Consider the following 142,344-nt stretch of genomic DNA (forward strand, 5'->3'; position numbering starts at 1 on the left):
GACTTTCAGCCCTTTACCCTCTTGGACTGCAAAGCAGTCTCTTCGAGCCTGGTGTTTGCTGACAGATAGGAGCGACGCCTCCTTGGGTCCCTTGTAGGCTGAGAGATTGCCCACAAATTTAGGCCGAGGAGGTTGAGTTGATCCCTACTGCTCCTAACCAGATTTCTGGTCCTGGATCCACCAGACATTTCCAGGAGGTAGCCCTGCGAGAATAGGAGAGATCCTAGCTCCTCAGACGTGGTGCAGGACAACGGAGTCCTGGAACACTTGAAGAAGGCTGTAGATTTTCTCTTGCCCAGATCACTCCATGAAAGGCAACACCCCCTAGAGCACCCTACGAACACCACCCACTCTGGCCTTGCAGTCCTGTGGCAGGGTGCCACTGCTGGTCCATTCCCACCCTGCTCCCACCACGTGGCTCAGCAGTGTCGTCTCCCAGTGGAGGTAGAAAGACAGGGCTAAACGGGAGGGTGGGGCAGGCCAAAGTCCCACCAGGTCAGGAGCGCAGGTCTGCTGCCTGGTGCACGTGCCTGCCAGGTGCTGCAGCTGCTTTCCACCCTCACCAGCCAGGCTCTGTTTTCCTCCTTCCCTCCCTCCCACCTTTCCCTGCCCCCGCTTCCTCTCTCTCTTGCTTTTTAAAGTATTTATTTGAAAGGCAAGTGACAGAAAGAGAGAGGGAGAGACAGAAAGAGAAAGATCTTCCATCTGCTGGTTTACTCCCCAAATGTACACAACAGCTATGGCTAGGGCCAGACTGAGATATATGTGCACACACACACACACAGGCACGCACCCATATCCATAAAAATCCATATATGTGTGTGTGTGTTCTATTATACTGTAGTGTAATCTCTCTCTCACTGTCCACTATCATATTGTAGTGTATTGTTCCTAGGGCCATGAGATCAAATCAAACATAGGAGACAGTGTTGTAATCAAGATAGTTGGTAAACTGTCTTGAGACGCATGGGGCTATTGCCAGTGAAATGAAGCATACTCTTTTATAGTCAACATGTTTTCTAATAAATAGGAGTATACTCTCAATTAGTGATAAAAGAGAAGTACAGTAAATACATAAACCAGTAACATAGTCATTTGTTGTTGACATAGTCATTTGTTGTTGCTATCAAACACCTTGTATTATACATATTTTATGTGCTATACTTTTATACGACTGGTGGTGCAATAGGTGTGTTCACACCAGCCTGCACACAAACACAAGAATAACCCTACTGTGATGTCCTGTGATGTTATGACAGCTATGCTGTCCCTGGGTAACAGGAAGTTTTCATCTCCATTATAATCTCATGGAACCATTGCCATGCAGGTGGCCTATCATTGGCTAAAATACCATCAGGCAGTGCATGACTATAATTAAAATGATGACAAATGCTATGAGGGCAAATATAGGAAGCAGTGAAAGAAAACACAGGGAATCTATGTGGACTGGGCAGTCAGGACAGGCCTCTGTAGAGACTGAGAAGTGGGCACACCGGGGAGAACACTGCAAGCAGAGGGAATGGCACATGCAAAAGGCTGGAAGTGGGCCAGTGTGTGATGCAGCCAAACTCAAGGGAACCAGTGGGTCTGGGGCAGGGCTTCTTCGGGAGGAAAGTGGGGTGAAGGGAGCTTGGAGAGAGAGGCATGGGTCAGATCAGGCAAAGCCTGGGGAGCAACTCTATTGTTTGCCACCAAAATCTTTGGTACTTACTGTTTCAAAGGGCGAATCCTACTTTCCCATCCGCTAAGTGCGGCCTGTACTTCATCACGAGAATACGGTACGAGGGATGGCATGTGCTGCTTGAAGTTGGGACGGAAAACACTGCAGCAGCATCTTGTCCTGCAGCACCGGCAACAGAGGCCAGCTGCCATGCTGTGAGACACTCAAGGAGTCCCAGGACAAGGGCCACATGGCTGAGACATGCCGCCCGACAGCTATGGGAGGGTGCCATGCGGGAAGCAGATCAGACAATGCCCTGACTGCCACCTTGTGAGAGACCCAAAGCCAAAACCAGCCTGCTGAGCCCCTCCTGAACTCTTGAGCCACAAGGACTAGAAGAAAGCAAGTAATTGCTGGAAGCTGTGAAGTTTTGGGGGTAACCGGTTATGCAGCAAGAGATAACTGATGCAGCTTGGTAGGCTGCGGTAAGGAACTTCAAGGTATGTGAGTGCAAGGGGAGTTCCTGAAGAGTTTTGAGCAAGGCACGTACATACTCAGGTTTATTCTCTGGAAGGGTCACCCTGGCTGCTGCACGGAGGAGGGTCTGGAGATAACAAAGGTCAGAAATGAGCACTTCTGAGGCTGAGTCGGTCAGAATGCAACTGGCTCTAAGAGCCTGGAAGTCTCAACCCAAACGGGTTTCCACACTGAGGACATTTATTATCTCGTCTTTTTAGAAGCCTGCTTGTAGGGCGACACTCGAGGTAGATAATTCAGTGGTTCACCCACGTCATTAGGATCCTAATATTTTTTTGTCTTCACCCTGTCTGTCTTGGGTTGCTGGCTTTGTCTCAGGCTAACTTTTCTCATGGGGGCAACATGTCTGTCATGGTTCCAGCTGTCACATCAGAAATGACCCAGTCCAGCTGAAACAAAGGCTATGTCTCCCTAAATATCTCCTTAGCAGTGTGGGAGGCTTTCCCAGAAACTCTCGGCGTGTTCCCACCCACGCATCATGATTGGAATGGCATCATACACTCGTGGCTAACAGATCCTTGGAAAGGACGGGCTCAGGCTACATAGGCTACATGGAGTAGGATCGTGGCAGCAGATGGAAAGAAGAAGGTGGGTTTGAGATGTATTTTGTAGAGAAACAAGGGGAGGTAAGGGAATCTTGCACAGCATTTAGGGTCTGGGCTTGAGCAAATTGGGACATGGAAGTACTTTTCTAGAACAAGAAGCTGAAGGTGGCAGCTTTGTGTGATGGGAGAGGTAAAGACTTGGCTGTTTCTATGGGCAGGGCTCATCTGGCTGAAGTTGTTAATTCCTATCATATCCTTGAAGGAGACACTCCTTGGTTTCAGAGATGCATTCACTAGTGATAAACGTCTATGTCACAGCAAACTCACCAGGGAGGACAGTTACAGGGAGGCCTTTCTAACTCAACCATAAAGGCCCCAGTGACTTTCCAGCAAGGCTTACTTTAATGATCCCTGTTAAAGACGTTAATTGATAATGTAAAATTGTAGCATGGGTTTCAATCAGTGTCCTTGGGTGACTTCTCGGTGGCGAATACTTTTGTTAACTCTCCCAGCAGCCAGACGCATTGTCTTACAACTTCCATGAATAATAATGATACCAGCACTCACCTTCAGGTTATATTTTCTATTTTTAAAGCTCTTTGCCACATTAATGGATGGATCCATAAATATATAAAAGCCTGATCACATTATCATATACTTACATTCTTTTAAATACAGTTAGGAACAAAACCCCACGTGATAACTTATCTGACAAGTTTCCTGAATACCCACTGTGGGAAGGCTCTGAGACTTTAGTTATGACGGATGATCAATAAACATTGTTGACCATTAAATGAATAGACTTGGACTTATTTAGCTAAGGAAGTGATAATGGAAGTCGAAACTCCATGAAAAATGGCATTTTCCCTTTTTGCCATAATTTCCATCTCTAGAAAGAGGGACTATCACACTGGTCCTTGAGTCCTAAGATTTTCTAGGAAAACAGAAAGAGCCTGGAGCTGATTGGGTCTCATTGGGCGAAAGGTCCTTTTCTATGTAGGGGTAAAATGTGGTTTTCACCCAGGGTAGAACCTTTAGATCAGCGTGAGACTTGGAGGTCCTCAGAAGGAGTCCCAGAGCCAGAACAGAACTGAAGGGAAGGGTGTGCTCGGCTGGTAGTTCCATGCTGAGGTCTGCAGAGCAGCGGGATCCCCTCTGCCATGCTGAAATTGTTTTAAATGTAATTAAATTTTCTTGAATTCATTCCTTACAGTGAGAAATAATGCGGTAACTTATTTGTTTTTGTTTTCACTGTCTATTTCCTACTGAGACATTGAAACTGGTCCAGAGAATGAACTTAGGGCATGTTGGTTGTCTCAGTGGATGAAAGCCACCGCACCATTCCCCATCCTCATCCACTTGAAGTTTTTCTGTCTTCAGCTTTCCTTTTCCTGGATCCAAGTTTCCTGGATATTACATAGTAAAATCTTGGTTGGGACATAATCTTTTAAAGTTGACAATTAAGATCCATTCTGGACTGCAAGATCCAGGGACTGAATGTTGTTCGAGGGGCTTGTGAAAAAGCTTATGGGAAAAGTGGAATTAAAAGATAAGTCTATTTTGGTGCAAAACTACTACTTTTATACCCACGCATAGTTTTCCCATTACATGTGTCTTTCATGGACTATTTGAAGGCTGCTTAAAACCAGTCTCCCAAGCTTGGATAAAAGGAGTTCTTTAGAAACTGGTTGATCAAGATATCAGGCATGCAGACACTCAGGGAGAGCCCTTCCTCCACCCGCATCTCCAATAACAGTAGAGCTCCAAGGCCTAGGAGGAGAAGTGTGTACCTCTTTACTGAAATAAAACTCACCAGCCACAGGAGGCTGACTCACATCTAGGCAGAGGTATTCAGCTCCAGAGTGATGTGGCTTTGTGTGTGACTGAATAGTGTCATAAAATTGTCAGTTGTGCATGTGGCTTGGAACTGAAGTTTGCTGCCAGTTCACACCCTTGGGACATGCCCAATGGAGTTGGCTTTGTGTATTTTTAAGAAAAACCAACAACCAAAAAAAGATGCAGAAAATGTTAAGTAATACCATGTGCTCTCCACCCATTAAGGATGAGAACAGGCGCTAATGGCAAGGAGGTGGCTGGGTGGACACAGTTGGAGGCAAGAGCTAAGGATGGTTTATTGCTGCAAGATTCTGGTTGCTTTGCTCTTGAAGCTGTGTGAAATGAATCAGGATAAATGTGATCAAAATGAAGAAGATGCTTTTGTTATCAAGCATCTTTGGGATGGTTTGGCTCACTTTTCTGCATTCAGTGGAAGACAGCGTTTGCACTGTTTCCGAGGGTGCATTAAGCTCATACAGTATGTGTACTTGATGGCTTGTCTGGAACTCAGCACAGTCTCCAATACCAAAATTGTCAGCAAACTGGCAAGGTCAAAACGCCATGTTGAGATCCCAGGGATCTCACTCTGTAGAGACATCTACTGGAGCAAGAGCCAGGGTGGAGCATTGTAGTTATCCAGGCTAATAACTAAGCCAAGTTATCTTATGTTGGGGAGCACTCAGAAAACTGACAAAAAGACTTCAGAGATATCTTAAATTTTTTTTGCAACTTATTTTAGACTTTAAGGAAAGTTGCAAAAATAATGGTTTCAATATATCCCTCAACTAGCTTTTCCTTAAGTTAGCATATTATATAACTATAGTATAGTTATCAGAATAAGATTCTGTTCTATGAAGGTACTTAAAATATTCATGGAAATATGAAATTCAAATGTAGGAGTTGGGGGTAGTTGTTTCCATGAAGCAGGTTAAGCTGCTCCTCAGGATGCCCTTGTCCCTATTAAAGTGCTTGAGATGTAGTCCCACCTCCACTTCCAGTTGAGCTTCCTCCTCATGTGCACCCTGGGGGGCAGCATGTGATGGCTCAAGTACTTGAGTCCCTGTCACCCACGTGGAGACCAGATAGAGTTCCTGGTTCCTGGCTTCAGCCTGGCTCAGCCCTAGCTGTTGGCATTTGGGGAAGTGAACCAGTCTCTCTCTCTCTCTCTCTCTCTCTCTCTCTCTCTCTCTCTCTCTCCTTTCAAAGACATTTTCTTTATTTTATTTATTTGAAAGGCAGAGTTAGAGAGAGAGAAGGGGAGACAAGAGACAGAAGGAGAAATCTTCCACCCGCTGGTTCACTCCCCAAATGGTCACAATGGCTGGAGCTGAGCTGATCCAAAGCCAGGAGCCAGGAGCATTTTCCTGGTCTCCCACTTGGGTGGGGCCATCTTCTGCTGCTTTCCCAGGCACATTAGCAAGGAGCTGGATTGAAAGTAGAGCAGCCAGGTCACGAACTGGTGCCTATATGGGATGCCAGCATCACTGGTGGCGGCTTAGCCTGCTATGTCATAATGCTGGCCCTGTAAAGCACCCTCATTTTAACAAAGCTAAAAGATATTTTTTTAATTTCACCAGTTTTCCCACTGGTGTCCAGATCCATGTTACATTTCATTGTTATTTTTCCTCAGTCTCTTCTATTTTGTGACAGGACCTTAGTCTTCTCTTCATTCCCTTGACACTTCTGAAGTTTACTGATCAGTTATTTTGTCAGCTATTTTCTCCTGATTGCAACGAGGCTATGCACATTCGACAAGAACATTATGGAACGGATGCCATGTTCTTAGTGCATCATATCAGAGTTCCTGATGTCAATGTGTTTGGTTACTGGTGATGTTGACCTTGACCTTGGGGTTAAGGTGGCTCCTGTCAGTTTTCTTCCCTGTAAAGACAATATCATTTCCTTAGCAGGTAATAAATGTCTTGAGGGAGTCTTCGCTACTAAGCAAGTTCTGTTTTACTTCTAGTTTTACCTGCCAATTTTTGTCTGCAGAAATTTTTACTGTGGGTTGTGATCACCTGTTAATACCATGCAGTTTCCTATTCCCCTTTTCCTGCTACACTTGTTATCTGGAATTCTAGTGTAAGGAACAACCATCTTTCTCCTCCATTATGAGATTTAGTAATATAAGTAAGCAATATTGACTCAAGACTCTTTGTTTTATTTTAATGCTATCATGATTTGTGGCTCAAATCATCCCAGTTTTGGCCATCAGGGGTTCTTCACCCTGGATGTATGCTCCTTCAGCATTTTTCAAGAACTCCCTGATTTCCCAGCACCACAGTTGTTCTCTGTTCAACTTGTATTCTACTGGCTCCAGCCCTGGAATCACTGGGTGATTCAAAAGGGAATAACTGTGGGGCACCAGGCTATCATTTTCATATTGAATTTCAGGTCCAGTTCATTTGGAAATCAATGAACCTGAAGGAGACTAGAGGGCTTATCACTTGGTACCCGAAGTCTATCATGGCAAGTCAACAGATTATATGAATGGTTTACGTGAAAGCTTGGACCAAGTTGTGAAGATTGAAGATATATTTTACAACCCAGGTGAAAGAGAGGGCCCGGGGCATGGAGAAACAGCAGCTGACTGTCTGGAAACCTGGCCTTTCTACCCACTATGGTCTGTGTGTCCTCAATCAAGTCACACGGCAACGCTCTGCTGAATATGTGACTCACAGACTGACTGTGGAATCATACGAGCCTCACATGAAAACGCTTTATAAACTGCACAATGTTATAAAAATGTGAGGTGTTAGTGTTACGGCTTCTATAAACACTTATTCATCATGATCACGATGGAGTTAGAACGGACCTAAAAGCTCATCCTATTTAACACCTGTGTTTTACAGGAGGTGAAGGGGAGCCCCAGACATGTGAAGTAATTTGCCCAAGGCTCTGGGTGGCAGAACTGATGAGAACCACGGTCTTCTAGCCCTCACCAGGTGTTCCCTTCATTACAACCTCACCAATTCAGCAATTTTTTTTCATCACCAGACCCTGGAGGAGCTATTATGTTTTTTTTTTTTTTTTTTTAAAGAAAATACCTAATTCTAAAATAGAACTCAGGTAGACTAGAAAAATAGAAAGTTTTACCTTCAGAAATGTTTCTTTTTTTCCCTGTGCTCATTTCCACTGTTATACTTGGCTCTTTAATTAGGACAGGGCTAATGCATTTCTGCACCAACCAGCACGCGATAAGGTATCTGTGTTCTCAGAAAATTGCTATCTGAACCTGGCCCTGGGAAGTGAGTCTAGTTGTGCTGCTGTTGGGGACTCCTACACACTGTGGCCATGATGAAGTGAGGCCAGACAGCTGCATGTTTGGAAATATTTAGATAATTGCCTGCCTACATGGTTCCTCTGTTTTGATCCCAGATGTTTGAAATCACAGAGATGGGTCACCCTGTCTAGAGTACAGAAAAAGAGGGTTTTATTTTTACATCCTTTATTCTCACAGTATCTCAGAGCAGAGCTAAGGAAATACTGGTTGAGAAGGGATGAGCATTCAGCGACCTGAGTTTCATGGTGTCCTGATTCTCAGGTTTGCCCTGAGAAGGGGTGGAGAGCACTTTATTGAGACTGGGTGCTCAGTACCCTTCTTCCCGCTGGGCAGTAGCATTCTCATCCACTGGAGATTTGGACAGATGTTTCATGATGTCAACCAGATGTGGCATTTGCCATGGTTTGAACGTCCCCCCGTGACTCAGGTTGAAATTTAATCTTCATTGTAGAGTATTAAGGGGTGGGATCTTGTGACTGGGTCACGAGGGCAGGACCTTCGTGAGTGGATTGATCTGCTCATGGGTTAGCAGGTGAACGGCTTATCTCATGAGTAGGCCCTATTACAAAAGCCAATGCAGCTTGGTCTCTTGCCATGTGATGTCCTGGCTCATCCTGAGACTCTGCAGAGCCCTTCCAGGAGGAAGGCCCTTCCAGGAGGAAGGCCCTCCCCGGATGCAGCCTCTCTGTCTTGGAAGTCTCATCCTCTAAACCCATGACCTGAATAACCTTTATCTTTCTGAGTTACCCAGGCTTGGGTGTTTTGTTACAGCAACACAAAATGGACAAAAATAACATCCTATCTCTGTGGATGGTAATTGTGCAGGACAAATCATGATCTGATCTGGATCCCAGGACTTTATGATCAGTGAACCAGTAAGTTTCTCCTTTGAATATATCAATTCAGGTCCTTGTCTCGGGGACTGTCTGTCCTACCTGACTATGATGCAGGCCTGGGCATCACCCTTCAAGGTGATCAGGTAATGCGTAATGAGTAAGTTAGTCCATGGATAAATATAGAATGGGTCTGAGTCTAGTTTCAGCCTTTTCTTTCAGTGGTCATTTATCAGGATACGAGAGAAAAATGGAGGACAGAATGGTTTATTTCTGAATTATCAGTGAGCAGACACATAACTCAAAAGAATAAAAGGAAGACAGGCGAAGTGTCTGAATAATTCACCAACTGTATAATTAGCTTGAATGGTGCATTACCAGAAATTCCACTGCTCAGGATCCCTTTGTTCATCCAATAGCTACAATCTGTCTCATTCCATTACATCAACTTTGTAATGAGAAGGGAAGGAAGAAAAAAATCAGTCCTCATTTGGGAACGCTCTGCTGCACCCTGGACACGAGGTTGTGTGGCAAGGCCAGCAGGGGCACAACCTCTGAGGTCCCCCTGGGGCTACTGCTTACAAGATCCTGCACTTGGGTTAATGCCTTACTGTCACCGACTTGAAGTTCTTAGTAATTTTCATTGTTTAAAAAAATTTATTTTCATTTTATTTGAAAGGCAGGCAGAGAGAGAGCTTCCACCTGCTGGTTCACTCCCCAAATACCTACAACAGCCTGGGCTGGGCCGGGCCAAAGCCAGGAGCCCAGAACTCCATGCAGGTCTCCCACATGGGTGGCAGGAACCCGAGGACTTGAGCCATCATCTGCTGCCTCCCAGAATGCCCATCAGATGGAAGCTAGGGAGCCAGGACTGGAATCAGATTTTCCAACATGGGACACGCATATCCCTAGTGGTGTCTTAACTGCTGCGCTGAATGCCTACTCCAGTAATTTTTGAGCAGTGATTCCACCATTCACTTGGAAGGTCTGCATGTTTTCTCTCTGTTGACCCTCACATCTGCCCAAGGACCTTGTGGCATTCCCCTTCTCTCCAGAAAGAGGACACGGATGTGACACTGGCCCAAGGTGACACAGCCAAGCTAGGATTCGGGCTCAGCTGTGATGGGCTCAAGAGCCTCTGAGCTTGCCCCTGCCTCCTGCGCTCACACACAGGTAACAAGGAGAAGAACTGCACTCAGGAGGCCACATCCGGTGCTGGGGAGATAAGCAAAGAGAGCGTGAGACTGGGTGAATCTGAGGATTCTCAAGCACTGGATGCATTTTCCTTGGGCTGGAAACTGCTCAAGGTCTTCCCATCCATTCGTCTGGATGTTGTGTTGAGGGCCTGCTATTGAACAAGCACTCACATGCATCAACTCCTCCAACAGGTACTCATGGCACCTCGGCTCTGTCCCAAGCCCTGCTCGAGGCCGTGAGAAGGGGGCAATGAATAAGATAGGCAAGATGTCAGCTTTCCTAGAAATCAGGGTCCTGTGTGTGTGTCAGGGTTGGTGGAGAACAGAGTGAGTTGGCCACAAACGGGACAGTTTAGGGTGTGATCAGTAAAATGAACGTAATACACGGGGTGTTTAACCAAGACAAAGTGAGTAGGGACCCCCTAACAAGGAGAGGATGTCGAAGCTGAGATCTGAAGAATTCAGCCATGCGGGAAACCGGATTTTACACATCTTTCTGGGAGAGGCAGGGGCTGGTCTCTGGGACTTTGGGGCTGTGAGGAATTCAGCGTGCTGTGTTCGTCCATGCCTGGCTCTCAGAGGCAGCCGCTGTTACCCTCATTTGCAGATGAGGAAACGGACACATGGAGAGGTCAAGGAATTTGCCAGCATCGCAGCAGGAGACTGAGAATTAAATTCTGCTGCAGAGCACCACGGTGTCGTCGGTCCTTCCACTCCAGCCTCCCTGGGGCAACAGTCCCATGAAGGAATCTGTTTTAGATGGCGACAGCTCTGGACGGGACACAGGAATCTGAGTAGAGACATCTCTGGCCACACAAACATTTATTACAAATTTGCAACACATTTTCCAGTCTTCTTTTTCTACTTTTTTTTTCTGCAGTGAAATTTGTATTTTAGGGGACCTGGAGATCCTAGTAGAAGTTGTAGTTTGAATTGGGCTGGAATGGGTGTGAGCTAAAGCGTATGTCCAGTGGACAAACATCCCACGTCCCCTGAGTTCAGCTGCTCCTTATTTTGAAGCTGGGAGTTGGAGTGTCCTGGGAGATGAGGATCTCAGCCCCCAAAGGTTGGCCAAGGTCCGTCTGGAAGCAGATGCAGCCAGCAGCACTGATGAGGGGGGTGGGCGCACGGCCACCACGGCTTTGCGCCAGATCCTCAGTGAGCCCTGCCCAGGAAGCTGGAGGAGGCTGCTGGCAGGTGTGACCCTGCCCATGTTTAAGCGAGAGGAAAAGCCACTGCCACAACTCCATCCTGCTCTGCGCCTTGGAGAAGAAATCTTCGCATTCACTGCTTGGCCTGAAAAGACCAGCTGGGTTTTTAAATGGGTAAAACAATAATTATGGGTATTTACGTCTAAGACGCATTCCCTAAGGTGGCAAATATTAGCAGTCACCACAGAAGATAAGGAGATGATCTAGAACTCCATTGTGACCCTGGGATGTAGCTAAGTGCATGAAAATTTGCATTTCTGCTTGTTTCAAACCACAAATTTCATTGCATTATAGGTGTTACGTTTAATTATTGGGTCAGACCACTGCTTTATTGCTTTTGGTTGTAAGATTTATTAAATAAAGCATGATTAAGATGTGATTTTTAAAGTTAGCTATAAAGACTCATATGTCATAAAGTTAGAATGGATTTCAGTATCTAAAAATAGCCATTTTAGATAGTTTCAGCAAAGTCATCATATTTGGTATTTTAAATTGCAATGCTGGGCTAATGACCATATCCCAAAGCTGCCACTCACCACTTTTGGTGTAGCCAAAGTACAGGAAGGAGCTCTAGAAGTGGGTAAGAGGATGTCTGGCAGGAAGCAGTCCATCTGTCCGTAGATGAGCATTAATTAAAAATAGCAAACATACCTGCAAATACGTGGTCCAGTTTACATTTCCTGCAGACTCGGAGGGCTTTGTGTCCACCCAGATTTCCAGTTGGATGATCTGTTATGAACCCATGGCCTCTTTTTAGGACAGTGCATTGCTTGAGGGTGTATTTAGACTTTCTCGATGTTTCCTACCCTTCTGGAGGAGGGGGCGTGACGTCAAGAACGTACTTTACTGACGTGTTTGATCATCTCCCACCTGCCAACTCCACTGCTGTCTTCATCATTGTTACTGTCAGGTTTGCCTTGCATGGCAGGGGCTCGTCATGGTGGCAGGGAGAGTTGGCAGAACTCCCACCTCAGTTCTCTGTGCCCAGCTGGGGTCTGACTCTGGCCAGGTTAGAAGTGATGCCTCCAGGGGCAGCCGGCGGGTTCCTTTCCCTCTCTCCTTCCTCTTGTAGCCTGAACACTTTATTTGCTGTGTCCCAAGTCCCAAGATGCGAGCCAGTTCTGCGGATGGTGTCACGGTGATGTCCTGGCAAACCAGCACTACCTCCTGAACCGAGTTTGCAGTAATTGCACTTGGTTAGAATTACACACCAGACTTAGCACGTGGGCAAGAGACCTGTGTCGGTTCAGGCTTGTGCAGCATCTAGTTGCTAATTTTCACACACGAGATGAGGCTCACTCCCTCCCAATACCCACGCACGTGCAATACCGTATCCCACATCAAGGGGCAGCTGACAGCACCAGGGCATCCTTGGGCACACAGGGTCACAGTAGAGCTCCCAAACCGGGCCCCTGGCAGAAACAGCAAAGTTCTGCTGAGCTTTCAGGAAGCAAATTGGCAACAATAACAAATTGGGTCAAAAATAAATTTTCCTGCACGTCTCTGCAAGTTGCTTTCTTTCCTTTCGTGGGGAAACGGGAGAATTTGCAATAAAAAATGAGGGCTCTTCGTTTCAGCAGCGTTTAAACACACACCTGCTCTGTAATTGTTCAGGCCGTGAAAACACCATGCTCAGCAACCCCAGTCCCAACTCTGAAATTCCCACGGGCTTTGTGCCTTTGTGGAGTGGCCCAGTTCCTTCCCTTTGGAGGATCACAGCGGGAGCCTGAATGACGCCCAAGGTGATTCTTTCCCACGAGCTCTGCTGTGGTTGCAAGAGCCCGGATTTAGCCGCGTGGCACGGGATAAAGGCCATTTGTCGGCACCCACATGTTGATAGCACCCACCGCTTTCTGCTCCGGAGACATCCGTTTTCATGAATTTAATCGTGCCCTTCTGCTTTGCAAGCTAAAGCCCAGGCGGGGACATGATGGGAGGAGAGGGCAGAGGGTGGTTTCCTTGTTTCTGGGTCAGTGGACGATGCCTTCCCTTTGCCATGCCTGGCAGGCAGCTTTGGTGGAGGCTGGGTGAGCGCTGACGTATCTGGTAACTTGAGGAAGAGATGGCGCAATCAGCTATCTGCCCCACTACTGCCCAGCGAGCTGTGTGCCCAGAGTGGCCATCTTGAATTGATTGCTCCCAGCGCCGCAGTCGGCAGCAAGCTCCGTGCCAGTCCAGCGTGCCAGCAGATGGCTCCAAATGAGGTCATTGTTTTGACAGTTTCACAAAAGAACCCCAAACAGCCTGGACAAAGCCTCACACGTGTTGGATGGCCCCAAACAGTCGTGCGATGAGAAATGAGCTTGGAACCAAAGCTTTGGGAAATGTGAAACCCCGGGGAGGGTGTCTCTGTCTCAGCCCCCCCGTGGAAGCCCCGAGCAAGGCTGCAGAAGGTCAGCCCCGTGTGGCCCCAGTCCCAGCGTGTCCTCCGGCCTGGGTGTCGGGCCTGCCTGGGTGGCACAGATGATCTGATTAGGGGAAGACAATGATTTCCAGGCTCGGGGATTGCACGCCTCTTGGCGGTCTGGATGCTGATGCTGGAGACACACAGCTGGACTGCCCGCTGGGACCCCTTATCACCACGTGGGGACATCCGCCAGGCACCGCTCTCCCTCTGAGCTCTCTGGGAGGATGAGTGCTGCGTTTTCACTTCCAGAGCGCGTGCCCCCACGGAAGAGGCCCTTGATGGTTATACTTAAGCCGTCAGTGCTGGCCAGCCTCCCTGATGAGCCCCTCGGGGTCATGCCTGAACCAGGGATGTTTCTCAGATCCGTGAGCCTACTGGACTTGGGGCCAGATGTGGTCACCTCGTCTTCCTCCAGCTTAATGTGGTAGAAAGACATGGTGCCAGGGGCCAGTGATACGGGGCAGCAGTTAAGCTGCCGCTTGTGAGGCTGCCATCCCCTATCACAGCAGCGGTTCGAGTCCCAGGCACTCCACCTCCGATCCAGCCCTTGCACCTGAGACTGTAGTGGAAGACCCAGATGGAGTTCCAGACTCCTGGCTTTTGCTGGCCCAGCCCCAGCCGTTGCAGCAATTTGGAGAGTGAATGAATAGATGGAAGAGAACTCTCTTTCTCTCTTTTGCCCACCGTCTCTATAACTCTGCCTTTCACATCAATCAATCAATCAATCTTAAAAATGAGAAGAAGAGGCATGGGGTTGAAGCACGTTTCCTGCCCTCACGTTCTAATTCCAGAAACTCGTGGAGGCAGAAAACCAGACCGAGTCCCAGGTTTCCTAGGGTTGCAGTGACAAATCCTCGCAAAGGGAACAGCTGAACACCACGGAAAGTGAGTCTCTGAGACCAAGGTGTAGGCAGAACCGGTTCGGGCCTGCGGCCTCCGGGGACAGTGGCTTTACCCTGGTCGCTGCCGGCTCCCTCCTGGCTGTGGCCGGCTGCTCACGGGCCTTGGCTTCCCGCGCTTACCGTAGCCTCGTTCCGACCTCTGCGTCCCCCTGCCCACGGCGTCTCCCCTGTGTCTCTGTGTCCCACGTCATGTGGTCTCGGAAGAACACAAGGAAGGAATGGAGCCCACCCCGCCCTGCGGACATCTTAGCTGACGATATCTGCAGCCTCCCCTGGTTCCAAAGAAGGTCGCGGGCACAGCTGCCAGGGGTAAGCACAGCAGGGACTTTAACCTCTTCTGGGGAGCTCGGCACGAACCACTCCGGCCGGCCATCGCCCGCCATCCGGGTACTTCGGGCAGAGCCGGAAGTCTGCGGGCCGGCCATCGCCCGCCATCCGGGTACCTCGGGCAGAGCCGGAAGTCCGCGGGCCGGCCATCGCCCGCCATCCGGGTACCTCGGGCAGAGCCGGAAGTCCGCGGGCCGGCCATCGCCCGCCATCCGGGTACCTCGGGCAGAGCCGGAAGTCCGCGGGCCGAGCTTCCTCTTCCGGGGAGGACACTGACCACCAGGGTCCGGTCGCGCTCTCTGGTCGGAGGACCCCGTTCCTCGGGGCAGTCGTAGCTGAGATAACAGCCAGAGGTGGGGCTCGGTTTTGAGGTCAGATTTCCCGTGCTTTCCAGATGGGGCCGGGTTGCGGAAGTGAGCCTGCAACTGAACATCGCTAAGACACAGGGACGGTTTACTTGTAAGCCGGCGCACGACTGTTTTTCGTCGGCCTGCGGGGAACCGCGGTCTCAGAGAAGGGCTCCGAGGCTGTGCAGAGAGGCGAGCGGGAACCACGCAGGCGCCGGGCCCGCGACCTGGCCTGGGAGGCAGCTAGGGGCTGAGGGCCGTGGGCGGGCCCTGCCTGAGGCCCCGGGTGCTCTCAGTCCTTGTTTGCCTCTCTGCTCGGTGCAGGGGTGTCCACCGCCTCGTTTTTCTTACTCCTTTTCACAGCCTCGCGATGCTGGAGCCCCACCGGAAATCTCGCCCGGGGATGGCTTGTCACGCAGTCGGCGTTCGGCCACGCCCCTGCCTTTATTCTGGGAACTTCTACCGACGGTGCAGTGAGCCAGGCCCGTGTGTGTCAGGTGCCACCGACATGAAAACGAGGATGACACCGGCCCCTCCCTCCGTTCAAGGAACCCGTGTCCAAAGGAGTGCAGCCTGCGGAGGGCAGGGATGGGGGCCTGCCCAGCCCGGGGGCCCCAGGAGGACTTCCCGGCGGAGATGACGATGGCGTGAAGGGAAGAAGGAGCAGCTGTCAACTGATTGGACGGGTGAGGTGTCCCCTGCGGAGGGGAGAGTGAGCAGGAGCAGACAGGAAGCGCGCTGTGGGGTGTGCGGCTGGGTGGGGTCGGGGTGACTCCTGCGCTAGTGATGGCGGTTGGTGGAGGCAGGGATGGAGTTGCAAACACGCCTTCTCCCACCGCGTGTGCCCCCTAGATGTTAAACTCGGTGGTCTGGAGAGCGGAGCTACACCCAGCTGGGTGATTTTTCTCACTCTCCCTGTAGCTTGTGTACAGCAGGAAAGGTTCAGATCCTTGTTCGCAGGCTTTCGTGGTGTGCAGATGCTGGAGGAATGGCGCTGGTTTGTCATCTGACATCACTGCGAGAGAGATCAGGACAGTGGCAGGTGTGACGCCTTTACAGGTGGGGGGAGGGGCTTTGTGCCACCGGCCAGGCCGGCAGACCACACGTGGCTTCCCCTGTGTGTGGCTGTGGTGTGGGGAGGTTCCGGCACAGGGACTCTGCTAGGTAGGCTAAGCCTTGCTCATCCCGTTACCTGGGTTTTGACCATCACGTTGGCCTGGGGAGACGTGGAAGCTTCTATCCCTCCCCAAGTTGCACTGCGGAGGTTTGATCTGGTCTTGCCCTGTCCGGCCAGGCATCCCCTCCCTTGCAGAAACCTTGGCTACGCCCCCAGGCCCTGTGGGACCCCACACACACTTCCTCCAGGATTCCCTCCAGAATCCTCGGAGCACAAAGGAACGGGCATGCCCCGTGTTTGGAATTCGCTGTGGTTTGTTTGCAGTAATAATCACAACCCTTGGCCATGGCAGGGCTGCTGAGAGCTCTGGCCCAGAGGTGACTGCAGTGAGTGTGTGCACCCCCCCCACCACCAGTGTCCACCTGTGATGGACGTGAACGTGAACCCTGAGCTCTCCCAGGCAGTGAGTGTAACTGTTGATGACTGTGGCAGCTTGCTCTGAACCTAGCGCCGTGTGCAGGCGGCTGCTTCCAGCCCGTGACTGAGTTTGGTGGGGATACTGAGACTGAGGAATGTAGGACCCCAGGGTGGGACCCCACGGTGGCCCTGACTTCCTGATACCTGGAACTGTGCAGCAGGTTAAGGCCCCTGGACCCCGTCCGCCTTCCTGCCCTGACTCCTCCACCGACAGACCCGGGCGTGATAATTTCACTGGCTTGCCCAGCCTCCGCTTCTTTCCCCTGCCCCAGGAACTTTCTAGAACAGCTACTCCTCTCTCTGTGTCCACTTCTCAAGTACCCAAACAGACAACTCCCCACCTAACAAACCGGCAAGGAGGGATTGTTCTGCCTGTTTCCTGGGGCTCGTGCCTCGTGGAGAGCGGTCCCCCTGCTCGGCTGTTCTTCCTCCAGACTCGGGGTCTCACAGCGTCTTTGTCGCCTTTGCCTGTCCAGTTTCTGGAGCAGTGGGTGCTGAATAATTACTCCCCACAAAGGGAGCATCCGCATGCACATCACTGGGGTCGTTGGGACCCCAGTGCCCCAGGAAGCCTGCTTTGTCCTTCCTGCCCCCAGCGACCTGCCCACCTCTGGCCTCCTGTCACTGCGGTCCATGTGATGGTAGAGCCGGGCGGGCAGCGGCGTTCCCTGCTGCATGCAGCCTGTGTGTTGTCGTCCTAGGATGAGCGAAATCTGTCCAGATCTGACTGGCAGGGCTGGTGGTCGTGCTCTCCCCACACACCCTGCACAGCTGGAGACCCCCAGCTGCCATGTGACAAGGACTCTGTGCTCGGTTTCCCAGCACTGCTGTCTGCCCCCAGATCTGTACTCAGACACCAGATGAACACTGTATCTTGTGAAATTTTCTGGGGGCTGGCTAAAGGAAAAGGCCTTCGAAGGGCCTCTGTGGGGTCCAGTGATGAGCAGAGAGGTGGAGACACCTGCGCCCAGAATCAGGCTGCCGTGGGGCAGGGGCCAGCTCTGCCTTGCTCACAGGCGTGTCCCTGGGTGACCAGCATAGCGCCCAGCCAAGAGTCAACAATCATTATGAATCCATCTTCATATGCTAAGTAAGTTGTTCATTAATCTTTATCTGTGGAGGATGTGAGTGATTGCCAGAGCTCAGGAGGTCTTGAAGAACCTGCACTATGTGGGTAGGCACCCCCCTTGGCCTCCAGGACTGAGCCGAACGCCCCTGCACCATGGCGCCACTCTTGGTGACTTTGGTCACTTTTTCCCAGGCCACTCACCTGTGTCTCCATGAATGGTTCAGACGGGAGCACTGACCCACGTAGTTAAAAATCATTAACCTCATGATCTTATTTAGAGGAAGCATTGGAGTAGAGTTTTGCTAAAAACTCATCAGGAAGACAAATTTTTTAAAATTATCATCTATTTAACTAAAAGGCAGAGTTCCAGAGAGAGAGAGATCTCCCATCTGTTGGTTCACTCTCCAACTGGCTGCAGTGGCCAGGGCTGAACCAGGCTGGAGCCAGGAGCTTCTTCCAGGTCTCTCACATGGGTACAAGGACTTGGGCCATCTTCTGCCGCTTTTCCAGGCACATCTGCAGGGAGCTGGAACAGAAATGGAGCAGCCAATAAATGAACCACATGGAATGCCAGCATTGTAGGCAGCGGCTTTACGTGCTACATCAGATTCCCAGACCCCAAGATATGTTTTATTTTATTTATTTATTTTTTTTTTTGACAGGCAGAGTGGACAGTGAAAGAGAGAGACAGAGAGGAAGGTCTTCTTTTCCATTGGTTCACCCCTCCAATGGCCGGCGCGGCTGGCGCACTACGGCCGGCACACTGCGCTGATCCGAAGCCAGGAGCCAGGTGCTTCTCCTGGTCTCGCATGCGGGTACAGGGCCCAAGCACTTGGGCCATCCTTCACTGCACTCCTGGGCCACAGCAGAGAGCTGGCCTGGAAGAGGGGCAACTGGGACAGGATCCGGCGCCTCAACCGGGACTAGAACCCAGTGTGCCGGTGCCGCCTATTGAGCCGCGGCGCCGGCCCCCAAGATATGTTTTAGAGAGAGGAGTGCCCTCGTATGAAATGGCACTGGTGGAAGTCATGGAAGAGTGTGAAGTGCCTCCCATGGCAGCCACGTGGTGCCACTCCTGCTGCTGGGTAAGAACGGTTGCAGCTGCTTCATCAGTCATACGACCATCATCCCTGCTTCACAGATAGAGAAAACTGAGGGCAGAAACCCCTAGAAAGGGTCAATACAAGCATATTAGCCCATCCCTTTCCGGCTGCAAAGTTCAAACAACTGTCAACATACTCTACAGAAGCTATGAGTCTTTATGGAATTCAAGGATGGTGGGGCTGCCACCTAGCTGATTTCTTTAGGATTTTCTGCTGCTACATGAAGTCCTTCCCAGGCTGCAGCATTGAATATAGAGGCTGGGAACATCGTGGTCCATGCTTTTGTTGACAGAAGAGCCCTGCTTCATGTTTTTTCTTTTATTCAAGTTCCCTGGCCACTCAAGCCTGGGCTGTAGTTTTACAGTGACAGTCAACATAGACATTTAGTATGCCCTTGGTCACTGAGTATTTCCGCTCACACTCGGAGTCCTATAGGCTCTCTTTGCTCCTGGAAGGGATGGTTTTAGTTAAATACATTCTGCTCAAGAGACCAGCACACAGTAGGAGGTGTTGCTTTCTCCCATCTGTGAGTGCAGGTGGGGAATCCCACCACTGCAGGTGCTTGGGGAGGACCCCACCCTTCCTGACCACAAGTGCACCGAGGTCATCTGCAGCTTAAAGAGCCAGCTTTTTTTTTTTTTTTTTTTTTTTTGACAGGCAGAGTGGACAGTGAGAGAGAGAGACAGAGAGAAAGGTCTTCCTTTGCCGTTGGTTCACCCTCCAATGGCCGCCGCGGCCGGTGCACCGCGCTGATCCGATGGCAGGAGCCAGGAGCCAGGTGCTTTTCCTGGTCTCCCATGGGGTGCAGGGCCCAAGCACCTGGGCCATCCAAAGAGCCAGCTTTCTAAGTGAAGTCATCCACTGACACGCCTCCCAGCTCAGTGGTATAGGCTGGAAAGTTGAGACAGACGTGAAGCTCTTCCACAGAGCTTTGGGTGTAGCGGGGGCAGCCACACCCACTCGCCGGGTCTCTGTCAGTTTAGGCTGGTCAAGGAAACGCAACCAGTCTAGGTGTGTGGGGGGTGGAGGCCTTCAGTCTGAGGGCAGGGCTTGTTGAGTGTTCTAAGAGCTGGGGTTGCCCTTCAGAAATGAGGGGAGCTATAGCCAGAAGACTGGGGAGGCAGATGCTGAGGACCCCACGTTTCTCTAAAGCTGTCGTCCTCAAAAATTCCTGAAGAAGCTGCCTCCCGTGGGCTCAGTCTGCAGTGGCGGAATGGGTGCTCCCCAAGCTCCGGCTGAGGAGCCAGCGTGGAGTCAGCGAGTGCTCACGTGTCCACTGAAGTCACCTCCAGAGGAGGCCTCCACTGCTAGTCCACACTGCAGGTCTCATCGGCAAGGGCAAGGGATTCTGGGAAGTGTAGCTTCCCAAGCCTTAGATGGGTAGAGGCTGCTGCCACGGTGACAAGAGGCCATTCAGCAGGAGGCCTTCAAGTTGGCCTCTTACTCCTTCACTGGCAAACCTGACTCCCAGACAGCAGGTCTGAGAGCACCTTCCTGCTCCTGCCTTTCCACCTCCGGCCCGTGGTCTCCTGGGAGCCCTCGTTGCCTTCCTTTCTTCCTGATCCTGCCCCTAGCGGGGGAGCTGTGCTGCCCTTGGTCTTGGCTGAGCTCTCAGCTGTGGGCTGATTTGCTCGGGGCTGCCATCAGGTTGCAGTTCGAGGGACCATGCGTGTCTTCGGGGTGGGTGAGTGGTGCGTCACAGCACGCCGAGTGTTCCTCAGGAAGGCCAGTTCCCTTCTTGCCTGTGGTAGGTACTTGGTGTTTCCATCCATCCTGGATCCACTCGCCCCTCTCCAGGGTGTGGCAGCTCCATTCTCCTTGGATACCTTGCCGCTCCTATTTCATATCCGTGTGTCGTGAGCTTGGCTGGGTTGACCACTAATTTGTTCCTGTCCTGCCCACCCTTCCCTCTGCTTCAGGGGTGGTCACGTGACCTGGGCTTGTTTCCAGGCTCTCTGGTCACCGTGAAGAGCAGAGGCTCAGATGGGTCCACATGGAGACTGTGGGCGCTGTGGGAAAGAGGAGCTCTTGCTTGCTGGGGTGACCAAGGTGGGGGACGTAGGCCTGGAGACAGCAGAGGCCTCTTCGTCTCTAAGAGCAGAGAACTTGGCCAAAATGAAGTTGGGGCTGGAAGGAAAGTTCTGATAATATCTGATAACGTGTGGGGCCACAGTAGAGTCTGTGGGATCTAAGGCTTCCAGACATCCGTGTCCCGGGTGCAGCCCTCATTCTCGGCGCTCAGTCCCGTAGATTCTGGAACCAAGAGAATGATGTTCTGAGAAAGTCAAAGAGGGGACTTCAGATTCAGAGCAATGTCGCTGAAGGCTGTGTCAGGACAAGGGCAGGAGCAGGTCTAGAAGCTGATCAGGACCCCAAGTCCGAGCGCCACGGATCTCCCATGCCCTTGAACCTTTCAGTATCTTCCTTGTTTGTGGCTTACAATCTTTATAAACACCTACTTTAATAAAACTAGGCTTACCTCAAACCTTAGAATTTAAGATATGCAAAATATGTTCAATATTCTTTGCTTTAATAATTAACGGTATAAGAACATTCCAAGAAGTGACCCCACATGTAGTAAGATAGTGTTGGATATCCTCTATGATTAAATGGCCTTTATGTGCTTAAAACACAAGGTCTGGGCCGGCGCCGTGGCTCACTTGGTTAATCCTCCGCCTACGGCGCCGGCGTCCCTAATGGATGCCAGGTTCTAGTCCCAGTTGCTCCTCTTCCAAGCCAGCTCTCTGCTGTGGCCTGGGAGGGCAGTGGAGGATGGCCTGAGTGCTTGGACCCCTGTACCCGCATGGGAGACCAGGAAGAAGCACCTGGCTCCTGACTTTGGATCGGCGCAGCGCCCGGCTGTAGAAGCCATTTGGGGAGTGAACCAACGGAAGGAAGACCTCTCTCTCTGTCTCTTTCTCACTGTCTGTAACTCTACCTGTCAAATAAGAAAATAAAAAAAAAAAAACACAAGGTCTTACTAATGTTTAAAGTAGTCAAGAAAGATTTATTTCAGTTATGGGGCTATGGTAGGCTTGGTGATTTGTCCTGTGAATATCGTCACCATTTATTACTGTGTTTCTATTAAAATTGTATTTCTAGTAACAAGTGAATTTTTAGAATACATAAACTTTTAAATGTTCAATATCAAGAAACTGTTCTCCCTTCCTAAGAACTGTCTAATGTGTAAAATACATTTGAATGGAACTTTCTGGAAGAATTTTACATGTTCTTTTGGTTATTAAAATAAGGAATTTTTTAGTTTAGCATAAAAGACTTAATCTATGTGTGCTAAGTGTTCAAAGTTCAAGTTCAATGTTAAAAATGAGCCAACTGTGCAGGAAAGCCTACATGAGCATGTTTTTGACATATGGTAATGTCCAGTGTGTGGTCCGAGGTGAGGCTTGTGTGCTGGACAGACCCCACAGAGCAGTGATGGGTGTGGTCAACTACACGGTCCAATCACAGCAAGGGGCTTTGCTGTTGAGCCAAATGCTGAGGACATGGACATGTTGGAGCAGTCTGGAGGAGAGCAGGGGGCTGCTGGGTCATGGGAATCCATGAAAGATAGCTGAAGGGCCCAGGAATGTTTAGTCTGGGACGTGGAGGGCTGGAAGGAGACACAGTGTCATCCAGCGGGGCAGGAGTCCCCTTGCTCCGAGTGCTTCTCAGGGCAGAACAAAGCCCGGAGTGGCCTGGGGAGCAAGGCAGAGTGGAAGTTGGGGGAGATCACGTTGCAGGAGTTGGCCTGATCTCACGTCCGAGACACTCAGTGGCACGGGCAGGAGACCTCCAGCTCCGGGGGGCCATGCTTAGGTTAGGATCCTGCTTGAGAGATGCGACACCCTGGGTAGAGTCCTCATTTGTAGATTAGGACAGTGACGGCATCTGTCATGTAGGGATCACTGCAGGGTTGGTGGAATGGAGATGGAGTTGAAGAGTATGACATGGTGAGCACAGGGATGGTATACCACACAGTGCCATGCACAGGAGGCAAAAGTGTGCAATTAGTTGTTTGTTGACTGACTAATGGACTGAATGGATGGATGGATGAAAGAAATGAATGGATCATGCCTAAGATCTTATCTCTCTTTGAGTTTGGTGTCTTGTCAAACACAGAAGCAGTTGTTTTCTCTTTGGTGTACATCAGCTTTGTTTCAAGGGCTTTAAGATATAAGTGCATGTGTGTGCATATGTATGCATGTACATATATATGTACATATATATGGGGGTATTTGTGTAGTTTTTCCTGTATATGGAAAGTACAGGAAAAAATAAACACACACGTGTTTATCTTAAAACCCACAAAAATATGTATAAAGTATATATACATATGTAAGTATATATGTACATATACAAGTATATGCCTATATGTGTATATATTTTATATATAAATGTGTATATACATACATACATATGGAAAGTATAGGAAATTCTTTGAAAAATCGTGGTCTCACCCTTGAGAAATAACCACTGGTAACGTGTCCTTCCAGGTCTGTTTTCATACATCCCTCTGCGTAGTTGGATCACACTAGGTACAGACTTTGTGTCTCAGGTGAGTTTGGTTTGTGTCTTTGGCTCAGCACCACATGATAATGTGATTACTGTTTGAGGTGGTTTTTAGTGTTTGCTTGTTCGTTGGCCACTTCAGCCCTGGCCGCTCCTAGAGCCCCTGCACTGTGGTGAGATCTAGAAATAGAGGCGAGTTGAGAGGCCCTTGGGCTCCACTTGGCACCACAGGTGGCGTAGGCGTTGGGAGCAGAACTGGATGCTGAACAACTAAAAACCCCGGTGCTTTCCGACTCCAGGGAAGTGCTTGCCCCAAATGTGCCTTACCCAGAGTTACCCCGTGCTGCCTCCTACCCTGGCACTAGCAAAGTGTCCCCAGATAACCAGTTCCTCTGCCTCCAACACGGCTTGGCCCTCTCCCGTACCCGCCCGCCTTGCTGGGAGCCGCCGCTGCACACACTGAGCTACCAGACGCATTCCCAGACGCTGCTTAATTACATCCTTTAATCATTAGCCGCTGCATTTGCATCGCTCTCTAATGCTCTGTGCCACAGTCACTCGGGGGAGATGCCAGCTGCCTGTCTACCCAAATTACCGCCTCAATTAGCGTTCTATCAGATTTAGGAAAGGTGGAATTCTGATTTTTTTTTTTAACACACTAGCATTTAGCTTTGTTACGAGGCAAGTCTTTGAGCCTGGAAAATATCTTTTGTCTAAATTGTTGTTAAACCTAGATTTGAGATGGAGCTCAAATACAGACTTGGCTTAATCAAACTCACTGACAAGAGTGGCATCGTCCAAGGGTGCTGGAAAGTGGTACCTTTCTAGCTCTGTTTTCAGTCGCAAACCCTGTGCTTCCTTCAGGCCCCATGTGTGCTGTGTGTGTGGCTCCTGGGGCAAAGAAGCATTGAAGACACAGAAGTGCATTTGCACGGGGTCACAAGTGGCTGAGGACCTCCTCATTCCCCTTGCCTAGCTCTCGGTTTCCTCATCTCTAACGTCGGCCTGCTGCTCTAAGGGGGTGTGAGGATCAGACGAGGCGGTCAGAGGTCCGTGCTGCATAAGGAGCCCTGGGCGTGAGAGGGGCAACTGGCAAGAAGTGTGGAGGCCAGGCAGGGACCAGAACCCCGCCTCCCTCGCCCGCCTGTGGCTCGGCAGGCAGGGGCATGGGAGAGGCGGGGCTGGTGTCAGAATCTGTATCTTGCCAATGAGGAGACATCCTTGGACCCCCACCAGGCCTCCCCAGCACCCTCAGCTCCACGCCCACCATCGTGTGCCCAGTAAAGAGTTTCAAAGCAAAACACAAAGTGAGGCCTGTGCGTGCCAGGTCTGCCAGCCTGGTTCTGTCCTCTCTGCCCCTGCGAAGCCAGGAGGCTGAGACCTGGGGCTCCCTGGGTGCTCCCAGCAGTGTCTCTGTCCTGCTCTCTGCCTCCTGGGCCTCTTCAGAGCCCCCTGCAGTCATAGCCAGGGCTGCCTGCCCGGTGCCCAGGATGTGGTGGTGGCAGGTGAACAGGGCCCTTGCACCGGGGAGCAGAGGAGACACTGGGCAGCACCCAGCACAGGTGCAGTCCTCAGCAATACAGAAGGATTGTGAGCTTCACTTGCCTTTACTTCCTTGCCGTTCTGCCCTCTGAAGCCGGGCCTGGCTGTCCTGTCTACACGGCAGGCTCCCAGCCCCGGCTGCCTTTGTGGCTCCGCCCATTGGATGTCCTGTCTCGCACTCAGGTTGCATCTCCTTGTTCATTCTCTGGCGCTTTCCCTCCTGCCTTCCCCAGAACGCGGGCTCCACGAGGCTGTGTCCTCTGCTGGGTACTCAGCCCTGGGCTTGGAGGGGCTCAGTAAATATTTGTTGTACATAGATGAATATGAGCAACTTCTAGAATCTTCCAAAATCGGTAAGTGATAGAGTCTGCCTTAAAGGCCTTTTATTTACACAAAACCACTTAATTGGGGGGTGACTGGCCTCCAGGTAAGACGACGAGGGAGCAGTCGCTCAGGCTTGTTCTGCACCCGTCGTAGGAGACGGGGCCTGTTTGTTCTGCAGACATCTCGGGAGTGCTGTCTGTGTGTCAGGTACTGTGTTGGGCCCCTGAGATTTGATGGAAATGAATTGGTCATGTCTCCACTGCCCGACTGCTGGGTGGGACAGACAGGTCAGCAGACGTTAGAGCAGAGTGTGCAGTGACTGAGGGGGTTCCAGCTGCGAAGGACGTCTAGGAAAGGAATCAAATAACTGACCCTGGAAGGGTCGGGGAAGGGTTTTCCAGAGGGGACAAAGAGGACTCCAGACATCTGGGTAAACGGAGGAAGGCACAAAGACCTGATGTCATCAAAGGGCCGGACTGCTATGTGTGGCGGTGCAGGCTGTGCACTGCACTACTCTAGGGGTGTATGTGTGGGGGGCATTCACAATGCAGTCCTGAGAGAGGACAAGGCAGGTTCAGAGAATGGAGAGAAATGCAGAGGAGCCTGAAGGAGGGGCGGATGCTACAGGAGGGAACTGGCCCACGCAGGGGCCACGCACGTGAGCGCAGCAGGAGGTGAGGGGCCTGGTACCGCTGAGGAGCCGGAAGTGGACACTCTGTAGCAGAGGGCTGATGCGGCAGCAACCAGAGAGGAGAGGGCTCAGCGTTGATGGAGGAGGGGGAGTGGGCTGGGGACTGGGGCTGGGAGAGAATCGGCACATTTCCCCGAGCTGGAGGAGCACCTGCAGAGAGCAGGCGAGCGCACCTGTGGGCAGGTGGGGGCATTACGTGGAGAAGGCCGAGGTCAGGGCTGTGGGCTTCCAGGCTGGAGTCGGTACAAGGATGACAGAGCAGTACCCACAGAGGAGAGCGGAGCAAGTTTCAGAAGGCGCCTCTGTGGTCCCCAGTCCGGTGCTGCAGCAAATGACCTGGAATGGGGACTGAGAACAGACCTTGGCACTGTCCGTATGGGGCCCTTTGGGGGAGGGTTGGGGGGAGTGGGGGTCAGACTGGGAGGAGCTGAGAATCCCTGCTTCTGGCCCAGCTGGCAAGACCTCCTCACTGGCTAGAGGCGGAGGTCCCCACGCTTTGCCTGTCTTCCCTCCCTGTGCCCTGGCATCCCCGGGGGTGGGAATGCATCAGCCACGATTCTATCACTCAGCCATTCATCCCTCACAGAATGCATCGGTCCCAGTGTGCCCGGCTGTCGCGGGACGCCACCAAACAAGACTCAGGAGAGTCACCGTGGCTCTGCAGACAGGTCCCACCCTCAGTCCACCTGGCACCATCGTAAGCTGCTGTCCCAGCCGTGCTTCTGGCCATCCTTCACCAAACAGCTGCCTCCTCCCATCACAGAAGCCTCCAAGAATAGGAGCAGTGTCCCCAGCACTGGCCTGGCAGCAGGTGACTCCTACACGAGTTTTCCAGCGTCAGTGATGTAGAGATGGCCAGGTTCATTCTGTCACAGCATGCATTTGCCAGTCCATTCCATGAAAACAGAATGAATAGATGTGTCATTTTCTTGTCTGAAAGCCAGACTGGAGATGAACTTGGGCATCAGACTCCTTACGGCAGTCGGCCGAGTCAGTCATCTCTCTTCTCCCCCAGGACGCTGGCAGCGAGGAAACCAGTTCAGTAGGGTTCTGTGTCTGCGATGAAGGCGTGTTTGACTTGCAAGCTTCTTTGTTTCTTTCCAGGGTTCATGTATCTTCAGCGTGGGCTCAGATTTGTCCTCCTTAAGCACCAGGGCAGCTGGGAGAGAAAGGCAAACCCCTGACAAGACAGTGACCTGGTTTTAATGAAAGCATTTCACAGGACTTCATTCTCTCCAGTCCTTTACCTTAATTCGGCACTTTGACAGTGGACACACACCAGGAAGCAAAGTGGGGCGGGTGTGTGTGTGCGCGCGCGCAGATGAAACCAAAGGACTGTTTCAAAGCAGGTGTCCGGCCACCTTCGATTGCTGCTGCCTCCCTGGCCACAGCCGCCACGAGGTGGCAAAGCCAGGGACAAGCCAGGTCAACACAGAACCTTGAAAGGGGAACACGCGTGGAGCGGAATTCCTCCTGCAGCCCACGATGGCGTGGATCTGGCGAAGCCATTTCCCACGGTTTCCCAGGTAGGGAAGACAGACAAGGATCCCGGCTGCCGCTGAGGAAGATGGAGGGGCCGCCGTGGGGCGTCGGAGCTCGAGGCGGCAGTTCTGTGAACACGTCCTGGTCTGTCACACACACTCCACGTGCGGTGCCTCCCCGTGATGAACTGGAGGGGTGGTCTGGGGCCATCTGCAACCTCCTGGTGCTGAAATCCCCATCGTTCTCCTGGCGGCTCACCTCCCAGGCGCACGCACACGTGCCGGCCCGGCCTCACCGGCCGCCGCACCTGCCTGGTGGGATTTGTCTTCCCCCGCCTCATGTGTTATCGGTTCTGTGCGTTGCTGGGCGCCGCTGATGTGAGCTTCTCATCGCCCAGTAGATCCTGAAGGCCTCGGCTGGGCTGCAGACGCCGAGCCGCTCAATCACACTGTCGTGGGCCAAGACTTCAAAGGGACACTTTCCAGGGACAGCCCCCACGTTCATAAAGGGCGCGCTCCCCAGAGAGCCCCAGCCTGATACTGCTGGTGACCAGAATTCTGGCCTCAGTGAAGTAATTTATTTCCTCTTCACAACAAGTAAACAACCCGAAAAAATGCCGGCTTCTTACTGTACATAGTAACGTTGTGTTTTTTAGGATTGATGGAAAGTGATCATTTGTTGGGTACTTGTTGGTCCAACCACCAGGTTTCTGTAATTCAGTCACAGTGGATTGGCCTTGGGAACAGCTGGGTCCTGTCTTGATGGGTGTACCTGCAACTAAGGACTGGAATGGCGGATACAGGTCCTCATTGCCTGACGGTACTTGATTCTTGGAAGAGAAATACCACAGTGGAACAAATGAAAAACTATGAAAGTAGCTCTTTTATTTTGCAGTAAGCAACATGTGGGTTACAGTTCAATCAAGTGCAGATTTCTTAATCTGAACTAAGAATCTATCAACTGTGGAGACATTTAAAACATGATTTTTTTTCTGACAAAATTGTGATACAGAAACAATATCTTGGGGCCGGTGTTGTGGCATAGCAAGTAAAGCCGCTGGCTACAATGCCGTCATCCCATATGGACGCTGGTTTGAGTCCCAGCCTCTCCACTTCTAATCCAGCTCTCTGCTGTGGCCTGGGAAAGCAGTAGAAGATGGCCCAAGTGCTTGGTCCTGCACTCAGATGGGAGACCCAGATGAAACTCCTGGCTTTGGATTGGCACAGCTCCTGCCATTGCGACCATCTGGGGAGTGAACCAGCAGATGGAAGACCTCTCTCTCTCTCTCTCTGTCTGCCTCTCCTTCTCTCTCTGTGTAACTCTGACTTTCAAATAAATAAATAAATCTTTAGAAAAAAAAACAGTATTTTTCACATATGACTTTCAAAGCATTAGACACCAAGAAGATTATTTTTTAAAAGTCTGTTTATCTGAAAAACAGAGATAGAGAGAAAGTCTTCCATCTGCTGGTTCGCCCCCGAATGCCTGCAATAATTGGAGCTGGCCAGGCTGAAGTCAGGAGCCCACAGCTCCAACCAGGTCTCCCACGTGAGCGACAGGGACCCAACTACTTGAGCTGTCACCTGCTGCCTCCCAGGATGTGCATTTGCAGGAAGCTGGATTGGAAGCGGAGCCAGGACTCCATCCATGCTCTGATACGGGATGCAAGCCCCCCTAGGCGGCACCTTTAAGATTTATTTATTTATTTGAAAGAGTTACACAGAGAGAAGGAGAGGTGGAGAGAGAAAGAAAGAGAGAGAGGTCTTGTGTCCACTGGTTCACTCCCCAATTGGCCGCAATGGCTCAAGCCATGCTGATTTGAAGACAGGAGCTGGGAGCTTCCTCCGGGTCTCCCACATGGGTGCAGGGGCCCAAGGCCTTGGGCCATCTTTCACCACTTTCCCAGACCACAGCAGAGAGCTGGATCGGAAGTGATGCAGCCGGGACTCAAACTGGCACCCATATGGGATGCCAGCACTGCAGGTGGCAGCTTTACCACTGTGCCACCACGTCAGCCCCCCAGGTAGCATCTTTTTTTTTTTTTTTTTTTTTTTGACAGGCAGAGTGGACAGTAAGAGAGAGAGACAGAGAGAAAGGTCTTCCTTTGCTGTTGGTTCACCCTCCAATGGCCACCCCGGCCGGCGCGCTGCGGCCGGCGCACTGCGCTGATCCAATGGCAGGAGCCAGGTACTTATCCTAGTCTCCCATGGGGTGCAGGGCCCAAGTACTTGGGCCATACTCCACTGTACTCCCTGGCCACAGCAGAGAGCTGGCCTGGAAGAGGGGCAACTGGGACAGAATCCAGCAGCCCGACCGGGACTAGAACCCGGTATGCCAGCGCCGCAAGGCAGAGGATTAGCCTAGTGAGCCGTGGCACCGGCCCCAGGTAGCATCTTAACTGCTGCATCAGACACCCAACCCAAGAAGGTCATTCTGGCCCAGACCTCGGCGGTCAGTTCCGTTTCTTCCTGCATCACCTTCACCGTCTGTGTCTCCTGCTTCCAGCATTGCCCACGGTGCTGTCCTTTGGAGGGTGTTGTTTCTTCCTTGTGAATGGGTTCTTTCCTACTATTTCCTTAGGAAGGTCTGTGGCTCTGATCTGGGCTGTTCTGATTTACTAACGATGTTGTCATTACGTACAAGTGATGATGTGAAGGTAGATGTCTTCTAATTCTGTCAACAGTCCATTTTGTCAGCTCATTTGTGAATAATTTTATATCCTGGTAGCCCTTCCTGACCTATGACATGTCATAGCAGAGAGATTTAAGGGCCAGTGTCTTCCCCCTGATGGAATGTAAGCCCCAGGAGGGGCTGTGCTCCCTGCTGAGTGACGCAGAGGCACGTGTTTGGCTTTGGAGGAAAAGATGTGACTGCTTGCGTTTGTGTCACTCTAGATCTTCTGAGTCCCGTGACATCCCTTGTCCACACTGGCTTCCACCTTCCCTGCAAGGCCAGGGTTGATGGGCCCATTTTCCAGATGAGCTGCAGAAGGTAGAAGGGCCTCACCCAAAGATGCATGCTGGCCTGGGATTCCACTGTGGTCTCAGCTGAGGAGTATCGAGGAAGCTCGGGTGAACAGTGGGGTTCTAGGTGAAGGAAATTAGCTGGGGCTGCATCGAGGGATGGCAAATGCAAACAGAGCCACAGACACAGAGTTCCAGAATGGGGAACAAGAACGCTGAGCTTGCTATGCGATTTTCGTATTTCACAGAAAAATTGACGCGCGGCTGGGACCCCGGGCCCTTATCTTGACTCTCCCCACTGCATTCATCCCGTTGTGCCTGGCCTTTATCTCCGGCAACACAGCCCGACAAACCCTTACAGTGAGATGGAAAACAGTCTTTTCATCCTGCCGTCCCTGCTCTGCCAGATAAGCATCCAGATAGGGCTCACAGCACCTTGCGCAGTGCTGCACGCACGGCAAGTGGTTTTTGGCAGTAAAAACCTCCAATGTGGAAAGAACTTAGAAAAAATATATATCTTTTGAATTGTTATTTTTCCCGAGGTCTTAAAGGAAGAAAGGAAGTTTACTTAGAGGCGAGTGCTTTTCCATAGGCCCGCGTCGCTGGCGATCGGGCCTGGAGAGCTGTCTTCCAATGACGACTGGCCCCAGACGTCTTGAAAATCGCTTTTGACCTGGGAAGCTGGCTCCAGGAAGCCACTGTTGATCTATTTAAATGGATCCAGCTGGGTGGCTCTGATGTATTGATCCAGAGGATGTGGTAGGGAGTCCCGGGGACGCAATACTTGAAGTCGATCCAATGCATTTTGAATGAAAGTTTATTTGATTGCTGCTTCTGTGACAGGGCCCAGGACTGAGCTGCTGCTGTGGGCCCAGCGACTGCGGGGGCAGGCTTCTCCTGGAAGGCGCCCTTGTCAAGCGTGGCTGCCTGTCATACCTCAGGCTGGAAGCCGTTCCCTTGAGCGTCCCTGGGTGCTGGATACCCCAACGAAAGCCCACAGCCCCTCCTTGCCAGCCCCGGTCAGAAGGCTGCCGCAGACCGGGTCTCCTCCCCTGGCTGCAGACAGCTGTCATTCCCCTCGCCCGCCCCAGCTGCTGGGGCTCAGGCCTGTGCCGATGCCGCGGAGGCTGCTACAGGAGGCCCATCAGAGGCCCAGGCCAAGCAGCCGTGCCGAGAGCGAGCCCTGGGCTGAGCAGCTGGGGCGGGACTGTGCGAGCCAGCTCTGTCCGCTCAGGCCAGGCGACCTGGCTCTGAGCAGCGTCAGCAGCCTCCCCTCGCTCTGCGCCATGGGGAACTTCAGGGAACGCAGAGGGCCAAACCTTCTCTTTCATTTCTGCCAAAAAACTCAGCCCCCTTTGGAAAGTCCACTGAGATGTGATCAGTATGAGGGGCTCTGGTGCTCATGAGCCAAGAACAAGTTGAGGGAAAGCAGAGCCGCGAGGGAGGCAAATAATTGACAAAGACACAAATGGTCTTTGTGCAGCTCCGAGGAAGTCAAGCCAGGAAGCCGCTCCCCAGGAGCTGCGCGGAGCCGGAGCACCGCCCAGACCCCTGTGTCCAACCTTCCATGCTAGAATAACCCTTAGCAAGGGAGCGAGGCCCTCATGCATGGCAGTCTGCGAGGAGTTTAGGGGCATGGACCTTCAGAGGTGTGATCAAGCCCGTGATCTCGTGTCTTCCGAGTGCTGGGCTCTGGTTCGAAGGGCCCTGTTACAAAGAACCACCATCATCCATCGAAGGGAAATTGATGAAGCTCCCTTGGCAAAATGCCCGCGTTGGTCCTAAGCCACCATCGAAACACAGTGGAGCATGAAGTATGGCACTCAAGCCTAGATCTGGCCAGGCAGGAGAATTCAGCCGAGATCCAAGTCCTGCTCCGGTGACCCCATTGTGTGATTGGCTTTAGTTAGACCTGTTTCTCTTGGCGTACCTTGGTTTCTCAGCCTTCCACTGTTGCATCCATTGAAAAGGAATTTTGGGAGGTTATGTTGCTCATGATCCTTTCATCTAGGCTGGAACAGTTACTTTTGGGTGACATTTATTGAATTTTGAACCCGTGCTGTGCCAGATGCTGGAGTCATTGCTATTTTCTTAGGACCGTGGAGGCCATTTGAGAGGGTAGGGGTGGACATGTAGGCACACAGTTGGAAGGTCGAGCAGTAAATGCTATCGTAGATCTATGGCCAGTCCTGGAAGATCCCCGTCTCCCTTCTTTTCTCAAATTCTCTAGCCGAGGAGATGGTTACTCTCTTCCAAGGGGATGCGTGCAAGCCTAAGAGCAGGTTCCCTGGGCCTCGTAGGTACAGGACTCACTCCCACAGCTCCAGCAGATGGGTTCATGGCAAGAAGCAGTTTATCACGAGGCCAATGCACTTTCTGCTCTGCTCTCTTCCCATTGTCTTTGCCACAGGGGACCAGGTGAGAAGATACGGGTGAATGCCTGGAACCCACCCCGCCCATAGTTCACCTGGTTGTCCACTGCTTGTCCCGCGGAGTTCTGCCTCCACCAGGTCCAGTGCCCGTAAGTGCTCGTGTTAGTTTTATCTTTTCTCGCCATACCCTGAAGGAAGTGCTTGAGTTGCTGAAAGGAAAAACAGATTTCCTGGTTGCACTGATCTGCATGGAATTTCATGGTCAGACTTGTGGCAGTTTGTTTTCCTTCTCTTCCTGCCATGTTGCCTGCAGCCCAGCGCGAAACCCTGCTGAGATACCACCAGCATTCCTACCCTTGGCTGCGATAGGAAAGAAGTTCTCCAGGCACGTCCCCCCAGGAGATGGATCGTAGGCAGAACCAGGAACTGCGTGGCCGCAGAGCAGAGCCCGTTCTGACTCCTGGCTGCCTCTGCATGGGCATTTGTTGACATTTCCAGAGTTGTGCTGGGCTGGACCTGGAGTGATTCAGCGCTCTTTTTCCTTCCAGATTACTGGCGGTATCGATGGTATTGCAGGACGAGGGGGGGAAAACACATCCAGCGTGACACTGGAAGCCTACCCGAGCACGGGTTCCCCCTCTGAGCTCCCGGAGGTTGCATCTGCAGGCCTCTCAGCGAGCTGTACGGGGTTCTGAGTAGCTGGATCGTTGGCAGGGCCTGGCAGATCCGTGATTTCCTCATACCTCTGCGTCCTCACAAGCCAGTCTTCCTCGAGCAGGTTTTGTGGGGCTTTATTTGGTTGTTTCCTCAACAAAAATCCTAAATGTTATTTCTGAAGAGAGTATAAGATTGTTGCAACTTCCCCATGGAAATCGGAGAAGCCTGGCTTAATTGACACCAGCAAAACACTTGGCACCGGGGTTGCAGCTTCAGCGAGGAGTGAAGGAAAAGCTAGTTTCCACTGTAAAAATTTCATTTTTGGTGAATGGTCCAATTCATACAAAGAGTCAGAAGCTAGGATTCCAGGGGGCTGACTCCATCTTGGGTTTTAATTGATTGAGATCTAATCAATTAAATAATTTAATTTAATTTTTCTCCTGCTTAGAGATGTTTGATTGTAAAACTTTTTATGTAAGAAAAATGTCACAAATCTTTCTAGTGCTGCTTCTCTAAAGAGGCAGTTGAAAGTGCCATGCAAGCATTTGAATGCTCACCGTTTTACGAGGTGGAATAGTTTAGAACATTAGTTATTACCAAGGCTAATTAGCTATCATTGGGTCAACTATAAAGCAAGTTCAGAGGCTACCCTACTTACTGGGGAAACAAATCTTTGGCAAAATAAAGTGTTCTGGACGGTGATTTGAAGGCTGAAAACTGCTCTGGCCCTGCTCAGGTTCAGCTGGAGAACTCACAGTTCTGTGTGTGTGAGATGCTGGGTCTCCACAGAAGACTTCACTTCAGTAAGGGATTCGCTTAAAAATAGAAAATAGAGAGTGTGCTCTCACGTCTCCCTCCTTCTGCAGTTTTTGTCATCTGATTTCTTTCCCCAGTCACGTATACCATTTTTTAAAAGCTTGAGGAGCCTTCAAAAACTTAATGGAAAATGTACTTTATGAAAAAACTATGCATGGGTTTCAAAAGATTTGTACACTAAAGTAACTTTATCTTTTAATTCCATTTTTGAAGTATCTTCATATGCCTCCTCTCCCCCCACACCGCCACTCTCTATAATACCCAGCCCTTTGAGCCTGGTTGCATGGCTTGGGCAACATGGCCTGGCTCACACGGCGTGGGAGGATGCAGCATGCAAGCCTTGTCGTGCAGGCAGGAAGGCGGGCTGGGCTTGCTCTGTGTGTGTAGAGGGTACCTTGCTTACGGGAGTGCTAGTGTTCAAGAGAAGGAGGAGCAAGAATTTCCCCTCACAGAGAGATCACCATTACCTGACACACACATTCACTGGAAAATTATGATTCCTTTTTTTTTTTCAGTTAACTTTGATTTTTAATTGTATGTATCTCATAAATACAACATTAGAAACATGGTAATTCTGCTCACCCACTCTCCCACCTCTCTTTCTACTCCCTCTCCTGTTTAGTCTGGAAAAGAAAAAGAAAAAAAAGACAAAAGAAAAGAAGAAAACTGTTCCTCAGTAGTGTAGACACTGGCTGCTCAACGTGGCTGCTTCTTGAAGATGGTTTTGCGTTTTCACTCTTCCTCCTTTCCTTTCTTTCCTCCCCTTCTTTCCTTTTAGAAACTGAATTATCTTCAAAGAACCCAAGGATGATACATCTTTTGTGAGCTTTTAGACATAACTATAACTTATGAGACATCATAATATCCTCCATTTAATACTCTAAAAGGAAGTGATTCTTGAGAACAAGTTTTACTATTAAGTCTCACGATACAACTATTTGAGGACAGAGGTCCTGCATAGGAAGTTAGTGCACAGTGACTCTTGTTTATTTAACAAACAACACTCAGGTATGACATCAGTGATCACCCAAGGCTCTTGACATGAGCTGCCTTGGCTTTGGAAGCCTTTTGGATCCACTAGCTCCACAAGGTCATAAGCCAAGTGGAAGTTCTCTCCTCCCTTCAGAGAAAAGTCCATCCTTCTTTGATGGCCACTTTTTTCCACTGGGGTCTCACCCACAGAGGTCCTTTATGTAGAATATTTTTTGCCAGAGTGTCTTGGCTGTCCATGCCTGAAATGCTCCCCTGGGCTTTTCAGCCAGACCAGAATGCCTTAAGGGTTGATCTGAGGTTGGAATGTTACTTAAAGGGGTTGTCCTTCTATGAGTCTGCCATATGGACTGCTTCCCATTGAACTATGACTCTTAAGAACCATGCACCATATAGCAAAGACTTCTGACCTCCTATAGCTGTATCCTTTGGCAAAGTCCTACTTATCCCCCAAACACAGTCTTTTCTTTTTGAGAATTGTCCTCAAAATTGATGGCCTTGAAATCAACCTTATTGGCTAGTACAGTGGAGTTTGCATGTTCCCCACACAAGGAGATAAATGTCAAAGATGATGGATAAACCTGATCTGATTCTTATACATTGTATACAGTGCACCCCATAAATACATGTAATTACTATGTTAATTAAAAATTAAATCATCTTTATTGGGGACAGAGCCCTGTGTTGAGCACTGGGTTTTTGTATATCCAGCACAAATCAGGAGAAACAGTAGTGCTGGACTAATGTGGGTATTAGCTGAGGTAATGAAATTTTAAGCAAAAATACAGATGCTGATTTCCTCTGGGCCTCATTAACTGATTCTAACAAACTTACATTGAAAAAAAAAAAAGAGTTCATTCATTCAATCCTTGCTTGTTGAACCTGTTCCCTGGGTGGGCAGATACCTCTCATCTTCTCTCTCTTACTGTTCTTTAATTAAAAATGTTTGACTCTTAGCCAGTATTACCCATTGCTTTAGGATAGTTGTCTCATGTCATTCACTCAAATGAAAATGCAGCTATTGGGTCTTTAAAGGGGCTGTATCTAAAATCCGGCTCCTGGGATTTGCTTGGATTCTGTCACATTTGGGAGGTTGATCAAAGCCTGCAGTAATCTGGGGCGATTTTGAGAATGCAAGTTATGCGGCACATTATTGACACTGGTCAAATTAGCCGACTCCTTGCCAGGTGGCCCCTAACTTTCTGAAACACTGACACCAGCTTCCTTTTGTTGTTTTTAAAGAGGTCGGAACTTCACGGGGCACACGTGCTGCATAACTGCCCTGAACAACAGCTACCTCTCAAGCACAGCTTATGTCATCCCTTTTTCTCAGAAACAGCCACACATACAAGCTAATTTTTTTTCTTTTTCTGTGATAGTAACCACGCTGCCAGACTCCAGGGGCGCCAAATAGATTGAGCTAACCAAAACACAGGACACACTCTAGGAGCCCACAAGAGTGTCAAAGACAACACCATTCTCTTTGTTTCCCACCACTGTGTTCTTATTGATGGCTTGCTTTAATTTTCTTGCTTGTAAAATAGCACTGGCAAGACAAGCGCCTATTGGAAATGTGGGGAGGGAGGCAAGGTTTCCAAGGGAGATGGGAGATTGTGAAAGCACAACGCACAGAGTGGCCGGGCGGCTCTGCAGTGCGCAGCCGTGCACCAAGTGTTTTCAATATCAACCCGACGTTTCAACACATTTCAGTGTATTCTACACTACATGCCATTATTAGTCATTTCAGAACAGCTTGAAAAATTGCACAAAGTTCAGGGGATGACCCAGTCACTTTAGACTAATGATCTAGCTGGAGAAACTCCTCCCCACCTCTCTCTCTCATGTGAGAACCTGACTGTGCTTTATAAATTTGACTGTTAATCCTCACGGATTCATTGCCTGGCTGACATGTTTTCCAGTGTTTCAGATCTCCCCTCCCTTCCTCCCTCCCTCTCTTTCCCTTTGAAATCAGTGTGCAGTACGAAGGCCCACGTTTCGGAGAATGAACACAGTCCATTCTAATACGATCACTAAGGCACTCTGCAGAAGAGTGCACCACTTTGAACAGGCGATGTGAAGCAGATGTGGCTTCACAGCAACATTTGAAAACGTGCATTGGATGTGACATCTTTTCACATTTCAGGAATCGCCAGCACAGTGGATTGTTTAAAGTATATGAAGTGAGATTTAGCAGCTGGGGAGCACTTGTTTATCTACTCCATAATGTTAAATCCCAATAAATGTTTTGAACAACGAACTGGTATGTAACACCACCAGAGAACTCTATTAAATGAAACTCGCTAGACCTCATGGCACAGCTGAGTTTTGTCATATCAAAGGATTATGGGCCACATGTTAATCCAGGATAACGTTTAATCACATAATTGTTACAGCCGTATTTCAGAAGTTGTCAACTTTAGTATGCAGCTTTATTGTTTGCATCATAGTGAGATAGGCCATGTAGCCTGGAAGCAGGGCCAGTCCAAGAGCCTTGGGTTATGGGTTAGAACTACTTGGTTTGTCCAAATGCATCTGTTGAGGGGAAGAATCAGAAGCCTCCTTGGTGTTTTCTGATGAGAGTGGTCTGCTTGGTTGACCAGATGCCCGTTCTTCATCTTGTGGGCTTGCTCTGTTATGAGTCAGGCTTTCTGTGGTGTCATGAGTCCTTTGTTGGGTTTCCATCCTGCTGGTGGACTTACCTCAGTTGGTTCCTGAGGGCTCCTGTGGCAGTGGCCATTCATCTTGTCTATCTTACTTTCCCTGAATCTGTGTGCAAATCTCCCCCCCCACACACACACCCCCGGTGCCCACTGAAGGGGTCTTCTAAAAGTTCATGGGAAATGCACATTATGGGAAAACTATGCATGGATCTCAAATATTTTTTTTTTGCACCAAAATAAGCTTTTTTTTTTTTAAAGATTTGTTTATTTGAAAGATAGAATTACAGAGAGAGAGAAAAGGAGAGACAGAGAGAGATCTTCCATCTGCTGGTTCATTCCCCAAATGGCTGCAGTGGCTGGGGTTGGGCCAGACAGGAGCCAGGAGCTTCATCTGGGTCTCCTGCATGGGTACAGGGGACCAGAGACTTGGACCATCTTCTGTTGCTTTCCCAGGTACTTTAACAGGGAGCTGGATCAGAAGTGGAGCTGCTGGGACTCGAACTGGCTCCCATATGGGATGCCAGTGTTGCAGGCCATGGCTTAACCCGCTGTACCATAGCACTGGCCCCAATAAGCTTCTTTTGATTTCACTTCTCCATGAACTCTTTGAAATAACGTTGTGTAGGATGTAGGCATGATACTTCAAAACTTGGTTGAGAGAAACAAAACAATAACCAGTGTCCATGGCAGGTATGACGCTGTGGTCACAAAAGCTGAGATGTGGCTTCTTTGCTTTTCTGCCTTCAGGTTTATCTCGCTTACCCCGGGTTTTGCCCAAGGAGGTGGGGGAGCTGGTATGGAGTAGGCTGGTGGGCATGTCAGGCCCGTGAGGCCGTCTCTCCACCTTGGTATGTGCGTGTGCCTTCCTTGCTTGGGCTGTCTCTCAGCTGAGCTGCAGCCCTTGTTCCCTGAGCCATGTTCCCCCTGGCAAGGCTGCCTCGAGCCTCTGTTGCTTTCATCTTTACACTGGCAGGAATCATTTTACAATGTGTGGGGGTGGGGGTGGGGGTGGATACAAAGTTTGTAAGGCTGAGTACCATCTACCTAGAAACGCCATGCCTCCATTTCTTTCCTTCTGGGCCATTCCCAAGAAGTGGGTCACAGGTGTCCCCTGCTCTCGGATGCCTCCAGTTTCACTGGGAATTGAGTCCTTCCTGGGATGTGACGGGGAGACTGGGAGTTGGGGGGTCAGGTCTTTATCCTGAGTCCTGATTTGTACCCTTTTGCCCAACTCCACTCACTTCCAGGGAGCCCTTTGCCTTCCTGAGGGGATTGTCCTGAGGCTGCTTCACATCCCTACTGCTGCCCCCTGCTCTGATGATCTAAGCGTCTGAGCGGAAAGCAGAGTCTGAGGGAGGGGAAGGAATTCTGGGGCAGAGCATTGGACAATATTTCAGAACATGAAATGATCATGTGGATTGTTTCGGAGCCAGGCCTCTGTTGACAAATACCATGTTATCTCGGTTTCACAACTTCTAAAGTGACCATCTTTGGCCCTTTCACCCTTACTAACCAGAGAGAATGTAAGTGCAGAGAGGTGAAATAGCTTGTCCAACAGCCAAGAGTCGGAGCATGCCCAGAGTCAGATGTGATCCAGGTGATTTTAACTTCCCCAGGTGATTCTACGTTCAGCCAGGGTGCAAAACCATAGCCCAAAGTTGAGCTCCACAAATACACAGGGTCTTCAAAACTGCATATTCATAGAAAATGCATATTTTCAAACAACCATGCTTGGGTTTCAGTAATGTTTTGCACCAAAATAAGCTTTTATTTGAGTTCTGGTTTTTGATGAACTTTTTGTGATTTGCAGATGGAGGTGGGATTTGATCCTGGGCACTCTGGTGTGGGATGCTGTGCCCTAAGCGGCCACTTCTTCTTCAGCATCACAACACCTATTGGATTTATTCATTTTTTAAAGAAATTTACTTGAAAGACTGATAGACAGGGTTGGTGGGGGGTGGGCATTGTGGTGCAGTGAACTAAGCCACCTTTTATGACGATGGCGTCCCATGTCAAGTCTTGGCCGCTCTGCTTCCAATCCAGCTTCTTGCTAATGCACCTGGGAAAGCAGAGGAAGATGGTTCAAGCACTTGGGCTGCTGCTACCCATGTGGGACAGTCAGACGGAGTTACTGCCATCATGGCTTCAGCCTGGCCCAGTCCCAGCAATCACTGCCTTTTGGGGAGTGAACAAGTGAATGGAAGACATCTCTGTCCCTCTCTCAATGTCACTTCGTCTTTCTTTCTTTCTTTCTTTCTTTCTTTCTTTCTTTCTTTCTTTCTTTCTTTCTTTCTTTTTTTTTGACAGGCAGAGTGGACAGTGAGAGAGAGAGACAGAGAGAAAGGTCTTCCTTTTGCCGTTGGTTCACCCTCCAATGGCCGCCGCGGCCGGCGCGCTGTGGCCGGCGCACCGCGCTGATCCGATGGCAGGAGCCAGGAGCCAGGTACTTCTCCTGGTCTCCCAGGGGGTGCAGGGCCCAAGCACCTGGGCCATCCTCCACTGCACTTCCTGGCCACAGCAGAGAGCTGGCCTGGAAGAGGGGCAACCGGGACAGAATCCGGAGCCCCGACCGGGACTAGAACCTGGTGTGCTGGTGCCGCTAGGCGGAGGATTAGCCTAGTGAGCTGCGGCGCCGGCCTCGTCTTTCATATAAATAAATAAATAATAAGTTTTGGGGGAGAGAGAGATGTCTGCAATCCAGGGCTGGGTCAGGTTGAAGCCAGGAGCCCAGGACTCCATCTGGGTCTCCCACATGGGTGGCAGAGACGTAAGCACGTGAGCCATCATCATCTGCCTCCCTGGATACACAGTGCAGAAGCGGCATCAGAAGTGGAGGTGGGACTTCGTGACAGGCCCTCCGATGTGGGATGCGGGCGTCTAGAGAGGTGACTTAGCCCGCTGCACCCCCGACAGTGGCCTCTGGATGTCAGATGTCTTTGCGTGACTCCCAGATGTTCAGAGGTCATCTTAGCATCCAATGGGAAAGAAGCTTCCCACGTAAACATTTAGCTTTTGATGTGAGCTCCCCAGGGAGGGCGCTGAGGCACAGCTCTCCGTGTTGTTGAATACAAACGTTCTTTAGGACATCTTCCGGGGGAGCGGGGGAAGTGAAAGGGCTGTTTCTACCACTGCCAAGGAAACTCATAACTGCTCTTCCAGCAGGACTAATTTCATAGCAGGCCGGAGAAGCCAGTAAAGGCCTTAAAGGGCTGAACCTCTTTCATTTTCACTCGAAGGCCTCCCTCAATTGTAGCCCTTGCTAAAAGTTAAGCCGGGAAGTGTCCCGGAGGAGAAGTTCCGGCTTCCCTTCCAGCCTGGGCTGGTCATGAATGGCGATTATCTGACCATAATGTGAATCATATGTGCGGCCCTTGTTCTGTGCCCTACTCAAGATTATTTTTCCCCTTTTAAATCGAGCAAAAGAGTCATTGGCTTCAAGACAGAGCCTGCTCATGGAAAGACCCAGTGCTGGAAACGCTGGGGTGTTGCATGCCCTCCGACTGCACTCCAGGCCCACAAATCCCAGCACAGAGAGCGAGGGGCTCCAGGGGAACACCCTGATGGGCGGGGTCATCCGCCACCAGCCTCCCGGGACTCAGGAATGAATGCGTTTCCAAACCCTGAGCTGAACTGGTCAGAAATCGCAAATGCAGGTGAAAGAAGGTTGAGCACCTTGCTTGTGTCCTCGTGTCCAGGATTCACTTCATCACACATACATGTTCTTGGTGATGCCTTTTTCTCTGAACTGCTGAACCGACAACCAACAACCCAAGTGTCTCTAGGAATATGTCTCCGCCTCTTGGCACCCATGCTGTGTGGGCAATGTGTGCAGGTGTTTGGTTGATGTGTGTGAGGGTTTTCTCTGTGTTTGGCATCTTTATTTATTTATTTATTTATTTTTGTTCAAAAGGCAGAGCAACATCTGCTGGTTCACTCCCCAAATGCTTGCAATGGTCGAGAGCCAGGAACGCCTTCTGCGTCTCCCACAGGAATGGCAGGGGCCCAAGCATGGGGCCATCTCTTGCTGCTTCCCAGGTGCACTTGCAGGAAGCTGGATCAGAAGCAGAGCAGCCAGGACTTGAACCGGGATGCCAGTGTCACAAGCAATGGCATAACCCATCATGTCACAGTGCCGGCCCCAGGCAGTGATCTTAGGAAACCTCCAGACCCCTTGAGTCTCCCTCTCCCTCTATGTAAAATGGGAGACAGTCCCTACTCCACAGGGCTATTGCGAGGTTCCCGGGTGTGTGTGAGTGTGAGTGTGAGTGTGTAATTTGTGGAGCACCGTAGAGATGCTCGTGATTGCTGTTATCAGAGGTGATGGGGGGGCAGGGCTGAGAACCACCGAGGAAACCTAAATGTGCCTGGAAGAGGGCTGTGTGAGGGAAAAAGCCCCAGTCCCTCCCTGCTCCGCCTGGGCCTGCGGCCGCTAGGGGACCGGTGGTTACTCACCTCCCACGCTTCCCTGTTTGTCGACCTTTGAGATTTCCCTGTGATTCTCACCCACATGCACCCGATTTCTCGAAAGAGTCTGCAGTGCTCTAGCATTTTAAAGACCCTGTCCTCAAAGTATAATTTTTATCCTGCGTTGCCAGAGGCGATTGTTCCTTCCCACGGGGTTGCCAGTGTAGTCCAGATGGGACTTTCTAGAACTTGCTTCCAGTGGTGTTTTGTGTTTCCCAACAGCTTAGTCAGCCCAGGGCCCTCCCAGCTGCCCGCGTCCTGTCTCTGCGTTGTGTGTTCGTGTGAGATGTGTTTATTTGGATGTGCCTCTGCTCATTGTCCTCATGTGTTTATATCATTGAATCAACAGAGCAGGAGTTAGGGAATGGCTTTTGGACGGGATCTTAGACTGCTGCATTGTGTAATCAGATATTGTTGTCAAGTCCAAGGTTACATTTTGGATTCACCTAAGTGGCAAAGTATTTCCCTGACAGCCTGCTCCAGTGAGCACGCGCAGCTGTCACCGGCAATGACAATGTCTCTGGTCATCCTTTCCCGTACTAGGGACATGCCCTCCTGTGCTGTGGGAGGGGAGGAGGGACAAACAGAGGGGCAACCACAGAGCAACAGCGAAAGCCTGGCAGGCACCGTTCAGGAATGCAGGGCTGCCTGACTTGGAGTTTCTCGGTTTCTCGGCTGGCGAGTCAGGCCAAATTAGGTTATGGCTGTGGTTTCTGGAAACAGGAGCTGAGGGAATGGATGGAGGAGGTCCGTGGAGGCAGAGCAGCAGGAGTTACAGGGCAGCTTCCGAAGGCACCAAGGGACCCGCCTGGGGCACCCCTGCGAGGGCAGGGCTCTCTGCCTTCCCCCTCAGAGGGGACTCCTAGGATCTGGAACCGCTGAGAGCTGTCCAGGGGCAGGGTGGGTACCAGAAGGGCCCTGGCTGGTCCTGGGCATGCCTTTGCCTCATCTAAATGGGGTCGGCGAGGGTTGGCTGCTCAGAGACTCGCCCGCGTTGAGCACCCAGCTCCTCCTTTCGGGGCTCCTGATGACACCTGGAAGCAGGAGGCAGCCATGATGAGGCAGGGCCCTTGGGTGCTCTCCCTCAGTGTTCTGACAGCATCAGCTTGGCCTCAGATGGCACTGCTGCTGGGTCCGTTTGAAGAAGGGGAGAGGCGCCAGGGTGAGAGTACCAGGTCTACCTGGGGTGGCCTCGGGGGGTGTGGCCGCATCTCCGATCACCAGGGCACCTCGGGAGACGTCAGATTTCCTTTCCTCGTGTGTTACGGCACACGCCGGCTGTCTCCAGGCTCTCTAACATCCCTGGCGGAAAGCCCGTGTGTAATCTCCAGGATTTTCCACCATGAATTCCAGTGCCCTTTGGATAAGCAGAGGCCCGGGGACTCAGCAGAACCAGTTCAGCCCTTAATTCCTCCACTGTGGAGTCAGCAGTAACCACCACAACCTTGGGCCGTTGGTGAGGGCTTTTGGGGGAAAAAAATCTGCTGTAGCACAACGGATACATTCCAAAGAAAGAGCGAACACGCCTGGGTCGTGTTTGTTTTTACAAAGAGAGCTCTGATTCTGTTAAAGAATGACAGCCCAGGCATCTGTAACCTACAAGGAACATTTCTGTGCCTTGTTCCAACCAAACTTCTCCAGCAGAATTTCATGTCATTTGCCCTCCCTCCCCCGCCCCGGCCACAAACAAAAAAAAAGAGAGAGAGAAAACCTCGCTTCCAGGATAAGAAGCCGAGTTTCAGCAAAGAATAATAATCTCTCGGCAACTGAATTATGAGTAATGGAGAAGTGGTTTGTGCTCTCGGATTCCGCAGTGCACCGCAGCCTGGGGGACGCCAGGCCTGGGAGGCTGAGTGTGGGCTTGAGGCTGCACCCTGTTCTCTAGGTGGCTCCCCCGGCGTGCGAGTGTCAGCAGGCATTTGGGTGTGGATCCTGGTGGCTGCGCCAGGGCCCCAAGCACCTGCAAGGAAGACAAAGCTTCCAGTCCTTGGGATGGGTGTGTGGAAGAGTGTGATGTGTGACTGCCCCTGTCCAGCTGGGCCTTTTGCACACACACTTAGCTAAAGGCACTTCTTCTCGATCAAAGAAACGCTCGGCTGTGACTGCGGACGGGGCTCAGGAGGAGACCACGTGATGCTGAAATGGGGAGGGAGGAGGCAGGCACCCCATTTGTTCTTGTGTTTCAGAGTGGTTTTGATGGAGTCTGCAGGTGAGCCTACCAGCTACCCCCATGCAGGGCACTGTTGTAAGTGCTGATGGCCCCCAGGTCTTTATGCTGTTGATGGCTAAGGTCCACGTGCATGCAGTGAGCTGGTGGAGGCAGAATTTGAATCCAGGCCTCCACTAATCATGTTCTGGAGACCCTGATGTTGGTGACAAGAAAACTAAGTGTCCTAGAGCCCAGTGGAATTGCCTCCTGTCTGCCTTGAGAGCCCTCCACTGAGGGGAAAGGAGTCTCCCTCTTGGTAGGGCACACATCTGGGCAGAGTGCGTTTCTGAGCCTTTTCATTTCCATTTGGCCTCTTTTGTTAGCCTTGATTTTCTTGGCCTCCTTGGAGGCCCGCTAGCTCAGCCTGGCGGAACCTGGCCAGGTTGGAGTTAGCCAGGGCTGGGCCCCTAGCATGGCCCCTCCAGCAGAAAAGGAGCAGCCTGGAAAATGTGCTCTGGGCGCCATGTTGTCTTCTCCCCACTTCCAACTTTTGAACCAGTTATTAAGGGAAGTGTTTTTCCCCTTGCTTTCCTGGGACGGTATGGTCTTAAAAACTACAAACAGTGCAGAAGCCAGGAGGCCGAGGGCCAAACATCATCCCCCACAGGACACCCCGGATGAAGCCCAAGGGCCTCTCTTTTCCAAATGATGTCAAATGCTCCATTGTCATTCACGTGGACTCCGTGACAAGGAAACCCCTGCTTGAATGACCTGAAGTGGTAGCTTTGGGGAATGAATGATAGGGAATGAATGATGCTGTTAGTGCACACAGGTGATACAAATTCTGGACATTTACAAGGGCAGGGGCCAGAAGGATTCCCTCCCACACTGGAACACGCTTGTGTCAGTTTCCCTCACTGGAAGCACACCCATGCAAAGACTGTTTTTTCCTTTTGTAAAAGTTCTTACATTTCATCACATATTACTAACTTTTGTGATACTGAAGTCCTCATAGAGCCAGGTCTCCCATTTAGGAGTAGCATGCTATGGGGCAATGAGCTTGTGTGACAGCCCCCGGCACATCCTCAAAACCCTGCACCAGGCTAATGTTTGTTGAGCACCTGCTGGGTTTCAGGCCCTGTGACAAAGCAGCCGACTCATGTTGTCAATCCAGGCCATCAGCTGTCAGTCAGTTTTTGGAATATTGGTGCATAAGCAAAAATTCGAGCTGGAAGCTAGCCAAGTTCCTTTGAAAGAACAGATGAACGAGGAGCCAAGGAAATCACGGAAAAGGAGTAATGAGGGGGAGAAGCCCCACCAGGCGTGGAAACATACTAGAAAACCACTGTTACCCAAACAGGCTGGTGTTGGCACAGGGTATGAAGAGCCCGACTGACGGGCCTGGGGAGAAATCCAGAGACACGTCCCTTCCGCACACAGGAGCTCGCGTGGGAGAAGGCGACACCTCAGATCTGCGGAGGAGCGAGCGGACTTCTTGGCAAGTGGCACTGCGGTGAGGAGACAGCTACCAGGATAAACAAAGGGGATCTTGGGTTAAGTCTCGAGAAAATAAGAGATTTGAATATGAAAACCAAAATGGTAAAAATATTAAGACCAGTTGTTCCCTAACCTTGAAGAGAGTGAAATTTTCCAAACTGTGACTCAAATCCATTCACAGTAAATGAAAAGATTGATAAATTTGCTTGTATTAAGATAAAACACCTTTGTATGGAAAAAAATCACCAAATAAAAAGAACAACAAAAAAACCCACCATGAGTAAGAGAAGACAGACGACCAAGGAGGAAATATATGTGCAACCGTGTTGGAGATGAGGGTTACCAGTCTTAATGTATAGAAACACTCCTAAAAGCAGAAGAGAAAAATTCCAACAATTCTGTAGACAGACAGATTAGAAATATAAACAGACAGTTGACAGAAATCCAAATCTCTCTTAACAGGATGAAAAGATGCTGGATTTCATTCATAATAAGATAGATGTAAAATAAAAACTAAGGCAAAGTGACATTTCTCATCTATTGGATGCCGGAATCCAAAAGTTAGACAGCATACTCTATTGGCAAAACTGGGGAACAGGCACACTGGTTTGCTGCTGGTAGCAGTGTGAACCGGTGCCACCCCTGGGCTAGGCGTGGGCCCTTCTAGCAAAAGTCCACGTGCCTTGTGTAACCCAGCAATTCCAAGTCCAGGACTCTACAAGACAGCCTGGCAAAAATATTTTTTTTTTTTTTTTTTGACAGGCAGAGTGGACAGTGAGAGAGAGAGACAGAGAGAGAAAGGTCTTCCTTTGCCGTTGGTTCACCCTCCAATGGCCGCCGCTGCAGCCGGCGCACCGCGCTGATCCTGGCAGGAGCCAGGAGCCAGGTGCTTTTCCTGGTCTCCCATGGGGTGCAGGGCCCAAGCACCTGGGCCATCCTCCACTGCACTCCCTGGCCATAGCAGAGAGCTGGCCTGGAAGAGGGGCAACCGGGACAGAATCCGGCGCCCCAACCGGGACTAGAACCCGGTGTGCCGGCGCCGCAAGGTGGAGGATTAGCCTATTGAGCCACGGCGCCGGCTAAAAATATTTGAAAAAACCGATGCACAAGGCTCGTGTTAACAAGAGCAAATGGCAGGAAAGAACCTCGGTGTCCATGAAGAGAGAACTGACTGAACAGAGCACAGGACATCCACGCAGCAGAACGTGGAAGGGAGTGGGCGTGACCCTGGCCTTGCTGCAGAGCGACCACCAGGGTACGTGAGTGAGCAAAGACGGTGAACTATCTTCTGTGATTTATCAAAGGGGCTGTATGTCTGTAATTTGCTTGTATTAAGGGAACACTGGAAAAATATACCGTATATTTAAAAGATGACCCCTCTAGGGGAGGAAAGGACTAGGAAGGGACAGATCTGGAAGTTAGACCTATCAAATATGTTTTGTTTTGTGGATTTGACTCTGGATTCATGCAAATGTTTTACATAAATATAGAACCAAAATTAAAAAGAAATCTTTAAAACTTGGAATGAATTGAAACAAGTACACCTAACTGTGGATTGAAATGGTGGCATAAGAACAAAGGGAGGAACGCCTTCAGATGACTTTTAAATGTGATCTGGACTGTGTGTCCCTGGTGAGGATACACCATGAAGACAGTGAGAGCTGTGAAAAACCTTACCCTATGTTCCTCAGTCTGTCATTGGGAAAGAGCATTTTTTAGCATGAATATTGGGACAGATGTAAGATAACTTAAATCAAAGTGGTCTTGATTGTGAATTAGGAGTAGCAGAAAGGGAGTTGTTGTTGTTGTTGTTGTTGTTGTTTCGATCTCTGACCACTCAAAAGCCTCAGAAACGAATGACCAAATCGGTGGTAGCAAGGAGAAAACAACTCACACCCAGACTGTGGTTTTGCTAAATGGAATCCAATCTCTTGGCAAGATGGCTGATCCCATGTCTGGAAGGGAGTCAGCCAGCTTAGCCTGGGGCAGCTTGCGTGCCTGAAAGCCAGGAAGCTATCAAGACGAGAAGGGACATGTCCAGGAGGCTCAGGAGCCAGCTTGCAAAAGCTCCCACAGGGCAAATATTTTAACATCAATAAAGATAATAACTCCAGAATGGATTGAAACCGTCAACTGTGTGTGAATCCGTGAGTTGCAAATGGTGCTAGAAAAATCACTGGGCAGTTTTGGAGAATGCGAGGGAGCCACTGAGTTTCCAAATTGGTAAATAAAGGAGAGAAAAATGCATTCAAAGAAACAAAAACGTTAACTGAGAGGAACCTTCTTGTTTGGCAGCAGGACGGCTAATGAGGAGGGCTGATGGGAGGGCGGAAGCCAGCGAGAACGCGGCCCGGGCTGCCGAAGCCCTGGCGGGACCGGAACCCGCAGAGAGCGCCATTCTGCAAATCCTGATGAATGAACAGATCCGGCAATGAGCATCCATCCATGGCTGCAAACACAGCAAGAAAAGAAACAGCCCACCTGGTAGGAGAACACAGTTCTACCCATGATGCCGTCCTCCCCGCCCAGCCCCGCCCCAGCCCCCAACCTCCAATCCAGCTTGGATTTGATGGGGGCTCCAGACCCAACTGTCACTTACGGGCTGGATAGGGGCCGGAGAAACAGGTTAATTCCTTCGGGATGCAATCAGCACAGTGCAGGCTGTGTGAAATGCCACGGGACAAATGACCCAGTTTCCTCAACCAGAAACTTCAAGGATAGCAAAAAAAGACATGAGGAAGAACTCGTAGATTCAAAAAGACTTGGGAGATTCACCCGGGCCCATGGCGTGGGCCTCATTTGAATCCTTGTTGGAACAAGCTTGCGAAATGTGTCAGAGGATCAAGGGAATGTAAGCACTAGATGGGGACTGGGTCCCGCAGTTCTGAGGGTTTCCTAGCGCTCCTCTTTTTTTACAGGTGATAATGTTCTTGAAGAATTTTTAATCATCCTTATCTTGCAGCTGTGCCTGTCAGGGTGTGTATAAATGAATTGATGTGATAGCTGAGATCGACTTCAGGATAAGATGGGGTTTGGGGAGAGAACTATATGGATCTAGATAAAACAGGATTGGCCATAAGCTGGCAATTTTTGAAGCTGGTGAAGGTACCTAAGTTCCATGAAATCACTTGTTCTACTTTTCTAGACATTAAAATTTTCCATAAAAAAAGTTAAAAGTGGAGGGGAGGCTTTATAATTCATAGTCCGCACCGAAAATAACTGTGAACTTTCAAATTCCCTAGAGAGCTGATGGGACTCTGGCCTTTTTTTTTTTTTTTTTTTTTGATATTCAAGAATCTATTCCCATTCACCTTATTTGTTATCACAATGATTAAAAAAGAAAATAGCAAGCAAATAACCCACAGCTTGTCTGGGTGCTGATTCTGAAAAGGTGATTTCAGCACATTTAAAAAGTTTCCTTCTCATTTAAAACTTGGAATTGTCAGTGCTAAAAATGGGCAGCAAACTAACCGCCATAGAAGACCGATGGCAATCCCTGGCCCCCTCCCCCGCGCCCATCTGCTTGGTTCACTGTGCCAGGGAGTATTATCCTTTTAATTCTCCAACTGCCATCGATAAGATTAATAATTGTCAGTATTTCAGCTGTGAAATGCATGTTAGCTATTCTTTGGGTTGAGCTCGTTTTGAAGTTGAGGATTACACAAAGATTCCGTCGCCCTGTAAATACAAACGTATTATTTGTGGGAAATGGCCTGAAACTCAGTCGTTTTCAGGCTGATTATTGTGAAGTTCAAAGCCAGGAGGAACATCTCCAGATTGCACTAGGTTCCCGAGGAGCCGTGGGAGGCAGGCGCTGGGGGCTTCCAGCTTCCCGGTGATGTGCACCCTGGGAGGCAGCAGGGGATGGCTCAAGTGGCTGGGTCCCTGCCACCCACATTCAGGGCTGCCAGCTTCCACCTGGCTCAGCTCAGGCTCTTGTGGGCCTTCGGGGAATGAACCAGCGGAGGGAAGCTCTCTCTGTCTCTCAAATGAAAACAAGCAAACAAACAAAGATCATAGTTTCAGAGACAGCATAAACTCCCTGGCTGAGTCCAGCAAGAGAGGCTGTTTGATGCGAAATTCTCCCTCAGCTCACTCGCCAAACCAAGATTTGTGTGGCATTAACAACCCATGAAGCCATGCACCCAACACTGTGGGAAACCATTTAGGAAAAGGCCGGGACCGCGTTGTGGTCAGCGCTTAGTGGAAGGAATACGACAGCCCAGCACTTTACGGTTGGTTAGGACTTCGTGTGGTTCTGAGGAAGGGACCTGAGGTTGCCCGTGGGCCGCTGGCCTCCATGCGGGCAGCTGCAGGGAGGGCTCCCAGGACAGGCTGCGTCTGAGGTGGCTTGCCGGGTTGGTGGGATTCCGGTGGTCGGAGCTGGTTGTACGTCTGTGCACGTGCGCACGCTCATGCATGGGCATGTACTTAGCCAACTGTCTGGGAGACAGGATGAGCCTGGTGGTGAGAGAAGCAGCATAAACAAAAGGCTAGCAGCAGGAATGGGGGCCGGTGTCTGGAGAGCAGGGGAAAGTTTGTTTATACCTGGCTGCATCCATCCCTGGGATTTTTAGAGGCAAGTCCTTGTCCAGCAGGCTCCCCTGGGTCTGCTACGGTTTCTCAGAAGAGCCCACCCGTTATTCTCCATTGTAATGGAAAAGTTCTTCCAAAGAGTTTGTAAGGATAATTTCTATACCGTGATATAGTGAAATAATTAGATTGAGCATGATCAAGGAATATAATTTGTTTTTCTGGGTCTCTTAGTTGTTGGCTTCTTGAATCGTTGATTATTTTAAGAGAATTCATTGTCAGAGCTTGGAGAACAGATGAATTTGTATTGGACTAATTTAATTACAAGATCTTTATTTACTTTACAGAGGAGATGCCTTCTGGGGATTCCTATAAATAGCCAGTTTCCCTCATTGTGTTTACAATGTAGTTTCTTTTGCTAAAGCTTGGTTTACACTAAATGTTCAGGTCTAAATGTGTGGCGTGAGGCACACTGGAGCAGCAGCCCGAAAGTGAACAATGCGCTTTTGTCTGTGTTCACACATTCACAAGAGGTCGTTGTTCAGCGCCTGCACCAGTGGTCTCCAGGTTTGCTGTTTGGGGTACACATGCCAATCCCTTGGGGAAGGAAATAGTAGAACTTATATTTGCAGTTATTTTTAGGAGAAAGAAAGTAATGTTACTGATATTTAATATATGGATTTTTGACGGTAGTACATGTGGATAATTTTAAAGTAAATATACATATATCAGGGTTGTGTGTTCCCAAAGGTTGTTTTTGGCTGGCTTGCATTCTGGCTGGCAAGGACCCGGGGCATTTTATATCTGCAATCAGCCTTGAGTGTGGGCTAGCTTACTCTCCCAGTCTTTAGACGAAGCCACGGGAGCCATGGAAGGATTTTGAGCAGGGGAGTGGCTCGATGAGAAGTGACCTTTTAACAGATCTCTTGGGCTACTGTGTGCAGAATGGATTGTAGCGGGGAAGAGTGGAAGTGGGAGATGGGTGGAGACCTGTCCAGAGCTGGCTCGCCCCCTCGCCCCTTCCTCTGCCCTTGTTCTTCCTTTTGTCTTTCCCTCCCTCCCTCCCCCTTCCCTACTATCTTTCTTTCCTTTCTTCCTTCTTTCAACAGAACATTTCACTAATTTGGGAGGAGTAAAGGAACTAACTCAACAGTTAGCGTAACAGCTAAGATTTATTGAGCTCTTCCTAGGAGCCGAGACCTGATTTAATACTTGAAAGAGGTTGGGTGGATGGCAAGCTAACAGTAACCCAGTGTGTCGCACTATAAATAGTCCCATTTTACAGATGAGAAAACTGAGATTTTGAGAAAGGCTGAAGAGAATATTCTCAAATTCATGGAGCTTGCAAACTGTGAGCCTGGAAACTAAGCCCCACTGGGTGACTCCAGAGCCCACAGAATAAAAAAAAAAAGCCCAAAAGCAAACCCTTCTAAGTGCACCTGTGCTGCCCTTTAGTACTTGCTCACCTGAAGACATTTCACGGCAGCAGGCTAAGGAGGAACTCCTGGCACAGTCGTCCCCTCAGGACACAGGCCTGGGTTCTGGCGAGAAGAGACTGAGCTGTGTTCCTCTTCGTACCCTCAGTGACTCCCATACGGTTGGTGCTCCGTGAGCATCCGCGCACAGCAAGTCCGAGCGCCTCGCCTCTTTCCTTCCACTCCACAGACCCTAGAGAGCAGTGGCAAAAAGGGCTTGGAATTTATTTCGACCGCGGAAACGCTAAAGCTGAGGCATGTGGCAGTGTGCCCGCACCGTCTTCAGTCACTGCCCAGGACCCGGCCGTCTCCCTGGGTGCATCTCGATGAAACCTTATCAGGAAGCCGTTCAAAACGCACTTGTCAGCAAGATCAAATTCCCCCCTGTGCTTAGGAGCATGAAAACCAAGTCCCAGCGGGACACAAGGATCTCACTTGTTCCCGCGGCAGGTGGAATTTCCTGGCTTTTCCTGCCTGTTCTCTGTCACCGTCGTTGGGGCACAGAGGCCGGTGCACAGGAGTGCAGGTATGTAGCTGAGGCTTAGCTCAGTGGATGAGTTCCAGTCAGCCATGCTGGAGGAAGGGAAGGTGGGTAGGGGCTTCTGTAGCCCCCCGTCTCGGGATTTGTGGCCCTACCTGCTCTCTAGTCTCGAGGGCGTGTCAACCAGGATCCCCCAGAACAGTCACTGGGGTGATGTGTCTGTTCATTGACTCTTTAATTTCTTAAGCCACTCAATAGCTATTTAAATTTTTGAAAAATATATTTCTCTTATTGATTTCAGAGGCAGAGAGAGAGAGAGTGAGAGAGCGAACACGCACAGCTGATTTTCCACCTGCTGTTTCACTCCCCTGGATACCCACAAAGGCCCCTATTTGTGCCAGGGCTGGGAGTTAGGAGCTCAATGCAGGTCCCCCACGTGGGTGACGGGGACCCAACTGCTTGAGCCATCACCGGCTGCCTCCCAGGGTCCATGTTAGCAGGGAGCTGGAGTCAGGAGTGGAGCTGGGACTTGAATCCACTTAATCTGCTGTGACATGTGGATGTCTTAACTGGGGTCCTAACCACAAGACCAAATGGCCACCCTTCAACGGCTGTTTTTATGGAGAGGTTGCATGGGTTAAGAAATATATTAAGGAATTAGCTGAGACATCGGGCTCCTCATAGGCCTCACTGCAACATGGTGTCAGTGTGGTTCGCCAGGATCTGACCTTTGTGCCAGTGTTGTGGCAGTGTATTAGGCAAGAGGGATCCAGTTACAGCTCAAGATTTCTCAAGGGATAGAGACTCTAACTTGATGACAAGGGGTGACAAGCCATTGGGCCCAAGGCACAGTTTACAGTACATTATCAGGGGGAAAGGTTATATCTTGGTAGAAAAAAATTCGCATTTTTTGGAACTGCTGCAGCCAGGAGTGCAGAGCATTTGCTGGTGTGCAAATCTGAGTGCTGGTCTTGACTCTGCCAATGACATCTTTTATGCCTCGAGCCCAGTGGGCACCCATGTCGAGAGCCACACTAAGCAAAACTTTGGGCAAGGTGATAACTTCCCTGGGTCTCATTTTCTGGGTCCATAAAGGTGTAAATGCGGATCACATGATTTGAGGTTCCGTTTCAGCTTTAGTGATTTATGACTGTTTCTCTTTGTAGGAAAACACGTGGAGGACAGAGTTAGATTAAGCAGAATTTGATTGAGTCAGCATATCATAGATCCAATGACTAACGCCTTCCTTTCATCAGTGACTTTATAAATGGTTGAGGAATCTCAAGAACACCAAAGTTCCCAACAAGGATGCCCAGGTTGCTGTGGCTGAGATTGGCTGTGTCCACACGAGCTGAGGGTGAGGATCAGACTCCCTGAGTTTGAGTCCTGGCTCGGACACTGAATCCCATGTCCTCAGGCCAGTGTCTCCAGTTTACGGGAGGCGGTGATAACAATACACGTTTCCTCGTATCCTCACTGGAGGGGTTGAATGCAAGTCCTGTTGAGGCCCTTGGCCCAAGGCCTAGCCCGGGGCAGAGGCCAAGCGCATGTTTGGGGGAACAGATAAAGGACATGTTCACTGTTTACTCAACATTTTCCTGAAGACTTTGCCAAACAGTTCAGATGATAGCGTTCTGCAGCCGTTCAAGGACAGAGAGGAGCACCTCAGGTTATCTTTCGTGGGTGCTGTGCACTCAAGCCACCTGTATTCCTTTGCTCTCAGACCGAAGTCACCAGATTTGGATGTGGCTTTCCTGACTGCAGGGAGGGACTGCACTGATGTGCTGCTGGGATCATTCCAGGCTGCCAGCCATTTGCTCTTTCTCATTACCGACCCACACGCTGGCATCTGGTTAGGTGCCTGTCTTCTGTGAGTTTCCCAGTGTTCGCCCACTGCAGGAACTAATCAAACCTGCTGAGATGGAGTTTCTGGAGCAGCACCTGGGGTGACACCTTGTGGCCAGAAGTCTAGTGAGATGTCCTTGACCCCACGGGAAGACAGTGAGACCGTGTGCCCTCTGACCCTCTCTCTGCCCTCCTGAAGGGAAAGCCTCCCCCTGGGACTGCAGCGTTGGGAGGGCTCCGGGCGATCTCAGCCCACACTGGCCCTGGGTAGGCAGATGTCGGACTTAGCAGTGTACAGTAAGTGCAGCAGGATCTCTGCTTCGTGCACGGTTGTAATCTCCGTGAGCTGGTTGGTGCTAAGCCAAGGGAATTGCATTCTATGGTAATTATGCAATGAATACAGAGAATGCGAGATATTAAACAAGACAGCACACAGAAAGAAAGGGTTCAAATGGTGTAGCAGTGGTTTGGAATCCATGACTTGAAGCTCTTACATCCTGCATCCCATTTAATCCTCACAAGTCCTGCCATGGGGATTTAAGATGAAAATATCCTTGTTTAAGAATGAGGGGTCTGAAGCCCAGGGGCTTGGAAACACCCCTAAACTCTCCTGGTTAATGAAGGGCCGAACAGGAGCCCAGCCCCAAGTCTTCAATGTGGTGCTGAGGTCTCTCTGTCTTTGCACTACAGTGCTAGGGTTTTCATGAGTGCAGATGTGTCTTAAAGTACGCTGGGAATGGGGGTGGTGTTTGTGAATTCTACAAAAACATCAGAGGGGGGGTCGGTGGTGTTAATACACCAGTGCCTGCAACCCCGGCATCCCCATATTGGAACAGCCAGAGCTGATCCAGGAGCTTCTTCCAGGTCTCCCACGTGGGTGCAGGGCTCAAGCACTTGGGCCATCCTCCACTGCTTTTCCAGGCACATAGTAGGGAGCTGGGTCAGAAGTGGAGCAGCCGGGACTCAAACTGACACCCATGTGGGATGCCGGTGCTATAGGCCAGGGCTTTAACTTGCTATGCCACCGTGCTGACCCCTCTGCCTACTCTTTGTAGATTGATCTCAACGCAGCATGGGTCTCTGCCGAATTTCTCCTTCTGAGGGATGTCTGGCCTTTAAAACTAATCTGTGCATGAAAATTTCCTGAGAAATTTTGAAAAAAAAAAAAAATCACGCCAGGCCTTCAGAATCTCTGACAGTAGGGCTCAGAAGTCTGTCTTCCAAAATCTCCCCAGGTGGTCATGGTGACTGCGGGGTTCGCGCTCACCGGTACTGAGCAGTGGGGTTTGCTCTGCTGGGCTTGGAGCACAATGCCTAGTCAGGCAATGTTTTCATCTGCCTCCATCTGAGGTTTACAAACTGTTAAAAACTTGGTGCGTAGTGTGAGATGTATTTTACACACTGACCCAGTACATAATATGTGTATGTGTAAATGGAAATAAACACTTTATGCAGTAATACCTACCTATAAAGAAAATGCACTCATATATTTTTCCTTTTTGTTCTCTCATTTGTTCATTAAAAAGAAATTGACCAAACCCACTAATTAGCTTCGTAGCCCACTCGTGGGTGTTGACCCACAGTTTGAAAAGTGGTTTCCTAGACTGCACCTCTGCTGTCCTGGCATTTCCTGTACTCACCCTGGTTTCAGGCCTCAGTTTCCTTTTCTGGAAAAGGAGGTCAGTGTGTCAGGTGACCTCCAAACCCTGGGGTTGGGTCCACTTGTTGACGGATCAGTGTCTCCTCCACTGGTCTCTGCTGCTTCCCTGGAGTAACGTGTTTCACTTTCCAGTTCTTCATTGGGTTCTTCTCTGTGCCTCTCCAAGTATCCTATGCCCCTCTTAAACTAGGAGGCCAGAGTTGGCTCCAACAAATGTAGATTATACCAGTTATAATTCAGTAAAATCCATCATCACTTTTGTTGGCTGTTGGCTCTGTTTGAAGCATTAATAAAAAAAGGTTAAAGAAACACCAGTGTGTATAAGCAATGTTCTCCTCATCATTCAATCATTCAACAAGTATTTATTGAGTGCTTGCTAAGCGTGCATTGGTCTGTGTATGTTGGTAAATAGAAAACTCTTGAAGAACCACCTCCCACCCCCAGTTTTTTGTTATTGGCAACTGTTACTGTCTTTATCACAAGTGGAGAGGAGAGAACAAATGAGGGCAGATGGAGGTCACCACATCGTGATCTACTGGTGTAAGAGTCGTCTCTGGAGGGGTAAGCTTGCATTTGTATTAAGTCAGTTGGGAGAGACAGTCTCCAGTTTGTCTATCAGTAAAGATGACCTCACAAACATTCCCCAGTTCCAATGCCAGGATCCTTTTAACTACAAGTGACAGAAATCCAAGTCACACTGGCTTACAGGAACCTGGAGATTTTTAGCTTACACCACTGAAGAGCTCAGGGTGCAGTGCCCGGGGCAAGAACGTGGTTTCCTCCCCTGCCGTGGTTTGTTTCTCCCTGGAGTTGGCTGCACTGTCTTGTCCTCAGAAGCTCCACACTCTGTCCTCAAGGGGATGACCCTAGATCTCACGTCCTCTGGACCACAGTCCAGTGCGCCGGGGAGAATCGTGGACCGTCAGGGCGGGCAGACAGAGCAGGTCTGGGTCATCGTGTTTTGGAACAGGAAGAGGCCTAGTCCAGGGTCCTCAGTTTACAAGGTGGACAATGGAACTCTGAACTGAGACGTGGCTTCTACAAGGCCCTCCCACCAATCTTACCAGTGTGACTTTGATTTTGGCTTTGGGATACCTCTTAAATCTGTCAGCCATTCATTCATTTAACAAATATGTAATAAGAACCTATGAAGTACCAGCTATTTTCCTAGGTACTTGGGATACATCCATGATCAACACCAAGATCCCTGCCCCTGCTGTGTTCTCATTCTAGCTGAGTTAATTAAATTGGGAAGGGCTTAAGAAAGATGCAAAGTTATGTAATGTGGTCTGGACAGGCCTTATTGTGGAAATGATAGTTGAGCAAGCACTTGAATGTGGTTGTGGGGTTGGCCAACTAGGTGCCTTGTGGGAGAGCATGGCAGGGAGAGAAAAGAGCCATTCAGAGGCCCTGTGGTGGGTGTGTGCCTGGCTTATTTGAAGAAAAGCAATAAGGTCGGTGTGAATGGAGTGGAGTGAGAAAGAGGGAAGAGAGGACACGGAGGGCAGGGAGGTAAGAGAAGGGAAATCATAGAGGACTTTAGTTTTTACTCTTTTGTAAACAGGGACCCTCTGGAGGATTTGAGTGGGCGAGTGCCATCATCTGACATTTATGAGCGACAATGCTGGCTGTTTTCATGGAACTTGTAGGTAAAAATAGGAGAGAGGTGGGGACTAGCACTCGGCATTTCACGTAACAGGATACTTGCATCCCACACTCGAGTTCCTGGGTCCCATTATTCACCCCGACTCCTGACTCCAGCTTCCTGCTGATGCAGATCCTAGGAGGCAGCAGGTGATGGCCAAAGTACTTGGGTCACTGCCACCAATGGAAGACAGAAATTACATTACTCGCTCCTGGTTCCTGGCTGTAGCCCCAGCACAGCCCTGGCCATTGCGGACGTTTGAGGGTAAGAATCAGCAGATGGGGACTCTGTCTATATCTCTCTTCCAATTAAATAAATAAAAAAGAAACAGAGGGATGACCTAGGGGCTATGATGATAATTAAGGCCAAAGTCAAAGTTGATTCAAACCAGCAGTGGTGCAATAGTAAGAAGTGGTCAGGTTCTGGGTATGTTTTTGAAGGCTAAGCTGACAAGGTCTTATGGCAGATTGGACACAGAAATGTGAGAGAAAGGGGAGCATCAAGGATGATGTCGAAGGTTTTGTCTGGCTCAAATAAAGACACAGTTGCCGTCCCCTGAAGTGGGGAGGACTGAGTGTGGAAGTGACTTGGTAGAGAGATGAAGGGACAGGGGTTCAGTTCGGGGCATGCTACATTTGTGATGTCTGTCAGACCTCCAAGTGGAAGAATTGAGGAGGCAGTTGGAAGATAAGATCTGGAGTGCCGAAGATGAGTCTTCAGGCGTACTATGGGAACAGTCCTAACATACGGTGTTTAAAACCAGAGGCTCGATGAGAGCCCTGATAAAGTAGCCACGGAGACAGCCGAGAAGCAGGCCGAGGACTGAGTCCAGGGGAACTCTGACCTGAGGGCAGGAGAAAAGGAAGAACCGTGAAAGGAGACTGAGGTGGGGGAGATACCAAGGGGCTGTGGTAACGGGATGCGAGAGAAAAGGTGTGCCGTGGAAGAGTGACGGACTGGCTCAGAGGGTGTGTGTGGACCAGGTAAGAATGGAGAACTGAGAAGAGAGCCATCAGTCGGATTAGCCGATGCCGGGAGGACTTTAACCAGAGCAGCGTGGGTGGAAGATGGAGCAGAGTAATCGGAATGGATTTAAGGAAGCACGGAAAAGACGATTTGGAGATGACAGGTTGACGAAAACAATAATCATGTACTTGCTCTTGGGCTTGCAAATTGGTAGCGCTCCCCCAGGGACTGCGGCCCTCTGTTTCACGTGGTAGAAGTGCCCTAGCGATGGTCTGGGACTAGAGGAGCACCTTCCAAGATGGCTCACTCACAGTCCTGGCGAGTTGGTGCAGGCGGTCACCTGGGAGGCCAGCTGGGGCCGTTCGGCAGGATTCTTCCTCCTTCAGGGTAGCTTCTACACAAGGCTGGTGGGGCTTCCTCCTAGCACGGAGGCTGGGTTCCAACAGGGAAACAGCTTTTAGTGCCTGGGTGTTTAAACCCAAGAATGTCACTCCTGTTGGTCTTGGTCAGAGCGGTCAGTGAAGTGGCCCTGCTCTAAGAGGGACTCATGCCCTACCTCCTGGAGGAAGGAGCGTCAAGTGCATATGGGGTGAGCGTGGGTGTATAGGCGTCCGGAGCCATCTGTACAGATTAACCGCACATGTAGACACAGAACTGAGAGCAATAAGACGTCTGGGCAGGAAAACCCACCAGGGGGACAGGTCATCGGAAGTGTGGGAGGACCGCAGAGATGTGGAAGGGCGTTTGCCTCTAGGCCCGTCAGAGAATGACCACCCGGTCCATCAGGCCCACCGTAGGCTGTATTTACTTGTGCGTTTTCTCATTTCTGTTCCCAGCATCTTACCCTGGTCCCTCTTTTTCCTCCGTCAGGTTCAGAAAATACGTAAGTGGTCTCTCCTTTTGTTCCAACACACTGCTTCCCAGGTGGACTGCCCACGCTTGGCCTTGGAAGCCATAGCGCTATCCTTTGGACTTGATCAAAGAACCAGGGGGCACGAAGAACACTGTTTCCTGCAGGGGTAAACACTTAAAGTCGGCTTAATGCTTTCCAAGCCCACGCCATCGTCCAAGAAACTGGACAGAGGGCTACTTGCGATGAAGGTGGAATCTTCCAGGGCGGGAGTTGGCCAACAACAGCCCAAAGGCCAAATCCAGCCTACTGCCTGTTTTTGAACAGTCCACCAGCAAATGTTTGGGGCAAAAATAATATTTTGTGAAGTGAAATTTCAGTAAACGTCCATGTCAGTGCCGATGACTGAAGTTTTATTTATGTCTTGTGTGTGGCTGCTTTCATGGTACGAAGTCTTGAAACAGACTGCATGACTGCCCCGTCCAACAGAAACAGCCAGCCACCTCCTGCTCTTAGGCATTTGTCAGCATGGCTTTGACTCAGTAACATCACTCACAACCCTGATTCATTACCAGCGTTCTAGAAGAACACGGCACGACTCCAGCTAACACATGGTCGGTTGGTGCCATCGGGCACTGCCAGGATTTCTGCATCTCCCTGCCGGGTGAGAACCCTGCCCCTTGGGATGCTGAAGACCACCGAGCCGGACCGAGCGTGCAGTCACCAAGATGTGCAAATGGCCACCTTCCTCCCAAAATGCAGTTTTTTTTTTTTTTTTTTTTTAGTCTTTCTCCCCCAAATTTCTAAGCTGTGGACACTTGGAACCTGTTCTTGGCTGGAGACTGTTCAGAGGAATGAGCAGCAGCACGTCTCGGGCTGTTTTGTGGATCTGCTGCTCGTGGCGGTGGTTCTCAGCCACACAGTCGTGTCACGCTTCCTGCCCTGAAGTTTGCCCCTGCTCGTGAGTCGACAGATGCTCTGAGCAGTGTTTGTGAAACCCTGCCTGCCGCGTGAAAGGCAGCAAGGAACGGCGAAAGGAATACAAGTGGGAGGGCCAGAGAGATGTGGGTTCCACCTCCTGCTCGCTCACTTCCTAGCTGAATGCTGGGTGATCGTACTGTCTTCATAAACTATCGAGCACCCGTCTGTGTGAACTGCTACTGTAAGGTCCACATAGGTGTGTGTGTCCTGTTTCTGTGGGCTGTTTCAGTATCTGTGCAAGCACACACACACACACACCTACTGCCAATGCTGGGAATTGAACCAAAGGAATTTTAACTTTGAACTATTTCCTTCTTGGTTGAATGAATCACTGCCCATTACCTTGATGATACAATAACATAAAAATGCCAATGAAAGGTTTCAATGGATCATTAACTCTTTGGCTATGATTTTCCTGTCTTGCTACTGGGCTTTTCATTAATTTTTAAATTAGGGAAATATTTAGAAGGCAATAACCAAGAGAACAAAACTGCTCTGTTGGTCCCATGGCAGTCCTGGGGGTGGGGGTGGGGGGCGGGAGACCTGACAGGGAAGGTGGAGTTGCTTCTGCAGGTGCCTACACAGGGCTGCGCTGGAGGCCTGGCCCTCCCCAGAGGGCCCTGGCTGCAGCAGGAGCTCGCACAGACACAGCCGCAGAGCCGACCCCAGGGGCAGGGTTCTAAGCGCCGGTTTTCAGCATCCGTCTCCGTGTAGGCTCTGCTCTTCTGCTCGCCCCATTTGGGCCTCAGTGGAGGCCGCTCTTTGTCCAAAGCTGAGCTCTCCGCCCAGGCACATCACTACCGAGTGAGCTGAGCTTCAGCCCTCACCTCTGACTCTGGAGAGAACTTTGTAGAAGGCAAATCTGAGCCTGTCTCTTTGTCGTCTGAAATTCTTGCCTGGCTGCGGCATTTTCTTTGGTAATTCCATTGTTATTTTAAAGTTACACATTAACGTTGGTTTTTTAAGAAGGCAAATAGTAGTAGCAGTTTATAAGGAAAAGCAGCAGCGGCCCTGTCCTTACCCCCACCCCTCTCCCCGGGAGGCCTTCTCTGCTCTCTCACGGTCTCTTTGCACATTTTCCGATGCACACTGGTACTCCGTGGACGGCAAAATGATTACCTCGGAGATGGCTGTGCCTGATCCCCGGGGCCCGGGACGCCATGGAGAAGCGGGAGGTGCCCCAGGGATTCTGGGGCAGTGCAGTCCCAGGGGACTTGGGAGTGGGAGCTCCGAGGAGGCGGAGATGAGGAGAGAGGCCTGATCCTGCGCTGCCACCTCTGGGAAGGGAGAGCAGAGGCCATGAGGCAGAGGATGCGCGTCGCCCAGGAGCTCAGAGCAGGGCAACGGCCTCTCCTGCCCGCATCCCCCAGGAGGACACCCGGCGGGACAGGCCTCACCGCTCACCCACGGAGCACTCCAGCCAGCCTGTGTGGTGCCCAGCTGCTAAGCTTTTGGTAATTCGGTGTAGCAATGATAGAAAAAGAAGGCACACGTCCAGCCCTTGTTGCTTTTCTTCTTAGTGGTAGGGATTATCTGTTGGCCAGCTGTTCTTCCAAGGGGAGATTTAGCCCACACGTGTCCCCTCCCCACAGTTTGTCCACTTCTCACACCTTCCCCGATGGTTGCATCATCATTGTTCCGTTAGGGTCTCCAATCTGCGATGTGTTCACGGTCCTAACACGGATGCTGAGCTGAGTCGTGGCGGGGTACACTGATCATCTCTTTGCTTGTCCAGCCTTTTCATTTCCTGGCGCTAACGATTATCTTATCTGCCGGCTTGGCTCTCTGGAGGTCAGCGCTAATACATCCTCTGGGGTTCCACCCGACGTGGACAGATCTGTCCATGTGCCAGAGCTCTGCGGTCGGCCTCTTGTCCCTCGCTGCTTCTGTCACCCTCTACTCCTGTCCCCAGCCTGGGCTGCCTGCTGTCCAGGCCTGCAACATGGTGCTCCTGCATGTCTTTCATCAACCATGCCGGGGACGCGTCTCCCACGGTGGGGCCTCTGCTTTGTGGACCCCATTTCTTCTCCCTGGTTTGTACTCTCCTGTTGTCGTTATTGTTGTAGTTACTGTGGAGCCCTTGCTTACAGCTTCCTGGGAAAGGGATGCGTGAGAGGAGCGTTTGTGAGAATTTGTGCATCTAAAGCTGTCTACCCTCAAAGTTGATCAAAAGGTTATAAATGAAATATCAGGTTGAAAATCATCTTTCCTCAGATTTTTTCTTTCTTTTTTTTTAAAAAAAGATTTTATTTATTTATTTGAGAGGTGGAGTTACAGACAGTGAGAGAGAGAAACAGAGAGAAAGGTCCTCCATCCGCTGGTTCACTCCCCAAATGGCCGCAATGGCCGGAGCTGCGCCAATCCGAAGCCAGGAACCAGGTGCTTCCTCCCAGTCTCCCCCATGGGTGCAGGGGCCCAAGCGCTTGGGCCATCTTCCACTGCCTTCCCAGGCCACAGCAGAGAGCTGGGCTGGAAGAAGAGCAGCCGGGACTAGAACCTGGTGCCCATATGGGACGCCAGCACTGCAGGTGGAGGATTAACCAAGTGAGCCATGGCGCCAGGACCCCAGATTTTTTTTTTTTTTCAATCAGAGAAGCACACACACAGAGACACAGAGAAAGAGTGAGCGAGCGAGCGATGCTGCGGCTGGGCTGGGCCAGGCGAAAGCCTGGAGCTGGGGATTCGGTGCAGGCCCCTACAGGAGTGGTGAGGGCTCAGTGACTTCACCCGCCTCCCACGGCCGCGTTAGCGAGAGCCAGAGCTCAGTCCACTGCAAGCTCTCCAGAGGGCTGGGACGAGGGCGTCTAGCCTGCCATCTTAACCCCCAGGCCGGTGCCTGCCACCTTAACCGCGAGGCCGAACGCCTGCCCTTCGGCTCAGCATTCCGAAGGCCTTGCTCTGCTGTCGCATAGCTGGCGAGTCTGCTGCCTGAGGTCTGAACAGCTTCTTGCTTGCATTCCCGTCTTCCCGTTCTCCAGGACTTGGGACTTCCTGGAATTGCGCTCGCATGTGCTTTTCTCCGTCTCCCACCTCTCTCAGTCGTCCTCCTTTTCCCTCAACTCTACCTTCTGAAATTTTTATTGAATTGCTCGCCTCTGTCCTCTGAGTTTTAACAAGGCTTTTTCATTGTTCTTGTTTTACGACGACTCCTCTTTTATAACCTGGGATTCTTACTTCGTGGGTAGAATAACTTGTCTCAACTTCCTGCGGCTGGTAATTACGGTGCCCTTTTTGGTAAACAGTGCTTTGAGTTCCCACATGTTGAGTTTTTAGTGTTGTTTGCTCACAGGTTTCCCTGAAGTTTATGGAATCCCCGAGTGTGTACATTTAAGAGTGGGGCGTGTGTGACTGTGAGTGTGTTGTCTATTTGTGCGCTCACCGCGGGCTGATCCAGCTCCTGCACTTGGGGGCCCTAGCCCTCAGCCCTTCTGGATTGTTCCGCCGCTCTGGCCTGCCTTCCGGAGAGCTGCCTTTCTGTCTTCTACGGAGGCAAGAGCATCGCCATCGGATGTCCTCAGTGCTGAGTGATGGGATGCCGCCCACTGTGTGACTTCCAGTTGGGTTTTTTATAGCCAGGATGTGACAGCTCCACACACACGTCTTCCCCCAATCGTGTTACCATGCATGTGCCTCAGACGCCTCTGCCTGCAACCCTGGGCGCCTGGGGAATGTCCCACGGCTCACTGGAGTGCTCTGTGCTGTGGGCCGAGTTGCCACGTCTCCCTGCAGCCCAGGAGAGCCCTTGGCCAGAGGCTCTCAGGGTGGGAGTTTGGGACCCACATTCTTGACTTGGGATGGGCAGCACTGAAGCTTCGCTTCGCTTTAGAGGGCTGTGGGCTTTGCCGACATTCCCCGGTGTCTGGCTTCCTCCCTTGGTCCTGGTCCTGATTCCCAAGCTTCCTGACTTGCCTGCCCGGAAGCTTTGCGGTAGTTCTTGCCTTCATCTCAGAGACTTTTCCAGGAGCTAATCGAGGCCATCCCATTTTCTCCCTGGGACTCCCGCCTGAAACCGCTCTGCAAGACTCCGGGTCCCAGTGCATGACAGCCTAAAAGAGAAGGAAAGTTAGACTCAGACTGGAGCTCACTGGAAGGCAGAGTTCAGGTCACCAGAGACCTCCTCCGTGAGCAGTGAGCTCACATCCCTGCAGGTGTACAAGCAGCGACCAAATACCCACATGTGAGGTGTTGGGGGACACGGATTCAAACCATTCATGGGGATGCTGACCCCAGGTTTTGTGGCATCAGTGTTTTATTTTATTTACTTTGTAAATTCTTTTTTAAAGATTCATTTTATTTGAAAGAGTTACAGAGGGAGCAGGACACACACACACACACACACACACACCCCACACACATCTTCCATCCCTTGATTCATTCCTCAAATGGCTGCAACAGGCTGAGCCAGGCCAAAGCCAGGAGGCTGAAGCTCCATCCAGGTCTCCTGCTTGGGTGGCAGGGGCCCCAGGACTTGGGCCACCTGCTGCTACCTCTTCAGGGGCATTAGCAGGAAGTGGAGCACCTGCGACTTGAACATGTGCTTTTAGGGGATGCTGGTGTTACAGGCGGCGTAGCTTAACTTGATGTGCCACAATGCCAGCCACCAGGTCAGCATTTTAACACAGGGCCGCCTTGATACAGTCGTATTCGTCAAGTAGTAGAACACCGAACTGGGAAAAAACCATGTTTGGCTCTGCTGTGTTTCGTTCCCGCGTGGTGCTGTCTTGGCTTTGTGAACTGAATGGGGGCCCGCAGGGTTTTCTGAGAGGCGCTCACGCGCGCCTTTCCCACCAGCAATTAGGGCTTGATTAAAAGAGTCCCCAAACAACCGCAGCGCAAAGGCACTGCCCGTCTCTGCTTTGTGTGTGATGTGTTCTTGGCATTTCTCTGCCTTACTTTGGCGACTGAGAGTGCAAGTCAGAATGAAGCCTTCACACGCTTCCAGGGTCACGTGCCTGGAGCTCATTGTTCCTGCGATCTGTCTGCCGTGTCAGGGCAGCGTGCACACACAGAACCGAGTCTGCTGATTCAACCCCCTGTGCCATCTGCGGCTTCATAACCCAGACGGGGCACTGTTTTCAGCCATGAAGACAGAGCCCTGGTGATTTTATTTCATATTTTACAAAAACTACAGCCCTGCCCCTGTCCCTGAAGACTGAGACTTGAGACTCAAGGTCAGGGCAGGCATCCTGTAGTCTCAGTGACGCCAGCTCCCAGTGTTCTGCTTTTGAGACGGTTCAGCAGGAGCAGTACCTGTGCCAGCAGCGGAAGGTATTGGGTGCTTGGTACTTAGGTCCTTGAGCTAAAAAACCCACAAATAATCTAAATAATACTTTGAACCTTTTAAGGGACAAGAGGTTTGTATTTCAGAAAATAATTTTTTTTTTTTTTTGCAAACAAGCAAGCAAGCAGTGAGCAAAGAAGCGAAGGGCCCATCAGTCTGGGAGCCTCGGCAGGCGTCGAGGCCGGGAGCCTGGCCTGGTCTCCACGCGAGGCTCTGACTCTGGAGCTCCACGCAGCACAGGTGTCCGAGGTGTGCAGACCCCACCGTGGGTCTGCCCGATCCTCCCTCCTGCCATCCGCTCCCCTGCAGCATAGGCAGGAGCTGTGCTTGGCGTCTAACCTGTCGGATAGGGAAGGGTGCCCGGGGCGCTCCTGTGAGTGCTGCGGCTCGCTGCTGTGAGTCATGGTACCCTGAACTGCGCAGACCGGAGCTAGCTGCTCTCCTTGTGGCCTTGACGAAGTCAGTGGAGGCACTGCAGGCAGCCTCTACGGGGCACGTGTGCCAGGGGTCTCTGGGACCTGAAGGCGACCCCCAGCCAGCAGCCAGCAAAAAGCCAGGGCCTTGGCCACTCAGATGCAGGATACATGTTCTGCCAGCAACCGGAGCCAACTTGGCAGCGGGCTCTTCACCAAGCAGGCGTCCAGACGAGAGCCAGGCCCGGTTGTTGCCTCCCTCCAAGGCAGCTCTGCGGGCCACAAGCAGAATCCAGAGAAGCCTTGTAGACTGCTAACCCACAGAAGCGGAGGCGAAAGCCGTGCGTTGCTCTAAGTGACTAAGCTTACGGCTTACAGCTCAGCTCTCCGTGCAGCAGAGGAAACCAGTGTACCTCTCTGGTTTGATCCCCTGTTGTCTGAGAAGTTGGTTTCAGACTCTTGTGCTCTGTCTTCTCCTTATTTCACATCAGATTGTTTTTAGCAGAGGATCTTGGGACCAGAAAAAGTGGGAAGAGCAGCTGTGAACTCCTTTCACCTCCTGCCCCATCACCTCCAGACGCATCCTTAGCTCCTCCCACCCTGCCCTGCTCTTCTCCACTCCTCCCTGGACTCCTTGTTACCTTCTCTCGCCCTTGTATCTTCAGTTATTGCCTCTCCTTCCTCCTCTCCAAAACACACACGACAGACCAGCAGAGCTTCTGACCTTGCCGCTGGCCTCGATGCACCTCTTCTCATTCCCTTTGCTGTGGAATTCTCTGGGAGTGGACTCCACATACCTCCCCTGCAGCCTGGCTTGTGTTCACCCCTCCATGCTGGGGCCTCCTTAGGTCCCCAGCTTCGATGTGTGTGTGTGTTGTGTGTGTGTGTGAGTGTGTGTGTGAGCGTGTGTGAGCCATCGGTTCCCTTAGCCAAATTCTCGTTTCAAACCTTACCCTGGCTGGGAGCTCTGAGTCCCCGGAAGCTGCCAATCATTGCCTCCCGGGCCCTCCCCCAGCACCCAGGAGACCCCTTGTGCCTGGGGTTTGGTCTCAGTTTCCTTCGTAGCTTTCCCTTCAGCCTTGCAGGATAAGAGAAGTTTATTTGTGATGGATCAGGGAACTTGGGCTCTGAAATGTGATCTGCTGCATTTCTCCGATACGGCTCCTCCTTATGGAAATTTTTGTGGGTGATTGATCAATTCATAATGACCTACTCCAAATCCCGTGAGGTTATTAAGAGATTTCCCCCTAATATATTGTCTAATTTCTGTCTTCTGCTAATAAAAAAAACTCTTCATTAAAATGAGTGAAAAAATTGCGAATGATTCTTCCTATTTTTCTGATCTCACAAGGGAGGAGGAGGAATTTGCTGGGGAGGGGGATAGAAGGGCCACGTAGGACAGGAAACTGGAGTGAACAGAAGTGGACGGCGCTGACGTTTGCCTGCGGATGGAGCCCTTGTGGCTGACTGTGCCGTGTTAGCCGACTCTCCTGCTGGTACACACTCAGCTCTGTTTACAAAATTACTAATATTTTAATATTTTGGTCATCATAGAAATTTAACCCAAGTGCTTAGGCCTATATAATTTTCGCACTTAATCAGATTTTATTAATAAGCAAACATTCCTCCATGACTGACTACATAAATGCCATTCAGCCCATCAGTTCCAAGTTTTGTGTTATCTGTTCCAAGTTATGATGAAAACACAGATCCAAAGAGCTGGAGGTGATGGGCAGAGGCAGGATTCGAACCCAGGGAATGCAGTCTGTGTTTGGCTCATGGCTTCTGTCGCTCCCCCTCTTCGTGGAGGAACGACACAGGACCCTGCGCTGTTCTTTCGTCTGCTCGGCCCTCCCCGGGTTTTCTGCTGGTTCTTCCCGGGTTGGCTACTATCCCTTCCACCTCCGTGGAAGGGCAGTTCCCCCTGGCCACATTCCCCACTTCCGCAGGGGAGCGGCACACCGCCGGCCGGCTTTCTCGGGGGCTGCACGGGTGTTCCTTCAGCTAGATGTTCCCCTTAGATGTTCCTGGTGCATGCCGTCTCTCTCCTCCTTTATAGTCCTCCTCCGCCAATCCTAACTCGGCTGCCCACACGCCGAGTACGCTGCTCTCCTCCAATCAGGAGCAAGTCCTACAGTTTATTAGCTGAACTGGAGGCAGCTGTGCGGAAGCTGTTTACTTCTCTCCCAGCGCCATATTGTGGGAGAGCAGATGCACAGAATAAGTCCTAATTCCAGTAACTCAGTCTAGTCCGGATTGCTCCCCACAGCTTCCTTCCTTCCCTTGGGGACAGGGGAAGCCCACACGTCCCAGCATTCCTGGGAGTGAGTGTCTACCTCTGTGACTGCGTTCTGGCCAAGAAAGGCAGGGAAGTGACGTGAGCCACTTGCAGGGAGGGTCCTTGGAGACGCCGCGTGTGATCTGCTGGACTCGCCTCCTGCAGTGACGCTGGAAGCCGCAGACCCACGATGGAGCCCCTGATCTCTGAGTCGCCACCTGCAGGAGACGTGATCCTGGACGATTTCCAAGCCTCTCTGAACTTTGCAAAATGAGAAATAAGTTCGTGTTGTGTTAGTAGGGAGAGATCTCCATTTCAGAGTTTACAATTGCTTTTGATCGATGTGGTGTAGTCAACATTTGTGTACGAGTCAGACATCATTCTCTTTGGTGAGGCCACCTTTGAGCAGAGATTGGAATGATGTGAGGCCAGGAGCCCTGCTAGTGTCGGGGAGGAGTGTTGCCTGCAGAGGGGACAGGAAATAGGAGTGTGTTCCAGGTGACCGAGGAATTCCTAGGAGGTCGTGATGCCTGGGACTGAGCGGGGATGGGGAGAGCAGGACAGGATGAAGGCAGGTGGGGGCCGGTCACCCAGGAGTCTTCAGGCCACACAGACAGCCTTGCATTCAAGGAAGGCTCTTCTCAGACAACAGGAGATGCAGCCAAAGGGACTGCGCTGGAGAAACACGTCCTGGGAGCCACAAAACAGGTGTGGGGGCCACAGTTTGGCACAGTGGTTAAGACACCACTTGGGACACCCACACCCTACACTGGACAGAGAGCCTGCGCCGCAGTCCTAGCTCTACTTGCAGTTCTGACTTCCTAATGCGCACGCTGAGAGGCAGCAGGTGGTGGCTCGAGTGCTTGGGTAGACCTGGATTCAGCTCCTGGCTCTCATGCATTCGGGGAGGGACTCGTGAACCCGAGATCCCTCTCACCTTCTCTGTCTCTCAAATAAAATGATTAGAAATGTTTACAGACGGACCTTTCATGATGGTACGGGCTCTGATAGCAATGATGCACATGAAGAGTCTGAGTAAAATTATTTAATGAAAATACCTGTGGCTTTTTTATTTGGAGTACATCCATGCAGCTAAATGTACACACTCATTGCCAGAGTTCCCATCTGAACATAATGTCACCTGCTTAGTTCATATCTGAATTTATATCTATATAAAAACTTATTATAAATATATTTAGAGCTTAGAGGTCTAATTATATTTTCCTGTATTATAAAATGTTAAATATTGATTTAATATTTTCAGTAAGCAAAGGGAAATGCCTTATCGTACAATTATCATTTATTCAGACACATACAACAAGTATTTACACAAAGCTAAAAATGTACTGTACTGATTTTGAAACAACTAATTAATACACAAGCAAAAGCTTGCAGACATTTTGATCTGATAAAAGATGAAGATATGGGCTCTGATTCCTTTATCTTTCAGGCAAGGGAATGGAAGTCTGTGCAGGGGAGGCCATAACAGAGAGTTGGATCGGAAGTGGAGCAGCCAGGACTTGAACCGGTGCCCATATGGGATGCCAGTGCTGCAGGTGGTGGCTTTATCTGCTATGCCACAGTGCCGGCCCTCAGTACATCATTTTGTTAATTGCTATTTTAAGTTTTTAAAACCTTCTTTTGAGAGGCAGAGAGACAGACAGAGCCCTCATCCACTGACCCACTCTAAATTCCTGCGATGGCTGGGGGTGGGACAGGCTGAAATCGGCACACTGGCAGGGCACACATTAGCAGGAAGTCGGAACTGGTAGCAGCGCAGGACTCAAGCCCAGGCACTCCTCTGTGGAATGTGGGTACCCCAACTGGCAGCTGAATTGCCAGGCCTGTAGTAGTGTAGTAACCGCACCGCACAGCCGATGTCCAGAGCTGCTCACCTGGTCTGACCCAATGGTGTCCTCTTGGACCAGCAGCTCTCCATGCCGCATCCTCCACGCCTCCGCCAGCACCTGGAAATCACCTGCTGCTCTTCCCTGCTGTTAGTTCAACTTCTTAAAACTCCACGTGGAAGTGAGATTGTGCAATATTTGTCCTTCTGTTCCTGGATTATTTCCCTTAGCACCATGTCTTCCAAGTGCATCCTTGTCACGGCTGAGGGGATGTCCTCCTTTTAAAGGCTGTTAGTACTGCGTTGTATACATGAGGGTGCATGGAAAAGTTCCTGGAAAACAAATTTAAAAATTAGCTTATCATGGTGCAGAATAATGTGAAAGTCATTTGCGGAGGGGTGTTTAAAAAGTCCATGGGAAATTCTTATTATGAAAACATTATGCTTGTTTTGATTCTTTTGAGAAACATCTGCTATTTTCCATGATTCTGCACGAATGTATATTCCTACCAGTAGGAACAAGGGTTCCCTCTTCTCCCATCTTCACCAACTCCTGCTATATTTTTCCTGGCATATTTTGGGTATTAATTCCTTATCAGATATATTTAAGGTTGACAAATAACTTTTCACACTCTGTAGACAATCTCTTCATTCTGTTGATTGTTTCCTTGCTGTGTACAAGCCTTTGAGTGTGATGCAACCCCGCTAGCCCGTTGCTTTTGTTGCCTGTTCTCCTAATGCCGTGTCCAAAGAGGCATTGCCCAGACCATCTTAGGAAGCTTTTTCTCTGTGTTTTCTTCTAGCAGTTTCATGCTTTCAGATCTTAAGTGTCTGGTCCTTTTTGAGTTGATTTTTTTTTAAAGCTGATGTGAGATAAGAGATCCAGTTTTCTCAACACTGTTTATTAAAGAGAGAGTCCTTTCCCCGTTGTGTGTTCTTGACACCTTTGTCAAGGATCAGCGGGCTGTAAATGTGTGGATTTATTTCTTGGCTCCCCATGTGCCGTTGGTCCATATGCCTGTTTTCATATCAGTACCATCTTGTTTTGATTACTGTAACTTTGTAGTGTATTTGATTTCAAAATATAGAGGTTCTTCAAGAAGTTCATGGGAAATGAAATTAAAATAAGTTTATGTTAGAGCAAGAAATTTGAAACCCATGCATTATTTTTTCATACTACACATTCCCATAAACAAGTAGTGTGATACCTCTAGCTTTCTTCTTTTTGCTCATTGATGCTTTGGCTTTTTTAAAATTTTTGTGATTTTATGCAAATTTTAAGATTATATTTATATTTACATGAAATTTGTCATTGGAATTTTGATAGAGATTGAACTGTGGATCACTTTAGATAGTATGGATATTTTAACAATATTAATTGTTCTAAGCCACGAACATGGGATCTTTCCATTGAGAAAAATGAAAATGGCAAAACAATATAGCAAAAGCAGTTCTCAAAGGGCAGTTTACAGAGATAAATGCCTAACACTAAGAAAAAAGAAAGGTTTTTAAAAATAAAAAAGAGAGGCTGGCACTGTGGCGTAATAGGCTAGGGCTCCACTTGTGATGTTGTCATCCCATTTGGGCCCAGGTTCCAATCCCGGCTACTTTTCCTCCAATCCAGTGCCCTACTGGTGTTCTGGGAAAGCAGTGGAAAATGGCCAAAGTGTTTGGGCCCTGTACCCACATGGGAGACCCGGAGAAAGCTCCTGGCTCCTGGCTTTGGATTGGCTCAAGTCTGGCCATTTCGACCATCTGAGGAGTGACCAGCAGATGGAAGACCTCTCTCTATATATATCTCCTTCTTTCTATCTGTAACTACCTCTCAAATAAATGAATAGCCTTTTAAAAATTAAAAAAAAAGGAAAAAGGAAAAAGATTTCAAATAAGTTACCTCACATTATACCTCCAAGAACCAGAAAAGAAAATCAAGCTAAGCCCATAGTCAGCAGAAGGAAGGAAATAATAAAGAATGGAACAGAAATATATGAAATAGAGGACAGAAAATAGTAGAAAAGACCAATGAGATGGAGTTTGCTTTTTGAAAAGAGACAAAGTTGACAAATCTCTAGCTAGAATAAGAAAAAGAATATAAAAAAATTAAAGAAAAATGACCATAAAAGACTAATATGAACATTCATATACCAAAAAGTTACATAACCTGGAAAAAACAAATTTCTAGAAACATGTAACTACCGAGACTGAATCATGAAGACATAGAAACTATGACTAAATCAATAATCTCCAAGGAGATTGAGTCAGTCATCAAAATAAAAAACTTCCCACAGATGTTAATTTGCAAGTTGGGATGCCCACATCCCACATCAGAGTACCTGGGCTTGACTTCCAGCTCCACTCCCGATTCCAACTTCTTGCCTTCCTGGGAAGTGCAGTGATGGCTCCCATGGTTGGGTTCCTGCTACCCACGTGGGAGACTTGGGTTGAGTTCCTACCTTCTGCCCTCAGCTTAGCTGTCACAGGCATTTGGGGAGTGAACTGGTGAATAGGAGCACTAGTCTCTCCCCCCGCCCCTGCTTTTAAAATAAACAAATTATGAGGCCAGCATTGTGGTGTAGTGGATAAAGCTGTCTCATGCAATGCCAGCATCCCATATGGCTGCCAGTTCATGTCCTGGCTGCTCTACTTCCAATCTGGCTCCCTGCTCAGGGCCTGGAAAAGCAGTGGAAGATGGCCCAAATGTTTTATGTCCCTGACACCCATGTGGGAGACCTGGATGAAGCTCTTGGTTCCAGGGTTCAGTTCAGCTCAGCACTGGTCATTGTGGCCATCTGGGGAGTGAACCGGCAGGTGGAAAACTCTCTCTCTCTCTTTCCCCCTCCCTCTGTCTCTGTCTCTCCCTCTCTCTCTGACTATCAAATAAATAGATAAATCTTTTAAAATAAAATTAAAGAAGGAAAAAAACCACCTTCCATGAGCAGACGGCTTCACTGCTGAATTCTACTGAATGTTAGGGAGTAATGGATGCCCATCCTTCTCAAACTCTTCCAAAAAATTAAAGGGGGGTGAACACTTCCAAATTCATTTTAGAAAGTCAGCATTGTCCCGACATAAAAGCCAGACAGGAATACTACAAGAAAAGAAAATTATGGGCCAATACCTCTGATGAAGACAGATGCAAAAATCCTCCAAAAATAGTAGCAAGTTGAATCCAATAGCATGTTGAAAGGATCACTCGCTGTGGTCAAGTAGGACTTCTCTCTGGGCTGCAAGGAGAGTGTAACATGCAAATCAGTGCATGTGAGGTGGCACGTCAACAGAATGAAGGCTAACAATCACATGAGCATCTCAGTAGACCCAGAAAAGCACTGAACAAGATTCAGCATCCTTTCTTGATAAAAACTCTCAACAAATTAGTTGAAGAATAAGAAGTATGCTCAGCAGAGCAAAGCCCCCAGCCAACACCACAATCAGTATTGAAAAGTTGGAAGCATTTTCCGTAAGATCGGGAACAAGACAAGGACCCCTTCTCTATACTTCTGTTCAGTGTTGTACCAGAGATGTGAGCCAGAGAAGTTCTGCAGAAAAAGAAAGGAGGCAGGTGGGGAGGGAAGAAGTTAAATGGTCTCTGTTGACAGACGATGTGAACTTACACATAGAAAATCCTAAAACTTTCCACTGAAAACTATTAGAACCAATAGTCAAATTCAGTAACATTGCAGATCCCTCAGTGAGCATACAAATATCATTTTTATTTATTAATTTTTTTAGTTTTATAAAAATAAATGTTATTAAGTTAATGTTAGTAAGTTTTATTTTTTTAGAAAACTTTAATAAATACAAATTTCAAAAGTACAACTTTTGGATTATAGCAGTTTTTCCCCCCACAACCACCCTCCCACCTGCAAACCATCCCATCTCCTACTCCCTGCCATCCCATTTGTCATTAAGATTCATTTTTAATTATCTTTATATACAGAAGATCAACTTATTTTATACCAAGTAAAGATTTCAACAGATTACACCCACACAGACACACAAAGTATAAAGTGCTGTTTGAAAATCGGTTTTACCATTAATTCTCATAGTACAACACATTAAGGACAGAGGTCCTACATGGGGAGTAAGTGCACAGTGACTCCTGTTGTTGATTTAACAATTGACACTCTTATTTATGACATCAGTAATCACCCGAGGCTCTTGTCATGAGCTACCAAGGCTATAGAACCCTCTTGAGTTCACAAACTCCAACCTTATTTAGACAAGGCCATAATCAAAGTGGAAGTTCTCTCCTCCCTTCAGAGAAAGGTACCTCCTTCTTTGATGGCCCATTCTTTCCACTGGGATCATTCACAGAGATCTTTCATTTAGGTCATTTTTTGCCACAGTGTCTTGGCTTTCCATACCTGAGAAACTCTCATGGGCTTTTTAGCCAGATCCGAATGCCTTAAGGGCTGATTCTGAGGCCAGAGTGCTATTTAGGACATCCGCCATTCTATGAGTCTGCTGTGTATCTCGCTTCCCATGTTGGGTTGTCCTCTCCTTTTTAATTCTATTAATTATCATTAGCAGACACTGGTCTTATTTATGTGATCCCTTTGACACTTAATCCTATCTTTATGATCAGGATCACTAGCCATCAGGGAAATGCAAATCAAAACCACAATGAGGTTTCACCTCACCCTGGTTAGAATGGCTTACATACAGAAATCAACTAACAACACATGCTGACGAGGTTGTGGGGAAAAAGGCACACTAATCCACTGTTGGTGGGAATGCAAACTGGTAAAGCCACCATGGAAGACAGTTTGGAGATTCCTAAGAAACCTGAATATAGCCCTACCACATGACCCAGCCATCCCACTCCTCGGAATTTACCCAAGGGAAATTAAATTGGCAAATAAAAGAGCTATCTACCGGGCCGATGCTGTGGCGCAGCGGGTTAAAGTCCTGGCCTGAAGCGCCAGCATCCCATATGGGTGCCGGTTCTAGTCCCCACTGCTTCTCTTCTGATCCAGCTCTCTGCTATGGCCTGGGATAGCAGTATAGGATGGCCCATGTCCTTGGGCCCCTGAGCCCACATGGGAGACACAGAAGAAGCTCCTGGCTTCGAATCGGCACAGCTCCAGCTGTTGCAGCCATCTGGGGAGTGAACCAGCAAATGGAAGACCTCTCTCTCTGTTTCTACCTCTCTCTGTAACTCTTTCAAATAAATAAAATAAATCTTTAAAAAGAAGGGCTATCTGCACCTCAGTGTTTATTGCAGCTCAATTCACAACAGCTAAGACCTGGAATCAACCTAAATGCCCATCAGGAGACTTGTTAAGACATAAAGAAATTATGGGCTATGTACTATATGGAATACTACACAGCGGTAAAAAAAATGAAATCTGGTCATTTGCAACAAAATGGAGGAATCTAGAAAACATCATGCTGAGTGAAATAAGCCAGTCCCAAAGGGACAAATATCATATGTTCTCCCTGATCTGTGACAACTAACTGAGCACCTAATAGGAAACTTGTAGGAGTGACACTGACACTATGAGAAACAGTGACCTGATCAGCCCTTGTCCTGACTGTTGAGGAACAGCTTACTCTTTTATTCTTTTCAGTATTTTATTTTTCTACTTACTACCATTGGTTGAACTCTTTAATTAACACACAATTATTCTTAGGTGTTTGAAGTTAACTGAAAATTGATCCCTGTTAAAAATAAGGTGGGGATACGAGAGGGAGGAGATATACTGTTTGGCACATGCTCACTCTGACTTATCCCTAATGGTAGAGCTAGAAACGTGCCATGGGACTCCAAATCCCATTAAGGTGGCATGTACCAGTGCCATCTTACTAGTTAAAGCAGCATTGTTATACATTAACAATGAGTGGCCGGAAGAAGCAATTGAGAAAACCATCCCTTTGACGATAGCATCAAAACTGAATACTCAGGGGTCAGCTTCTGCCAGGTGAAAGGTCCACACGCTGTGTCTGTGGCACACGGAGCAGACGCTGAAGACCCAAGTCGGGGGGAGGACGCTCCGTGTTCCCCTGGTCAGCTGCTGCTGCCTCCATTTGTCCACTGTTGCCTAGCACCTGCTTTGTGCAGGAGGCGGCGTCTGCCTGCAGGGCCTGCGCGGGTCTTGGCCATTGTGCCTGCTGCTCTGGGCCCTGCCTGGCAAAGGCCCTCCAGACACGGTGGTTGCATCTGGCAGAAAGTGCTTCGAGGCCACGAAACCAAGGAATTTAAGGCCGAGCGTCTATGCTTAGATGTCAGGCCTCCAGGACATCACGGCCCCCGCTGTCCCCTGCACCTTCTTGTGCAGGAGGGAGCTGGGCGGCGTCCACAATGCAGGGTTGTGTTCATCTGGATCAGCTGCCTCCCTGACTCCAGCCTTATCTCCCAACAGGACACCCTCCTGCGCGCATCACTGAGTCACCGGGGTCGCCAGCTCCACTCCTCAATCGGGCTCTGTTCAGCTGTGACCCGAGGTGGGAGCAGAGGAGCCGCTGGCCAGCTTGGCCTTTCCACCTGAGTGGCTGCGATACGAGGGCCCCGCCTGGCGCCCCGGCCCCGCACGCCGGCATGAAAGGCCCTTCTTGTGCAGTGGGCGGCCAAGTGTGAGATGGGCTCCGAGGTGCTTCTCGTGTGGCCATCCAGGCGCTCCATCTGCATTTTATTAGCCAAGTTAAGGGTAACCTGATAGGCAGATGTTCCGGCCTGGGAGTACGGCCCATGCCCCTTCATCTCCGTGTTTACAAATAATTAAAATGGAAATCACTTTCATGCCTAAACCTCACCTGCTCTCTTGAACACTGTGATATGCAGTTTGGCGAGCAGCTCGATTTATTTCTTAGACAGAAAGGAAACCCCTGAGCGTTGGATCGTGTGCTTGTCACATTTCTTTCTAGATGCATCTGGTTGCGCCCATGAGTCTCCTCACGGTTGCTCCAGTAGCCATGGGGTGAAGACCCCCAGATCCCTGGGCGGTTCCTGCCCCTCTGCCGGGGTCTTTTCACTTCGAGGAGCAGCCAGGGTAACCGCCAGAGTGAATGAGCTCTCTAAGGGACCAGAGGGCAATGCGAACTGCGCTGACTTTGCATCGGACTTCGGGAGTGGATGTTGCCGGGGGAAGGGCTCTCACGGAAACACCCCACTGTGTGAACGTGAAAGAGTCCATGCCTGTCTGAGGCCTGAGCCACTGCTCTGCAGCCAGCAGGCCCTGACCAGAGCTCTCCTGCGGTGCCAGGAGAGGAAGAAAGCACGCAGCTTCTGAGGCCTGTGTGGGCCCCTGGGTTGACCGACCACCGCAGCCTGGCCAGGACTGAGGATTTCTGGGGATGCTCACACCGGGACAGTCGGGCAGATCGGGACATGAGATGGGAAATCATCCTAAGCGGTCTTACCCCACGTTTCTAAAGGCAGGTGTCAGTAAAACCGTAGGATCTGTGTGATGTGCAAAGCCTCATGCGTTGCTGCCAGTGACTGTGTGTCAACAGATATAGGGGTGGCCGCCAGACTAAGGTGTTGGAACTGTGGGTTCTTGACCAGGGGTGTTTGGCTGTCACGGGGACAGGGAGTGAGACAGGCACATGCGTCCTGAGAGAAGAAGGATCTCACGCAAAATGCCAGCTGGCATCCCAGCTGAGGATGCTGGGCTAGCTGTGGACGGAAGGCAGTCATTCTGGAAGCTTCTAGAGAGGTGGAGCCTCTACATGTATTCATTCTCTCGTTTATTTTAGGAATTATTTACTGAGCATGCACTGTGTGCCCCGGTGATAAACAACAAACAAGACACAGTTCCTTACTCATGGACTGCACAGCTTGGGTAGCAGAAATGACATCAGAGATGAGGAGGGAAAGCTGGCACAGCCCCATTCCCTTCCCCTAGGACCCGCGGAACCTGGGGAAGGGGAGCTTCCCAAGTCAGATGGTGCAGACCAGGATCAGAAGGTGCTGAAAGGTTCCACATTGGGATGGGGCTCTTCCGGTGCCCTTGATTCTGACCAGACAGAAGGCCATCCTTAGAAACGAATTTCTCGGGCTGGTGCCGCAGCTCACTAGGCTAATCCTCCACCTGTGGCGCTGGTACCCCGGGTTCTAGTCCCAGTTGGGGCGCTGGATTCTGTTCTGGTTGCTCCTCTTCCAGTCCAGCTCTCTGCTGTGGCTCGGGAGTGCAGTGGAGGATGGCCCAGGTGCTTGGGTCCTACACCCGCATGGGAGACCAGGAGAAACACCTGGCTCCTGTCTTCAGATCGGCGCAGCACGCCGGCTGCTGCAGCCACTTGGGGGTGAACCAACGGAAGGAAGACCTTTCCTTCTGTCTCTCTCTCACTGTCTGTTTGCCTGTCAAAAAAAAAGAAAAAGTAATTTCTCAGGAACTGTCCCGGGGCCGGGGGGTGGTGGGGGTGGGGAATGATTCTTGCATGATAAAAGTAACGTGCAGTTAAATGAAGCTTGTATGATAAAAATAGCATGTGCATGATAAAAATAACATGTGCAGTTGAGATAATGTGTGTGTGTGTGCTCACCGTGGACCAAATGCTGAGTTTAGTGCTGGTTGTTTCTTTAAATACCCAAAGGAGGATTACAATAGCAGAGGTAGACCCTGTAACTCTCACCACCCTACAAGAGTAATTTAAAAAGTTGGCGGAAAAATAGAATTGAAAGTTTGCTTTCATGCAAAAAAATTGAAATTCACGAATAATTTTTCATAATACTTATTTTCCATGAACTTTTTGAAGACCCATCATATGCGTGGATTTCAATTTTTTTTTTTTGCACCAAAAGAAACGTTTAATTCCATTTCCTTTATTTTTTGGAGTACCCTAGTGCAGGTGAGGTGGAAGAGACAGAGCAGTTAACTAACTTGGCTAAGATTGCACAGCAAAGCAAGGATTTGAGCTTGCAAAATATATCTTTGAAGGCCACACACTCAACTGTCATGCTTTGGAATGGCTTCTCTTGCAGCAAGGACAAGATAATTGTGAAGCCTGGGGACTTCAGAATCTTCTGGAGCCTTTGATCTTGGAGGAGCAGGGCAGTGGCTTGCCTGTGTCCACACAGCTGACGAAGGGCAGTGTGCCCACCCCCAAGGCTGGAGTCTTGCAGCCTTCCCCCTGCACTTGTAACTCGGGACTGCTGGACCTCCAAAATGGGCCACCATCCGGATGAGTTGAGATGATCCTTTTGTTTTCCAAAACTTCACAATCTAGGCCACTGTTCCAACAGGGAGACTGCTTCCCAGGCCCCGCCACGTACGGTAGCCATGGCGTCTGCTTTCTGAACGCAGTCATAATTTGATATCTGTGTCCTTTGGTGAACCAGTGTTACCCACCCTCTGTGAGGAACAGCTCGGTGCTGATTGCTGGTCATGGCTATGAAAGTGTCCCTAGGCAGGCCAGAGGCTGCCAGGCAGGCGCCTGCTCCTGCCACCCTGCACGGCATAAGAGGCAGCCACGGCAGGGACTTGGCAGCCACTGCAGTGTCTAGAGGGCAGAGTGATGGACTCAGACTTTGCAGAATGCCCTTCCGTCCTGGGAGGCTAGCAGAGTGCCCTGGGTGGGGATCATCTCCCACCACAGGGACAGTGGTGAGAACATTCTCTGGGCTGCTGGTTCACGTTGGACTCAGAGTCCAGTCCCCAGAGGGGAGATTTTAGACACACCCCTGACCTTCTTTCAGTCCTGGTGTCCTTACCAGGGAAGAAAACCTATCTCGCAGGTTATTTCCAGAATTTAGGCTAATTGTGTAGAACAGGGATTGACCGGAGAGTGAGCATTGAGGCTGGCCTCTGTCACGGCACCTCAAGTCTGCTCTAACAACCAGAAGCAGCCGTGGACAATATCTACAGAAATGGGCAGTGTGTCCCAATGAAACTTTTTTTGCAAAAGTAGGTGGCAAGGTGGGTTTGGTCTGTGGGCCATAGCCCTGACACAGAGCCTCAGACCCATGGTGGGCACTAAGCAGGCGGAGCCGTTAGAGGATCTTGGTGGTGGTCATCCTTGCCATCATCATCATCACTACTGTCATTACTGTTCTGCTGATTGTACCACTTACAGGCAACCAGGAGTGATGGTGTAAAACTAAAATGAGATAAATACACACAGTGCTAACAAACACACTCAAAAACAATGTGTGGTGGGAGGGGCTTCTCTGAGCCAACTGCCTTCCAGCACTTGGCGCTCACATTCTTGTAAACCTTGGGCAGATTTGCTTGTGCCCCCTCCCCCCCGCCATGGTGCAGGTGACAAAGCCAAGACAAGCACTCACCCAGCATTCCAGCCTAGGGTCAGAAGCCCAGATTCCTCTCTCGCTCCTTGGAAAGAACCATCCCATGATCGCTGTGACTTGCTTCTATGGCTCCTCTTCAGGTGCGATGTCTTCCTGAGGATGGGGGCGCGGAGGGGGGCCCCTTGTTTCGCATGGCTTGTTGAAGGGCAGACTTGGCCCTCTTGTGCCCTCAGCGGGGGCAGATTCCTCTCCCTGGGAGTGGAACTCCCCGTCCTTGGCTCTGATGGCTGGTCGACGTGGGAGATGTTTTGGGCACAGCTCATGACGCCGGAGCACCTGGCAGCTCTCATTTACGGGCGCCAATTAAATGACGTCAGCGTGACAGGTCCTCATTACCTTGCTGTTGGCTTTCCCTGGGCCCGGCAACGCCGAATTATTGGAGCCTGTTTCTGGGACGGTCATCACTCTTACTGGAGTGGGATGTTTAGTTCATTTTTCACTACATATTACATCCTTCAGCAAACAACTTTTAGACATCATTTCATTTTGGAAGCCTCTTTACCAATCCCCAAATCCAAAGTTTGGCAGAACTGGACGATGGCAAGACTTCCACTGCCACTGCCGGTGAAATTTTAATTTCTTGTGACTTTATCACCATCTTTGCCATGGCTGGGTGCACTTGCCTTTGAACTGCAAGTTCGTCCCCTTTGTCTCTCCAGAGCCCAGAATGTGTGTGAATGGGGAGAGACCAGAGAATTGGCTTTGCTCACAGTGGCAAATTAAATCAGAATAGCAAAGCCATCAGCTCTTGGCTGCAGCCCTGGGAGAGGAACAGCAGCAGCCATGCCCTCCTGTTGGCAGAGAGCTGAAGATGAGCTCAGGGGTCTCTTCCGTGTTAGACATGTCATTCCTACCTGACCAGAGGACTGCCGAAAGTTCCTGATAAAAAGTCATTAAAGGAGAAGTTTCTCCGGTGGCGACAATTTTGCAATCCATGCGTAATTTTCACTATAAGCATTGTCCAGTCACTTTCACAAGACCCCTTGTTCTCATGCATTGTGAAATCTTTTGTACCAAAATAAACTTCGAATTCCGTTTTCCGAGAACTTTTTGAAGCACCCTTGCGGGTGGGGGTGTCCGGGTGTGGCTTCCGCGTGCCAGGCCCAGGCCATAGATCTGGGAGGGCAAGCCTTCCTTCCCATCTCTCTCCCACGTCATCCATCCCCAGCTGGGGCCCGGGCTCCTGCAGGGTCCTGTTGAGCTCGCAGGCAGGGAGGGCTGGCCTCCCGGGCGGTGCCCTCCTGGGGGCCACACTTTCTGCGATCTCCCTCTGCTGGGTTTATATGAAACGTGGCATCCTCTACCACTCACCAAGCAACGCTGGAGGAGGCCGCCAGGAGCCAGACGGCATTCGGCGAGGGTCCCCAGGGGGCAGTCGGTGGGGCAGGGGTGGAAGGCGGCAAGGTTTATGGAGGCGTTAGACTCAAAGAGGAGAAAAGGGAGTGTTCTGGCTAAAAATAGCGCACCGTGAACTCCTGCCCCTCACTCCTTAACGATTTCTCTGCAGCAGCCGTGGGCTCTCAGAAGAGGCAGCGAGCGCCGCCGAGGGCTGTTACTCAACTGGAGAGGAACGGAGGGCAGCCGCCTGCCAGGTGGGTTTTCCAAGCCCGCTCTAAACTCCTCCACATGTGAGCGAGTGTTTACAGTTGTAAAGATGTGCTGAGTAATTGCACATGCGAGCAGTCTCGCCTGCTTCGCGCCCAGCACGGTCCAGGCAGGCTCTGTGCGAACACCCGGGTGGACAATGAACTCGTTTGCCTTCTCCGGGTGGAGGCTTAAGGAGGTACGGTTTGTGTTGAGATATAATTGGTAGCACTTGTGCCTTTGTAGTTCTTTTTTAGCTACTGAAAATGACTGCCTTAATCCACTCTTGACTCACCCGGATTAGGGCGAGAAGCCCCACGGAGCCGGTTTGATGTCAGAGAGCAGAGAGGGGGCGGCTCTGGAAATCCACTTTGAGGCTCCGTGCCGTTCACGATCTTGGCTGAAAAACAGCACCAGCAACATCTTCACTCTCTTTAGGTTGTCTCTGTTTCTCGAGAATCACTCAGAATAATGCAGCGATTGTTCGTTGGCTGCTTCCGAGTTCCTTTCCGGGGAACCCTCGTGCGCTGGGGTGGCTTCCCCTTGTTCTCTCCCCCACTTCCCCAGCCATTCTTTGCTCTCTGCTTCCCTGGGAAAATCACTGTTGTCACCTGGGGGGTGGGGGGGGGCAGGCAGGACATTGCACTTTGCTTGTGATTTTTTTTTTATTTTTTTTTATTTTATTTTATTTTATTTTATTTTTTTTTTTTTGACAGGCAGAGTGGACAGTGAGAGAGAGAGACAGAGAGAAAGGTCTTCCTTTGCCGTTGGTTCACCCTCCAATGGCCGCCGCGGCCGGCGCGCTGCGGCCGGCGCACCGCGCTGATCCGATGGCAGGAGCCAGGAGCCAGGTGCTTTTCCTGGTCTCCCATGGGGTGCAGGGCCCAAGCACCTGGGCCATCCTCCACTGCACTCCCGGGCCACAGCAGAGGGCTGGCCTGGAAGAGGGGCAACCGGGACAGAATCCGGCGCCCCGACCGGGACTAGAACCCGGTGTGCCGGCGCCGCTAGGCGGAGGATTAGCCTAGTGAGCCGCGGCGCCGGCTTTTTTTTTTTAAATAGTGTTCTTTGTCTTCTCCCTAGCCTCCAGCGACACACAGCCAAGACGATTTGGCAAATCAGGTTGCCTTAGACAGAGTCCGGGTCAGCCATCGCCGAGGCCTGGCGACAAAGGGTTGAGGCCAGCTCACAAGGGAGTTGGGGGAGGATCCCCAGCCCCTCCAGTGTCCTCCCATCCACCTTCCAAAGGGACTCTGGGAGCGAGCGAGACCAAAGGCACTGTGTCACCTGCTTGCCGGTCCCCCACGGCCCCAGGGCCTTCGCTCTGGCTGGCAAGCGACGAGGATCTCACAACCTGGCTGGTGTCTGCCGATTGGTTCCAGAGCTGCTTCCTCCAACTTGGAACCCTTGTTACTACTGTTCCAAGCCTCCCCAGCCACCTGAGGAAGACACAGGGAAGCAGGGCGGAGGGAGGGTGGACTCTTTCCTCCTGATCGTCCCTGCCCAGGACACCGCTCCTGTGCTGCTTTGCCCCTCCATGCAGCGCCTCAAGCTCACCTTAGGGTGGGTGCTGTGTGGACAGCTGGCCCCAGGCTGTCCAAGATCTTGCCTGCCTCTGAGTCTGAGCCTCAACTTGGCTGGAATTAGACACTGATTGTGTTGAAATGAGCAGTAAAGTCGTGTTCCCACTCCTTGCTTCCACCCCGGGGTTCCACTGCCTCCCTGCACCCAGGCCAGGGTGGGCAGCCTCGTTGATTTGTCCCCTTGGGAGATGGCCTGGTGACACAGACCTCCTGCCCCGTCCCTCCCTGCACCCCACCCCCGCAGCTGCCACAGCAGAATGGGAGCTCCTGTCCACGAGGAGTTAGTTATGTCTTTGCTGTCTTAATGGATTCTCCAGGACCGTTTTTGTGGTCTCTTATTCTTGAGCAACTGTCAATAAATAAAAGACCTGGTACCAACAGGTGCTCAATAAATCCTATATTCTCTAAGGAATTGTGCCCATTTCTGAGACGAGGATTCACTGGCAATTAATTAATTAATTTTTGCAGCCTGGCCAAGAGGCAGGAGGAATTAGGGACAGGAAGTACAGACATGGTCTGGGAGGATCTATGATCAGCAGGAGGAGCACTGTGCACTGGGGACTTCCTGTGGACAATCTTGGGAGATGCAGACAGAATAGAAGCATCTGGGCGTCCACTCAGTCCCTAGCCAGACACTGAGCATCGGGGGAAGGGCCAGGCCCTCAGTGGGACCCCGCGTCTTCAGCAAAGCACAGAGCCCAGCTGACACTCTCCTCCTGGCACGTTCTGAGGAGGAGGCGATGGGATAACCTGGTCGAGCACGGTGAGCAAGGCTGCGAAGTGGAATGTGGGGAGCAACTCGGACTAGACTAAGTTACTGGAATTAAGACTTACTCTATGCATCTGCTCTCCCACAATATGGCGCTGAGAAGGGAAACAGCTTCTACACAGCTGCCTCCAGTTCAACCAATAAACTGTAGGACCTGCTCCTGATTGGAGGAGAGCAGCGTACTCGGCGTGTGGGTAGCAGAGTTGGGATTGGTGGAAGAGGACTATAAAGGAGGAGAGAGACAACATGCACCAGGAACATCTAAGGGGAACACCTGTGCAGCCCCCGAGAGAGCCGGCCGGCAGTGTGCCGCTCCCCCGCGGAAGTGGGGAATGTGGCAGGGGGAAACCGCCCTTCCACGGAGGTGGAAGGGATGGTAGCCAACCCGGGAAGGACCAGCAGCCAACCCGGGAAGAACCAGCAGCAAACCCGGGGAGGGCCGAGCAGACAAAAGAACAGCGCAGGGTCCTGTGTCGTTCCTCCACAAAGACGGGGAGCGACATAATGGTGCCGTGACTCAGATATGAAGCCTAGGCAGGGTTTAGTGTCGTTCCTCCATGAAGAGGGGGAGCGGCAGTGGAAGAAGGCAGTGCCACCTTCCCAGCAACAGCTCAGAGCAGGCAGGTGATGGTGGCAGGGGCTTGGCTCAGACACGGAAGGGCTGTGTGGGGTGGTGCCTGGGGCCCATGACCAGGTTGGAGCCCCAGTAAGGGCAGCTGGATACTGAATCCCGGAAGTCCACATTGGAACTTAAATGCTTAAATGCCCCCTGCCTCGGGTCAAGATTGGGCCGCAAGGAGACAGGCCTGAGCTTCCAGTTTAGGGCCAGGTTCACTCATCAGTGTTGCAGAGCACCTGTCACTTCCAGCCGTGCCACAGGCACACGCAGCAGCCGCGCCATCACTGATCTTACAGAACCTGCAGTCTCATGGGGGGGTGGGGTTGGGGGTGGAATGACCACCCGTAGACAGAGCTCTTAGAAGAGCCGCAGCAAAGGAACCAGGAGGTTCTAATTGAAAGGAGATTTTTAGTGAACAGGCGTTTGGCGGAAAGGACCTGGGCTGGTGAATGGTGGGAAAGGCATTCTGGGAAAGCACAGAACGGTGCTCCCCGTGCGTGTCCGCCCCGAAACCCTGCATCTGTGGCAAAAGGCCTGCCTCACAGGGCAAAAGGCACTTTGCAGAGTCAGCTGTGGGCACTGAGGTGGGGGGGAGCCCGGGTGAGTCAGGTGGGCCCAGTCTAACCGTAGGAACCTTTCCAAGGCGCGAGCCTCTGCCAGCTGCAGTCGGAGAAAGACGTGATGACGCGAGAGGTCAGACGGCCGTGACGTTTGGAGGAGGCGCACAAGCCAACGCCTGTAGGTGATCTTCAGCTGTGTGAACGGCCAGGGAGCAGACCCTCCACTCTCCCCCAAGGCGGACGCAGCCCTGGGCCCCACGACCTGAGCCCACGGAGGCCCACCGTGAGGCATCTGACCTGTAGCGTCCTAAGGTAAGGCTTCGTGTTGCTTTCTGCTGCTATGTTTGTGGTGATAGGGAAGCGATGCAGGCTATAGGCAGGAAGAAACTTGGTCGACTCCAGGACCCAAAAGGCGGCGGCCGTGACACGAGACAAACATGAGACAAACACGCACCATTTAAGCGCTCAGGCAGAGAAGTGACGGACACAGCGATCGGATTTGTGTTTTGCGGTTCCACTGTGCACACCGGGTGGAGGGAGGAGACGTCTAAGAACTCTCAGGAAAGGTGACGTCGAAGAAGAGAGGGGAGAGGGGACAGGGTTGGGAGCTGTCTGGAGGTGGAACCAACCGGCTGTGAAGGTTGATTGGATTCAGGGAGTGGGGAATGAGAGGAATCAAGGACTCCAGAGCCCCGGGTTCTGGCTGGATTGGGAGAGGCTCGATGGAGGCCAGCAGGTCTAACACACCTGTGCACTGCACAGTCAGTAGTGCCTGCCACCAGCATCGCTGGTCATGGAGAAGCATCTGTCACCATGGAGGACAATGAGAAACCCCCCAGAAAGCAAGAAAAACGCCAGTTACAAGATGCATGAGCTGGGACCTTTTTCTGAAGGTATGATAGAAAAGCCAGATCAACGTGTGTTAAACCCTGAGAACTTGGGTTCAAGTTGAAAGTCCAGGGGGGCACCTGGCTTACTCACAGCTTGAAGCAGGGCTCAGGCGGTGTCATGGGGCTCATTCCTGGGCCTTGCTTCCCTGGGGGGCTCTGTTCTCCATCCCTGCGGGCCGTGGAGTGCCCAGGAAAGCTGCTGAGACTCGTTGATTGGCCCAGCCTAGATGCAGCTCCCCTGTACTCAGAACGCCCCGGGGGGCAGGAGGGGGACGAGGCTGGGTGGCTTGGCCTTGGTGAGCTGCAGTCACAATGTGGGGGAGGGGAGGAGTGTCAGGCAAGCCTCTGGAAACAAGATGGCTAGACACACAGCAGCAAACCCCTCTCCCCTACCCAGTGTCCCTAGCAGTGCATGGCTTACTGGCTGAGGACCAGGGGAGCAAGAAGTGAGCCGAGTTCCCCATGAGAAGCTGCTGTGCACCTGCCCGGGGGACCTGGGTGGGGGAGCCAGGACATCAGACCGTGTGAAATGGCAAATGGCCTGGAGGCAGACGGGCGACCTGGGTTTGAGGCCGCTGAGCGTGCAGCATCAGAACATTCTAGGGCCTCACTGGCTTCTGCAGCCTGCGTGTGGGGCACATCCCCAGGCTCTGTGGCTCCTGCCTGCTGTTCCTGCAGAGTGGCAGCCCAATGGCTGAGGGTCCCACCTCCCCCAGGACCTGGTCCCATTTCCATCCCACCCACCCCCACCAGGGGAGGGTGTGGCAGTCTCGGTCCCCTGGGGGAGGGGGACTGCAGGCTTGAGCAGATGTTGTCTGAGGGCCAAAGCAGTGGCTGAGATACGGGGTTCTGTCTTTTGGCCCCACTTCCTTTTGGGTATGGCCAGAAACTAAGCAAAACAGGCATGGGTTATGGTCCGGAGATTCTCTACAAGGTCATGAGGTGCATGGCACATCACAGAAATCATCCTGCAAAGAACTAATGCTGACAGCTTTGTGCAGAGGCAGGGGGTCTAACTTGAGACAGCCCTTGGGTGGTTCCGGCCCATAGCTGATGCTGTGAGGGCCCTGGCTGCAACCCCCAGTGAGCCCCACCCTTCCCCTGCTGAAACTTTGCTACTGCAAGCTACAGGGCCCCCACCCCAGGCACTGCACAACTGGGAGGGAGCTGGGCCCATTCTCGGACAGGCTGGAGAGCTGGGCAGGTGGAACCAGTGGGTGTTATAGCCCCGCCCCCCAGTGCCATTACTCCCAGCAGAGCGACATCATCTCCTGGGGTCCCCGAGGGCAGCAGGAGCCTGGTGGGCAAGCTCTGTGGTGGGGAAATAAGGCAGAGCAAGAGCGTCATTGATCCACCCAACCCGCACTGCTGTTAGGAGGGGCGATGCCCTGGGTGTGTCCCCCCAGGTAGCTTTGTCAGGTGTGGGCAGAGACTGGCACCCTCCAACCCCAACTCCAGGACACCTGTCTCCCCACGTGGCAGCCAAGCCCTTCCCCAGAAAGCTGTGTCCCCAGTAGGGCAGGCTGGCTCCAGCAGGCCCCGCCCTGTCGGCCCCCGTGCTACCACTCAGACCCTGTGGCTCTGAACAGAGGGTCCCGAGTGCGCTTGCCGGCTTTGCCTCCTGCAGCGCGTGCTGGTGCCGCGCCGTCCTGATTCTGCCCCAGGAGAGCCCTGTCTAGGGTTTCTGTTGGGAGATCCCGCAGCATCACGTTTCTATGGTGAAACAACGTCCCGTTTGGAAATGCATGGTGCTTATAAAATATGTTCCCGTATTTTCTTGGATCCAGGCTTGTTGTAAAGTCCAGGGATTTGTTGACAATGAGGAAGTTGTTTCTGCAAACAAAAGGATTGTGTCTGAAGAGCAGAGGAAAGGAGCTGTCGTTTCGTCATTATTGGGGCGCAGGCTGGAAGGGGAGGGTTACAGGGAAGGGAGGGGCCGTGGAGCCCAGTTGGGCGTTTCTTTGGGAATGGTCAGCCAGGAGTACAGCTTCCTAACCTCCATCGTAAGCTCTGCTTTCCCCCGCCTCACCCATCTTTCCTACCCCATCCCCTGCAAGGAACCCACTGTGTGCTTTCCTCCCCTAACCCAGGGTCCCCTGCTCTGGCCTCTCCAAAGTCCCACAACTGGCCTTGCCGTTCGCCCTCCCTTATCGCGCTCAAGGCTCTGCTTCCAAGGAACTCTCAGCACATCAGAGACACCACATCTCCGGCGCTCGCACCAAGTCCCCAGGCAGTGGGGATCGGAGCTCGTCAGAGCTCACAGCATGAAAATCAGAGCCCAGCCCAGGCCTTCCCAGGGTCACTGCCACCTCTTGGGATCTGTCCCTGGTGCCAGGCCTGGGGCATAGCGGGGACAAGCTGGCCAGCAAGACCCAGCACTCAGGAAGGGTGCCTCTTGTCGGGGAAGATCTGTCCTGACTCACTGAGGGCACGCGATCATCTTGCAGGCCCCAAGCTTCACGTACCTAGAATTTTACTTTTGGAGGAGAGCTAACTTTCATGATCCAGCTGTGTGTGGAGGAGTAGAGGGGAGAGAGAGAGGGGGAGAGAGAGACGGAGCTTGTTAGCCTGAAATATCTACCCCATATATGCCATTTTATTGCCTCAAGAGATCTTGAACACTTCACTGCCTTTCTGGAGCCTTATTAGAATGAAATTACCCCAGGCAGTGTGTGAGCTCTCGAGGGAAGAGTGCCCGGACCGTGTGGGAAGTCCGTAGGGACTGGTGGCCTGCTATCAGAAGGCATATACACACGAACTTCAGAAATCCATGGACAATGGAATTGCAAGATACGCTTATTTTGGTGCAAAAAGTTTTTGAAATTCATGCATAGTGATATGCCTTTTCCGCGGTGAAGACCCCCCAAAGATGTGTGTATGAGAAGGGACCATGGAACAGGCTGATGGCAGTGGTGTGTGGATCAAACCCACCTACTAAGCACTGTTTCCCAGGGTGGGGCCACAGGGTTCAGGATGGCCCGAGAGTGCTTCAGACCCATAGCAGCTGACAGAGTCCTGGCCACAGCCTTTAAAAAAAAAAAAGAATTAAAGATTTGTTTATTGGAAAAGTGGAGATACAGAGAAAAGGAAAGAGATCTTCCATCTGCTGGTTCGCTCACTAAGTGGCCGCAATGGCTGGGGCTGGGCTGATCAGGAGCCAGGAGCTTCTTCTGGGTCTCATGTGCGTGCAAGGGCCCAAGGACTTGGGCCGCCTTCTGCCGCTTTTCCAGGTCATTAGCAGGGAGCTGGATGGGAAATGGAGCAGCTGGGACTTGAGCTGGCGTCCATATGGGATGCCAGTGCTGCAGGCAGAAACTTAATCTTCGGCTTAACCATCTATGCCACAGCCATTTTGCCCCCTCCCATCCCCTTCCCTGTTGGGGGGTTGCTCCAGCAAGCAGCCAAGGCTGCCGTCTGAGGGCATTCTGAGACCGTGAGTGGGCTTGTTCTAGGGCAGGCTGGAGAGCCGGGGAGGAGGCAGGGATGGGTGCTGGGGGAGGACCAGCCCAGCCCCCCGGGCCCTCCCTTGTAGGAGGCCAGCTCTGAGGCCAGCATCATCTCCCAGAGGACCCCAGCAGGTGCTGATGTGCTGGCAAACACACAGGCTCAGGTAGCACCCTGATTCGCAGCATCCGCCCACCTCTGGGGCGTAAGCACTCCCCTCGCTGGATCCTGGCACCATCAGAAGTCACTGAGCTCGCCGTTGGGGAAAGACACACACCATCAGCTCTCATGCAGCATTCTGGGCAGCGCCCGCAGGCCAGGGAGGAGCCCAGGATCCCAGGGCAGGTGTTCAGGGCGTCGGTTCAGCAGCCGCCCCCACCCCAGCCGGGGCTCTTTTTAATTCCTCTCACCTCTGTCTCGCTGACTTTCTCCTCTGACGTAACGGCACCTCCGGCAGCTGCCCCTCGTAGTGCACTACTCACGAAGCGCCCTGCAGTGCCACCCTCCCCTTTCCTGCCCCACTTCCCGTGGATTTACCCAGGCTTCCAGGGATCCCCGCTCCAGGGCACGCGTCTGGTGACTGGCATGCCGTCACTAGATGGTCTCACAATCGGGACAAAGTGCGCAGACTCCTCCCCCGGAGGGAGAAACACGTGTATCCTTCAGCGGGTCCCAGGCTTTCAGCCTCCCTGGGCCCCAAACCTGACGCCTGCCTTTGATTGCCTCCTCACTGCCACCACCATCTTGCTCCCCGAGCGGTCATCACTGGCATCGCCTCCACTTGGCCTCCCCGCCCTCTGTCATTTCTTCCTGATTCCCGTCCAGCGTCCCCTGGAGGCAGCTCCTGGTCTGGCCAGGCAGGAGGGCCCATTTCCTCCCCGTTGCATGCATTATCTGGACTCTGTTTACAACACTGACGGCCGCTGGGCTTGCAGTGGATTTACTTGGGGTTGTAGTCCCTCTGTCCCTGCCCCGAGAGCCTGGAGGGCGCGGTCCATGATCGGAAGTGTCCAGCCCGGGGCTGGCTGGGCTGTAGTTGCTGAGTGTTTGTGAGAGGAGCTGACCGATGCTGGCCAGAGGTGTTTACTCTGATCTCTTCTGCAGCTTCCCCCAGCACATGGCCAAGGGTGCTCCTTTTGCACCACACCAGCTGGCACAGTCGTGGGTGTCAGCTCTGGGGGGCGTTCGCTTCCTTCTAGAAGTGGGAAAATACCAAGATCCAAGGAGGACTATTCCAGTTACCCTAGGAGTTGGTGCAACCTGGCCAGGAAAGGCAGCTAGAATCTAGATTCCCCAGATTCCCCTCTGATGAGGCGCTGGGCTGTCGCTGCAGTCCAACGGCTCTGATTGGCTGGGTCATCAGGGACACAGTAGTGGTCCTTTCAACAGCTTGTTCATCAAGTGTGTACCAAGTGCCTGGGAGCATTTAGGGGTGAAGAGGCTTTGTCTGCACAGCCTGTCTTTCTCTGGGTCAGGCCAGGAGACTTCCAAAAAGTCACTTAGCACTCTAAACCTCAATATGCCCTTCTGAAAAATGGGGATAACGTGGTGCCTGCCTTCTAAGGTGGACGGGATGTCCGAATGAGATGCTATATTTGAAGAGGTTAGTGTTGTAGTTAACACAGGTAAGCATGCACCACATACAAGCTCTTGTTGAAAAAAAATGTGGGTGGCCGGCATTTGGTGCATCAGTTTTCGCCACTTGAGATGGCTCCATCCCACGTTAGACTTCCTGGGTGGAGTCCTGGCTCCTCTGCTTCTGATGCAGTTTCCTGCCAGTGTGCACCCTGGGAGGCAGTGGGGACGGCTCAAGTCGTTGAACCACTGCCACCCACATGGGAGACCTGGGTGGGGTTCCAGGCTCCTGGCTTCAATCTGGCCCAGCCTGGCTGCTGGGGACACTGGGGGAATGAACCAGTGGGTGGAAGATCTCTCTTCCTCTGTTTCTGCATTTCAAACAAAATAAAAGTAAATTTTTAAAACTTACATGAAAAGCAGAGAATGGGCTGTGTGCTAAGCTCAAGGAAGAATAGCCTGGCTTAGATGCAGCTGCTGCCCTCAGGAAGCCGGCAGGCCAGGGAGGGGGCAGACAGGGAGACCCAGCATCCCAGGGCGGGATCTGCAGGGGTTCAGGGAGTCGGTTCAGCAGCTGCCCCCAGCCAGGGCTGCTCTTTGATTCCTCTCACCTCTGACACAATGGTCAGTCTTGCTGACTCTCACCTCTGACATAACGGAGGAGGCTGGCGGGGCAGAGCTGAGCCTGACAGCCGGGGAGTGCTGGGCCTCTCAGGCCATCTCCCCTGTCCCCAAGGCTCCTCCCACAGGCAGGAAGACGGCAAGGGGGTCCTGGGCCCTGCTGGCTGTGTCTTCAATGCCCCCAGCGTCGGGGAACAACCGCTGGCTCCTCCTGACGAACAAGTCTCGTCCAAATGAACTCTTGGGATTTTCCCAACTACTTCAACTCCTTGATTTGTTTAATCCAGGAAATAAATCGTAAAAGGGGAAACTTCTTACTCAACTTCTAGTATCTCTCGGCTCAGGAAAAAATGAGAAATGATGCTCTGTATCACGCTTATAGTCTCAAGGAGCAGTGGTTTGCACATGGTAGTGATTTTTGTCCTCCGGGAGGCTTGGGGCTAGGGTGGAGGCATTTGGGGCTGCCACGCTGTGGGAGGGGGTGCCCTGGGGGTCTCGTGGGTGGAGGTTGGGGTTCTGTTCCACATCCTACCATGCACGCCCAGTCTGAGATGCAGGCAGCACTAAGTTGAGAATCGAGAGGGGTGTATGTGTGTTGTGCACGGGTCCACGAAAGCAAGACGGGGGACTCAGCCGCCAGGGCGTGTGCTCTGTTTTTCAAAGGTCAGAAAAGGGGGGGCACAAGGGCTCGTTTCAGACCCGGCGGTGTTGGGATCGGATCTGCAGGTCAGCTCACCCGTAACCGGTACTGGTTCCTGGTTGGCTTCTAAGGGGAGCGAGTAGGAGGCACTGCCCTGTGCAGCGAGGACTAAAGCCGACTGCCGGGACGACATTCTCTGAGCTCCCGAAGCTTCAGGGACATGACTGCTGACGGCTGGAGAAATCCAGGCCTCAGAAGAGACAGCCGGGCGTGGTAGCAGGGCCGTGGAAAGGGTCTGGTGGCCGCCGATGGGTCTCCCGCCCTCACACCAGCCACACGCAAGCAGAGTTAAAAATAAACAGGACATGCTCCCACCAGCAGTCACGGATGATGCTAATTGGCTTGGCGAGACATTCGTGGCCATCTGGGAGGCAGGCCCCACGGCCGGCTCTGGACATCAGGCGATCAGGGCTCTGAGGCAGCCACGTTGAAACATCTGCTTCTGGGCCCCAAGGCCCCGGGCAGTCTGGGCCACCGCTTCCCATTGAAAGATCTGCTTCTGGGCCCCAAGGCCCCAGGGGGGTCTGGGCCCCTGCTTCCCATGCAGCACTTGCTGCAAGAGGCCTGGAGGCCTTCAGCCTCTGGCAGACACCGGGCAGCCGGCTCTGCGCCTTCTGAAGTGGCCAAGCGTGCGTGGGCGCTGGAGGCTGTGCAGGCGTCTCGTCTAGATGGGTCTTCCTGGAGTCAGCACTGCTATTTATTTTAGGGTCTTCTGCTTGCAGACAGCTCTCTCCCTGCCCAGCTGGGAGCTCTCGAAATGTCACCATCCAGCTGTGAGCCATTCCCATGTGGGTTGTTTTTTTTTTTTTTTTTTTAAGATTTATTTATTTATTTGAAAGGCAGAGTTACAGAGAGGCAGAGGCAGAGAGAGAGAGGTCTTCCATCCACTGGTTCACTCCCCAAATGGCTGCAACAGCTAGAGCTGGGCCTATTCGAAGCCAGGAGCCAGGAGCTTCTTCCAGGTCTCCCACGAGGGTGCAGGGGCCCAAGCACTTGGGCCATCCTCCACTGCTTCCCCAGGCCATACTATAGAGCTGGATGGGAAGTGGAGCAGCCAGGTCTTGAACCGGCACCCATATGGGAAGCTGGCACTGCAGGCAGTGGCTTTACCCACTGTGCCATGGTCCTGCACCCCCCCCCCCCACCCCCATGTGGATTGTCTGGGCAGAGTGCTGTGAGAGAGCGAGAGCCCTCAGTGTGGGACATATTTTGGGAATCTCGGAGAGGCCCTAAAGTTTGCTCACAGTGCCTGTACCATACACAGAGTCATTGTCACTCGTGTGTTTGGACGGAGCCTAGGAAAAAGATCCTGGGCCCCATGGGGCACCCCTGTGCTGACCCGTTCTGATCACTTACACAAGTGGACTTGTCGCCATCATGTCCATCTTCATTTCCATGTTTCTTGAGTATCTGCCGTGTTCTTAGCAATGGCCCAGCTCTGGAGACTCAGGAAGGTTGGCACTGGGCAAAGAAGGGAGGATAGAGACTCCCCCATCTCTCGAGGAGCTGGAGAGCTGTGTGTGGGGCAAGACCCTGCTCTTTGTGAGTGATGTGTGGAGGGTGGCGGAGGTGGAGCGGAAGTCGCCATTCCTGGCAGTGAGCAGCAGTGTCCACAGGAGTTGGATGCTGTGCCAATGTTCTTGGATTCCCAAACACTGTGTATAGTTCAGCAAAAAATGGACGTGGGGGTGATAACCATTTGGGTTTTGCCATCCATTGATAGAATTGGGTTGGGACCTCAGTAAAGGTCCCAAAGGGTCCTGGTGGAGCCAATCTGTGTGCTGAGTCCTAAGCAAGCTCTTGGGTTGGTCTCCATCCACTGTCCCATTCTAGGCCATTGGATCACCGTGGACGGATGGGTTTTAAGGAGGGATCTGCACTTGGCATGAAAGTGTTCTGTATGCCGAGGTCCCAAGAGGGAGGAGCATGGGAGGGCACAGCACACCTTCAGCATCCCGGATAAGACCATAATCCTTCAAAGCACCTGCCCTGGGTGTGGCTCCAGTCTCCTGCCCACTGCAGAGCTCTGATGCGGTTCACGTCACCCCCTACCAAGAAGGCTGTGGGGGAGCTCCCGGCAGGAGACCCTGAGCATGGAGGAGGGCTGACGTTGCACAACGCAGCACTTCCGCCCCACCCGCCACGGGCAGCCTCCGGATGCTGCAGGTCGCTCTCCACCTCCCACGGCAGTGGCACTGGGCTCCTTCCAGGCCTCTGCAGACACTGAGACCACTCAGCTCTGAAGAGTCCCCTCGGGGCCTTGATTTAGAGCCCATTGTTTGGCTGTTATCAGTTTTTAAGTGTATTAAATTGTGGCTAGAGTAAACCTATTTGAGAGAATCCAAAATAGTAGCTTCAAGTACTTTTGAAATGAGGTTAGAGAAATCTTGGGAGGATTTTAAAATGGATTTGTGGAATGTTCCTGCATAAACCTGCAGAGGAATTTCTCACCACCCATGCGTGACTCCAGATCAAATAGTCTCCAGTTTACTTTAGAAAGCAAGATTTCTGACTTATTTTTCCAAATATGAGAGTGAGGCAATCTATGTTTTAGAACATTTGGAAGACGTAAGGGAAGCATACACATGAAAATAAACATCACCCTTAGTTCCTCCAGCTGGGCAGTGCTCCCTGGTGGCACTGAGTGTTTATTCTTCCAGGCTTTTTCTGTGCAGGAGCAGTTGATACACATTTGAAAATAGAATACAGCGGTCCACTGTACTGAATTTTATATCACGCTTTCCCACATTGTATCGTGAGCATCTCTCTGTCACTAAATATTCATCAAAACAAGAGCTACACACACCACATCGTAGTCTCATACAGACTCAATGTAATCCCCTCAACCGTTCTCTCCTGGTTTGACTTTTAGATTGGCACTGCCCTTTTTTAAAAACATGAAAGTTATGTCGAGGAAGACAGATAAATATTTGTCTGCAAATTGAGTCTTGTCTTAGCAGAGTTCCTGAAAGTGGCTTTGCTGAGTCCCAGGACGCGAACACTGTGGAAGTTCTAGAAATGTGTTGCCAAATTGTTTTCAGAAAAAAGTGACGCACCCATCACAGTTCTTGCGGTCCTGAATCTTATCAGTACGGTTTGTTTCAGTGGTCGTTAAAACAGCATCTCACTCTGCAGTGGCTTTAAATTCTTCAGCAGCCACCTCCCACACATGGAGAAGTGGGGTAGGAACCCCTCCGCACGGCTCTGGTCCCCACCTTAGTGACTCACGTGTGACCGCTACAGCAGGGTGGAAACGCCATCACTTGGTTTCGCAGGCTCTGTCAGAAGTGGCCCCCACCTGGCTGCCACGTACTGAGTCTGACAGTCTGAAACCTTGGTGCGAGAGTCCTGTGTAGACAGATGCCCCTGTCACCGCCCAGCAGAGCTGCCAGCTGTGTGCACGACCATCCCAAGCGTTTGGCCCGGTCTGGCCTTCCGATGTCAGTAGCTCCGGGCAATGTCTGATGGGAACATAGGACCAAACCCAAGTGAGGATTTCCCAACTGAACACCTCCAGAATTCCTGGCCCACAAAGTCAAGAGCAAAGTAGGATGGTTCTTCTAGGCTGCTAAGCCTTGCAGTAATAATATTCATGTTAACACACATTTCTTTGACTAAGGTGAGAGGCACATTTTTGTGTTGAGTGAACTTTTTTTTTTTTTTTTTTTTTGACAGGCAAAGTTAGACAGTGAGAGAGAGAGAAACAGAGAGAAAGGTCTTCCTTCCATTGGTTCACCCCCCAAATGGCCACTATGGCCAGTGCTGCACTGATTTGAAGCCAGGAGCCAGGTACTTATCCTGGTCTCCCATGCAGGGCCAAAACACTTGGGCCATGCTCCACTGCACTCCCGGGCCATAGCAGAGAGCTGGACTGGAAGAGGAGCAACTGGGACAGAATCTGGTGCCCCAACCGGGACTAGAACCTGGGGTGCTGGCACCGCAGGCGGAGGATTAGCCTAGTGAGCCACAGCACCGGCCTTGAGTGAACATTTGAGGTGACTTTTTTGGTGGTTCATATCACTTGCCAACTTTTAAATTTAGGGAGATATTAAAAATATCTTTGGCTCATTATGACAAAGCAATGTACAATAATCTCTTCAATACTGTCTTCCCAAATTGCCATATGTCGTTGTTTTCTTTAAAACAAATTTTGGGGCTGAGCATGTGGTTTAGTGGTTAAAATGCCACTTGAGGTTTAAATTGGGGTTAAAGTCGCACATCAGTTGCCTGGGTTCGAGTTCCAGCTCCACTCCCCATGCCAGCACCCTGCTGATGCACACCCTGGGAGCTCTTGAGTCCCTGCCACCCACATGGGAGACCCGGATGGAGTTCCAGGCTCCTGGCTTCAGCCTGGCCCAGCCTCGGCTGTTGTGGGCATTTGAAGAGTGAACCAGTGGTTAGAAGGTCTCTTTCTGTCTCTCTGCTTTTCAAATAAATAAATAAAAATAGTAAGTTCTGATAGGACAGGATCTGCGTTTTTAAAATTTCAAAATAATTTTAGCTGTTCTTCCTTATTCATTCTTCTAGAAAACCTTGGCAGTTCTCTGCGTTCAGTTCGGCATGTGAGTCCTCGGGAGAGTGGTCACCATCCGCGGGCCTTGGTTTTCTCCCGCCGGTTCGGCTGCGTCTGTGATGTGTCGCTGAGTTGGTCCTTGGTGTGGCTGATCTCTGGTTGCTGTCTGTGTGCCTCTCCCCGAGTGCAGGCACTGCTGCCCTGAGCTTTCCATCTCAACAGTCAGCCATTTCCATATGCAAATTACCCTGGAGTGTGCAATGCAGAATAAAACTTAGACATGTACGTGGCTTCTGACACTTCCCGCCTCTCACTCAATATGAATATTACCATTAGAATTTCCTGTCTGCGTGGTCAGGAACGCCCGTTGTCCCTTGCCCTCCAATGTCACCATGCGCCACACAACTCCCACTTGGCTGTGCTGCCTTCCACATGTGTGACTTTGCCCATTGTGGGCTTTTACCTGATAGGTACCTCCTTGCCGTCTTCCCCTAGCCACACCCCCACACATCCTCCAAGATCCGCCCCCCGCCAGCTGCCACCTCCTTGGGAAGCTCTCCACGACTGGGCTGCTCACCTCCAGCACTCACAACACACCAAGACTGAGACTTGCTTGGTCCGTGCTCGTGAGCCAAGGGAAGGTTTTATGCACTGGCCGCCTTGCGATTGGGTTGCCGGTCTTCTCTGTTGGCGTCATGATCAGCGCTGAAGGCAGGAGCCAGGTTCTGTTCTCTTATGTCCTTGGTACCAGCACCAGGCCTGGCCCTCAGGAAGCTTAACTGCCCTTTGTCGCACGTCAGTGAGTTGAAGACTGGATAGGGCAGCATCTCTGTCCTGAGGAATGAGGTCTTCTCTTAATGGGGCACTAAAGGGTTAGGTTGAGTGAAAAGGAGTAACGGCCCGGCCAGAACAAGCAGCAGGATCCACCCTAATTAGTAGGGGAAGGCAAATGTGGGTGTAGCCAGCCTGCCTTCGCCTCTCAGACTGGGGCCGTGTGATCTGGGGGCTTCTGCGTAGCTCTGCTCCTTGGCAGTGTGGCCTTTTTTTAGGAGCTGGCGCCAGCCCCTCCTGATGAGGACAGCCAAATTCAACATACAGTGGGGATGGACTGAGACACACGTGTCACACCCAGCAGCCAAATGCTCCCAGCTCCAAACCAGGCCCAACTGACAGGATCAAAGGGAGCACATGGCCCGGCAGGGACAAATTTATGAAGTCTAGTCATCCCCAAGAAAACACTGTGTATTTTAATCTGCCCAGTGGAAATAAATCAATCTTGAGTTTCTGTAGAAGGAATTACAAGTCAGCTCCACTTCTCCGCAAAGACTTTTCCATCTTTCAAAGATTCAACCTTCGCTCCACCACGGAGACATCCGCACACACCTTTAAGCTGTGCTCTCAGCGAAAGTCCTGAAGTCCTGAACACGTAGCTTTCCACGAGTATACAGGTTTGTTATTGCACCAGGATTTACAAACAAAACCGCTGGCACGGGCAAGCCTGTGGTAGGTAGGGCAGACCACCCGTGCATGTGTGTGTGAAAGCCTGGTTGGAAAATCTCCTTATGTCAGCCAAAAGTGTGACTGCAGTTCTCAAAACTTGGCTGTTCTCGTGGTGGTCGAAACAGTGAGGCTTTTTGTTCATTGAATGCTGAAAAAACAAGTTTGCCAAAGAGTGCCTTTTCCTAAAGGGTTTCAAAACTCCTTGCTATTTTTGACTCCTTTTCTCCTGGGGCCTGAGAACATTCAACAAACACGGATCAGAGATGTCTTATTGTTTCGTGTGGACGTCGCAGATCGCGGGCCGTGGCCAGCAAGTGTTGGCCCTTTTGCCTGCCATGTGGCTTTACAATGAGGTCTCTTTGTGCCCAGCTCCTCCAGCCACAGTCAAGGGACCAGTGCGTTTGGCTTTCTGGACATGTCAGGGAGAGGGCCAGCCACCTTCTGGGAGGGAAAGAAAGGGAGACCCCAGCTCCAAGCACAGGCTGTGGTTTCGGAAGGAAGAGGCCAAGCGTCCGGCCTGGGAGAGAACCGGGCACTGGCCTTTGCAGAGCTGGCTGCTTTTAACCAGCAGGCTGCGGGTCCTGTGCACACGTGTATGGAGAGGAGAGGTTCCCAAAAGTGCATGGGAAATGGGTGCTATGAGAAAACTGTGCAGATTTCAAAATTTTTTGCACCAAAACAAATTTATCTTTTAATTCCGTTTTTTTCCATGAAATTTTCCTCATGTATGTGGCACATACAAATATATGTATGAATGCGTATAGCCATATACATAATGTATCAGGCATACTACATATATGTAACAGTATATATGTGGACATGGAATACTTTGTATATTGGAGTTGACATAATTTCTTTGCTGTGCTTTTCTGTTTTTATCCAGCCTCTGCTAGGCTGCAAAACGTTTTTGAACTGGTTTTTCTTTACATGAAAAAGCAATTACATGTACAAAGCAAACATTCAAATGGTACAAAAAGCTCTGCAATTAAAATTAAAATCCTTCCCTTTCTTCCTGGGTCCCCAAGTCCCCTCCCACGGCAAAAGCTGTCAACAGTCATTTTTCCAGCAAATCCATCTAGAGAAATTCTGTGCACACATCTTCCATCCACACAGCCGAGCCAAATGGGAGCATAGTTCATTGTTCTCCAAAGCACAATGTGGACAAGATTGTGTTCTAACAGCACGCAGTCATCTGCTTCGTTCTTGTGAACGACTGCACAGGGTCCTGTCTGTCTGGAGATAGCGCGACTGAACGCACCAGCCCTCACCAAAGGGCACACAGGTCACTCCTAGCTTTCTGTCATCGCAAACAGCACTCCAGTTAGTCTTCCATGTGCATTTTCCTAGGATAATCTCCCAGGAATGATTCCTCAGTGTCAGTGGTGTCTGCATTGTCATTTGTTATGATTATCATTGTTGTCACATTTTTTATAGATATCCAAAGTGTTGAGCCAATGTACTCCTCTACTAGGGGGACCAAGAGCACTTGTTTTGTCGTCCGTCCATTGACCCGTTAGCTTTTGGACTTTGATCTTTGCCAAACTATTGGGTGAAAAGTGCCACAATAATTGAGAAGGTTTACAAAGGCAGAGTGTTGATTGCTGTCCCATAGAAACGATGACGTCATGGTGCCTAAGCACCCCCTGAGCGAGCATCCTGCCCATGCCCTCATTTTACAGATGAGGAAGACAGAAACAGGCCTCTGCCAGACCTGCAGCCCTGCCCCGCTCCCCGAGAGCCAGCAGAGCTGAGGCAGGGCTCCCGCAGCCTTTCATTCCCGACAAGCAGCGCCGTGCCATTGCCTCTGTCAGCGACCCAGAGGCGAGGGATGGTACTTTCTCCGTCGTTCGGAAATGTTGGTCTCATTTCTGCAGCGTCGGCAGACAAGCATCCTGTGCCACATGAGGGGAGGTTTTAAAGGCTTCTCTCGTGGGAGAGGTCGTGGACGCCTCGATGGTCTCCAAGTATGTGATCCTAAGGGATGGATGATGGGTAACAGACCTCTCCTAGGCAAAGGGCTTTGGTTTGTGCGCTGAGCGGTGGAAGGCCAGGCAGAGGTGGGCCAGAAGGGGTCAGAGTCAGACTGACAAGGGTTCTAGTTCAGATCCCCTCCTTCCTGCTTCCTAGGACAAGCTTTCTCCAAGCCTCGACTTCCTCATTTGTAAGATGGAGACAATTATAATAGCTACCTCTTATTATTTCCATGTGGATTAATAAGAAAATGCACAAAAAGTTGGATACAGTAGCCAACAGATCTCCTCAAGGTATCAGGGTCAGTATTATCCATAGCTTTCAGGAGTGCGTTTCTTTTTTCTTAAAGATTTATTTATTTGGGGGCCGGCACTGTGGTGCAGTGGGTTAACGCCCTGGCCTAAAGCGTCGGCATCCCATATGGGCGCCGGTTCGAGACCCAGCTGTTTCTCTTCTGATCCAGCTCTCTGCTATGGCCTGGGAAAGCAGGAGAGGATGGCCCAAGTCCTTGGGCCCCTGCACCCGCACGGCAGACCCAGAAGACACTCCTGGCTCCTGGCTTTGGATCAGCGCAGCTCCAGCTGTTGCAGCCAATTGGGGAGTGAACCATCGGATGGAAGACATCTCTCTCTCTCTGCCTTCCTGCTTTCTCTGTGTAACTCTGACTTTCAAATAAATAAATAAATATTTTTTTAAAAAAGATTTATCTATTTATTTGAAAATTAGAGTTACAGAGTGAGAGGAAGTGACAGAAAGAGATCCTCTATCTACTGTTTTACTCCCTAGATGGCCACAGCAACCAGTACCAGGCCAGGCCAAAGCCAGGAGCCGTGAGTTTCACCCAGATCTCCCACATAGGTAGCAGGGGCCCAAACACTTGGACCATATTCTGCTTTCTACAGGCCATCAGCAGGGAGTTGGTTCAGAAGTGGAGCGACCGGGACTTGAGTCAGCACCCATAAGGGATGGCGGTGTCACAGGTGCCTTACCTGCCGGGCCACGGTGTCAGCCGCGGGAGTGCATCTCTGCTCACCTCATCCCACTGGCTTCTGTTCTCACTTTCTTGACTTGCTCTTCCTTTTATTCCGAGACCAGCATCTAAAACAGAAGGGCAGGCGACTCCACTGTGGAAGAAACAAGCAGTTCCCAGAGGAAGGCAGGTGCAGAGCCTGCTCCAGAAAAGCCAACCCCTCTCTTGGTGGTGGCAACTCCGGAGACTCAGTTCACCCGAGGCACCCAGGAGGTGGGTGCCAGAGTCGATCTTCTGCAGAACGAGCTTCGGGTCCTTGGGTCTCTGTTGTTCGGAAGCTTGCTGGCGGCCACACGCGTGTCTGTGGCAGAACCGGCCATCCTCGGAGATAAAGACCAAAGTGGCAGTGTGCAAGGCTTTTGTCGGGACTACAGATGCCAGACAGGAGCTGCTCCAATCCAGCATTTCCGATCCCGACGAGAGCTGTCACTCAGCGCTCTCTTTCGCCTCTGGTAGTGGGAGCTCTGTGGTCTAACATCCAAGTTTCTGCAACTGGCACTTGGGTGTAGTACCTGGCTTTGTGCATGCAAAGAAGATGTGTTCATCTCTTCTCGTTAGATTCTCTTTTCCAGTGGGATATCTGGTGTCTAGGATATAAGCCACCTTCTAGAGTCTGAAGAAGACGTATCTGGTGCAACCAGGTTAGCAGAGTTACAGAGAAGGAGAGACAGAGATAGTGAAGATAGTGATAGACATACGTACGCACTCGCACACACACACACACACACACACACACACACAGAGCAAGCGAGCAAGCGAGCACTCTTCATCCACTGGTTCACTTCCTCAAGTGTCCGCTGGGCCAGGCCAATACCAGGAACCATGACAGACAGCTTTGTCTGGGTCTCCCACGTGGGTGGCAGAGACCCCAGCACTTGAGCCATTCTCTGCTGCTTTCTCAGGTGCATTAGCAGGGAACTGGATCAGAAGTGGAGCAGCCGAGACCTGAACTGGAGCTCCTATGAAATGCTGGCATTGCAGGCCACAACTTAACCCGCTACGCCACAATGCTAGCCCTGAGGTTGCTATTTCTTCTTTCTCTTTTTCTTTTTTTTTAATATTTATTTTTACTTATTTGAAAGGCAGATTCAGAGAGAAAAGGAGAAATAGAGAGAGATCTTCCATCGGCTGGGTCATTCCCCGAATGGTCACAACAGCCGGGGCTGGGCCAGGCCAGGCTGAAGCCAGGAGCTTCTTCCAGGTCTCCCACATGGGTGCAGGAGCCCAAGGACTCGGGCCATCTCCTGCTGCTGCTTTCCCAGGGGCTGGCTCGGAAGCGGAGCAGCTGGGTCTTGAACTGGTGGCCATATGGAATGCAGCATCAGAAGCAGCAGCTTAACCTGCTACAGCACAGTGCCAGCCCTGCCTTCTCCCAGACGCACAGGACCTCTGTCAGAGGCTCCCAGTCATGTTGCCAGCACCTGCAAGATGCAACTGGCACCGCCCAGGCACGAAGCAGGCAGGCGCTTCGCTGAGCCTCACCTGCAGGTGACCTGTAGAAACAGTAGAAGTGACTCTTGTTTTACAAGAAAGTAAAAGGCAGGGGGTAGTGGTGCAGAGATCGGCCCTAGAGCTATGCCCGACTCACTGCAGTGCCCTGGGGTCGCGGGCAGGGTGGAGGTGGAGCCCTTCCGCCTGAGATGTGTCTGAATCCCGGCTTCTCGCTGGTGTTCGTTAGTCCTGTGTTTCCATGCTGCTTTATTCGTTTGCTTTTTCTTTTCCAGAGGTTCATAAGGTGAACCAAAAGGAGCAATTGACAGCGATTGTGATTCTACCACCTCAGATTAACAGGCTGACACATATGCATCTAGAGTCTCTCTCTCCTCTTGCCCTCTTTAACAAATCATGGCATTGCTGTTAAAAATGTGAAATATGCTCACTATTAAACAAAAACCCACACACCCACTGCACAACAGAGCAAAGATGAAAGTTAAAATAATACGTGAATTCTCATCTTCTAGAAACAATATTCTTAATATAAAGTAAACATCATTTCTTCCATTATATACATATAGAAGTATTGATAGACATGTTAGGCAAATAGAAATAGTTTACAAAGCTGGATTTCCTCTGTCCGTAACCTTTTAAAACAAGTAGTTTGCTTTTATTTAAGCTCGTTGTTTTAATATTTTGCAAGAGGGAAATCTGAGCAGCAGCAGAAGATTCTGTTGGACCGCAGAATTCTTTGTACCTTGTGAAAGTTACTTACTGTAAGAACTCTCGAACTAAAAAATTACATTTTCTAGTTCGTGGAAAAAAAAATCTATGGCTCGTGTAAGTAGAAATTCCCAGTGATATCAGTCCTAAGTGACATTGAGGTTATTGGTTTTTTCCTTCTTAACCTCCCCCCTGCACCCATATCTCTTGCTCAGTTTTCTTCTGAGTTTGGTTTGTGCTGAGTCCAGCTTTCTCCTTGTGATGGCAAACCCCACATTTACATCATACTCAAAAAAAGATTTTGGAAGTGCTAAGAGATTGAGATTATTGCACTGCTTGGTGCAGTCTTAGACAATATTTTCTGACCTCTTGCTCTGAAAGACGAGAACCTCATTCTTCTTCCTAGCCTCTTTTCACTGGACACCACTTTTCTGTAAATTCCTGTGTTTAGGTCATGCAGATTTCTCAGAGTCACGTGTGGTACACTCTCCAGAGTCTAGTGCTCACCACTGTGAGCCGTGGGTGTCCTCCCCGAGGTCACTACCTAGATTTATCAAATGCTAGGATTCTGTTGTCACACAGCTTTCTCAGAAAGTGTGCACTATTGCTCTACGCCCAGGGGCTTTTCATGTTTGAGATGTTGCATTTCTACCAGATGGTTTCTAAGGTGGATAAAAACTTCCTGGAACACAGTTTGTTTGCTTCAGTCATTTCTCGTGGTGCCAGTGCCTTCTGGAATTACATACGCCTTAGGAGAATCCTAGGCCAACGGATCCTCCCCCTACGTCCTCCTTCTACCCGCCTTACTCTTACAGGTGCTTTTGTCTTGACCTTAATACTTGAACATTTATTTCTGTGTGTGTTTTAAGTTAGTAACAAGGATGTGTTTTCATTTCGAGTGTGGTTGTGGTGTGGTTATTTGTGTTGCTTGGGACACCTGCATCCTCGGGACACCTGCATCCCATGCCACAGCGCCCGGCTTTGAGCCCAGCTCTGCTCCCAGTGCCAGCTTCCCGCTAATGTGCAGCCTTGCAGGCATCAGACGATGGCTCGATAACTTGGGTAGACTTAGACTGAATCCAGGCTCCTGGTTTCAGCCTGGCCCAGCCCTGGCTGTTTAAGGTGTTTGGAGAGTGAACCGGCAGATGGACGACTGATCAATCGATTGATTTTCTCTTTTTCTCTCTCTTTCTGCTCTTCAAGTAAAATGAAAATAAACTTCTCTCGAATGTTCTGTGTTCTTCCAGCCTGTGGGTTTGGGTCTTCATTCTGAGGCGTTCTCTCCTGCTACACATCTAAGTGCATCTTGATTCTCAGTTGCATTCTCCATTATAGGATTCCAATTATTTTTTTAAAGGTTTATTTTATTTATTTGAAAGAGTTACAGAAAGAGGTAGAGCCAGAGAGAGAGAGGGAGGGAGAGGTCTTCCATCTGCTGGCTCACTCCCGAAATGACCACAATGACCAGAGCCGAGCTGATCCAAAGCCAGGAGCCAGGAGCTTCTTCCAGGTCTCCCACATGGATGGAGGGGACCAAGCACCTTCCACTGCCTTCCTGTGCCATAGCAGAGAGCTGGATTGGAAGAGGAGCAGCCGGGGCACGAACCAGCACCCATGTGGGATGCCGGTGCTGTAGGAGGAGGCTTAGCCCACTGCGCCCCAGCGCCGGCCCCAAGGCTTTGATTATTTTTTTCTGGCAGTATCCAGAGTTTCCCTCGCAGGTCCAGAGCAGGGCCAGCCAAGGACTTGATGAAAATGTATATGCAAGCGAGGGCACCTCCATATTGGTTTCTGTAATTGCTTCCCTCAAATTTTAGATTCCTGGGCCACCCAAGATTCTATCTTCTAACACATCAAACCAATTAGTCTGTGGCTTTCTGCTTGAATTCTTGCCACTCAGCTCTGTATTGACTGGGGAGTGCCCCCAAGAAAAAGTTCTACAAAAGTCTCACCCAATGCACCTCGCATCTGTAAGGGCCAAATCCCCTCCTGTTCTCCCTCCCCTTAGCTGGTCTCTAGCATCTTTATTTATTTATTTATTTATTTGACAGGCAGAGTGGACAGTGAGAGAGAGACAGAGAGAAAGGTCTTTCTTTTGTCGTTGGTTCACCCTCCAATGGCCGCTGCGGCCAGCGCACTGCGCTGATCCGATGACAGGAGCCAGGTGCTTCTCCTGGTTTCCCATGGGGTGCAGGACCCAAGCACTTGGGCCATCCTCCACTGCACTCCCTGGCCGCAGCAGAGAGCTGGCCTGGAAGGGGGGCAACCGGGACAGAATCTGGCGCCCTGACCGGGACTAGAACCTGGTGTGCCAGCACCGCAAGGCGGGGGATTAGCCTAGTGAGCCGCGGCGCCGGCCTCTCTAGCATCTTTAAATAGTTGGGTCACTTCCACCGATTTTGTCCTGAGTTCTCCCTGTACAAGCTGCTGCTAGGACTGAACCCTGTTTTGACTTTAAGTCATGCCTGTTAGGCCTCAGAGGCTCCTTGGTCCACTCTCCTCATTTTGTTTCCTTAGGCCCAAGTCTCATGTTTGCCTCACTTTGCTGGTTTAACGTGCTGTCTTAGGGTCTTTGCTTTTTGAAAAATTTGAATTTGAATTTTAAGAGCAATACAGCCACTGAGAGGGCGTCTTCCGTACTTGGATGCTCTTGACAAGAAAATAAGTCCTACCTGGCAGTGCGGTTGAGTCCTTTCTGGCTTCCTGTCCCTCAAAGTCGGTGCTCAGGGAATGACGCTGTGCAAGTGGGAAAAGCTCCCTCCCGATACCCTGGTATCCCACTTGGCAGCAGTTTGAGTCCTGGCTGCTCTACTTCTGACCCAGCTGCCCGCTAATGGCCTGGGAAAAGCAGTAGAAGATGACCCAAGTGCTTCTGCACCCACCTGGGAGACCCAGATGAAGCTCCTGGCTCCTGGCTTTGGCCTTGGCCCAGCACTGATGGTTATGGCCACCTGGGGAGTGAAGCAGCAGATGGAAGATCTGTCTCTCCCTCTTTCTCTGTAACTCTGCCTTTCAAATAAATAAATAAATAAATAAATCTTTTTTTCAAAAATGCCATTGCTCAAAGTTGTGTTTTCAAGAGTTCCTACTTTTTAGAATAATTGTACCCATTTAGACTCCGTTTGTTGCAAACGGCACAAAGTCTGTCTCAAGTTGCTTTAGCACAGATGGGAAACTTGCTATCATGAGTTTGTGTAAAAGTTTGTGGATGTGTCATTTCACATGCCCAGGAGCCAGGAGCGCAGACGATGCCCTCGGGAAGCAGCCCACTCTCCACCTCCCACTACCCTTTCTGTAGAGGGCGAGCTCTGTGCTCAGGGCGTTCTTGCCCAGCGGTGGCAGGATGACCACCCGAGCCTCACTTTGGTGCGAGTGCTGATGCAGTAGGAGCAACTGGACCTCTCTGCAAGAGTCATTGGCCTTCACTGGCTCGGATAGCAACATCACAATGTCTGCAGACCGATCACCCCGCAGGGAAAATGTGGTGCTGCGTGGGCTTGCCAGGCCTGAGTCAGTGGCCTCCTCTGGATGCCCGGCTGGAGCTGTCTCCACCGGGGCACCTGCGTTCATGGTGCAGAAGTCCTGACACTGTGCAAGTGTCAGCAGAAGGGAAGTCGTGGACCCGGGAAGGCGCTAGAACAACAAATGTTTGCTGTGACAGACAAATGCACTGATTGGTTGGTCTAGTCCAGGTGTCAAAAATCAAGGTTCCTGGGTGCCATCAGCTTTTCTGCTCACTGGTTGAGCTTCAGGGCCGTAGGGACCACCCTGGAGGAATCAGCCTAGGTCCCCTCTGCAGATACTCCAAGATATTCACAAGGTACTGGGAGACCCCCGAGGCCCATTTGCCATGGACTGAACCATTCCAGGTTTATTTGCGATAAAATGTGTTTAAATTGTATAAAGTAAAAAAAAAAAAATCTTATGAACATTATGACTACACATCCATTTTAAACCATTTAATATCCCTAGTAAAAGGTACAGTGTTAGGGCATGTGGAGGCTACTAACAGCGGGCTCAGGTCATTCCTTAACTTGTCCTTGGTTCTTAAAAACACAAGTGAGACTCGACTCTGGTGTGTGTTGCTGTAAAGCTTTAATCCTTAAAGCACTATGCAGTGGGATGGCCTGAGAACCCTATCTGGAATTCGTTTTCAGTAAGCCAGACAAAACCAGAAAAGACTTCCCCAGGCTCCTCTGCTATAGAGCATGAAAAAGAATTATTCTGTGGCTCAAAGCAAAGCCAGTCGGGTATATTCTGTCTTTGGGGCACTGAACTTTATTTATAGCCCCTGCTTCCTGTCACTTCTCGGGTTATCCGGGAAGCTTTCAGGCCAATGTGCAGGCTGCCTAGTTTCCCTCAACTGATGCGAGCGCCACTGTGTCCTAAGCCTGGGCTTTGGTGTCCTGGCAGATAAAGAGGTTATCATCGGGACAGTCTCACACTCACAGATGCCTCACCCCAGCAGGGCGCACAGAGGCCAGGGCTCAATTCGATACTGTTAGGATTAAGAACCAGCACGGGGCCTTCCGAGGCATTTTTTCTTTAGTGTGTAACTCATATTTTCTGGCATATATCAGGATATTCTTTACACACACACACACACACACATAAATAAGATTTACTTATTTTGGAAGTCAGAGTTAGAGGGAGACCGAGATCTTCTGTCTGCTGAATCACTCCCCAGGTGGCCACAACAGCCAGCACTGGGCCAGGCTGAAGCCAGGAGCCAGAGCTTCTTCCTGGTCTCCCACATGGGTACAGAGGCCCAAGCACTTGGGCCATCCTCCACTGCTTTCCCAGGCACATTTGCAAGGATCTGGATCAGAGGTGGAGCAGCCAGGACTTGAACCGGCGTCCATATGGGATGCCTGCGTTGCAGGTGGCAGCTTAATCCGTTACGCCACAGAGCCAGCCCCCCATTTTTAACTGCACACAGCCTCTACCCCAGAGGCCAGGAAGGAAAACCAACGATGAATTCTTGCTTTCACAAGCCTTAGTAGGAGGGTCTCAGTCGGGGTAGGGGATGGGGGCACCCTCAGAGTAGAAGAGGTGCAGACCCGGGAATGGCTCTGCGTGCTGCGACATTCTCTGTCTTCTGAATACTCGCTGTGCTCCATCTGATTTAAAGATGAATCCCTAGCACTTGGAAGAGCTAGGAACCTGGAGGAGGAAGGCTTAAAGCACCCTCTTGCAAGCCCCCCAGAGCCAAGGGCTTGCACAAGCTTGCGGGTGACCGGGTCTGATGGCGTTGGCCCGCCGTGGTGGGAGACCCAGGGGTCAGCTGGGTCTCCGCATGGTTTCCACCTGAGGACTACACCATTCGGCACGTGAGCCACTTGTGTGCAGGAAAGCAAGTGGCACCTCTGGGTAGGGCAGCCGGCCCTGTGGGACTGCAAGGACCTGGCTCTCCTTAAGGCGAGGTTGCTTTGCCAAGGGCCATTGTTGCCGCCCTGGTGAAAACCCAGAGGCCACCGTATCGTTGCAAGGTTGCCCAGCCTGCTGGTGACCTCCCCTCGGCCCTCGCTCCCTCAGGAAGCAGCGCTGCCTCCTGTGCTTGTCCTGCAGGGCCCTGGCGTCTGAGCAGCCGCCCTCCAGCCGCAGCTGGGCCCTGTTCCTCCTCCTCCCCCGCGCAGCTGCCCCTGGGAGAAGGGGCCTGGCTCTCTCCCCTGCTCTTGCCCTGCTGACCCCTGTGCCTGGCACTATTTCCTTTCTCTCTCTCCTAGCCTCCAGCTTATCTTTAAGCTCAGTGAGCACCTCCAGGGGGTCTCCCTGACACACCCCTGCCTGAAATGTGAGTCCCTGGATGGCCTCCCAGAGCCATCTCCAGCCCCATCCTTGGGGCCAACTGTGCCTGATGTTACCCCCTGGATGCCCAGTAAACATCTGATGGATGGACCCAAGCACAGCTACAGTCCCTCCCCAGGTGGGCCTGGGGGCCGGGAGTTGGGGGGAGGGGGAGGGTTGTGAATTGCTTGTTTCCTTGTCACAGCATTTTTTTTCTGAAAGTGACGTCATTTCCGAATGTGGGGTCTCTGGGTTTTAATACCCTTCAGTGCCTGTCATTTGACGGAGGCTGCCCCTGATCTGCGTCGGTCACAGCTATCAGAGAACGCCAGGCCCAGGGTGGTTTCCTCGGACTTGGAGCAGAGGAGGCAAACGAAGGTGTTCCCAGTTTCCTCCGGGATCTGAACTACGCTTGGTTAGAAATAGTGTGGATATATTTCCTCCTAGTTCCATTTTTTTTCTTAGCACATCTTGTCTGGAAGAAGTGGGAGGTGAAGCTTAGAAAACTGTCCCTTGAAATGTCTATTAACTGCAAACTGGTGTGCAAGGAAGACGCACGCCCCAAGCACTCACAGCTTGGTTATCACACATATGGGATGCATTTTACTTGAGTCGAAAAGTTTCTGAAGCAAAGAATCCCATAAATACACAAACTGCTTTATTTGGTTCTCCAACTCAATTCGAAAGTGCTACAGGGAGTTTAATGTAGAAAACACTGGCGTCTGAAGACCACACCTACATTTTTATTATTGTTGGCGTATTGATGGAAACATGCAGCGTACGTGATTGATTTACTTCCGTGCTGTTTTGCTGAGCTCATGTTTAAGGCCTGATTTCGGTTCAAGGCTGAGTTGCGTCTTTGGAATCTCACTGGCAAGATTTTTTACAATGTCACATAGGTCCATTTTTATGGCTATTTCTGAAAGTAGCAGACCTGTTCTTGGAATGCGCTTTTCATGGAGGGGGTGTGAAAACCAGTGCAGACGAGTGGATTCTCAGGGAGACTGTACCTGGGAGGTGCCTTTCGCTCCTCTCCCTGTGGCCCGTAGCATCGCCACCTCGTCGGGGTCGTGAACACCTGTGACTCTCCGATATCCTCGCGGCCACAGAACGCACTACGCATCCCAAATGTAAACCGGATCTCGGAGCATCCCAGGTTGGGTTGGCAGTCATGGGCTTGTGCGAAGTTTATGCTGCTCACACACTTTGTGCTGTGTCTTCGCCAACACCACAGCAAAATGCAGTCAGAGAGAAGATAAGATCCTGGCCAGCTGAGTGGAAAACACGTCATAAAATGAGATCGCCCACTCGGCCCAGATCTCCCTTCACCAGCTCTGAGCCACTTCTGACGTGACCCGAGGTCCCCAGGGGAAATGCCTTGGACTCACGTCAAGTGAAGAAAGTGTTGCAGCAGAGTTGGGTCGTGAGGATCCCTGGTATTGAAAGAAGCCCTTTGTGGTGAGGAGGGAGAGTGGGGAGGACTTGGGACTCAGGCGTCAGCTTAATGCCCAACCCAGCCGGTTCCCTGCCCCTGTCTTGCAGCACAGTCCACCCAGGCTGCAGGATCCAGAGACCACGTAACCCCAGCAGTTTCCCTCGTGGGTCCTTGGGAGTGGGCAGCGTATCCGAGTGGCTGGGCCGCCCCTTCTGAGCTTCATGCTGTTGTCAGCTTGGGGGGTTATTAGGTGACACTGAGTGCAGAGCAAATAGATGCCCTGCGGGAAGGAAGGACCCCATTCCACGCCCGTGGGCAGTGTATTCGTCCATTTTCCATTGCTAAAACATAGCCTCTGAGGCCGGATAGCGGATAAAGAAAAGAGGTTTATTACAAGTCCAAAACACATGGCATCAAGTATCCTCTGATCTGGTGAGGGACCCCACAGTGGACGGCTTCATGGCAGGTGCAAGAGAGAATCACCTGGCAAGATGGGTGATCTTCTATAACCATTCCCTTGTGATAACTAATGGGGGGGGGGGCGGCACTGTGGCACAGTGGGTCAAGCCTCCACCTGTGATGCTAATAACCCATATATGTGCCAGTTCATGTCCTGGCTGCTCCACTTCCTATCCAGCTGCCTGCTATTGTGCCTGGGAAAGCAGCAGAAGATGGCCCACGTGACAGACCCAAATGAAGCTCCTGGCTTTGACTTGGCCATTGCAGCCATTTATGCAGTGAACCAGTAGATGGAAGATTCTCTCTCCCCCCGCCCCATCTCCCCTCCCTCCCACTCTGTGTCTCTGCCTTTCAACTAAATAATTAATCTTAGAAAGAAAGTGAGCCAGCTAACCAGAGTCCCCTGAGAACCACCCGTCTTTTCAGAGGGCAGCACCCTGGTGGCTTCCCACCCCACCTCTTAGGGATCCACAGCCTCCCCCTCACCACCCAGGGACCAAGCCTCCAGTGCATGAACCCTTGGGGACTCACGAACCACGTTGAGACCAGAGCAGGGAGCCCTCCTGGGAAGAAGCAGCTGCCCTGGGTGTCGGGTCCTAAGGAGCAGCAGCACTAAGAGAAAAGTCTCCTGCTTTCAAATGTCCCTGCGCGCTCCGACAGGTGCCGTGTTGGCGTTGATGTGCATGGACGCTGGTCTTTCGATGTGTCCCACACTCCATCTCCGCCCTAGAGTTGGAGCTGCTGGTTTTTGGGCACCACACGAAGCAGCTGACATGCTGTGGGGAAGAATACGTCTGAGAGACTCGCCCTGTTCATGTGTGTGCAGGTGTCAAGGCGGGCACTGAGACAGAATTGTCCGTACTTCTCCAGTTGTTCTGTTTCCTCTCCCAGCTCCCCCAGCCTCACGCCCATTCCCTCCGTGCTTGCCAATTATTGAATGTGGGATGGCGTCACTGAACGTAAACCATCCAGGAGACTTTTTGTGATAGTGGGAAAATGATCTGTTTCACTTATTCCCAAATGTGTTTTGTTTCCTATACATAGTTGGGAAATGAAGTATTTAGGAAGAGATGAAATGGGAAAACAAAGCAGTCATAACAGAGGTTCTGAGAGGCGTCAGGTAGCGAGTGAGGGGCCCTGTGAAGTTGACACGGATCCAGGACAGTTTCCTGAGCGCTGGAATCTGTGCTGCTCCTTCCAGTGGGGCTGAATGATGCGGGGGGAGGGGGGGTAGGATCTGGAAGATGCAGAGACTGGACAGGTGGCCACAGGAAGTACTGTGTGGTCCTGGACATCTGAGTAGACGCCTTGGCTACAAAGGCTAGGAGAGAAGAGGAGAAACAGCACTCGGTTCATCCAAAAGTTTGAAGTAAAATCTTCAACCTCTAGACTTTTTCTTCCCTTTCTGTTATGTTACTATTCCACACACACACACACACACACACACACCCTTCTCTGATTTCCTACTATGCTTCTGTTTCTGGAATTTACCTTGGGTTAGAAACCTATTGGCGCCATGTCCCTGGGTAGGATCTGGCGTGGTACTCAGCCAGTTAATTCCCAAGATTGGGTTTCCTGGTGACGGTTGTGAACTGAGATCACCATCTCTGTGAACTGTGGTGAAAAGGGTTGGAGAAAAAAAAAAAAGTACTTCAAGATATACGAGGCCATGGGGCCGGCGCTGTGGCATAGTGGGTTAACTCCCTGGCCTGAAGCACCGACATCCCATATGGGCGCCGGTTCAAGACCCGGCTGCTCCATTTCCAATCCAGCTCTCTGCTATGGCCTGGGAAAGCAGTAGAAGATGGCCCAAGTCCTTGGGCCCCTGCACCCACGTGGGAGACCGGACGAAGCTCCTGGCTCCTGGCTTCAGAACGGCGCAGCTCCAGCCATTGCAGCCAATTAGGAAGTAAATCTTTGAAAAAAAAAAAAAAATACAGGGCCAAACCAAAGTGAATGTGGTGTCTACATATTGTTCTTCCAATTACTGTTTACGGGGAAAATGATGGTTTTGTAAAAAAGAAACACACTCAGATGGAGGACTTGATTTGGGCCCATGGAATAATTCATTTCCTGGAGACAGCTTAGTTATCAAGAAGTGTGAACTGGGGGGATGCAGTCACGCTCTGCGCATGCTCAGGGCTGTAATGATAGAGCACACGCGGCCACAGCACCGCATTTCCCGCATTGCTATGCAAATCGTCGCTGCCGCTAAATTAATAGTTGTCATTTGTTGTGTTTCCTGACTCCTCTTATCCCTTTCATTTTGGTATCAGAGATTAAGCAAAAAGGCATACTTCTAGTATCAGTCAACTTTTGACGGCATGTGTTTTCACTGTTTTTGGCCAAGCTCTAGTTCATTGACACAGACTTAATGGAAAGAAATGATAGTACTATTAAAAAAATAATTAGGGACTTAAAATAGCAGGGCACGTTCTTAACCACTGTGGTTACGCTGGAGACGGGTTATGATTAGAACCTTACGTGTAACTGTGAATTATCTCTCTGCTGCTGGGGGAGGATCACACGCTGATTCTGGAAGATGCTTTTCCATTTTAAAATTGTTTGTGGCTGGAGATGACATTAAAGGTAATTTTGCTGTGGCATGCACTAATAAGCTAGTTCAGCGGCTCATCGGTGATTCCCAAGGTGGGTGGGGAGGCTGAACTGCCCATCAGAGCCAGCAGGGGGTGTTTTCAATGCACACCCTTCCTCTGGGAATATGACCTAAAGATAACGCACGGAGGGGAATGGTCTCCCTACTTCTTGCTAGTGTGGACTTCTGCAACGGTTGGATAACATTCTGTAGCCATTTAGGGGATAAACGAGGGTTGAGAATCGCTGGCTTGAGTTAACTTTACAGCTGTGACTTAACCCTCAAGTCTTGTAAGATCAGCTACTGGTCATTGAATATTGTTCCTGTATGGCAGGTACTTTCCTAGGCGCTCACACGCGTGGTGCCCAATCTAAATGTAGCCCTTACTGTACAGCCGCGGGAGTCGGGGCTCAGCAGTTTACGTGGTCCGGAGCCACGTGCAGGGGGAGGGGGGAAGTTCAGTGAAGTCAGACTAAATGGAAAGGCCCCTGTCTAGTCACTGGGTCGTGGTCCTGTAACGTTAAGTTCCAGGCCTCAGGCCAGCATAAGACCCACGGGAGAAGGGCGGATGTCTCAGTCCAGGGTGTCCGACTGGAAAAGACTCAGATCCCAGACCAAGGCAGTGGGCAGGGGGCATTTCCTCCTGATGACCGAAGGATCCTGCTTTTTGTACTATTCAGGCCTTTGTGGGATGGGTGAAGCCCACCGTGTTGAGGGAGGTTGACCAGCTGTATTTATTATACCAAGTCAGATATTTATCTCATCCAAAATCAACTTTGCAGATACATCCTGTTAATGTGTAAACCAATAACTGGGCACCCTGTGGCCCAGGCAAGTTGGTCTGTAAAATTCACCACCACCACGTCAGGAGAGCTGAGTGAAACGATGGACGGATGACACTTGGTCATATGTCTGGCCAAGCCCTGCCTCGCTGTCAGTTTCTGGCCTTTTCAGTTAGGCGAGCCGTTCAACCTCTAGCTCCTGCCCCCTGTTTTGGGAGGAAGAAGGAAGAGTTCCTCTCCTTATGAACCCTTGGCCATCCAGTGTCCCCACATCTTTACATGGTCCCGGTGAAATTGGTGAAGGAGGGAGCATGCTGAAAGTGTTGCAGTTTGAGCAAAATAAACAAACAAACAAAAAGAAAGTGTTGCAGTGGCAGGAAGCTGTGATGGCCCCTCCCCCGTGGTGTGTGCCTGTTGGGGTGGGGTCCGTGGTGGAGTCCGCAGGGCGCACGCTGTTCCTGGGCGCCTCACACGACAGCGCTGGTGTGCATCTTGGAGCTGAAACGATTTCAATATGTTGGTAATCATTCAGTAATTTTCAATTTCCACAAAGGTCTAGTTTTTTAAAATTTTGGAGTTTTTTTTAATTATTTTTAAGATTTCAAGTAATGTACTCAATAGAGCAAACTAGCTCTATGGTCTTATCCACACTGTTTAAAAGTGAGCGTGTTTTTTTTCTGCCAAGTTCTTTAGAATAAATCCTCAACAGCAAAAATTGAGTCCTGAATGCCTCTGTGTTTCCCGGGTCCCTGCATTCACACATCTTTGCTCAGTCCCTGTACATGTACTTTTTATGAAATGGAAATGAGACAAAAAGGCGTGGATTCTGACGGCTTGCCAAGGCGCTTTGTGCCCCTTTGGATGTGTCTATGTGTGGTGGTTCTGCATTCATGCAGAAATGCTTATTACTAAAAACAAGAGGAACCCCCCAAACAATGCATGCAGAAGCCTGTCTCTTAGTACAACAATATACCTCATCTATAGCCCAAGGCTTCTCTTTCTGTTATGAAAGCCAAGATGGTACCTCTGCTCTTCTGCTTGTTTGTATAAAACTGGGCACTGCTTAAAGTGGGTGGATCTGCCACACCTGTCTGTCTGATGGGTCCTTGGAATACAGAAACACTCAAGTCATCGAGGTCTGCAAAGCTATCAAGGCACTGGGAACAAGCCTCTGCCTCAGATTCTATCATTCATAAAATGGGACGGTTGATATTTATCTGGTCTACTTTTAGGGAAGTTTTGAGAATAAGTGGAAGTAAGAGGTATGGAGAAACATACAAAAAATAGTCTCCATGTGGTCTTTGTAATATGGGATTGGGTGCTTTTTAATGGGGCTGAGTGAGGAGTAGCTTTTTAACAGGCATTGGTCTGACATCTCTTCCACGGCCCCGGTGTAGGTGACGGTCACAACCCATGGGGCAACCCTGATTCCTAAAGCCTCTGAACTCCAAGTTCAGCCCTCCACGAACGTGTTCCTCCGACTAGGAATGGGACAGCAACAGCAGTGGCTCCCTGTGCCTGGGGTGTGGCCAGGACAGGGAGGGAGAGGGACCCCGCCCCCAGCCCTCCACATCTCCACCCCTTGCTCCCCTCGTAAAACCAGTGAGATTGCAGTGAGTGAAAACAGGTCGTTAGTGGCCGACTTGAATTCTGCTGTAATTTTTTGTGTGTGTTTTAAAAACATCGACAGCATAGCTGCTTAAACTCTTACTGGAAATCGCTACTCGCGGTACAGCTGACTGAGGAATCTGACCCAGCACCGCGGAGGGGAACGGCTGCCATAGGGCGCTCAGTAGAGCGGTTTGGTTGGAGAGATCAAACCCTCATGTGTAGAGTCGCCTGCTCCTTTAAGAGACCCAAGTGTCCCTGGAGTTTCAGCGAGAACCTCCACTTCTTCCGTGATGTGGGCGCAGTGCTGGGAACAGGGGCGACATCTGGAAACACCCAGCCTGCAGGTGCTCAGGGAATGGAAGTTAACCTTACTGTGTGCAGTGAGCTGGGCTCGGTAACCCCCAAAGCATCTCTGAGCACCAAGTGTGCGTCGTGCACCCTGCCTGCCTGTCAAGGGAAAGTGGAAAAGTTTTAGGCGTAGCCACGGCCTCCGCATGGAAGGGGAAGACAGATCCATGCCAAGGACTCCCACTCTGGCTGAGTGTGGATCGAAGCTGCCTGCAAGGGACACAGAAGGTCCCATGAGAGCAGGACTGGCAGGGGAGGGCAGCCCGTGTTTGCACTGAGCCAAAGTGGACACTGTTGTGCAGCTTTGTAGTCTGGAAAGAAAGAAACACACAGTCCCTGCCATTCTACCTTCACACACAAAACGGCACAGAGAGAGTTGTGTTTGTTTTGTCTTGTTTTTTGTAAGTCAGGTTTGGCTGCCGGGAACACACAGCCGTTTCTTGGTGCCTTCCAAAGGAGCAAAAGAAAATTACAAGGGTGTGAGCTGTAGTGATTACAAAGAAGCTGAGACATGAGCCTATCAAATGCATATGTTTCCTGGCCAGATAGAATCCATTTCAGCCTCTATTGCACAAACAAACGCTACCAGGCAGCAGTGGCGTAGACAGGGCATGCCAGCGGGCAGCTGGCGGGAGGGCCGCCACAGAGCTCGGCTCCTTTCTTGCTTTAATAGTTGGTGCCCGAATAAAAGGACTAACTTTCTTTCCTTGTGTCTGTAACAATGAAGTGAGTGACTCAAGGGCTCCCCTCCTGGGTGCTGCCCGCCCACTGGAGGGTGGCATTCTCTCGCCTTTTATTGTCTGCCTGGGCTTGGCCGTGACCTGGGAGCCCGGGAGCCAGCCTGGAGCATTGGTTTGTTGAGTGGCTGCCTCAGGCACAGGCTGCATTTGGACAGAAGCCAGCCCCTTGTCTCTCCTCCAAGGCTGGGGAAGACCTTCCGCCATCGCAGCCCCGCGTGGATGAAAAGACTGGAACGCTGGCTCGCAGGCAGCACCGAGCTGAGGGGTACTTGCTGGCGTCTGGTCCAGACATAATGATGTTTGTGCAAGCTGTTCACTCAGGCGCTGTGTGGTGAATGAGCCAACGCCAACACAATCGGACAGTCTTGGTCCTGGAACTGGGTCAGGACTGGCCAGCCCCGAAGGTGGACAAGCACTGTTGCAACACAGGGACAAATAGCATGAGCTGTATGACAGCCCCGTACCCATCTCACTCAGCTGCCATGGGAAAAGGATTTTTTTTTTTTTTTTTTTTTGTCAGGCAGAGTGTACAGTGAAAGAGAGAGACAGAGAGAAAGGTCTTCCTTTTGCCATTGTTTCACCCTCCAATGGCCACCGCGGCCAGCGCCCTGCAGCCGGCACACCGCGCTGATCCAATGGCAGGAGCCAGGTACTTACCCTGGTCTCCCATGGGGTGCAGGGCCCAAGCACTTGGGCCATCCTCCACTGCACTCCCTGGCCACAGCAGAGAGCTGGCCTGGAAGAGGGGCAACCGGGACAGAATCCGGCGCCCCGACCAGGACTAGAACCCGGTGTGCCGGCGCCGCAAGGCGGAGGATTAGCCTAGTGAGCCGTGGCGCCGGCCGGGAAAAGGACTTGCATGGTGTCAGTGCCAAGTCTGTGGTAACATTCTAGAAGCTTTCTGTGAGTTATTGGATCCGAGTCCCCCAACAATAGAGGAAGTGGGCATTATTACTGTCCTATTTCGCAGTGGAAGTGACGTTCACAGGTTAGGAAAGCTGCTGAGGGTCATTGCGTTCATGAGAGTAGCAGCAGAGAAGCAGGGGCCACATGCAACCTTGCCAGGCTGACGTCATTTTCACGTGCACGTCTGCAGGCCAGGGCCAGGCTTGTTCATCGTGCTTCTTCTGTGTTTAGCCCAGTGTCAGCTCTCCATGAGTATTTGGGAAGTGTCCCGCCACAGAGCCGTGCGTGTGGGTGGGATCTTACAGCAAGCGTAGTACAGACGGGGCACCAGGACTCTCTGGGTGGGGATGCTGGAATCCCGTAGAAGAGATGTCCACGAGCAGTTTTTGATCTTCTGCTCCAGGGAGGTACCATGGTGACAGCCCCAGTGCCAGCTGAGCAGGGTCCCTGGTGCAAAGGCCCCCTTCACGTGGGAGGTGCCTGGAATACACGGAGGAGAGTCCTCCCCAGCAGGTCTCTACAAAACTCAGTGTTGCTGCCCTTAGCAACTGTCCCTGCTCCAGCTCTTGGCCAGGTGTCCTGTGAAGGGCAGACGCTGTGGTTTAGGGTAGATCGGCTCTCTTGCTTCGGGGTGTGGAAGCTGGGGTCCAGGCGATGGCAGTGGCTTACGTTAGAGCACCCCAATCCAGAGCTACCTCCTGCACCCCCAGATCTGCAGTCCATCCTTCCCTGCTGAGCACTCAAGTGCAAGGTGCCCTCTTGGCAAGATCCGGCCTCTCAAGGCCTTGTGATGACCGAGGTCTTTCAGGAGAACACTCAGTCTCCCTGACCACAGTGGCCATTAGCCAACCTGCCGAGGACTCGCTCCATGCCAGGACCGCTCAAGGTGCCTTCCAAGCTTTATCTCACCTAATCCTGGCAGAAACACTGTAGGAGAAGCAATATGAGCTGTCACCATTTTGCAAAAGGAGAAAACGAATGCTCAGGGACTTGCCCCTGCTGGATCCAAGGGAGGGTCTGTGTCAGGAGGTTCTCCAGTCTCTAAGGGCTGCTTCTCTCTAAATGTGGCAACAGATGCCACAGTGATGCGGCCACCTTTTCTGGTGGTCTTGCATTTCTCCTGGTTGCAATGTACCCTTCTTACTCTTGGGAAGCAAGCTTGGAAGAGGGTGGGACCAGAGATCCTGTTTGTTATTTAAGCAACAGTTTCAGTGATGACTTCAATATGAACCTTATCAGTGTCAAACCAGAGTTTACCAACACTTTACTCACTTATAAACAGGCTCCCACACACTTACTCTGGTGCTTACACAAAGAAACACATGTAAACATGTCAAAACGTTTCTGGTGGGCAATTAATTTCTTTCCTTTGGGAAAATATTCCATTGATGATAATAATGAGGCAATGCATATTTTGGAGATAAATAATTATCAAAACAGGGAGCTTTGGTCTCGTTGAGAAATGCTTAGCGCTTAGCAATTGTCCTTTAATGTCTGCATACTTAAGAGATCTGTTTTTCAGCATCTCCATGAGGAGTGTGCTCAGGAATTTGAGAAGGAAGAAAGGGCACCAGGCATGAGGCTCTGGGGTTTATTTGGAAATGCCGTAACATCTGGGGAACTGGAGACTTTTTTATAAAGTTCTTTGATTTCTGTATTGGGCCACACCACGCTTCCTACCTGTCTCTCTGGCCACTTGCAGCTTCCTGCCTTGCCCTTTCTAGTTTCTCTCTCTTTCCTCCCTCTCCCCTTTCTGAGCAGGAAACGTAGACAGGGAAGGAGGCTGGTTCTGAGGGAGAGAACACAGTTTTGGGGGTTTGGGGACGTCGTGCTGTCGATAGATGCGGCATTCCCATCTGAGCATCCTCCCTGTCTGCCCCATCCCCTTGCAGGAGGGAGCCCTGTGTCATTCGGCTTCTGCTTCTCCCACTACACTGAGACAATGGCATTCCTCGGTGGAATGCCACACAGCATTTTGGATACGTGTTTCAAGAATGACGCCAACAAGTTCAAATCCGTGACTATCGGCAGTAAAGGATACAAACGGATCATCCTCTTTGAAAACCTTCTCTCTCTGGTCTCCCAAGGAAAGCCATTCAGATGGTTACTAGTTTGCTCTTGCCTTTTGAAGCATGCCCATGGGACTCGATTCGGCCACTGAGATGGGAGTGGCAGAGCAAAACACAGCAACGTGATCAGCGGCCATCTCGTCATCCCTCCGCGATGGCAAGCGGTGGCATTTTAGCAGGTGACGACTCCATCCGCTGGGTGATGTGTGCAGGCTCGGATGGGCCTGGATGTCCCTCTGTGAGAATCCCCTCCCGGGTGAGAGGTGCCGGTGCGGTTCCTGTCCATTCGAGAGTCCCAGCCCCCGTGAACTTCTAAGCAGGAAGTGATCTTCGAGATCCTGCCACGCGGTGCCGCCTCAGCACGTTTTCTGACTTACGCGCAGTGATCCTGGTGCAGTTTTGTCTCTGCCTCTTACTAATCAGGCAAGCTGTGTTAATCCAATCATTCCCTGGAAGTCTGAAGGAGAGGGGGACAGTGGTGATAACCTCAGCCTATTTCCCCTCAGCTGTGTGCTTTCTCAAAGTGGAAGCAAGGCAGTGCTTGTGGACGAGCGGTCGAGCGCTCTGGACCCAGTTGGCGGTGCCACCACTGGCTCGTGATTCCTGGCTGTGAAGTCGCTCTCAGGCCAGCCCCTGCCTGGCTGTGGGGATGGGTGGTCCGAGGGTTGGGTAGATGGTGCACAACTTCTGGCCGGTTCAAGGGTGATGACATCCCACTGGGTAGAAGAACCTGTTCCTGAACTTGGGCATGAGAGGTTACGCACCTGCCATGAACGGTGCAACCCGCGGACAGGCTTCCTTTTCTAAACAGGAGCTGTTCGTCTTCCCCTCCATGCGCAAAGCACCCAGAAAACTTCACTGAAGCTTCGTAAAATGACACTGAAGGAAACATGGAGGCTGCCCAATCTGGGGATGCTCTTGACCCCGTTTGCTAAGTTGGCCCAGTGTTTTCCTCTTTGTCTAGACTCCAGCGCCAGGAATCTATCACTCTGGCTACTTCTGGTCAGTGCGGGGGGCAAGGAAGAATTTGCCAGCTTCCAAAGATCTGTCTTTCCTAACAGATAGATTCCCTTTCTTGGACCTATCTCTGCAACTGTCTATTTAAATCAATCTTCCGGAGGGGGCGGGGAGCGAAGCCTGGCCTTTTAATTGTCATGTGCATTTTTCTTTTACATGTAACATCCTTTCAGTTTTCATGCACTTGGCATTGCGCATGCAGAGTCGCCCAGTTCTCCCTTGATTGCCTCTTCCCTCCTTCCTACCCCCCGCCCCGTCTTCCCGCTCCTGCTCCTGCCTCGCCACCCTTCTCTGCTGATCTCGGCCTTCTTTGAGGAGGCTGTCCGCTGGACATCTTCCAAAGCGGGACACGGTGGCGAGTCCCATAGAGAGAACGGGCTTCTCTTCAGACTGCCCGTTTGAACAAGCTTCACCAGGACAGGTTGCCTGGCGAGCAGGGGCCAGGGTGCTGGGCTGTAGCGAACTCCCTCCCAAGTTGGCCACAGCACAGGGAGAGACCCCGGCCCTGCCCGGAGCAGCCCCCCACCCTGCCCAGGAGTTCAGCTTATCTTGAAGAAGATTAGAGGACCTCTGGCTCAGGGCTGGCTGGCTTTCTGTGCCAAAAGGCCTGGCAGATCAAAGTCCACATTACTTCACATGGCCAGCGGCTTATCTCCTGCCTGTCCTATGACCACTGACCTCTCAATTAAGGTTTTAACAGCAATTCCTCTTGGGGAGGAAAGCGCTCGAGGCTGGCGGACAGTTTACACTGCCAGACCTCCGGCTCTGACCCCGCTGGCTGTGCGGCCCGGCCTGACAGCTCGCCGTGCAATTAGGCGATCGTTTTCCATTCCCTTATAATCAGAAAAATGTGATTTTTTTTAAACCCAACATATCTCCAAGTGTCCCAAAGCGTTCTCTTTTTCAGATCTAATGAGGTGACAGTGGAATTCGTCAGAGGAATATGACTTTATCAACTCTAATGCTAACACTCCTCCCGAATCCAGAGGGCTGTGGCTTGTCCAAGGAGACACTGATAAACCAGAGCTCTGAGTGAGGGCTGTGGCCTTGCACATTCTTCTGCTCTCTGGGAGGCTGCCCCTCACCCCTGCACCATTGCAGCCTCACTGGAGTTCCATTCGACACATGGCCTGCTAGTGTGTGAGTTTTGCGTTGATTAAATTGAATGCAAAAAAAATCTTTTTGTGCCCTAGCACTGGAAAATCCCCTGAAAGATGTGGCTCCTTCAGACAGATGTTCTAAAGCAGTGGCCTATGAATGCATCATTTTTTTTTTTAAGTAGGAGATGAATTCTTTTCACTGAATGTCTGTGCCTGTTACCACGGAAGATACCATAGACGCATATAGCACGTCTCTCCTCTTGAGACGCTTGCGCTGTAATTAGGGAGATAGCGATACTAGGAGAGTGATTAATTAAGTGTTAGGCTATTGCAGTAGACCACAGCTCAGGCTCTGAGTCAGAGGGACCTGGGTTCTAATCCCAGTTTTGCTCATCATTGTCTCTGCACTTTCGGAAGGTGTGGAAGTCCCTGAGTCCCAGTTTCTCTGTGATCTTGGGAGAAGCACCCTCGCCCTGGGTCACAGGGCGGCCGTGAGGATCAAGTGACATAATGAACGCAAGTGCGCAGCTCGGGGAATCACACGCAGCTCATCCCCAGTGGATGCCCAGTGCTGCTGTGCTAAGCGTTATCAAGAATATTCTGGAAAGTGCGTGGTGAAAGAATTCCCCGAGGACAGGCGGGCAGCGGGCCGCAGGAACAGGCTGAGCAGAGAGGAGCCACTTGCTGGCCATTTGTGGGAGGCCACTCGCCGAGTCGCTCGCTCCTTCTCCACTAGCACAACTTGCTGAGAATGACTGAGGGCGCCACGGAGCTGGTTGCTGTTTTTGTTACAGACGAGGGTCAGTTGTCATTTCCATCGCAAAATCCATGCGTCATGGGTCTGAAGCTTGGAATTTCAAATGACACGGGGCTTAAACTCTACTTAAGGCTTCTGATTTAAGACCGACTCAGAAGACAAGAGTTCATGAGTCCCGCATGGCAAGCTGACACCGTGGCGGGCTCTTTGGCATCAGTTACCTTTGAAAAGGACTTCTCGATCTGGCTTTGCACAACCTTGTCAGTGACAAACAGCTTTAAACAAAGAATTCTACAACATCAACACTTGGAAGAAGTAAGTAACCAGCCGCACCGGCGTTCCTGCGGAAGAATGACTGGCGTCTCGGGAGAGTTCCACGCTCAGGCATGTGAGTGAAGCCTTCTCACAGTGGCTGCCTCATACGCTTTACATGGCTCTTAAAGACAAACACGCATGAGACACAGCGTCGGTCAGACGTTCGTCTCTCGGCTCGTGCATCCAAGATGTACTAAGACTAAATTCACATGTGTTTGTAGATCGATGCTAAGGCATTGTATTTGAAAACAACAAGATCAGATCCCATAGAAAATATCTCATGGATAGGATCAGCAAAGAGTTTTAAATTTTTTGTGCAAAAACAAACAAAAAATTGCTCTAATTTGAACTTGAAATGTGAAAATGCTCAGAAAATTTCCCAAGGAAGACTGAAAGAGTCTGAAACCCCTCCAGGAAATGCTTGATCTCTCTGTCTCTCCCCTTGTTAAAAATGTATTTTCTTTATTTAAAAGGCAGAGTAACACAAAGTGGGGGGCGGGGATGGGGGAGAGAGAGAGAGAGAGATATCTTCCATCTGGTTGGTTCACTCCCCAAATGACTGCAACAATTAGGGCTGGGCCAGGCTGAAGCCAGGAGCCTTGAAATCCAGCTGGGTCTCCCATGGGTGGCAGGGGTCCAAGAACTCGGGCCATCATCCACTGCCTTCCCAGGCACAGTAGCAGGAAGCTGGATTGAAAGCAAAGCAGCTGGAACTCCAACTGATATGGGATGCCAGCATTGCAGGTGGCAGCTTAACCCACTGCACCCATCCCACACCAGGTTGAGCAGTTGCCACAGAGACTGGATAGCCCACAGAGCCTAAAACATCATGAGCCTGCCCGCTACACAGTTTGCCTGCCCATGTGTTAAGCTACTGCATTGTGAGGGTGTTTGGCGATGCAACAGTAAGTGTCTTATGGAGGCTGATCTAGTAGGGTTCTCCAGAGAAACAGAACCACTGAGAGACATCCAGACACAGAGGAGATTGATTCTACATAATTTGCTTAGATAATTATGGAGGCTGAGGAGTCTTCAGATCTGCAGTCTGCAAACTGGAGACCCAGAATTCTCAGTCCACAGCCCAGGAGTCCCAGTGATGGGGGTTGTGAGTTGCAGTCCAAGACCCGGAGAAGGCTGACGTTTCAGTGTGAGTCCAAGGCAGGAAGAAGCAGGAAGGCCCCAGCTCAAGGAAGGCGGGCAGGGGAGCTCCCTCTTACCCAGGGGAAGGTCAGTATTTGGTCCTGTCCAGGCCTTAAGACTGGTTGGATAAAGCCCATCCTCACTGCTTCACATTCTGCATTGAGGTGTTCATCTCATCCAGCAGTATCCACACAGACACACTCAGAGTAATGGTTGCCCGAATATCCGGGCACCCTGTGGCCCAGTCGACACATAAAATCAGCCATCACGTTTGGCATCTGAACATGAGGTGTGAGGCAGGCAGTGTGCACAGTAGCTGGGACACTGACATCCCACATCAGAGGGCCTGGGTTCAAGTTATGGCTCTGCTTCAGATCCAGCTTCCTGCTAATGCACACCTGGGAAGGGAGCGGGCGATTGCTCAAGCATTCGGGTCCTTGCCACCCACACAGGATATCCATATTGAGCTCAGGGTTCCCGCCTTTGGCCTGGTCCGGCCCTGGCTGTGGCAGGCATTCTAAGAGTGAACCATTGTATGGATGATCTCTCTCTTTCAGTCCGTCTCTTTGTTGCTCTGCCTTTCAAATAAGTAAGCAAATCTGACTTGAAAGCGAATGTTACAGGGATAAAAACGTGAAATTGGTGACACTGGCCTTGCACTAGGAGGTGGGCAGAAGAAGGGAAGGACACTGTTAGCAAAGGCAGGAAAGCGGGTGCAGGTCCTGCTGCTGGAGGCGGGCCAGGCTGTGCAAGGCTGGAGTGACAGTCCAACAGGGGACCTCGCGAAGCACCTGTGAACGCACAGATCTGGCTGAGGACATCTCTAGACAGAGCACTGACTTCTCCTAGCTGCGCCTAATACGTCTGCGAAGTGAGAGATGCATGGAGTAAGAAGCTACATAGCTAACAAGCAAAAGTTAGAGGCAATACAAAAGCCCCAGGACATACTTGATTAGGAAATAAGACAAACATGCTCCCCACCCAGCCAGTAGAGAATCCTCCAAATCAAACAAGGCCTGGGGTTAAACATTCCGTCCAGGGTGTGGCCCGAAGATCCTTTGTTAAGAGCTCAGAAAGCTTTCAACTGGTGCCTAATAGGTCCTCTCAGCCACACAGATGGGCTTCTAAGGATCCCAGCCCTGAAGCCCCCTGTAGGGAGGGCGCTGTCTCAGAAAGAACAACGGAGGCCTTTAAGCATAGACTCAATGCCACTCAGAGTCCAGGGAAAGCCACGAGTTTAAAGACATTGAACTGCTGGAAACCTCCCAGCTGGGGCCAAAATGAAAAACACCCTGGACCCCTAAGCTGCCATGGGTAGAACAGGCAGAGAAAGCTAGTCAATTGCAAACATAAACATAGAATCTTTTTGTAAAAGGTTTATTTTCATTTTAAGGCAGAGAGACAGATGGAGATCTCCGTCTGCTGCTTCACTCCCCAAATACCCACAACAGCCAGGGCTGAGCCAGGCAGGAGCCAGGAGCCTGGGCTCCATCTGGGTCTCCCATGTGAGTGTCTGGGACCTAAGTCTGGGCCATTGTCTGCTGCCTCCCAGGGTGCACATTAGCAGTAGGCTGGATCAGAAGCGAAGGAGCTGGGACCTGAATCAGGCACGCCAGTGTGCACTGCAGGCCTCCCAAGAGGTGACCCAACCACGATCCCAGACACCACCTCCACAGGTCATTCCTTATGGGAAAGGAAGGACCACTGAGTGTGGAGCCAGGAACCAAGGAGAACAAAGGAGCAGAAGTGTCCCCAGTCAAGGAACATTCCAGAATGCTGCAGTAGGGAGCTGGCAGTGTGTGCCTGGCTGGACTGCAGAATGCCATTCTCGAGGGGATTTGTCTACCATAGCCATCCCCTCCATTTTGCTGGTGACGTTGTAATGTAGGGGCAGGCAACAGTCTCTTTAGTTGGGGGAGGGACGGTACCGAGGAACAGAATTGATGTCACCTCATTGGCATCCGCACTTACTGCATCAAGACCTTGACCTTTGACCCCTACACTGATGCTGTCACAGGATAAGACTCTGGGGTGAGGGATGAATGTATTTTGCATGTGGCAACACTGAAAATAATTCTCCAGCCTCTGCAGTTGCAAGATGGAGCCTTGTTCACCACGCCCTCAACCCGGACTGGCCTGTGACTTGCTTGGCCAATAGACTTCGGCAGAAGGAATGGGAGGGAGTTTGCGGCATCTGCCTTGGCCGCTTTGGAACTCTGCTCCCACCATGTAACGTGAGGAAGCTCGCGCTGAATCCTGAAGGGTGAGAGTCCACAGGAAGATGGACGCCCAGCCACCGCCCAGTCAAGGCCCTAGACGGTGGATTAGCCAAGGACCCTCCAGACCCAGCTGAGGAGTCCACTGCCAGAGACCATGTGAATGAGCCCAGGTAAGGCCAGAAAATCGACCACCGTGCCGACCTGCAGAGCAGCCCACTGAGGTTTAAAGCAGCTGTGTCTTGTGTGTTTTGTTGCACAGCAATAAATAACTGATACATTTCCCATGAACTGTTTTTACGTTTGTATTCAACTGAAGGAAAGTGAAGCAGGGTAGAATGTTCGGTAAGTAATTATTACATACAGGTTTTAATATAACCCTCGTCCTTCAGTTAAAATTGACCATACTGTCATGTACCATACCCAGCTAAGTACAAATACAGGGTTATTAAAAGATATTTGGGGGGCCATCACTATGGCACAGTGGGTTAAAGCCCTGGCCTTAAGCGCTGGCATCCCATATGGGTGCCAGTTCGAGACCAGGCTACTCCTCTTCTGATCCAGTTCTCTGCTATGGCCTGGGAAAGCAGTAGAAGATGGCCCAAGTCCTTGGATCCCTGCACCCGTGTGGGAGACCTGGAAGAAGCTCCTGGCTCCTGGCTTTGAATCGGTGCAGCTCTGCTGTTGTGGCCATCTGGGGAGTGAACCAGCGAATGGAAGACCTCTCTCTCTGTCTCTGCCTCTCTCTGTAACTCTTTCAAATAAATGAAATAAATTCTTTTTAAAGAAAAGATATTTGGATCCAACAGCTAAACAGTTCTAACCTCATAAATCATGTCACCCTTTTATTTTTGTTGATAATACATGCATATTTTTATTATAAAAAATCATTCCAGGCACTTTTCCCCCAAAGTAAGTGTGAGAAGTCCCATCCCAAAATTGCCTGGGACAACCTTGAGAGAAATAAAACACTGTCTAGCTGCCTTAACTGGGAAAAAAGCACTGGTCAGCTGTAACAACATTGTCACTGCGATGGAGGCAGAGAAACTGGATCCACTGTTCCCAGCACAACTGGCTGCAACACTTGCTACTAGGAAATTAAAATGGTCCATGACATTTGAACAGAACCCCCCACAAGTCAATAGAGCTTTTTCCCCCTCATTGCAAACAACAATGCTGTGAGCGGTGATGAATTTCCTTGTCGCTACATTTGAACAGAATGAGGGCACACAGAAGCTACTGGAATGATCAGCCAGCCGCTGGGGTTTTGTGTGTGCACTGGCATCCCGCCCATGGCTGCAACTTCGTGTGAGTCATTCCAGTCTGTGCCTGTTACTGCGTGTCAGAGGACACAACTTGTCCCCCAGGGCTTGACCTATCTCAACCTGCGGCTGCTCTCAGCATCCGGGGCTAACTGATAACTGCTTGGAAGAATCTCCAGGGTTGGCTCCTTCTTCCTAGGGCTCCAAATGCTGCTGGACTTACTTGCTGAGAGGCCTCGGGCAAGCTTCAGAAGCACTCTGACTCTAAGTCTCCTCTTTGGAAAAATACCCCCTGCCTCTTGGAGGATGGATTCAGAGGTAACAGGGGTGCAACATCTCAAATGGTGCCCGGTGCTTAATGGCACTTTTCTTATGGGGGTTTTTAATGAGTGCCTTGTAAGTTAATATCTGAAAAGTCCTTAGAACTATCTGGCTTGCACATGGTAAGAGTCTGTTAAATAGAATCAATAAAACTAGAAACGCTGCTGCCGTCAATGCATGCCGGCCCTCCAGAGTTTGTCTTCAGTTGTACACATGGAGCACCACGCTCCTCTCTGACTAAGGCCAGTCATCACAGTGCAGCTGTGCCCTGGGGTCCATGCAGCCCACGCGCACGGATGCCTGCTGCCTGCCCCACGCTTAGCATTCCAGGTCGCACAGGAGCGCATATAAGCAATTAAGAAAGAGCGGTGAACGAACTGCTGCTTGGGTGATCTCGGGCAGCCTCTGTTGTGAAGATGGGTGTTGCCCGCTCAGCCTATTTCCATTGGCTTGGAAATGGCGCCCAAAGCGGGTCACTTTCTAGGGGTACATTGCTGCTGGGAGCACCTGTCACCCAAGAGGCAGGCGTGAGACCCAATCAGAAGCTGTCTCCTCCTGGGGTCAGAATCTCCAGTCCAGTGAGAGGGAGAACCCGGGACACTGGTTCTGACACCGTTTAGATTCTCGGGGGTGAATCAGTACCTTCATCAAGTCCCTGGTGAATCTTCAGTGCGCTGAAAGACTAAATTTTGGGAGCTGCTGATGCAGTCCATGGCCAGACCAAACGAATCACAGGAAGCTCAAGCCTAAACCGAGTTAAAACAGCCAGCTGGTGAATGAAATTGATCTCTGGGTGGTAACCTCCACCTTCACAAGTGAAATGGAGTTGAATGGAGCGAACTAGAGCAGTAAACAGTAGAGTACGGAGAAGAAGGATGAGGAGTGCTTTGTTAGACTTTCTCCATCAGCTAGTTATGTGACTGGTCTTCAGCAAGTTCATGGAAAAGTGCATTATGGAAAAAGTATGCATGAATTTCAAAGAGCCTTGAACCAAAAAACCCTTACCTTTTAATTCTATTTTTATAACTTCTAAAATCCATCTCCTATGTATATGTATTGATCTGTAATGTATTTGTTAGTGTCTTTCTCACTGTGGATCATGGCAAAAAAGGTGCGAAGCTCCGCCTCAAAGTTGATTTCTCAAGCTCACCCAGCACTACGCAGCCCGGGGCCGGGACTGGCTGGAAGGATGGATCCCAGGCCTCCTGCTGTTCAGACGGGTCTGCCTGGATTGGGGAGGAGCTCCCTCCTCCTCTTTCCTTACAGACTGGGTGCCCCCCGCCCCTTCATCAGGTATGCGTGTTGGGGAAGGGGGAGCTTGTCCTAAGAGCCCCCAGCTCTTTTGAGGGAAATAGGAGCTGGCGAAGAAGGCAAAGCATTTAGTAAACTGAGCAGTCGGGATGGGAGAATTTGCAAAATCAAGGTGCAGTGAAAACCCAGCAGCAAAGGAGTAAGGAGAGAGTAAACTCGTTGTCTATGGCTAGGACCGAGGATGGTCATTTTGGTCCTGTTATGGCCAAGATGCTCATTCCTTCTTTCAGTTCACGTCTCCCCAAAGCTGCCAAATCCCTTTGAGGACTGGATGGCTTCATTCCCAACAGGCTGCTGGCGGTGGCAGAGGTGGGATTGGAGCCACACCCACCTGGCACGGGCTCAGCCCTCAGAGGTGTGGATGCTCTGCAGCACACTCACTCTGCTCCGTTTCCATCACAGGCACGTCCTCTGTCTTGTGTCCTCTGTCCTCTGTCCTGTGTCCTGTGTCCTGTGCCCTCTGTCCTCTGCCCTGTGTCCTCTGTCCTCTGTCCTCTGTCCTGTGTCCTCTGTCCTCTGCCCTGTGTCCTCTGTCCTGTGTCCTCTGTCCTCTGTCCTGTGTCCTCTGTCCTGTGTCCTGTCCTGTGTCCTCTGACCTGTGTCCTGTGTCCTGTCCTGTGTCCTCTGTCCTCTGTCCTGTGTCCTGTGTCCTCTGAACTCTGTGTTGTGTCCTGTGTCCTGTGCCCTGTGTCCTCTGTCCTGTGTCCTGTCCTGTGTCCTGTGTCCTCTGTCCTGTGTCCTCTGACCTGTGTCCTGTGTCCTCTGTCCTCTGTCCTGTGTCCTCTGACCTGTGTCCTGTGTCCTCTGTCCTCTGTCCTGTGTCCTGTCCTGTGTCCTGTGTCCTCTGTCCTGTGTCCTCTGACCTGTGTTCTGTGTCCTCTGTCCTCTGTCCTGTGTCCTCTGACCTGTGTCCTGTGCCCTCTGACCTGTGTCCTGTGCCCTGTGTCCTCTGTCCTGTGTCCTGTGTCCTCTGTCCTCTGTCCTGTGTCCTCTGACCTGTGTCCTGTGTCCTGTGTCCTCTGTCCTGTGTCCTGTCCTGTGTCCTGTGTCCTCTGTCCTGTGTCCTCTGACCTGTGTTCTGTGTCCTCTGTCCTGTGTCCTCTGACCTGTGTCCTGTGTCCTCTGTCCTCTGTCCTGTGTCCTGTCCTGTGTCCTGTGTCCTCTGTCCTGTGTCCTCTGTCCTGTGTCCTGTGTCCTCTGTCCTGTGTCCTATGTCCTGTGCCCTGTGTCCTCTGTCCTCTGTCCTGTGTCCTCTGTCCTGTGTCCTGTGTCCTCTGTCTTGTGTCCTCTGACCTGTGCCCTGTGTCCTCTGTCCTGTGCCCTCTGTCCTCTGACCTGTGTCCTGTCCTGTCCCCTGTGCCCTGTGCCCTGTGTCCTCTGTCCTGTGTCCTGTCCTGTGTCCTGTGTCCTCTGTCCTGTGTCCTCTGACCTGTGTCCTGTGTCCTCTGTCCTCTGTCCTGTGTCCTGTCCTGTGTCCTGTATCCTCTGACCTGTGTTCTGTGTCCTCTGTCCTCTGTCCTGTGTCCTCTGACCTGTGTCCTGTGCCCTGTGTCCTCTGTCCTGTGTCCTCTGTCCTCTGTCCTCTGTCCTGTGTCCTCTGACCTGTGTCCTGTGTCCTGTGTCCTGTGTCCTCTGTCCTCTGAACTCTGTGTTGTGTCCTGTGTCCTGTGTCCTCTGTCCTGTGTCCTGTGTCCTGTGTCCTTTGTCCTGTGTCCTCTGTCCTGTGCCCTGTGTCCTCTGTCCTGTGTCCTGTGTCCTGTGTCCTCTGTCCTCTGTCTTGTGTCCTCTGTCCTCTGTCCTGTGTCCTCTGACCTGTGTCCTGTGTCCTCTGAACTCTGTGTTGTGTCCTGTGCCCTGTGTCCTCTGTCCTGTGTCCTGTGTCCTCTGTCCTCTGTCCTGTGTCCTGTGTCCTCTGTCCTCTGTCCTGTGTCCTGTCCTGTGTCCTCTCCTGTGTCCTCTGTCCTCTGTCCTGTGTCCTGTCCTGTGTCCTGTGTCCTGTGTCCTCTGAACTCTGTGTTGTATCCTGTGTCCTCTGTCCTCTGTCTTGTGTCCTCTGACCTGTGCCCTGTGTCCTCTGTCCTGTGCCCTCTGTCCTCTGACCTGTGTCCTGTCCTGTGTCCTGTGCCCTGTGCCCTGTGTCCTCTGTCCTGTGTCCTGTCCTGTGTCCTGTGTCCTCTGTCCTGTGTCCTCTGACCTGTGTCCTGTGTCCTCTGTCCTCTGTCCTGTGTCCTGTCCTGTGTCCTGTATCCTCTGACCTGTGTTCTGTGTCCTCTGTCCTCTGTCCTGTGTCCTCTGACCTGTGTCCTGTGCCCTGTGTCCTCTGTCCTGTGTCCTGGGTCCTCTGTCCTCTGTCCTGTGTCCTCTGACCTGTGTCCTGTGTCCTGTGTCCTCTGTCCTGTGTCCTCTGTCCTCTGAACTCTGTGTTGTGTCCTGTGTCCTGTGTCCTGTGTCCTCTGTCCTGTGTCCTCTGTCCTGTGTCCTGTGTCCTCTGTCCTGTGTCCTCTGTCCTGTGCCCTGTGTCCTCTGTCCTCTGTCCTGTGTCCTGTGTCCTCTGTCCTGTGTCCTCTGTCTTGTGTCCTCTGTCCTCTGTCCTGTGTCCTCTGACCTGTGTCCTGTGTCCTCTGAACTCTGTGTTGTGTCCTGTGCCCTGTGTCCTCTGTCCTGTGTCCTGTGTCCTCTGTCCTCTGTCCTGTGTCCTCTGACCTGTGTCCTGTGTCCTGTGTCCTCTGTCCTGTGTCCTCTGTCCTCTGAACTCTGTGTTGTGTCCTGTGTCCTGTGTCCTCTGTCCTGTGTCCTCTGTCCTGTGTCCTGTGTCCTCTGTCCTGTGTCCTCTGTCCTGTGCCCTGTGTCCTCTGTCCTCTGTCCTGTGTCCTGTGTCCTGTGTCCTCTGTCCTGTGTCCTCTGTCTTGTGTCCTCTGTCCTCTGTCCTGTGTCCTCTGACCTGTGTCCTGTGTCCTCTGAACTCTGTGTTGTGTCCTGTGCCCTGTGTCCTCTGTCCTGTGTCCTGTGTCCTCTGTCCTCTGTCCTGTGTCCTCTGTCCTGTGTCCTCTGTCCTGTGTCCTGTGTCCTCTGTCCTCTGTCCTGTGTCCTGTGCCCTGTGTCCTCTGTCCTGTGTCCAGTGTCCTCTGTCCTCTGTCCTGTGTCCTCTGTCCTCTGTCCTCTGTCCTCCTGCATGTGTGCAGCCCAGAGACAGCAGAGGAAGAGGCCCATCCTGGTCTGGGGGAGGGCTCTGGGCTGAGCCACCCTCTGTGGTGGGTGTCCTCCTCTCCGTCTGTCTGAAGATTTCACATGCGACTGAGGTTTCATTGAGAAGAAAAATGAAGAGTCTGCATGGGGAAAATATTAAATTATATTTTTCTAATTAAAAAGTGTTAAATGCCATCATGTTCGGAGGCATGGATGTTGTGAGAGAAAACGGGAAGACTGTTCTAGAAAGTGGCTGCCCTCTGCACCCCACTTTTCTCCTTCTCTGAGACAGGGGAAGGCACAGCAGCCACCCTGGGGTGGACAGGGCTTGGACAACACCTGCTAGGGTCAGCTCGCATGTGGGAACTGTGTCTCGTCACAGGCACCGGGTCAGTTTTGCTGGGTTTGTATTGGGGGTTAAACAGAAGGACGGTTGTATCCCATTCCTTCATTCATTCAATCACCATTCATTCATTCATTCAGTAGATGCTTGTCCAGGGCCTGTAACGTGCCAGGCACTATTCTAAGCTTGGTGGGGCGGCGGGGAGGAGGAGGTTTTAGCAGACAAGACGAAGACCCTTGCTCTTGCCAAGTGCAAGGTTATGGACAGAAAAGTGAAAGGGGAGGACCAGAGCAGAGGAAAAGCAGAATCCAGGTGAGATGACAGGGGAAGTGCATGGTGTCCCCTGGGGAAGTGCATGGTGTCCCCTGGGGGCCGGGATCTTTTTAGAGCAACATCGGATAAGCACAGGTGGGGTCCTGCTGACCGTAGGGAAGAAAGGTTCTTTGCCAAGTCCTGGGATGCCAGGTGCCTCGGGACTCTGGGAGCTTCTCTGTGGAACCACTCCAAGCTCCTTTGTGCCTCTCCTTGGTGTTTTTGTTCACTGTGATGGATGTGTGTCTTCATCTTCAGGCGATGAGATTAAGAGAGGCCGATGGACAAAACGAGACATGTAGTTTTATGCTGATCTGATCTCAATTTAGGAAGAGACATCAACTAAATCAACCGTGACTTTTCTCCAATGAGCAGCCCATGTGCACACATGCGTGTGCACACTCACATGTGTATGTATGTGCAGTGTGTAGTTATTTCTTGGATTAGCAGAAGTTGCTTTGTGGCCAGAACTCATTCATGACTCGCTGTCACCCACCTTCCCAAGCATCAGTTCTGCTGTCACTGGGTTATATCAAGAATCAGGAACTGAGGAGTGAGACATCAGGGTCTTGGGGTGGGGGTTGGGGGGGACACTGATGTCCCCTTGCCCCAGGTGCCCAGCCAGGCTTACCCCTCACAGACCCTCAGCAAGGCCCTGTCTCAGGAGCAGAGGAGAGCTCCCATGGACTTGCAAACTCGGGGCTCGTCTGTCTTTGTCTCTGGCCTTATTTATGTTCTCCTGTTATCTCAGGGACCCCGGGAAATTCGCAGTGCGGGCAGCGGCTCTCACTTCCACTCAGCCGGCCACTGCTGATTATGCAGAAGGGCTTTCACGCCCGACAGGACTGGGAAATCACGCTGGTCAGCAGTTCCGTTGCATCGATGTCTGCATTTAACAGTTTCATTACTTAATGGGGTTTTGTCCACCAAGCCCAGTGTTTGAAAGAAAATTTCACGCAGAGTTCTGAACTGTAAAACAGACACAGTGGGTCAGGAACCCAGGAGCCCAGCGTGCAGAGTGCCCAGCTCGTTCAAACCCTGTCCTGTTACGGAAAGGCTGTTCACGTGGCAAGGTGGTGGGAAGTGGGTGATAAATTCAGTCAGTGCAACGAAAAACAACAGTAGCAGTGGAATCAGGAAATGGCCCTAGCAGGGACCTGGCAGTGCCCGGAGCTGGGCTGGGGGGTGGGGTCCCCACAGTGCTTTGCACACGGTGCGTGGGGCTGGAAGTGATGGTGCGGTAACAGGATCAGTGATTATGCATCCTCAGGTGCTCTGACGCGGGTGATGGGTCTCGATATTTTTACTTCACTGGCAGTGATCCATGGGCACATACGAGGCCAGGATGACCGGACTGCCGTTGGCTGCCCCAGGGCCACAGCTCCACACTCCCGACCTCACTGTCACGGCCTGCCCCAAGCTGGCTTCCTCTTGGACTGACAGATGCTTAGAAAGGGTTTGGTCCCAGGAGTTCTGCAAGAGAAACGGAGTCGGGGAAGGAGCACGGGGCTGAGAGGCCGTGTGGCGTAGCGGTGACGGCAAGGACGGACCAGCTGTGTGCCCCAAGTCAGTTTCTTAACCTCCCTGAGCCTTAGTGTTTTGGTTTGTAAAACGAAGTTGATGAAAAGAGGGTCTAGCTTACAGGGTCAAGGTCGAGAGGAATCGATGAAGTAAACCTTACAAATGCTTAGAAGAGTGGCCAGCACGTGCCAAAAAAAGTCCCCAGTACACATACTTGTCATTTCTGTCACTGTGCAGAGGGACCACGGCTGCAGACCCGAGGAGGTGCGGCCTCTCCCAAAGACGGCCAGGTTGTGTGGGCACGGACCTGCGTGTGGGCATCTTCTGGAGATCTGTAACGGGAAAGCTACAGGCGAGAGTTCCTTTACCTCCTAAAAGATTTTTTCATTTATCTGAAAGGCAGACTTAGAGATCTTTCATCCACTGGGTCACTCCCCAAAGGGCCACAACAACCAGGGCTGGGCCAGGCCAAAGCCAGGAGCTTCAACTGGGTCTCCAACGTGGGTGCAGGAGCCCAAACACTTGGGCCATCTTCTGCTGCTTTCCCAGGCGCATTAGCCAGGAGCTGGATTGGAAGTGCAGCAGCCAGGACATGAACCGGTGCCCACATGGGGTGCTGGGGTGGCAGGCAGTGGCTTAGCCCACTACGACACAGTGCCGGCCCCTAAGTGAAAATTCTATTGCATTCTAAGAAGCACGGGACCCTTCCTAAGTACAGCACTTCTGCTGGGCACTTGATCTGAACCATGTCACTTAAACTCACCCTGGCCCTGTGAGGTGGCCACTGGGGGCTCTCAGGAGCTCACTCAAGGCCACGCAGCCCATAGGCAGGGGAGCCAGGACTGCCCTCGGCGACGTGACTGCTCTGCTGTTGTTTGCTCCTTGTTCTTGTTTTCTTTCACTGCATTTTTGAGATTCAGGGGATGCCAGAGAGAACAGCAGGTGCTGCTGCACCTGAGGGCCTAGAACCCCACGTGGGGCCAACACGGTGGCCACAGGTGGGCCAGTCAGAGGACATGAGCCTGGCCTCGGTCCCAGGGGTCCCAGGAGAAGCCATGGCAACATCAGAGCTGGGGTAGTTCTTTCTCCTGCAGTGGACATGCTGGCTCCTGGCACGCCGCGTGACGCCACACACTCAGTACCGCACGGACGCCGTGTGGCTCCGCAGTGCACGTGTGGCACAGCAGATGAGGAGCCCGACGGCTCCACTAGCCGCATGATCACTCAGTGCGGTCGGGTGCTGGCCCGTCTTCTTCTTCACCCCTAGGTCTTGGCACGTGCGGAGGACCTGGTTAAACTGTCCTTAGGAAAGGCCTACCTGGCTGCCCATGGCTCCTGTGCGGTTCCCCCACCACCACCTGCGTGGGACCGGGGGCTCCTGGAGGACGCGGTTGTCAGCGTCCCTCCCTCTGTCCCCCTGGATCCGTCTAGCTGCTGAGATGACAGTGCCCCGGGAACCCTCTCGCCGGTGGCAGCTGAGTCTGTGTGCAGTGTGGAAAAACACCTCTCCCCAGCTCAGCCTCTGCGATGGGCCCGTTTTCCAACTCGCTGTCCCTGCCAGCGGGCCCACTCTATGGTCGATTAGGGTAATGAGGCTTGTGCAGGCTTCCTCCGTCCCTCCCTGTCTCCTTGGCTCTGAACGCTAGCCCGCTGTCTATCAGTGCTCTCTGGCACCCGAGACAGCCCCTCTCCTCCCTGCACCCAGCATCTGGTTGCCTGGAAACCAGGACAGAAGCCGACAGCATCTTGGGTTTCTTTCTAATTCCCTGCCAGGTCCCTAAAGCAAGTGGTGTTTGTCTGAAGCAGAACCTTTGCACTTGTGGCGGGCGCCTTAACCTGGCCCACGGTGGTGGCATCAGCCAAGACGGCAGTAGTCACCGCGGGCTCCGTGTCATCGGGTCATCAGTGCGCCAAAGCATAATTAGCGGTGAAGGCTGAGAGACGGATTGTTTTGGAGGGAGCCAGGATGAGGATTAGTGCGTGTGTGTGTGCGTGTGCCCGTGTGCCTGTGCACATGCGCTGAAATTGGCAGCTTCCAGAATTGCAGCTTGCTGCAGCCACATGCAGAAGGGAAGAGATTTTTTTTTCCCAAAGAACAAAAGCCTGTCTTGAAAATGAACGTCTTTCTGACTTTGCTTGACAAAAGCCACATCACTCAGGGAAACTGCGCCAGGATGCTGCTTGCCTGAGCCACCAGCTGTGCCTCGAGAGGAATGTGGATCCTCTTCAGATGGAGCCAAAGCAGAGGCAGGATCGGAAGAGTCACAAACAGGAAGGGAAGCCCCCCTGCCCCCCAGCATTCGGCTTAACCCTGACAGGGCCAGCCAGAGGTTGGGGCCAAGTGCGGCCCCCACGGCCGCCCATGTGTCTGGCTCGTGCCACCCAGACAGAGCTGTGTGTTCCCAAAGCAGCACCTGCGTGTGGTGTGTGGGACTGCGTTTTCTCTCTGGCCAGGGCTGCCCTGTGTCCCCCCAAACAGGAAATCTTTCGAAGACTCATCAGATCAGGCCACGTGGAGGAAACCGCTTCTTGGGGACTGAGCCGTGTGTGTGGCTCGTGGCCGCACCGTGGCACCGTAGGCGTTCCCCCACTTTACAGATGAGCAGGGAGAGGCTCAGAAGAGCCCAGTGTCTTGCCTGAGGTTGCACGGCTACAAGGCACTGCAGCTAAAACCCGGGCAAGGTGGCTCCCTCAGAAGTCACCATGAGACATTCTTTACATGACTTCCTGCAACTCGAAAGATCTGTCAAGGAGACAGTGACTCTTAGAGCCAGCAGCTCCGGGAAAATTCTTATCACCTAGTGAGTAAATTGAAATGGAGCTAATAATAGCTAGGTGTGCAGCATTCTGAGAAGATCTCTTTGCCGTGTCTTCTGTGTAGAATTGTCTAAGAAGTACTCTGGTGCACTGTGCATCAAGAGGCTGAAGCCTGGACTGTTTTACCATATCCAAACCCTTCTTTCTCCATGCCATCGGTTTCCTAGACTTCTTTTGTCTTGTGCTGTGGGCAGTTCTGGGTGTTTCCTGGCATTTTCTTGATCAGTGGCTTTTCTCCTTCCTTGCAAAATGCTGTAGAGACAAAGCCATTTGAAGAGAGGGACCCACGGGTGTTCCTCTCGTGAGTGGAGGCAGGATGGCTGAGCAGCATACAGCAAATATGCAGCCACCTGAGGCACATGCCCTGGGTTCAAATCCTGGCTCTGCCCTGTTTGTTTGTTTGTTTTTGTTCATTTTGCTTTTGACTTGGACCACATTGCTAACCCACTGAAGCCTCAGTTTCTAATGTGTGAAACAGGAATGACAATGGTTCTGAGTTACTGCAGAGAATGAATGAACCAGGGCCAGCGTTGTGGCACGGCGGTTTAAGTCGGTATCCTATACGAGAGCACCAGCTTGAGTTCTGGCTGCTCAGCTTCCAATCCAGCTCCCTGCTCATGCACCTGGGAAAGCAGTGGAGGATGGCCCAAGTCCTTGCATCCCTGTGCCCATGTAGGAGACCCAGAGGAAGCTCCTGGCTCCTGGTTTCTGATCAGCCCAGCTCCAGCCATTGTGGCCATTTGGAGAGTGAACCAGTAGATGGAAGATCTCCCACTCTCTCTGTCTCTCCCTCTCTCTGTCACTCTGTCTTTCAAAATACATAAATCTTTAAAAATAAATGAGTTAACACATAACTGGTGACACAGTTGCCTAACAAACATGGGGCACAAGGGGTCACCCTGTTGTATTACCAATGTGGAGGTTGTGGGTAGACCAGGATGTGGGATGAGTCGGAACTGGGAAGCAGAAATCCCCAGCCTCAAGGGGGTGCTCAGAAGACACTCCCGTGGTCCAAGGAGGGACTTCTCCCACTGTCCTTAATAAGCAAGGTGCCCACTTCCTCTCCAATGGTAAAATCCTGACAATAGGGCCAGCCTGCGGAGAAAGCCCCACACACCCCCATCCCGAGCACAGGAAGACCTGTCGCATCTAAAGTGTCTCTTACTCCCTGCTCCTGGGGGCGCAGCACCCTCCAGATCTCAATGGAAGAATTCAAAATGACGGCCTTAAAGGAAAAGGAAAATGGAGATTGCAGCCCAGGCCCCTACCTCCTGCAGGGTGTGACGCGGCAAGGGGAACAGCGCCCATGAGCAGCACAGCCTCCCTCTGGTGCTGGCTTGGGGCCCGGCTCCCACGTGCGCATCTCCCAGGACGCCTAGAAGCCTCCTCTCCCAGACCAGCTCTCCAGAATCCCTCGGCCTCATACAGCAAGGACAACAGGGGGCTGTATGCCTCTGTGCCGTCCCTTCCCCCAAGCCCCCAGCTGCCTTGAGACCCCATTCCTAGTGCGTGTCGCCCCTGGCTCTTCACTGGGCTCAGCAGTGTAAGAACTGCTCTTGCCTCTGTCCCTTCAAAGACTCCCTTCTCTTCCTCAACCCAGCGATCTGCCAAGAGGACAACTTCATCTGTTTTCCTTCTCGGGAAACTCATTTGCATTTTAATGCAAGCTTGCTGGTACGCGAAGACCCCCAGAGACACCTCACAGACTGGGTCTAATGGCGTGAAGGTAGGCGCCAAGCCCTCACATCTGGGTTCATAGCTAAGCATATGGTCCATTTCAGATTAGGCCATCCACCAGCCGGCTGCCAGCCACACACGCAGCATCCGTGCTACGTGAACTTGTTCAACTACAAGCAGTCGTCCTTAGGTGGGCGGGGGAAGGAGCCTTGGATTTGCTGATGGCCACAGCTGCGTTCACGGTCACGGCAGGCTGCACGCTGCCATGAACACGCCATCATCTCACCGCCTCTAATCCTCGCGCAGGTCTGTTGGGGGGGGAGGGGTGCTAACGACTCCCATTGTAGGGATTGGAACCACGCAAACTCAGAAAGGATAAGTACCCTGTCCAGAGCCCCACAACAACTAGACATGACCCAAATTCCAACGGGGGTTCCCATGATTTCATCCATCACACTGCACCCCCGATCTGGGCAGGAGAGCCTGCCAGCCATTTGCAGCTATGAGCAGTCAGGATGGTAAGCTACAGCCAGCACCAGCCGCTGGCTCTGGGCAGGGCTGTGAACTGGGCATTGCATGCATTGGCACTTGATCTAGAACCTGACCCAGAAAGTTCTCACCTCACACCTGCCGTGCAGCGACACAACCGAGGACCTCAGCGACTGCCCGTGCTCAGGCCAGCCTGTGCTCTGAGCCACCCTTGTCACTGTGAGGCCACTGACTCGCTAGGTGACTTTTGGCAAGTCCCTTAGCCTCCGAGGGGGAGAGGGCTCTTCTCATCTGACAAATGAAGTCGTTGGCCTGGAAAAGCGCCGAGGGGGCCTCCCGGGGCTTCTACACAGTCCCCCGCCTCCCCCGTGATGAGATCAAGTGGTGGAGCCAGCCTGGCCAGCCTCCCATCTGTAGTCCCTGAGTTTATTTACTCTCGGTGCCTCTGGCAACGCCACAGCCTGACCAGATGGGCTGCCCCGCCACGGGATGGGCTCAGTGACAGGTGGGGGAGCCGAGGTTCTGGTGGCCCCGGGGGAGGGCGTTGGCCTTCGCCCATGCAGGCCTCGCCGTTTGCTCCTCGGCACTGCGGGCCCGCTGGAGGGGACGGACGGTGACCGCGGGCTTGGCAGCAGCTGCTCCCACACACGCACACAGCGCCGAGCAGCAGAGCCCTCGCTGGCTGCCTGGGCTGCATCGATCGCTTCATCATCTCCCGAGTCAGTGAGGCTGAGGCTTTGGCTGCAATCTGTTAGCCCCGCGGCGTCCAGCGAACGATGTGATTCCTCACCTTGCTGAGCTGACATGGCACAGGGGACCTTCCCTCCACCGGCCCACTTGACCGGACACTGCTCTGCTGCGGTAGACAGAGAGCTTGGTGTTAGCGCAGGTGCTCTGTGCTCACGTCGGCTGCTTTGTTTCCTTTGCTGTTGATTTCCCGAGGAGATGCCCACCCGAGTCCCCTCTCCCCAGCGCCCTGCAGCTGAAGGCGTACAGATTTAATCTGCAGGTCCCTTTGGTGGCACTTAGGCCTATATTTAGCCATCCCAGATCCCAAGTCGGGGCAAGTGGCCCTGCTTTCCTGGAGCCGGTGTTTCTGCTGTGACCAGTACCGAGGGCACAGGGCTTTTCCTGCCCTGCATTGGAAGCCTTCTTCATTTCCAAATCCTTTGTCTACCCCTGGAGAAACTGCTGGAAATGTGTCCCAAAGACTTCGGATTACACCAGCGCTGCTGTTTTTAAAAGCCTGGAAAACCTGACTTTCTTCCTTTATGCAGAGGAGTTCTTCTGGCCATGGTGCCATCGCCAGGAAAAGAGAATAAGAAAGGGAGAGAGGAGCAAAAAGGAAAATTCCTTCAAGGGCATCTGAAGAGGAGCCCCGGCTGGGCGTGGTGTGGGCCCCCAGTTTCCTGGAGGGAGGGCAGGGCAGCTGCTCTGCCGGCACAGGGTGTGTGGCTCACCCAGGGGTGCTGAACAGCTGTGCCTCGGGCACTTTCTGGACTCTGTTGAAGTGCAAAGGGCAAAGGGCAAAGGGCATAAACAGCCGTGGAGCTGCACATGCAGTTCCTCCCCCAGGGAACCTGAGCCTACACAGCCTCATCGCTGGACCCTGTCTCACACAACCAGAGCTCAGCACCCCCGGGCGCCTAGGGTGGGACCCTCGCTTGGATGATGATGATGGTGGTATTAGCACCATCTGCTTAGTATAATTTGGATTTGTGCTGGCTTCTATACGGCCAGCACCACTTGATGGTTGCGAGGCGTTTTCCAGTGGTGGTTCTGAGAAATCACTTAAAGCAGCCAGCTCCAAGCTCTCAGGTGTGGTTGGCCCTGGAGGGCTGAGGA

General features: G+C 51.3%; 2 long non-coding RNA genes across 2 annotated transcripts; both read left to right on the plus strand.

Moving 5' to 3' along the window:
- The first annotated feature begins 14,911 nt into the window (after nt 1-14,911).
- Nucleotides 14,912-60,920, plus strand: LOC138845469 (uncharacterized). The gene is made up of 3 exons (XR_011382753.1): nt 14,912-15,090; nt 15,448-15,770; nt 59,442-60,920. It is a non-coding gene; the product is annotated as an uncharacterized lncRNA (long non-coding RNA).
- A 17,690-nt stretch (nt 60,921-78,610) lies between these two features.
- LOC138845470 (uncharacterized) lies at nt 78,611-121,274 on the plus strand. The gene is made up of 3 exons (XR_011382754.1): nt 78,611-82,058; nt 85,665-85,893; nt 120,539-121,274. It is a non-coding gene; the product is annotated as an uncharacterized lncRNA (long non-coding RNA).
- The last annotated feature ends 21,070 nt before the right edge of the window (nt 121,275-142,344 follow it).

This window comes from Oryctolagus cuniculus, chromosome 15 (assembly GCF_964237555.1).
Source record: "Oryctolagus cuniculus chromosome 15, mOryCun1.1, whole genome shotgun sequence".
In the NCBI taxonomy this organism is placed as follows: Eukaryota; Metazoa; Chordata; class Mammalia; order Lagomorpha; family Leporidae; genus Oryctolagus; species Oryctolagus cuniculus.